The 144,179-nt window shown below is 44.5% G+C and overlaps 1 protein-coding gene across 1 annotated transcript; it reads right to left on the bottom strand.

Moving 5' to 3' along the window:
- Positions 1–47,319: 47,319 nt before the first annotated feature.
- Positions 47,320–119,256, bottom strand: LOC115480152 (zinc fingers and homeoboxes protein 2-like). Its single transcript, XM_030218638.1, has 3 exons — positions 118,870–119,256; positions 73,693–76,356; positions 47,320–48,293 (listed from the first exon to the last, which is right to left on the bottom strand). Exon 2 carries the CDS (start codon positions 76,188–76,190, stop codon positions 73,698–73,700), a length of 2,493 nt encoding a protein of 830 aa, XP_030074498.1. The 5' UTR covers positions 76,191–76,356; positions 118,870–119,256; the 3' UTR covers positions 47,320–48,293; positions 73,693–73,697.
- Positions 119,257–144,179: the final 24,923 nt, after the last annotated feature.

Genomic DNA, 144,179 nt, shown 5'->3' with positions numbered 1-144,179 from the left:
CAAAATCCAGATAAATAAATAAAGGGGGTGTAGGAGGCATAGCAAAGGCATGGATGTCCTTCTCGCATAAATATGTTGAAAAGCAGTGATCCCATCACAGACCCCTGGGGAAAACCACTATCTACCCTTCTTCATTGAAAATACTGACCATTTAACCCTACTCTCTGTTTTCTCTCTTTTAACCAGTGTTTAATCCACAATAGGACACTACTCTCCAATTTCCTCTGGAGTCTTTCATGAGGTGCTTTGTCAAATGCCTTTTGAAAATCCAGATACACAATATCGACCAGCTCACCTTTATCCATATGTTTGTTCACCCCTTTAAAGAAATGTAATAGATTGGTGAGGCAAGATTTCCCTTCACTAAATCACTGTTGGCTTTGCCTCATTAATCCATTCTTTTGATTATGCTCTGTAATTTTGTTCTTTACTTTAACCCAGAATTGCACACAATACTCAAGGTGTGCTCCCACCATGGAGCAATGCACAAGCATTGTAATATTCTTTGTCTTATTTTCTATCTCTTTCCTAATAATTTCTAGCATTCTGTTTGCTTTTTTGGCCACTGCCATACACTGGGCAGAAGATTTCAGAGAATTGTCTACAATGACACCTAGATCTTTTTCTTTGGTGCTTACTCCTAGGGTGGACCCTAGCATCAAATAACTATGTTTTGGATTATTCTTCCCAATGTGCATTACTTTGCATTTATCCACATTAAATCTTATCTGCCATTTGGATGCCCAGTCTTCCAACTTCCAAAGTCTTCCTGTAATTTTTCACAATCCGCAGACTTTAGCAGCAAGTTCCTGCATAGCTTGCTCTGGTGTAAAAGGGCTCCACAATTTCTTCACACTTTTCTAATTCCACTACATCTTTTTTTTTTTTTTTTTTGCATACAGCGAACAGAACTGAATGCAATACTCAGGGTGAGGTTGCACCATGGACAAATACAGAGGTATTATAATATTCTTGGTCTTATTTACCATCCCTTTCTTATTAGATCATTTTTCAACAAAGATGGACCATTGCCTTCTTCAAACTTGCAGGATATTTACTTTCGAAGAGAGATTTATTCCCCAGAGATATTAAATAACCAGAAACTTCTGATTTCAATGATTTCACTACGTCAACAGAACAAACATCCAAGGAATTAATAGATTTATTTAAACAACCAGTCACTTGCACAACTTGTTTCTGAGTTACTGAAACAAATTCCTCCCATTCATCAACATCAGCAGCCCAAAGTAATATCTCTCTTGGAAGTATATTATTTTCAAACAATTTTAGAATATATCCTGTCTTCTCATGAAATTTCAGCAAAAGTTTGACTTGAATATTTTTGTCAATAAAACCCCTTTCGGTTTAATTCCACTCATAGTTTTGAATAATAGAGAAAAGCTCTTTAGATGAATCAGCCTCTTGTACCACCTGATCATACTAAGATAACTAATAAGATATTCTATATCTTCTGAAATAGAACATTCTTGTTCCATGAAATAAAAAAAAATGGCTGCATCACCCATTTGTGTGCCTAACTAATTCTGCTGCCTAAGGTGAATACCTATTACAGGTAACTAACTTTGCTATATGTGTTTTCTGTGCCTTAATGGTAGAATGCTGTTTATTAGCTCTGTCCATGTAGAAGGCCACTGTGCTACTTACATCTTGCATACTTCATGATGGGATGAAGGTTGTGTTCAGGCCAGGAGGTGGGCATATCATGTCCATTATACACACTTTCTGCTTTCTATGAGGTGAGGTGATCGTCTTATGCACATAACAAATGCACTTGTGCGACTTTCCTAAGGTCATAGTGACATAGACATAGTAAGTGACGGCAGATAAAGACCTGAATGGTCCATCCAGTCTGCCCAACAGTCACATTCATTCTCAATTCTAGATTAAATCAACAATGAACGTGATATTATATACTTGATCATGCTCTTTTTTGTTGTTTCTGGGACATAGACTATACAAGTTCGCCCGGTTCTACAGTTCCACATGTACAATAGCCAGTGATGAGAACAAGACACAGTCAAATCAAATACAATCAGCATACAGGAGGAGACGTGGAGGGGCATTTTCCAAAGAAATCTCCAAGTTGCGATTTGAAACAAAACAAAACAAAAAAAAAAAACCAGCACCCCGGGCCTTTAAAAATGGATACAGAAAGTGAAAGTGCCTTGGTGCTTTGTAGCTTTTACTATATGAGACGTGGGGTAAGGAATAATATATTGTAGAGGAATATATTCGAGTTATTCCCCAAGTTTTCCACGTCATCACTGTGACCCCTGCCGCAGGTGCTAGTCACCGAAACACGGCCCGTGTCGGGTCTTTTTGTAAAGGCTCATTCATTAAAGAACTGTGTTCCATTTTTAAAGGCCCGTGGTGCTGTTTTTTTTTTGTTTGTTTGGACTTTAGTTTGTACTTCGTTCCCTCTCTTTTGTTATATCCAAGTTGCGATTTGGACATCTTTGCAAAACATCCAAATCCAGGGGCGGGGAAACCCGTATTTTCGAAACAAGATGGACGTCTTTCATTTCGAAAATACAGTCAGAGATGTCCAAATCCTTAAATTTGGACGTCCCTAGACATGGACGTCTTTGACTTCCAGCAATTTTCAAAAGCAAAGACATCCAAGTCAGAAACGTCCAAATGCAAGCCATTTGGACATGGGAGGAGCCAGCATTTCTAGTGCATTGGTCCCCCTGACATGCCAGGACACCAACCGGGCATCCTAGGGGGCACTGCAGTGGACTTCATTAATTGCTCCCAGGAAAATAGCTCCCTTACCTTGTGTGCTGAGCCCCCCCAAACCCACTACCCACAACTGTACACCACTACCATAGCTCTTACGGGTGAAGGGGGGCACCTATATATGGGTGCAGTGGGTTTGTGGTGGGTTGTGGAGAGCTCGCTGTTTCCTCCACAAATGTAACAGGTGGGGGGAGGGGGTATGTGGTATGGGCCTGGGTCCACCTGTCTGAAGTGCACTGCAGTACCCACTAAAACTGCTCCAGGGACCTACATGCACTGTCATGGACCTGAGTATGACATCTGAGGCTGGCACAAAATATTTTTAAACATGTTTTTTTGAGGGTGGGAGTGGGTTAGTGACCACTGGGGGAGTAAGGGGAGGTCATCCCTGATTCCCTCCGGTGGTCATCTGGAGGGCCACAATCGAAAGGGGCGCCCAAGTTTTCCTGAGGACATCCTCGCAGGACGTCCCCAGACAGGGGCGGGGAAACCCGTATTATCGAAACAAGACGGGCATCCATCTTTCATTTTGATAATACGGTCGAGGACGCCCAAATTGCAAAATTTAGGTCGACCTTAGAGATGGTCGTCCCCAATTTTCGGCGATAATGGAAACTGAGGAAGCCCATCTCAGAAACGACCAAATGCAAGCCTTTTGGTCATGGGAGGAGCCAGCATTCGTAGTGCACTGGTCCCCCTCACATGCCAGGACACCAACCGGGCACCCTAGAGGGCACTGCAGTGGACTTCAGAAATTGCTCCCAGGTGCATAGCTCCCTTACCTTGTGTGCTGAGCCCCCCAACACCCCCCAAACCGACTCCCCACAACTGTACACCACTACCATACCCCTCATGGATGAAGGGGGGCACCTACATGTGGGTACAGTGGTGGGTTTTGAACGGCTCACATTTACCACCACAAGTGTAACAGGTAGGGGAGGGGGGCTGGGTTCGCCTACCTGAAGTGCACTGCACCCACTAAAACTGCTCCAGGAACCTGCATACTGCTGTCATGGAGATGGGTATGACATTTGAGGCTGGCATGGAGGCTGGAAAAAATATTTTTAAAACTTTTTTTTTGAGGGTGGGAGGGGGTTAGTGACCACTGGGGGAGTAAGGGGAGGTCAACCCCGATTCCCTCCGGTGGTCATCTGGTCATTTAGGGCACATTTTTGTGGCTTGGTCGTAAGAAAAAAAGGACCAGGTAAAGTCGTCCAAGTGTTCGTCAGGGACTCCCTTCTTTTTTCCATTATCGGTCGAGGACGCCCATGTGCTAGGCACACCCCAGTCCCGCCTTCGCTATGCCTCCGACATGCCCCCATGAACTTTGGTCATCCCCGTGATGGAAAGCAGTTGAGGACGCCCAAAATCGGCTTTTGATTATGCCGATTTGGGCGACCCTGTGAGAAGGACGCCCATCATTGTGAGTGTTTTGAAAACATTATGTGGGTTACCTGTATTAGTTTGTGCAGCGCTATAGAAATGCTAAATAGTAGTAGTAGTAGTTTAGGAGATCATCAGTTTAGGAGTGGAGGAGTGGCCTAGTGGTTAGAGCACCAGGCTTGACATCCAGAGGTGACCAGTTCAAATCCCACTGCTGCTCCTCGTGATCTTGGGCAAGTCACTTAACTCTCCATTGCCTCAGGTACAAGCTTAGATTGTGAGTCCTCTTGGGACAGAGAAATACCCAGTGTACCTGAATGTAACTCACCTTGAGCTACTAATGAAAAAGGTGTGAGCAAATAACTAAATAATAATTCCTAGTATCTTGTTTGCATTTTTGGTCACCGCCACACACTGGGTAGATGATTTCAGTGTGTTGTCTACAATGACACCATCCTCTGCTAGGGGACCAAAACCCATTTGTTTGGACAGATCTGCTAGGCCAATATAGAAGCTGCTTCTTAAAATTATTATTTATTGTAATGCCCAATTTGTTTCATGCAGAATTCATGTTGAGAGGGTTCCATTATCCAGCTTTAAATGTCCTTTTGCAGTTATATTACACCATGAATTATTTTTACAGAATTAGAGGATAAAGCACCTTCTTCCAGTCAAGCAATATAACTAGCTAATTGTCCTTGTGCCTTCTTAAACAAGGTCATTGATTAGCAGCCAGCCGTAGCTGCTTTTGATTATCACTCATAAGGGATTTTTGTTCATCATGCCTTACTTCGCACTGTAATTACTCACTGGAAATCTACTGCTGCTTGAAGTATTAAGTCATTATTACGTTATAACCAAAATATAGTAGAAACGCTTTCAATTTTAAATTAATGCTTTTTTTTGCTGATGCCTTAGTGACTTTATACAAGACTTTTAGGGAAAACCTATTACAGCTTATAAACTGAATTGCATATCAAGGCTTTAGTTCATTCTGCACTCTCTGATATAAGGCCTGTTATACTAAACTGCATAAGCGATTCCTGGCACAGCAATGCTGATTAAGCCATTCACTTTGAATGGGCTTTGTCGGCATTACCATGTGGGAATCGCTAGCACGGTTTGGTAAAAGAGGCACATAGTAAGCTGGAATTGATTGGCCATCAGTCCTGTCAGGAAAATAAATATATACAGTGGTGGAAATAAGTATTTGATCCCTTGCTGATTTTGTAAGTTTGCCCACTGACAAAGACATGAGCAGCCCATAATTGAAGGGTAGGTTATTGGTAACAGTGAGAGATAGCACATCACAAATTAAATCCGAAAAATCACATTGTGGAAAGTATATGAATTTATTTGCATTCTGCAGAGGGAAATAAGTATTTGATCCCCCACCAACCAGTAAGAGATCTGGCCCCTACAGACCAGGTAGATGCTCCAAATCAACTCGTTACCTGCATGACAGACAGCTGTCGGCAATGGTCACCTGTATGAAAGACACCTGTCCACAGACTCAGTGAATCAGTCAGACTCTAACCTCTACAAAATGGCCAAGAGCAAGGAGCTGTCTAAGGATGTCAGGGACAAGATCATACACCTGCACAAGGCTGGAATGGGCTACAAAACCATCAGTAAGACGCTGGGCGAGAAGGAGACAACTGTTGGTGCCATAGTAAGAAAATGGAAGAAGTACAAAATGACTGTCAATCGACAAAGAACTGGGGCTCCACGCAAAATCTCACCTCGTGGGGTATCCTTGATCATGAGGAAGGTTAGAAATCAGCCTACAACTACAAGGGGGGAACTTGTAAATGATCTCAAGGCAGCTGGGACCACTGTCACCACGAAAACCATTGGTAACACATTACGACATAACGGATTGCAATCCTGCAGTGCCCGCAAGGTCCCCCTGCTCCGGAAGGCACATGTGACGGCCCGTCTGAAGTTTGCCAGTGAACACCTGGATGATGCCGAGAGTGATTGGGAGAAGGTGCTGTGGTCAGATGAGACAAAAATTGAGCTCTTTGGCATGAACTCAACTCGCCGTGTTTGGAGGAAGAGAAATGCTGCCTATGACCCAAAGAACACCGTCCCCACTGTCAAGCATGGAGGTGGAAATGTTATGTTTTGGGGGTGTTTCTCTGCTAAGGGCACAGGACTACTTCACCGCATCAATGGGAGAATGGATGGGGCCATGTACCGTACAATTCTGAGTGACAACCTCCTTCCCTCTGCCAGGGCCTTAAAAATGGGTCGTGGCTGGGTCTTCCAGCACGACAATGACCCAAAACATACAGCCAAGGCAACAAAGGAGTGGCTCAGGAAGAAGCACATTAGGGTCATGGAGTGGCCTAGCCAGTCACCAGACCTTAATCCCATTGAAAACTTATGGAGGGAGCTGAAGCTGCGAGTTGCCAAGCGACAGCCCAGAACTCTTAATGATTTAGAGATGATCTGCAAAGAGGAGTGGACCAAAATTCCTCCTGACATGTGTGCAAACCTCATCATCAACTACAGAAGACGTCTGACCGCTGTGCTTGCCAACAAGGGTTTTGCCACCAAGTATTAGGTCTTGTTTGCCAGAGGGATTAAATACTTATTTCCCTCTGCAGAATGCAAATAAATTCATATACTTTCCACAATGTGATTTTCCGGATTTAATTTGTGATGTGCTATCTCTCACTGTTACCAATAACCTACCCTTCAATTATGGGCTGCTCATGTCTTTGTCAGTGGGCAAACTTACAAAATCAGCAAGGGATCAAATACTTATTTCCCCCACTGTATATACAGTGCAATCCGCTTAAGTGCAAGAGTCTGGGACCAAAGAAATACATGCAGTTAATCAGAGCGTGCACTTAACCGTTGTGACCCAAAAAAGAAGCTTGACATCTGATAAACATACGTACAGTATACAGTCTCCATTAACTGACGTTAGGCTTACTTGAAGTAATCAGTCGTCTTCTGTACACTCTTGTGTCTGTGAGTTCCATAGACTACGTCTGCCAGATGGTAAAAACTGTCATAGCACTGACATCCAGTGGCATCCAGATAGGCCCACACGGTGTTGAGACTCTCCAGCGCTCTTGCAAAAGTGACAGGAGGTTGTTGAATTTTGTCAGCATGTGCCTCGCTGCTCATTTCATCATCTGTTTCATCATCAGCCGTTGCCTACGTGTAGGCGCATATCTGGACATCAGTGCTGTCATTAGCTGTTTGTAGATCGTAATCAACAGCTACGTAGTGATGAAACTCCTCTTCAGTAACATCGGCTGGGATGTCAATAACCTGTTTATCTGACGCGTTTGCAACAGCTGCATCTGTTTCGTCCCTCTCCACATCCTTAACAAAGCTTGCCTGCTTGTAGCAGTTCACAATGGTTGCCTGTGTAACATGTTTCCAGGCTTCCTTTTGCATATGTAGGGAATCCTACAGTGATAGATTACGAGCCAGTTCAACAGCACGTTTATCCTTGCCAGTCTGGTTATCCATAACGCTCATCAGACGACGTAGCACAAGAGCCCGATAATGTTGTTTGAAATTGGCTATTATGCCCTGGATCAGAGAGGTAGTGTTTGGTGGCAGGAAGACCCCCTTGATGTTAGACAGCCTGACATCATCACTGTGTGCAGCACAATTATCACAAAGCAACAAAATCTGACGCCTTTGTGCCCGCATTCTAGTGTCTAACTTCTTTAGCCACTGCTTCCAAATTTCTCCCGCCATCCATGAATTTGCGTTAGCCTCATATAACACAAGAAGTCGCTTAACATTCATTGCTTGTGACCCAACAGGTTCAGTTTAAAGCACTGGTGGTGGCAGCATATTTTGCTTTTGTGCATTTGTCATTCTACCTTTCTTTCAGTTATAATACTGACCAATCCCAGTGGCATTCTGATAGTGCTGTCAGCAGTCAACTTAAAACCACAATGCTTCCTTTTTCAGAGAAAAATTGTCCTGAGTGTAAGTACTGTAGTATAGCCATTAGTGTGGCACATCCCTGAGGCCATTATAAATGAAACATTCCAGTGTTGGACTAAGTGAGTGGTACTATGATGCGGTGTCAGAAGCTTACATAAAATCAATTATTTGTGTCCTTTAAAAATTTCTGAAAGGGCATATGTGGATTGAAGATTAAACCACAAATTGATTTTTCTATTTGATATATATTAAAAAAAATGTAGAATACAAGTTTTCACAGGTGAGCCAAAGCAAGAAGTTTGCAAAAGAAAAACCACAGAGAAAAAAAATATATGTATATATATTATCTGATGCCATGCATTGCACAGTTTCCTCTAAATTGCCTTGAACATTTGGAAAAGCCAGGGTTCACCTGCTAAGTTTCTTCACACATTTGTGCCTGTGCTTGTATAAATTGTAGTTGATGAGCTGGATCCCAAAATGCATAATCTTTCCGTTTGAATTTAATCAGCCATTTCCTAGGAAATTTTACAAAAACACTCATTCCCAAGACCAAAGCCGTAGGATGTTTGGAAGGAATTTAACAGTAACATCAGGGTAAACAGAAATACTATGCCTATTAAATTCTGATTTATCCCTAAACAACCTAAGCATACTATCACAATCAGAGGCCAAATTAAAGATGGCCACCGTAGTAGCTCTTATAATGGTCTCCTCTAAGGCAATGCTTCTGAACCCACTCCTGGAAGCAGAACCTAGCCAGCTGGATTTTCAGGATTACCACAATGACTATGTATGAAAGAGATTTGCATACGAGTCTTCAATATATGCAAAAACATCTCATGCATATTCATAGTGATAATCCTGAAACCCCGCCTGTCTAGGTGTGTCTTCAGGAGAGAGCTAAGAAGCACTGCTCTAAGGATGTCTTATTAGATAGTTAAATATAAAGAATTTAAAAAATCACCACTCTCCTCCCCTCCGCAGTATTATCAGACCCAGAGACTAAAGTAAGCTTGAAAGTCTGTCTTGAATCAGTTTCACTCAGTTTCTATGCACTAGACATCTGCTGCAGCAGGGATTTTAAAACCACAGGGATTTTGATTTGTTGCCTGTGGAGCAGCTGGGAAATTAAGCAAGACAGCTGTGAGGTGAACAATTCCTATCAACCAAATATCTTATTTTTATGGAACAACTTCTGCCAAAGAAATATACTAGAGCATTTTTGGAAGGGGGTTCATTTCTCGTCTACCTCCCTCCCCACCCCCCCCCCCCCCCCCCCACATACAGATTGCAATTCTACAGCATAGAAACCTTCCAGATCACCTCCCTTTATATGACAAGAGCTATCTTCCAGTCCTCTGCTTGGACAGTCTTTCCACTGACTAGATTCTACCTAGTCTCTGCTATTAGTTACAATGTAAGCAGGCAGGCTCACTCACCTATAAGCTGGGGGGGGGGGGGGGGAGGGGGTATGCAGAACTGCAGAGACAGCTTTTTAACTGAAAATATCCAGCCATGTTACCCATCACTCTATCTTTTGGACATTAAAGCAAAATTCTGCTTCTGAAAAAAGACAGTTCAAAACCTTAACCTCCTGAGCGCATCTGAAAGCCCCCCCTCCTAACACTGGACCCAAAATGTGTGTAGTTTGCCACAGGGGCATAGCTAGGTGGGGGCATGGGCCCCCACAGATTTAGTCCTGGCCCACTCTACTTTCGACCCCCTGCCGACCCTCCCCTACCACTTTTGACCCACTGCCGCCGCAAGGTACCTTTGCTGGCGGGGGTCTTAGTCGTCTTCAGCGCCGGTCTCCAGCGCGTTTGCTGATCTGTGCTGTGAGTCCTGACGTCCAGCACGTCTGATGTCCAGCACGTTCCTTTAAATGAAATCAGGACTCACAGCACAGATCAGTGAACGTGCTGGAGACTGGCGCTGAAGACAACTAAGGCTGGTGGGGGCTAGGGACCCCTGCCAGCAAAGGTACCTTGTAGTGGTGGGGGAGGGGCGGTGGGGGGGGGGTCAGCTGGGGGAGGCAGGCTAAAATGTGCCCCCCCCACCTTGGGCTATGGATCCCCTCCGGCCGAGGTCTGGCTACGCCCTTGGTTTGCCAATGCATTCAGCTGATCTTGCCCATGGCAACAGATATTAGTGGGAGAAAAGCCACACAAAGGGTGGCAGTGCATTTGACCCCAACGCAAGTCAATCGCAGCAGAGAAGGAATAGGGGGAATTGGCTCTTCCCAAACAACGAAGGAGGCGTATAGGTGGATTAGAGTCTTTTAATTATAAAACATCAAAAATGACTCAACACAGCAGCCGCGTTTCAGTGCCTAAGCGCCTGCTTTAGGAATCTTCTCATGTAATGCTGATTGTAATACTGATACAGAAATAAAGTTTCTTATTAAACTTTATACACAAGTGGGCTATCAAAGAAGTCCATGAAGGCTTTCTCCTTTGATTCTGGGTTACGTTGATAGCCCACTTGTGTATAAAGTTTAATAAGAAACTTTATTTCAGTATCAGCATTACATCATAAGACTCCTGAAGCAGGCGCTTAACGGCCGCTGTGTCGAGTCATTTTTGATGTTTTATAATAAAGACTCTAATCCACCTATATGTCTCTGTTGTTTGGGAAGAGCCAATTTCCCCCTACTCCTTCTCTGCTGTGAACAGATATTGGTGGTCAGTACACATAGCATCTTGGCTGTTACTTTGTGATCTGTTGCATCATCTTTTTGTTTTGCTGAATAACGGTCTCTTCTTTGTAAATAGATCATTTTGGATTTCATAACGACTTTATCAAAGTCCGCATTATTAATTTCTGTATTCTTCAGGCCATACTGCTTTGGATCCTGTCTACCATTCTTTGGGCTCCAAGCACTTTTAACCAGTCCCTTGCTCTGGTTTTGCTCAGTTGGATGGTTATATTGCTTTTTGTATCGTTCCATTCACTTCAAGCTTCCAGTTCTTAATGTACATCTATTACCCTTGGACCTAGTTTCTGCCTTGAAAGCTTTACATCTCTCCTGGGTGATATTTTGTATTAAGGTCAGATAAAGAATCATACTTTTTGGTAGTGAAGCTACATTCTGCACACACATAAAGGGGGTTGAGAATAACATTTGAGCAAATCAACACACTCTGTAAAATCATTGAGAATTTTTGTTGAAAAAGGGCAGTATTTACATTCATACCCTCCTTGAACTTTTTTAGGTATATTTTCTATTGTGGGTTTTCCTTCAACTACTTCACAATCCTTTCCAGAGCTTTCAGTCTCCCAGTCATCCTTAGAAGTTTAAACAACACAATAATACTAAGATGCAGGCAACAGTCCAGTAGGAAGAGCTGTGCTAAGCAGTCTTTTGCATTGAGTGTCAAATGTATGATTATCTCCCAGTTGGCAAGAGGTTATATGTATGTGCTCGATGCAAAGAGCTCCTAGCTCTCAGAGAATTAGTCCGTTCTCTTGAGACTAGAGTAACAGATTTGAAGGAGCTGAGGGAGACAGAGAGGTACATAGAGGAGGCCTACAGGGACATTGTAGAGAACTCCCACTTCCAGTCTGGCAGCCCATGTACTGCTTTGGAGGACGCTGGTCTCCTAGAAGGAGAGCATCACCCTGGTGAAGTAGGAAGTAAAGCAAAACAGCAAAAGTAGAGGCTGACAAATGCACAAACCAATAGGGAGATAATATAAAAAAACCCCAGTTTATTCAGAATATTCATATCAAGGACCCGACACGGTCTGTGTTTCGGTGCCAAAGCACCTGCCTCAGGGGTCACAAACAGCTTTCTACAAAAAACACAGGACAAATTGAAAAAAGTTTTAAAAACATAATATTAAGAGATATCATAAAATATTTCTGCCTTAATAAATATATAGCCAAACATGTATAGACATTCATAATAGTATTACACATTTGTAAATATATAATGATAATTATAATATAAATTTTTTTTTACATAATTTATGTGAGCTGATATTATGGACAGAGAAACACCAAACAATGAAAAGTGATAACTGTAAAATAATGACTGATAAATGAAAGACATAGGTCAGGTTGATGAAACATCGACATATCTACATATATGTTTATCCTGATCTGATGGTAAAAAATACATTTATACAACTTGAACAAGTAAAATACTTCAAAACATCATGATCTGACACCATTTAAAACTATATTATATTTACATATTCATTATAAATATAATTCAATGAAATAATGTCAAACCTCTGAGAAGAAGCTGATTGGTAGTTTTAAATGGTGTTGGATCATGATGTTTTGAAGTATTTTACTTGTTCACATTTGTCAGCTTCTACTTTTGCTGTTTTGCTTTGACTCTCCGTGGAGGCTCCTCCTGTCTTCTTGGATTTGAAGTAGGAAGTTATCCAGGACCTGCCCACCACGAGATGCAATATCTTTTCGCACTAAGGATATGTTTCCAGGAGCTTCTGCCCAGGAGAAAAGAGTTGGGACAGCTACTGTAGTTGGTGATTCGATCATTAGGTATATCTCAATCTTCACCTTCCCAACTGTAAAGACCTCAAATACAAAACCTATTATGCATCCAACTTCTCTGTCATAGGCAGCCAACTCTGGAACGCCTTACCTCGACATATCCGAAAAACCAGCAAACACCTACCCTTCCGAAAGCTGCTGAAGACTTACCTATTCAAACAAGCCTACCCAAACGACCCTACAAAGTCCCGTACCTAACCCACTCCACAATCAATACCCACACTCCAACTCCTTTCCCCAAATTTCATACTATTGTCCACTCTTTTTAACTGTGTTATCTCCATGATACTTTGTACCATACTTCGTATTATCTCTGTGATACTATGTACCATACTTTGTAAGCCGCACTGAACCTGCTACTGAGCGGGAAAGAGCGGGGTATAAATGCCACAAATAAAAAAAAAAATAGATAGCTAGGTGGCTGGTGGGAGTGAGGATAGCCTGGTCACATGTCAGTTATGGTCCCCAGATGTCAGATTTGGCTTTCGTCTGGTTTCCTTTCTTTGGTCCCGGGTCCACCTCTCAGGGGCAGTATGTTTTGTAGCACAATAATACAACATACAACACAGGTGTGGCTTGGAAAAGGGTATATTATATAGAAACAGTCTTACAGCATTTAGGGCAGAAAGGTATTGCAGTCTTCTACAGTGAACCTCCAAGATAAGTACAGTGATGTATATAACATTGGCATGACTGCTTTTTTTGTAATGGACAATTTTTCTTTTCATATTATATTCAGTTTAAGTTGTTGAATTGCTGAACAAAAATTTATTATGTAAAATGAATGTGAAGTTTTTTTAAATGACCAATGATTATTGTGAGCCACCTATATATTGAAGGCTTTTGCTTTATGAATTAGGTGCCACTCCTTTTGTTTACTGAGCTCTTTTTTTCTCCACTTTTTTAAGTATCAGCAATTCCTCTGACACAGATGGAATAGTAGAATATATTTTTTGAAGTTGTTGATTGAATTCTACTGATTGTGTGTGTGTGGTAATTGAAATCACCCATGATTATAATGTTGCCCAATTTGCTAGCTTTCCTAATTTCTGTAAACATTTGCTCATCCGTCTATTCATTCTGTAGTGGCGGATGGTAGTACAGCTCTACCAGTATACTCTTTCCCTTCACACATGGAATTTCTATCCACAAGGATCCCACACTTCTCTCTGTATCATGTAGGATGTTTATTTTGTTTGACTCGATTCATTCTTTAACATATAGCGCAACCCCCCTCCAATGTGATCCACTCTATCATTGCAATATAATTTGTACCCAGATAAGTGTCCCATTGCTTGTCCTCCTTCCACTAAGTCTCTGAGATGCCTATTATATCTACCTCTTCATTTAGTGCTATATACTCCAACTCTCCCATCTTATTTTTTAGGCTTCTAGCATTTGTATATAGACACTTCATATAGTTTTTTTCCCCCTAGCATCTACAAGGTGCTTTGAAGTTGATGGGGATAATTTACATCCTTTACTCTGTTCACCATTACACACACCTGTTTTCTTTCACCATTATCGACACTTCTCAATTGGGATTTACTAAATGTCCTGTTTAAATAGCATCCTTCAAGGATATGCCACACCGAACCATGTGCTCCTGGGCGACTGTTGGCTTTCCCCCATTTTAGTTTAAAAGTTGCTCTAGCTCCTTTTTAAAAGGTTAGTGCCAGCAGCCTGGTTCCATCCCAGTTAAGGTGGAGTCCATCCTTTTGCAACAGGCTCCCCCTTTCCCAGAATGTTGTCCAGTTCCTAACAAATCAAAATCCCTCATCCTTGTATTATTGTCTCAACCATGCATTGAGACTGCGGAGCTCTGTCTGCCTCTTGGGTCTTGCACGTGGTACAGGCAGCATTTCCAAAAATGTTACCCTGGAGGATCTGGATTTCAGCTTTCTACCTAAGAGCCTAAATTTGGCTTCCAGAGCTTCCCTCCCACATTTTCCTATGTTATTTGTACCCACATGTACCAAGACAGTAGGCTCCTTTCCAGCACTATGTAAAATCTTACCTAGGTGATGTGTGAGGTCCGCCACCTTCACACTAGGCAGGCAAGGGGCAGCCTAACTTCTTTCCCTTTGGGTTAATCTACAAGTGTTGGCCTGGTCCTGTAACACACCAACAGTCAGGCTTGGACAGTGTTTCCCAGTATCCTTTAGGAGTTGTAAGGATGCAACTGTATGTAGTGTCATAGGTCAAAAATTATTTTGTGCCCCGATTGGTACTTCAGATACAATCCATGGAGAACTACCCCAAAATTGCTACAAACCTCCAGTCATGGCTTGGGAGTACAGAGCCTGGCCTGGGTGATTCCAATGTGCATCTCCTTTTTGTTGTAAATTCTACTATGAAATTTAATGGCAGAACTATATCGCTTTCTTAAGTTACTGTGTACAGTGAAACTTAGTGATTAAACCATATAGTTTGCTACTGCCTGCTATGTGTATAGTCTCCCAGTGATGGTAAAGCACAGCATTACCTGTTGCTATGGGAAAGAAGCACCCATGATTTAGACTGTAAAATCCTTACTTTGAAATCAGATGGTAACATCTAATGATTTGAGATATCATCAGACCAAATACTATGTGAATGAGGAAACTTAAAATTACAAAACAAAAAGCCTTTCCCCTAATACATATCGAGATACTAATTCATACCACTCTAGAGAAAATGGAGAAAAAGACCTCAGTGAGTCCAACTTCAGGGCTCCCTCTCAAATACCAGTGCACCTGAATGTAACTCACCTTGAGCTACTACTGAAAAAGGTGTGAGCAAAATCCAAATAAAATCGTGACATCCCATAAATCACATCACCAGTCTAAAAAAAACTCCATCTTACATAGTAACATAGTAGATGACGGCAGAAAAAGACCTGCAGGGTCCATCCAGTCTGCCCAACAAGATAAATTCATATGTGCTACTTTTTATTTGTACCTGTCCTCTTCAGGGCACAGACCGTATAAGTCTGGCCAGCACTATCCCCGCCTCCCAAGCACTATCCCCGCCTCCCACCACCAGCTCTGGCACAGACCGTATAAGTCTGGCCAGCACTATACCCGCCTCCCACCACCAGCTCTGGCACAGACTGTATAAGTCTGCCCGGCACTATCCCCGCCTCCCAACCACCAGTCCCGCCTCCCACCACCGGTTCTGGCACAGACCGTATAAGTCTGGCCAGCACTATCCCCGCCTCCCACCACCAGCTCTGACACAGACCGTATAAGTCTGCCCAGCACTATTAGCACGTGGTTGCTGGAGGAGGGAGAGTCTCTATAGCAGTGGCAGGGAGATGACCAGGGCTGCAGCAATAAAAACAAGTTCCCTCCTCAGTCCCACATTTATAACAATGAGCAGATCTTCCTTCCCAAACTTTACTAACCCATCTAAGATACATATTTATTTATTTTTTATTTGTTGCATTTGTATCCTACCTTATCCCACCTCTTTGCAGGCTCAAAGTGGCTTACAATACATCATGAGTAGTGGAAGAATGTTAGTAGATAAATATTTGGTATTACAGGATCTTGGTCAGCATGATGTTAATAAAACAAACAAACAAACTAAACGAAGTCATAGTATACAAGCAGATATTAAGAAACAGTTCTGAATATGGATGTGCGCGTTGTGCATGTTTACATTTGTTGATCTTTGTGGTACGCTTTATTAAAGAGATGTGTCTTCAGTAGTATGCGGAAGTTCGTTCTTTCGTATATCGATTTCAAACTGCACGGCAGTACGTTCCATAACTGTGTGCTCAGGTAGGTAAAGTTTGACGCATGCATTGTTTTGTATTTCATTCCTTTACAGTTGGGGAAGTGCAGATCAAGGAATGTATGGGATGATCTTTTGGCATTCCTAGGTGGTAGGTCTATCAGGTCTGACATGTAAGCTGGTGCATCACCATGGATAATTTTATGAACTAGAAGGCATATTTTGAACGTGATGCGTTCCTTAAGTGGGAGCCAGTGTAATTTTTCTCGTAGGGGCTTGGCACTTTCAAACTTTGGTTTGCCAAATATGAGTCTGGCTGCAGTGTTCTGGGCTGTCTGGAGTTTCTTATTTGTTCTTTGCAGCCGGCATATACAAACAGTGGATCACACAATAATACAATTTTTGCAGAAGGGAACTTTCAGCCATAGAAATGATTAGTAGTTTATCTTTCCAATTGTACATTAGCCTTTTCATGTTGGGTATTTAGAGCATAGAGTTTATTCAAAAAGCTAGGTATAAGCAGTCCTATATATTTCAAATGTCCCTTAGCCCAAATTAATGAAAAAGTCCTCCACCATTTCCCTTCCTTAGCAGCAAGCTAACATGGAGGATTTATCCTTATTAACGTGTAAACCCGTAACTAGGCCAAACTGAGCAAAGTGGGACAATACTTTGGGGAGTGATGTCCACCAACATTTCCTGAACTGCTAGTTCCAGGTCCGAGACATGCAGCCATGAGAGTCTGTGCTTAGCAATACCTATGGCGGAAAGTCTGGACACCAAGTCAAAGGCATCAAAAGTTGCCTGAGCTATGTGCTTTCAACATTCCTTCTAATTAGTTGCTAGTTGGTGAAGTTTTGTACTTTGCTCGGGAGGGAGAATATCCACAAACTCTAGCACATTGTGCACCAAGTTCTTCAAGGAAATGCTAATATAGAGCTGGTAAGACTGGATGCAGGAAATAAGAATCAAGCCTTGAAACACTTTCCTATCAAAAGACTCCAAAGTGCGAGCATTCCTGGTTAGGGGAGTTGAGGTATGGGTCCTCGAGCTTCTGGATCTTTTGAGGGCGGATTCGACTACTAAGGAATGGTGCAGAAGCTGCGGCATCCCAAATCCAGGAGCCCCTGGGACTCTTTTATATATAGAGTCCCAAAGGATCTTAACATTTACATAATTCAGTTTAACATTGGCCATAACTTTCATTTACTAAGAGAGTCCATAATTTTCTAAATAAAACAATCCTGTGCAGACCAGTCCAACAAAGTGCAATTTTTTTAACCAGGTACAGTTTTTAAACCAGAATAAATTCTACTTAACTGACTGAGTGATTACATAAGTACATAAGTAATGCCATACTGGGAAAAGACCAAGGGTCCATCGAGCCCAGCATCCTGTCCACGACAGCGGCCAATCCAGGCCAAGGGCACCTGGCAAGCTTCCCAAACGTACAAACATTCTATACATGTTATTCCTGGAATTTTGGAGTTTTCCAAGTCCGTTTAGTAGCGGTTTATGGACTTGTCCTTTAGGAAACCGTCCAACCCCTTTTTAAACTCTGCTAAGCTAACCGCCTTCACCACTTTCTCCGGCAACGAATTCCAGAGTTTAATTACACGTTGGGTGAAGAAAAATTTTCTCCGATTTGTTTTAAATTTACTACACTGTAGTTTCATCGCATGCCCCCTAGTCCTAGTATTTTTGGAAAGCGTGAACAGACGATTGTATTCCACCTTTGTGGCTCCTTAGAGTTGCAGAAATTCACAAGCTTTCTAAGTCCAGAGAGCCAGCTCTTAACTGAAGCAGAATACCAGCTGCCCCGTATACAGTCCACTGAGGTTCCTCGTCCTGAAAAAGGTTCCTTGTTTTGACAACTTGCAGCTGCCTCAAGGGACACTTTAAAAGAACCTGCAACTACCATGGCTCAAGTCATTTTTGATTTGAGCCATGTAGTTGCAGGTTCTTGTAAAGTATGCTGCTCTCTTTAGCTGTTCTGCATTAAAAAAAAAAAGATCGAGGTAAACTCAGAGAAAGTTTAGTGTAGCAAGCTTCACAGGGCACTATGATAGCGTTTTTTCAAGCTGAGTTTTCGGTGGCAGTCACTCTCTTGCCTTTGTAATGGCAATTACAGTTAATGAGTTTCAGACCTCTGGTAGATTAATCTCAGTCTCGGCTCATGTGGAATGCTGGCCTTTTGGGCAGATGATCAAAAGCCCCACGCTGTTCCAAACAGCACTCTAAAAATAGCGCTGGAACAACGTGGGGCTTTACCACACCTATGATCAGAGATAATTGAATGCAAATTTAAGCATGCAATTCTCTGTGATCATGGGGTTGAAGTGCGGTAGGATTGTGCCTGAGTGAATCCTCCCACACTTGTTTGACAGGTCTGGGCTGTCAAAAGCCCAGACCTGTCAAACACAGGGGCTGGAGGTTTCTCCCTAATATGGTGTGAAGCCACGTCCAGCGCATCCCAGGATACACTGGGCAGGGCTGGGTGCCGCCATCTTGCAGGCGGTACTGATGGAAGAGGAGGAAGGCCACCTCCCTCCTCCAACCTAAGGTAGGGGGGTGGGGGGATTGACCGGGGCCAACTGGGCCACCAGAGACTTCTCAGGAATGCTGGGGAGGGGGGTTAGGGGGACTGGAGACCCACCAGATCTCCAGCCCCCCTGAACCTGTCAGGGGGGTCGGGGGGACCGGAGCTCCGCTGGACCTCCAGCCCCCTCTCGCGGGGGGTGGGGGGGGTTGTCAGGTCAAGGTTTCTGCAGGGGGGCCTGCTAGTATGCAAATGCATGCTGGACAGGGCTCACCATTCCTCCTCAATGGTCTGCAAACCCTAACGCCAGCTCTGTTTTGGCATAGGGTTTGCCGCAGCCAGCGTGCTGGTTGCTGATCATTAATGATGAATAGGTTAGCATGCATTTGCATACTACGAGCGCTAAGAGCCCTGTTTTGCATGCTAGTTGCGTTCAGAGCCTGTGAGCGCGTTGTTTCACGTACTCAGGGGCTCTGATCATCGGGTGGTAGCAAACGCAGGCGCTAGTATGGCGCTAACAGCCTCTAGCAGCTACGTTTGCTTCTGATCATCGGCCTGTTTGAACTTCAGGAGATTCCTCTCTTTCACGGTTGGAGCCTGCTGTCATTTTGCTCAGCTCCAAGTTGCTTCTCTGTCAGTGCTACACACATCTGCTTCATTTGGGAGCCCCAGACATTCCTCTGTTCCAAGTTTCAAACTTCTGATTTATTTCAAAGCTTCAGCAGTCTCTTCTCCACTTCAGTGGCAGATATCTCTTATTTTTCAGAGCTCCAGCAGTGTTCTGTTTCACAGAACTTCTGCAACCTCCTCACTTTCAGAGCTGCAGACTCTCCTGTATTTCAGTCCTTCAGGGCTGCAGCCTCCTACTGTATTCACAGCTATACAAGTCTCCTCACTGTCAGTGCTATAGACATCTCCTATAGGCAGAACTACACAAGTAGGCTTTTACTATATTCACAGCTGCACCAGTCTCCTCATCTTCAGTATTGCAGACTTCTGCTATATTCTCAGCTATGCAAGTCTTTTCACATTTCCTCTGCTGCAGACTTCTGCTATATTCATCACTATGCAAGTCTCCTCTTATTCAAGGATGTATATGCCCTCTGATTCAGACTTCCAGCTCCTGGTTCTACTTCAGACATGCAAGAGCCTGCTTGAAGTTGTACCTACAGTGGTTCCTGCTATTTTGGGGCTGCAAAGAGCTCTGCTAGGGTTTATCCTAATGGAGAGAGGCAGGAGCCTACTCTATTTTGGTGCTGCACAGTCCCACCATGATGTTGGTCAGAAGTCCTGTGTTACTTGTCCTCTTCTGCAGCATATTTTTTATTTTTTTTTAATTTTTGTTACATTTGTACCCCGCGCTTTCCCACTCATGGCAGGCTCAATGCAGCTTACATGGGGCAATGGAGGGTTAAGTGACTTGCCCAGAGTCACAAGGCGCTGCCTATGCCTGAAGTGGGAATTGAATTCAGTTCCTCAGTTCCCCAGGACCAAAGTCCACCACCCTAACCACTAGGCCACTCCTCCACAGTTCAGACCTTTGGAAGAATGCTCTATTTCATGTCTCAAGAGCTCTAGCCTGTCTTACATCTGTCTCTGCTTCCCTTGTCTTAGAGCTGACTGGGAACAGGGCCGTCCCAAGGGCTGTGCAATTGGTGTAGGGGTGCACTCAGCAGCAGCAGTCTCAGTGGCTCAGATCTGGGAACTCCCCCACACTGCAATATTCCCTCAGCCTCGGTTGCAACAAACAGCCAGCCCTTCTCTATCTGGTGCCTAAAAGGGCAAGGGCACTCCTGTCTGGCCAAATGCCGGGAGTAATTTAGATTCTGAGTTTCTCCCGAGTCCTAGTGACCGGCCAATCAGCAACGCCCTTTTAAAGGCCAGACAGCTGCACTTCTGTAATAGCTCAGCCATGTGAAAAACTGTGGCTGAGTCCAGCAAAGTGCAGCTGTGATTGTAAATGCAAGCAAGCTGGTCGATGCCCTGCAGCTCTCGGAAGTAGTTTTGCTGCTGGTGCTGCCTGCAGGTTAGAAGCAGCAGCAGAAGTAAACAGAACAGTTTGAAGCCGAAGAAAAGAGGAGAGGAACACGCTGGATGGAAGGCAGGGTAGGGAGAGTGGGGAGATGCTGGATGGAAGGATGGAGGTACAGAGAGGGGGACACACTAAATGGAAGGATGAGGAGAAAAAAAGGACACTGGATGGGGGAGAGAGGCAGGATATGCTAAATGGAAGGCTGAGAAGAGGAGAGAAAAAGGGGACACTGGATGGAAAAGAGGTAGAGGGGGGACATGCTAGAAGGAAGGATGGGGGAGAGAGAGGAGACACTCTAAATGGAAGGACAAGGGGAGAAAAAGTGGACACCTCTAAATGGAAGGACAAGGGGAGAAAAAGTGGACACACTGGACGGAAAAGGGGTAGAGAGAAGATGCTGGATGGAAAAGGGGTAGATGACAGATATACAATGGAAAGATGGGGGAGAAGGGGGTATCCTAAATGGAAAGATAAGGAGACAAAATGGGACACCCTGGATAGAAAAGGGGTAGATAGATGCTGGAAGGAAGGATGGGGAGAAAGAGGGGAGACGCTGGATGGAAGGGTGGGGAAAGGAGATGATGGATGGAAATGAGAAGAAAGGAGTGACACACTGAATGGAAGTTGGGGACAGAGAGGGGCATACTGGATAAAAGTGGGAAGAGAGAAAGAAGGACATGCTATTTGGAAGGGGGGAGAGGATAGAGTTAGTGAAAGACTGGGGAATAAGAGGAAAGGGAAGGAATAAGTTGTCCGGGGTGAGAGAAGAGAGATAGAAAGTGTAGGTAGACACAAAAAAAAGAGGGAAATTGAAGACTGTATAGTAAGAATGAATGAAGAGTGAGAGAAAAATAAATTGAAGAACGCTAAGAGGAGGCGAAGAGGACAGGAAGAGACAGAAATGACAAATGAACATGAAACCCTGGCCTGAGAGTTAAGAGGAGATACAGAAAAGCAGAAAGCAGAGATTAGGACCAACATGATTACAAAAATTAAATGGCTAGACAAGAAAGGTAGAAAAAAATATTTTTAATTTTGGATAAAGTAGTACAATAACCATGTTATTCTACTCTAATAAAAACATAAAATGGAAAACAAGGTGATCCCTCTTTAGTGGGCTAATGTAATACTTTTTTTTGTTAGATTTCTGAGGCTAAAACCTCCTTCCACAAGTCAGAACAGTATACCATAACAGCAGCATACTGTCCTGATCTGAGGAAAGAGGTTTTGGCCTCTGAAAGCTAACTGAAAAATGTATTACATTAGTCCAATAAAAGGGTATCACCTAATTTTCCATTTTTATTTGATAATTTGTAACATAAGTGGAGTGTGTTTTTATTTTGCACAATACAGGGGGCCACGTGTCACTGTTTTCTTTCCTAGTATTGCATTGTATGCAAAGTCTAGCTTCTTGAGGTTTGTTTCATTTCATACATTCTTAAAACTGCAATAATGTATTTTTAAGAATATGGGTTGAAGAAAATGTGATTTTAATACTTTATTTGTACATTAGAGGCATGCCTAGTATACTGCTGTAATCCACTTTGACCCTAAGCAAATGCCAACATTGGCGGCTCCGGGAGCTGCTGCAGACTGCTATGTTGGAGAGCAGCATTTTTGGCGCCATCGGGGGGAAGTCTTCAGCTTGTGGGGCTTGGGATCCCTACCAGCTCAGGTATTTTTTTTTTTTTTTTTAAGTAAAGTAGGGAGGGGACAGACAGCTCATGTAAATTCAGTTGGTACAATATATTGGCTGGAGGCAAATCATTCAGGGTCCAACTCATTCTGCAGTACACACATAGGATCTTCTTTTTGATCATGAATATTTGCAAAAAGATGAAGTGAAAATGCATTGTGAGATAGTGCTGTGGCCAGACAATTTTTTTTATTTTTATTTCAATTTCCTGCATTTTGCAAAATTGAAAAAGTTATTGACAGGCCTCGATTTAAATCTAGGGAGAGAGGAAGAACCCAAAAATATGATGGTTTCTATCTCCCCAGTTCACAAAAAGCTTCTCAGTCAATTGCTGGCCCACAGGTGCAAAAAGGTTGGGAAATGCTGCTCCAAGCTATATTTCAGACCTATCCCCTAAGGACTGTCCTTTGGGGAAAGGCTGCTGAGGGATTGACTGGTGCCTCTCACATCCCATCATGCCCCTTTTTTGTATCCTTTAACATCATTACCCAATCTATAGTGGCCTCAAGTATAAAACCATCTACACCTCCACCTTTTCCTATATTAGCGCACAACTGTGGAATGGTCTACCTAAATTTGTGAAAATTACCCCTGATCATTCGACCTTCAAAAAATATCTTAAGACCTTCTTATTTGGAAAAGCTTACGCTCAAGACCTGCCCCGCATCTCTTCCTATTGAATTCAATTTCTCTTTCCGCATTGCCCCACCTTTGCTATTACTCTCTAGTCTCTTTCACTTCAATGTTGTTGACTGTTTATTGTAGAATTGATGTATAATTTCTGTAGATTACTGTAAGCCACATTGAGCCTGCCCGTGGGTGGGAAATGTTGGCTATAAATAAATAAATCATTACCAGTCAGACATTGAGTGGTGTAGGCAATAACTAGTCTTTTCTGCTCAACCACACTGTTGGCTGTCCACCTTTTGGACTACAATTCCATTAACTTTGGAGCATAGGCGCCCAGTATAAGAGGCTTGGAGAGGCTAAGCCTCCCCCCTGCTGCAGCAGAACGGATCAGCTGTGGAGTCCAGCTGCTCTGAGGGGATTAAATTGTTGATTTACCTCCATCCTCACAGCAGGAGCTGCAGTGAAAGCCCTCTAGCAGTCGTAGAAATTGGTTTATGGTTTGTTTACCTTACTGCTGGGAAAGCAGGGGGGGTTGGCTGGAGGTGTCCTGGGTTGCCAGGGAGATATTTAACGAGGATGACTTCCTGACCTGCACTGAGGACAGATAGCAGCAGAACGGATACTGGGCCAGCACGATCAGAAAAAGTCACCAGACAAGAGGTAGTAAAGATCATTTTATTTTCATTATAGTGTTTGGAATATGTCCACTTTGAGAATCAGGTGCTCAACATTAAAAGTTTATATTTATTTACTTATTTATGGCATTTGATCCCACATTAAACATGAATTAGGGTGTTTTGTGGCTCTACATGAGAATTGTGATGATATGATCCCTTGTTTCATATTGTTGACAGTCTGCATTTTCCGTATGGGTGGTATATTGGTGTATTAGGTTCTGCCCAGTGTAATATTTATGGTACAGTAAGGTTCTGAGTGTGTTTTTGCACAAAGTTGTGCATAGTGTTTTGTAGTTGAGCAATTGTGGTTAGTATATGCTTTGAGCAACCACTTTATTCTTTGACATATGATACATATCTAATATCTAAATTTAATAAAAGGTATTAATTGTGACTTTTATTTTTATTTATTTTTTCTGCATGTTATCAGACAATTATGGATCTAAGCCCCACCCCTAACCCTGCCCCCTTTAGCCTCCCCAAACAGTTGGGCCACCGACCGCCTATGCTTTGGAGTCTTGGTTAGCTAGAAGCCAGTTCTTAACTGGCTGGAGTTAGTAGTCTGCTCTTACAAGAGGTACCTGTGCATATTTTTTGGTGCAAACCCCAAACCTCTGTACCTTCTTCAAGTCATATGTCCATATGGACACAGCCTCCAAAACTGAACACAATATTCCAAGTGGGGCCACACTAATAACTTGTAGGGGACATCAACACTTTCTTTCTTCTGCTGGTTATGCCTCACTATTGCAGCCTATTCTCATCCTGGCTACAGCCACTAACTTCTCACATTGCTTTGAATGATAGGTTGGAACCTTTTTTTAATAATATCTTTTATAGCCAATTTAAATATGGGGAGGGAAAGGCTCTGCTGTGCAGAAATGTTCACTGAGCTTGCTTGCCCTATTATTGGCTGTCACCTGTATTACCTCCCCAAATGTTTCTGTCTGGAAAATCACTAATTTTACGTGAGCTTCTGTTCATGTTACTACATTGGCAAGAATAATTTTCTAAAAGGCAAATCACTGATATGAGGCAACTTTTATGATTGTTGTTTGGTTTGAAAGTTCTGGGCCTTGCAGCAAATTTATACATGTATTGAAACTGAATGTGACAGTGCTACAGCCCTAATAATAAAACCATTCTGGACTACTGGCATGGTGTTGTGGTATTGTATTCTAAGATTATATCTATTAGACCATGAAGAAAACTTGGTAGATCTGAACAGAATACAGCATAATAAAGTAGATTTATAATTACTATGATAAATTTATGTTTGGGCTACTTTTCTGACATGAGCTGGGATAAAAAAAAAACCAAAAAACTTTTATCACCATCTACCAACCCTGATTCATGCTTTCTTTAAGCACTAGAATGAGCAGCAGCAGCAGCTTCAAGGCTTAAAGGAACGAGTCTGAGTAGGCAACAGGCACGTTTTGTCACTGAAAAGATAGGATACCTTGATCATTTATTTATTAGGATTTATTTACCACCTTTTTGAAGGAATACACTCAAGGCAGTGTACAGTAACGAATAGATCAATCATGAGCAGTAGGCAATTACAGCAGTAAAAATATTTGAACAATACAAAGTATGGTATACTACTTGCAATGACAACGTAATATGTACTAGAACATTATAATTGGTAGTGAAGGGTATGGCAAAGTTGTAACATATAGATGAGTAAGAAAGTAGGAAGAATTAGAAAGTAAGGTGATTGATTTGAAGAAAGTTGCACATGAGGTCAGAGAGACGGTTAAATATTATCTCAACTAGGGTAGGAGTGGATAAGCGTGTGTGTGTGCGTGCGTGCGTGCATGTGTGTGTGTGTGAGAGTGAGAGAGAGAGAGAGACTAACAAGTTAGTTACTTCTTCCATTAAAGACTTGGTTGAAGAGCCAAGCTTTCACCTGCTTCCTGAAGTAGACATAGTCTTGTGTTAAGCGGAGCCTTTCAGGCAATGCATTCCAGAATGTGGGGGCTACTCCGGAGAAGGCTCGCTCGCGGGTATCACATTGTGTAATGTCTTTTGGAGAGGGTATAGTTAGTGAAAGTCCTTGGGAGGACCTTAGTGTCCTTGGCAGTGTGTGGAGGATCAGCCTATTCTTCAGATACTCGGGGCCATTTCCTTTCAGATCAGACATAGCGTTTTAAATTTAGCCCTGTATTGTAATGGTAGCCAATGAAGTTTTTGCAAAAATGGTGTGATGTGGTCACGTCGCTTGCAACCTTCTATGAGTCTTGCTGCTGCATTCTGAGCCTTGATGTTACCATGGCATGCACAACTGGGATAAGAATTACCTTCTCAATGTAAGGAGAGAGGAAGCATAGCTATTGCAAATAGTAGAAGCAGCTCTTGAAGGTTGCTTGGATTTGGGGAATCAGAGTAAGTGTTGAATTTAACTGTAGATTCTTAGCTCTTCTATTACAAAAGCTTCAGGAAGCTATGCTTTGTATACAAAAAGGTTCCATACATGGTTCTTTCTCCCTCAGAAAGCTCATCATACTTATTTTCAACCTGGGACAGCGATGTCAATGGAAAACTGCCCCCAAGCTCTCCAGTTGCTTAAACCCAACTCAGGGTCAGAATGCTTCAACATTTTGTGCAATTTACAACATGCTTTTTCCCCTCTATTTTTACAGCAGTGGCAACAGGAGTGTGTTACAGACTTAGAATTAACCACTACACTTGAGTCAATCGAAAAAACCATCTGGGGCAGTGTTCAGAAAACAAAGAAAGGAATGCCAAGAAAACCAGGTGAAAAATGAATCAACGATGGCAGAATTGGATGATTGTTTCTAAGTTACACGCTGGCCAAAGACAGATTGATGATGCCAATCAGTTGGGTATAGGCAATATTCAGAGCTGTGAAACTCAAACATCTGCTAATGAAGTAGCAGCTGAAATTCTGGATGTCTCCAGCTGCACCAGTGTTAAGTGAAGTTAAAAAAACCACTGAAAGAAGATACATAGAAACTGTACTTTCAATCTGATGATACTGAAAATCATGATAAAATTGGTCTCTGGCTGGTAACAGATCACAGATAAATTAGAAAATGACGATTTGGATATCAACAATTGTAGAGGTCAGGGATAGGACAATGGAGAAAATATGGCAGGCAAGTATAATGGCGTAGAAGCACAAATTAGTAGCCTGAATTACTTAGCTATATTTGTGCCACATGCAGCACATTCCCTCAATTTGGTTGGAGTTTATGCAGCTGGTTTTTCACCATTTATAACATTCTTTGTGTTAAAAAATGTTCACTTTCTCTTCTTCTACAGTGAGGTGGAAGCGACTGATGAAGGTACTGGCTATTTCTCTGGAAGGTAGTAGTGTAACTAGGTGGTCTAGTAGAAAATAAGCAGTTTGTGCACTGTTTTTTTTTTTTCATTTCCTTTACACAGGTCTCTTTATTCTTTACACGGGTACTTAAGCACTCTTTAATCTTTATCTGGGTACTTAAGTGCACTTTATTCTTTACCTGGGAATTTTTTTTTTTTATTAAAGTTTTTGTCAAATACAAAACAGAAAACAGCCAATTCCACATTTACATTTTACTTTTTCACATGTAAATCTTTTTCCCCAACTCTTATCCTCCTACCCTTCCCCCCCCTACCCCGGTGGTGAATGGACCTGTTCAGCATATTGTTCATAAAGTGTCCAGATTTTGTTGAAGGCTAGCATTGACCCTCTCCGCATAGCCGTTAACTTGGACATTTGATAGAGAAAGTCCACTTTCCTATTTACCACCTGTAATGGTGGTGGCTCTACTTGTTTCCACGCTCGGGCCAGCCCTAGTTTTGCCGCTGCAAAATACTGAATCGCCAACCTGTGTTGCCAGCTAGGTATTGATGCTGGTCTGAAATGAAGCAAACAGTGTTCCGCTCCCCATGGATATGACGGCTGTAGTACTTTATTAACCAAGTCCACCACAGCTTTCCAATAAATGATTACTTTCTCACATGTCCACCAAATGTGATAAAAGGTACCCCTGTGGCCACAGTCCCACCAACATTGCCCCGAGACTCCCGGGTACATTTTTTGTAGCCAGTCAGGTGTATAGTACCACCAATACAACATTTTAAAACCATTTTCATTCACTGATTGTGCTAGAGATGGTTTAAGCAGATATTTATAGTTCCCCTTCCATTCTGCCTTGGGATATGTGGTCTGTAGTACCTCCTCCCACTGTGTCTGGTATCGTACCTGAGGATCGGTGCGTCCCAGCAGGGCCAAGTATATACGAGTTATACTTCCCCTACCTCCCCCTCTACTAACAGCTAATTCCAGGGCTGTTTTGGCTAGGTCTAATTCATCCTGTGCTTTCTTCTTAAGGAAGCTGTGCAGGTTACAGTAATAAGTGATATCTCTTTCCGTCAGGCCAAACTCTTCCTGAAGCTCAGTAAAGTGAAGCATTTCCCCTTCTTTCCATATTTGACCCAATGTGCGTAACCCAGCTTGGGCCCATATGTCAAACACCTTCTCCGATCTCCCCAGCGGGAATCCCGTTGCCCATCGTATTGCTGTTTGCCGATAATAACTCCTCTCGGGGAACAGTCACTTCCTCAATTGGTACCACGTCCACATTGGGTGTTTCAGCCCTAGGGGCATCTTTTTGATTATAGGGACCAACTCATCACCTGGTATCCACAAAATATCCTCTATTGCCCGCCTACCTAGCCATGCTCTTTCCCAGTGTAACCATTTCTTAGATGCTCCAGGGGACCACTCTGCCAGTATTCGGATTTGTGCCGCCTGATAATACAAGAAAAAATTTGGAACCCCCATGCCCCCTCTCTCCCATGACTGGTACATCACAGCTCGCCTTATCCTGGGCGGATGCTTTCTCCATATATATGCAAACATTTTGTGATTGAGCGCAGTTTGTGCACTGTTGAAGCAAATTGAAGGAGTTTATAATGTTCTACAAGTATTAAGCAATGACAGGCGTTGTAATGAAGATACAGTCTCAGGGGCTCAAATGTTCCCTGCATGCATTGATGTTGAATTTCTTTGCTTGCTCCATCTGTAGTCTCAGATTCTTATGGTGGTTGACAGAGAAAATTGTTGTTTCCAGTCAAAAACATATCTGTAGGTACAGCTTCAAAGCAGTTGCAAGGTTTGTCATTGCAGATACAGTATATGAGTGACAAAGGGATCACAGAAATAATCCATGCATCGAAGATTGCAGCTAAAACAATTGTCATTGAACCATTTTTTTTCCAGCCAAGAGGAGATATAAAGCAAATGGATATGTTTAAATGAATGTGATGGGGATCTGCTTACACCAGAAAATAGTTTTGAGAGAATGCAACGTGGTTTTTTACAGCCTTATAACTCAACTGCAGTGGCATTTTGAAACATGTGTTGGGATTTCTTCTGACTTTGAATTCCTCACTGGAAACTATCTTGCGACCTTCTCAGTGGAAAAAGCCAAATCTTGTCCTATTGTGGATTAAGAACTGATTAAAGGACAGAAAACAAGAGAGTAGGGTTAAATGGTCAGTATTCACAATGGAGAAGGGTAGATAGTGGGGTTCCCCAGGGGTCTGTGCTGGGACTGCTGCTTTTTAACATATTTATAAATGATCTAGAGATGGGAGTAACTAGTGAGGTAATTAAATTTGCTGACGACACAAAGTTATTCAAAGTTGTTGAATCGCAAGAGGATTGTGAAAAATTACAAGACGACCTTACGAGACTGGGAGAATAAATGGCAGATGACGTTTAATGTGAGCAAGTGCAAAGTGATGCATGTGGGAAAGAGGAACCCGAACTATAGCTATGTAATGCAAAGTTCCACGTTAGGAGTCACTGCCCAAGAAAGGGATCTCAGCGTCGTCATTGATGATATGTTGAAACCTTCTGCAGAGTATGCTGCGGCAGCTAAGAAAGCAAATAGAATGTTAGGTATTATTAGGAAAGGAATGGAAAACAAAAGTTAGGATGTTATAATGCCTTTGTATTGGTCCATGGTGCCACCGCATCTCGCATATTGTGCTCAATTCTGGTCACCGCATCTCAAAAAAGATATAATGGAATTAGAAAAGGTACAGAGAAGGGTGATGAAAATGATAAAGGGGATGGGATAGTAACATAGTAGATGATGGCAGAAAAAGACCTGCAGGGTCCATCCAGTCTGCCCAACAAGATAACTCATATGTGCTACTTTTTGTATTTACCCTACTTTGATTTGTACCTGTGCTCTTCAGGGCACAGACCGTATAAGTCTGCCCAGCACTATCCCTGCCTCCCAACCACCGGCTCTGGCACAGACTGTGTAAGTCTGCCCAGCACTATCCACGCCTCCCAACCACCAGTCCCGTCTCCCACCACCGGCTCTGGCACAGACAGTATAAGTCTGCCCAGTACTATCCCTGCCTCCCACCACCGGCTCTGGCACAGACCGTATAAGTCTGCCCAACACTATCCCTGCCTCCCAACCACCAGCCCTGCCACCCGATCTCGACTAAGCTCCTGAGGATCCATTCTTTCTGCACAGGATTCCTTTATGCTTATCCCACGCATGTTTGAATTCCGTTACCGTTTTCATTTCCACCACCTCCCGCGGGAGGGCATTCCAAGCATCCACTACTCTGTTCGTGAAAAAAATACTTCCTGACATTTTTCTTGAGTCTGCCCCCCTTCAATCTCATTTCATGTCCTCTCGTTCTACCGCCTTCGCATCTCCAGAAAAGGTTCGTTTGTGGATTAATACCTTTCAAATATTTGAATGTCTGTATCATATCACCCCTGTTTCTCCTTTCCTCCAGAGTATACATGTTTAGTTCAGCAAGTCTCTCCTCATACGTCTTGTAACGCAAATCCCATACCATTCTCGTAGCTTTTCTTTGCACCGCTTCAATTCTTTTTACATCCTTAGCAAGATACGGCCTCCAAAACTGAACACAATACTCCAGGTGGGGCCTCACCAACGACTTATACAGGGGCATCAACACTCCCTTTCTTCTGCTGGTCACACCTCTCTCTATACAGCCTAACAACCTTCTAGCTACGGCCACCGCCTTGTCACACTGTTTCGTCGCCTTCAAATCCTCAGATACTATCACCCCAAGATCCCTCTCCCCGTCCATACCTATCAGACTCTCCCCGCCTAACACATACATCTCCCATGGATTTCTATTCCCTAAGTGCATCACTTTGCATTTCTTCGCATTGAATTTTAATTGCCAAACCTTAGACCATTCTTCTAGCTTCCTCAGATCCTTCTTCATGTTTTCCACTCCCTCCCGGGTGTCCACTCTGTTACAGATCTTAGTATCATCTGCAAATAGGCAAACTTTATCTTCTAACCCTTCGGCAATGTCACTCACAAATATATTGAACAGAATCGGCCCCAGCACCGATCCCTGAGGCACTCCACTATTCACCTTTCCCTCCTCCGAGCAAATTCCATTCACCACCACCCTCTGGCGTCTGTCCGTCAACCAGTTCCTAATCCAGTTCACCACTTCGGGTCCTATCTTCAGCCTATCCAGTTTATTTAAGAGCCTCCTGTGGGGAACCGTGTCAAAAGCTTTGCTGAAATCTAAATAGATTACGTCCATAGCTCATCCCTGATTCAATTCTCCTGTCACCCAATCAAAGAACTCAATGAGATTCGTTTGGCACGATTTCCCTTTGGTAAAACCATGTTGTCTCGGATCTTGCAACTTATTGGCTTCCAGGAAATTCACTATCCTTTCCTTCAGCATCGCTTCCATTACTTTTCCAATAAACAAAGTGAGGCTTACCGGCCTGTAGTTTCCAGCGTCTTCCCTATCACCACTTTTGTGAAGAGGGACCACATCCGCCGTTCTCCAATCCCTCGGAACCTCTCCCGTCTGCAAGGATATATTAAACAAATCTTTAAGAGGACCCGCCAGAACCTCTCTGAGCTCCCTCAATATCCTGGGGTGGATCCCGTCCGGTCCCATAGCTTTGTCCATCTTTAGCTTTTCAAGTTGTTGATACACACTCTCTTCTGTGAACGGTGCTCTATCCACTTCATTCTCATTTGTACTTTTTCCAGTCCATCACGGTCCTTCTCCAGGATTTTCTTCTGTGAAAACAGAAGTATCTATTTAGCAAATTTGCTTTTTCTTCATCATTTTCCACATAGCTGTTCGCAGTATCTTTTAGTCTCACAATTCCCTTTTTAGTCATTCTCCTTTCACTAATATACCTGAAGAAATTTTTGTCACCCCTCCTTACATTTCTAGCCATTTGTTCTTCCACTTGCGCTTTCGCCAGACGTATCTCTCTCTTGGCTTCTTTCAGTTTCTTCCGGTATTCCTCCCCGTGTTCCTTTTCTTGAGTTTTTCTGTATTTCTGGATGACTTCCCTATGAGGAAAGGCTGAAGTGTCTAGGGCTCTTCGGCTAGGAGAAAAGACGGCTGAGGGGATATAAGATAGAGGTCTATAAAAAAATGAGTGAAATGGAACAGGTAGATGTGAATAGTTTGTTTACTCTTTCCACAAATACTAGGACTAGGAGGCATGTGATGAAGCTACAAAGTAGTAAATTTAATACGAATTGGAGAAACATTTTCTTCACTTAACATATAATTAAACTCTGGAATTTGTTGCCAGAGAATATGGTGAAGGCAGTTAGATTAGCAGGGTTTAAAAAAAAAAGTCTGGACAGCTTCCTAAAGGAAAAGTCCATAGATCATTATTAAATTGACGGGGCAAATCCACTACTTATTTCTGGGATAAGCAGCATAAAATACATTGACGTTTTTGGGATCTTGCCAGGTATTTGTGACCTGGATTGGCCACTGTTGGAAACAGGATGTTGGGCTTGATGGACCTTTGGTCTGTCCCAGTGTGGCAATACTTATGTACTTATCCCTCCTCCAATCTCATATGTGTCTGAGTTGGGCCACCATATAATAGTTACGCAAATCTGGAATGCCCAATCCTCCAAATTCCTTAAGAATAAGAAGTACTCCTGTTGCCAATTGAAGTCTCTTGCCCCCACCTATAAAGCCATGGAGAATAGTTTGCCAGCGGCTGAATAAATGTCTTGGTCTGGATATAGGAAGCGCCTGAAACAAATAGAGCAATCTCGGTAGGACATTTATCTTTACGATAGCTAATCTCCCCAGTAAAGAGAAAGTACCCTTAGTCCAACCCCTTAGATCCTCTTGCAGCTTTTTAAACAAAAGGGACATTAAGATCATACAGGTAAGATCATTAGAAATCTTAACCCCCAGATATTTCAGATGAGAGCACACTCATTTAAAGGGAAAATTGTCCTTAGTGTGCTGTAGCACCTCTCCCTCAATATTAATATTAAGCACCTCAGTCTTATCTAAATTGGCCTTAAAGCCAGAGATGGATCCATAAAGTTTCATTTCCTTTAGAAGCGACAGGAGGGAAAGGTGTGGCTTAGAGACTGAAAAAATAGCATCTTCAGCAAATAAAGAAATCTTATGATCTGCAGTCCCACTACCAACCCCACTCCTACTGCCTCCTGAATTCTCCAAGCAAAAGGTTCCATTACCAGGGCAAATAGAAACAGGGATAACAGGCATGACTGACGAATAACTTGTCCCAGAACAAAGCCCTTTTTATATGTCCTGTTAATGCACGCCTCTGGATGGGTATAAAGAGAAGCCAGGACAGAAACATGGGTCCCACTCCCCACCTTCTGTAGTACTGCAAAACATAAATGCCCAACGTACGTTTTATGCATCCACCACTATTAGCAGAGATGGAATGAATGCATTCTCTCTGGGCAATCCATATAAAGTGCAACACTCATTTAATATTATCCATAGTCTGTTGACGTGGACAAATCTGAATTTATCAGCTTAGACATTTGTGGGCCTAACCTGTTCACTAAAAGTTTAGGCAAGATCTTCAGGTCTACATTAATTAATGAGTCTATAAGATCCACAACATGTGGGATCTCTGCCAGGCTTGCAAAGGATAGTAATATCTGCTGTGTTCATAGCAAGCGACAAGCTCTGCTCTGCAGATAGGGAATACCAGGGTTAACAAAGATACTAATTGATATTGAAAGGTCTTGTAAAAAGCATTGGTAAACCCATCCAAGCCTGGAGATTTCCCTGGAGGTAAAGCTTTAATAACTATGAGGATTTTAGTAACAAACACTGGATCATCCATTTGAGCTCTAATGTGTTCAGGTAAAGTGGTTAGAGAAACCTCTTGTAAATACTGTGTTATTCCCTAAGGGATGATAAAAGGATCCACAGTATAACTGGGTATAAAATTCAAGGAACTGATCATGAATCTACTGTTCCTTAAGGAGCAAATCCCCCTTGGCATTCCTTATTTTTGGGATGCTCATATCCAATTCTCTTTTTAAGCTGACGGGCCAGTAGCCCCTTCGCTTTGACATGTTCATAGTAATTTTGTGTAGTCTGAATTGGAATAAGTGGAGTTCCTCGCTCACCTTATCTCTCGCCTAAGAGTGTAAAGCGAAGATACTTACCTGTAGGAGGTACTCTCCGATAACAGCAGGCAGATTGTGCTCGAACCGCGCATGCGCGAACGACTTCACGCCCATCATGTGAGTATGCCTCCTCAGTTTAATCAAAAAGCATATAAACAAACAAATAACAACTCCAAAGGGGAGGTGGGCGGGTTTATGAGAACAATCTGCCTGCTGTCCTCGGCGAATAACTGCTACAGGTAAGTATCTTCGCTTTCTCCGAGGACAAGCAGGCTGCTTGTTCTCACATATGGGGTATCCCTAGCAACCAGGCTCACTCAAAACAATGAACATTGGTCAATTGGGCCTCGCAACTGTGAGGACATAACATAGATTGACCTGAGACCATAAACAAACTAACAGAGTGCAGCCTGGAACAGAACAAAAATGGGTCTAGGGGGGTGGAGTTGGATTCTAAACCCCGAACAGATTCTGCTGCACCGACTGCCCAAACTGACTGTCGTGTATCCTGCTGAAGGCAGTAGTGAGATGTGAATATGTAGACTGATGACCACGTTGCAGCCTTGCAAATCTCTTCAATGGAGGCTAAGTGAGCCACTGATGCAGCCATGGCATGGCCCTCTAGAGTCAACCCAGCCTAGGCATAAGTAAAGGAAATGCAATCTGCTAGCCAACTGGAGATTGTGCGTTTTCTGATGGCGACTCCCCCCCTGTTGACATCGAAAGAAACAAACAACTGGGCGGACTGTCTGTGATTTTTCAAAATTATAGATTATATATTTTTCAAAATTTTAAAAGTTCATATATTAGAGAGTCAATTAGACTGAGAAAAAAAACGGTCCCGTTTCGTTCATCTTCCTCAGGGAACTCTTTGCTGCGTGGTTCCCTGAGGAAGATGAACGAAACGGGACCGTTTTTTTTCTCAGTCTAATTGACTCTCTAATATATGAACTTTTAAAATTTTGAAAAATATATAGTTTATAATTTTGAAAAATCACTAAAAAAATATTACATGAGGGTTTTTGAGTCTATGATGACTTTTTGTACGTGCAACACAATGGTTTAAAGTTGTTGCCGTAAAGTTGAGACTTTTCCCTCGCAAACACAATCAAACTGATCAGTTTGGCATTTTTGAGATTATCAATTTTGGTGAACAGTATCGATCTTTGGTTGAATTGATGTACCCTACCCAACCAAGAGATATGCAAATGTTCCCATTTCCCCAGATCAAGTGCAAAGTGGGACTGTGGGGGTAGGATGGGGTAAGTCACCTCATATAAAGCTCCAGAGCTACTTGTAAGATGAATGCCCAAATATCTGAGGAACTTGGAGGCCCACTGGAATGAGCAGTGAGAGCGTATCAAAGAAACACTATTCGAATCTAGGGAAATGCTTAGTATTTCAGACTTGGCATAGTAAATCTTGAACCCAGAGATGTGAAAAAACACAATTTGAAGTGATTGTATACAAATGCTAGAAGCCTAAAAAATAAGATGGGAGAGTTAGTATAGCACTAAATGATAAGGTAGATATAATAGGAATCTGAGCGACTTGGTGGAAAGAGGACAATCAATGGGACACTGTGTTAAACACAGTACAAATTGTATCACAATAGAGAGGATCAAATTGGAGGGGGGGGGGGTTGTGCTATACGTTAAAGAGGGTATGGAGTCAAATAAAATAAAAATTTTACATGACACAGATAGCAGCGTGGAATCACTATGGATAAAAAATCTACATGTGAAGGGAAGGAGTATTCTTTTAGGGCTGTACCACCATCCGCGGGGACAGAATGAATAGACAGATGAAAAAATGTTTACAGAGATTAGGAAAACTGGCAAACTGGGAAATGCTATAATAATGGGTGATTTCAATTACCCCGATATTGACTGGATAAATGTTACATCAGGGAGTGCCATGGAGATAAAATTTCTAGATGTAATAAAAAACTGCTTCTTGGAGCAGCTGGTCCAGGAACCGACAAGAGGGGGAGCCATTTTGGATCTGGTCTTTGGTGGTGTGCAGGGCATAGTGCGAGAAGTGGCAGTGTTGGGTCCCCTGGGAAATAGTAAGCATAATATGATCAAGTTTGAGTTACTATCTGGGATAAACCCACAAAGGAAATCTACTTTACCTGCATAAAAATGAGGAAAATGGTTAAAAAGAAACTAAATGGATCGGCTGCAAAGGTTAGGACACAAAAATCAGACGTTGACGTTATTCAAAAATACCATCTTGGAAGCCCAGTCTAGATGGATTCCATGTATTTGCAAAGATAGAAAGAAGAGAAGACGTCAGCCAGTATGTTAAAAGGTGAAGTAAAAGAGGCCATTACAGCCAAAAGATTGTCCCTCAAAGATGGAAAAAGGATCCAAACGAAGAAAATAAGAAGCAACATAAGCACTGGCAAGTCAGATGCAAAGCATTAATAAAGAAGGCTAAAAGAGAATATGAAGAGAGAAGCGTGCCGCAGAAGCTAAAACTCACAGTAACAACTTTCTCAGGTACATCAGAAGCAGAAAACCTGTGAGGGAATTTGTGGGACCTTTAGATCACGAAGCAGCAAAAGGGGTGCTCAAAGAGGACAAGGCCATAGCGCAGAAACTGAATGAGTTCTTTGCTTCTGTCTTTATGGATGAAGATGTAAGAAATCTGCCTGTACCGGAATTGTTTTTCAAAAGGTGATGATGCAGAGAAATTGAAAAATCTCAGTGAACCTGGAAGATGTACTGAGCCAAATTGACAAATTAAAGATAGTAAATCATCTTAACCGGATGGCATACATCCAAGGGTACTCCAAGAACTCAAGCATAAAATTGCTGATCTGCTGTTAGTAATATGTAACCTGTCGTTAAAATCGTCCACAGTATCTGAAGATTGGAGGGTGGCCAATGTGACGCCAATTTTTTAAAAGGGTTCTAGGAGTGATCCGGGATATTATAGACTGATAAGCCTGATGTCGGGGTGCTAGGCAAAATAATGGAAACTATTATAAAGAATAAAATTACAGAATACGTAGACAAACATGGTTTAATGGGACAGAGTCAGCATGGGTTCATCCGAGGCAAGTCTTGCCTCACCAATATGATTCATTTCTTTGAAGGCGTGAATAAACATGTGGCTAAAGGTGAGCCAGTTGATGTAGTGTATCTCGATTTTCAGAAAGCTTTTGATAAACGTTCCTCATGAGAGACTCCTGAGAAAATTAGAGAGTCATGGGATAGGAGGCAAGGCTCTGGTGTGGATTAGGAATTGGTTATTGGACAGAAAACAGAGATTAGGGTTAAATGGTAATTTCTCTCAATGGAGGAGGGTGAACAGTGGAGTGCTGCAGGGATCTGTATTGGGACCGGTGCTATTTAACATATTTATAAATGATATGAAAAAAGGAACGAGTGAGGTGATCAAATTTGCTGTTGATACAAAACTAGTCAAGGTTGTTAAAACACGTGTGGACTGTGAAATATTGCAGGAAGACCATAGGAAATTGGAAGACTGGGCGTTCAAATGGCAGATGAAATTTAATGTGGACAAATGCAAGGTGATGCACATTGGAAAGAATAATCTGAATCACTGTTACCTGATGCTAGGGTCCACCTTGTGTGTGTGTGTGTGGGGAGGGGGGGGGGGGGGGGTCAGCGCTCAAGAAGAAGATCTGGGTGTTGTCGTAAATAATACGCTAAAATCTTCTGCTCAGTGTGCGGCGGTGACCAAAAAAGCAAACAGGATGCTAGGAAATATTAGTAAAGGGATCGTGAATAAGACAGAAAACACTGTAATGCCTTTGTATTGCTCCATGGTGCATCTGCACTTTGAGTATTGCGTTCAGTTCTGGTCACCGTATCTCAAAAAAGATATAGTGGAATTAGAAAAGGTTCAAAGAAGAGCAACTAAAATGATAAAAGGGGATGGAACTCCTCTCGTATGAGGAAAGGCTAAACAGGTTAGGGCTTGGAAAAGAGACAAATGAGGGGAGATATGATTGAGGTCTACAAAATCTTGAGCGGTGTAGAACTAGTAGAAGTAAATTGATTTTTCTCTCGTTCCAAAAGTACAAAGATTAGGGGACACTCGAGGAAATTATATGGAAATACTTTTTTTCATTCAACGAATAGTTAAGCTCTGGAACTCTTTGTCGGAAGACGTGGTAAAGCAAATGATACATACCTGTAGCAGGTGTTCTTCGAGGACAGCAGGCTGATTGTTCTCACGACTGGGTTGACGTCCACGGCAGCCCCTACCAACTGAAAGAAAACTTCGCGGGCGGTCCTGCACGCAGGGCACGCCCACTGCGCATGCGCGGCCGTCTTCCCGCCCGTGCGCGACCGTTCCCGCTCAGCTGAATGACAAGCAAAGGAATGAGTAAAACGCAACTCCAAAGGGGAGGAGGGAGGGTAGGTGAGAACAATCAGCCTGCTGTCCTCGGAGAACACCTGCTACAGGTATGTATCATTCGCTTTCTCCGAGGACAAGCAGGCTGCTTGTTCTCACGACTGGGGTATCCCTAGCTCTCAGGCTCACTCAAAACAAGAAACCAGGTCAATTGAACCTCACAACGGCGAGGACATAACAGAAATTGACCTACGAAGAACAACTAACAGAGTGCAGCCTGAACAGAATAAAATCGGGTCCTGGAGGGTGGAGTTGGATTCAAACCCCAGATTCTGCAGCACCGACTGCCCAAACTGACTGTCGCGTCGGGTATCCTGCTGGAGGCAGTAATGTGATGTGAATGTGTGGACAGATGACCACGTCGCAGCCTTGCAAATCTCTTCAATAGTGGCTGACTTCAAGTGGGCCACTGACGCTGCCATGGCTCTAACACTATGAGCCGTGACATGACCCTCAAGAGCCAGCCCAGCCTGGGCGTAAGTGAAGGAAATGCAATCTGCTAGCCAATTGGAGATGGTGCATTTCCCGACAGTGACCACTTTCCTATTGGGGTCGAAAGAAATAAACAATTGGGCGGACTGTCTGTGGGGCTGTGTCCGCTCCAGATAGAAGACCAACGCTCGCTTGCAGTCCAATGTGTGCAACTGACGTTCAGCAGGGCGGGTATGCGGTCTGGGAAAGAATGTTGGCAAGACAATTGACTGGTTAAGATGGAACTCCGACACCACCTTTGGCAGGAACTTAGGGTGAGTGCGGAGTACTACTCTGTTATGATGAAATTTGGTATAAGGAGCATGAGCTACCAGGGCTTGAAGCTCACTGACACTACAAGCTGAAGTAACTGCCACCAAGAAAATGACCTTCCAGGTCAAGTACTTCAGATGGCAAGAATTCAGTGGCTCAAAAGGAGGCTTCATCAGCTGGGTGAGGATGACGTTGAGATCCCATGACATTGCAGGAGGCATGACAGGGGGCCTTGTCAAAAGCAAGCCTCTCATAAATCGAACGACTAAAGGCTCTCCAGAGATGGCTTTACCCTCTATACGGTGATGGTAAGCACTAATCGCACTGAGGTGATTCCTTACTGAGTTGGTCTTGAGACTAGACTCTGATAGGTGCAGAAGGTATTCAAGCAGGTTCCGTGCAGGACAAGAACGAGGTTCTAGGGCCTTGCTCTCACACCAAACGACAAACCTCCTCCACTTGAAAAAGTAACTCTTTTTAGTGGAATCCTTTCTAGAGGCAAGCAAGACGCGGGAGACACCCTCAGACAGACCCAACGAAGCAAAGTCTACACCCTCAACATCCAGGCCGTAAGAGCCAGAGACTGAAGTTTGGGGTGCAGAAGCGCTCCGTCGTTCTGCGAAATGAGAGTCGGAAAACACTCCAATTTCCACGGTTCTTCAGAGGACAACTCCAGAAGTAGAGGGAACCAGATCTGACGGGTCCAAAAAGGCGCTATCAGAATCATGGTGCCGTGGTCTTGCTTGAGCTTCAGTAAGGTCTTAGACACCAAAGGTATGGGAGGATAAGCATACAGGAGGCCGATCCCCCAATGGAGGAGAAAGGCATCCGACGCCAGTCTGCCATGTGCCTGTAGTCTGGAACAGAACAGAGGCAGCTTGTGGTTGGTCTGAGAGGCGAAAAGATCCACCGAGGGGGTGCCCCACTCTCGGAAGATCTTGCGTACCAATCTGGAATGGAGCTACCACTCACGCGATTGTTGTTTACGCCTGCCAGGTATGTAGCTTGGAGAAGCATGCCAAACTGGCAGGCCCAAAGCCACATCCCGACGGCTTCCTGACACAGGGGGCAAGATCCGGTGCCCCCCTGCTTGTTGATATAATACATTGCAACCTGATTGTCTGTCCAAATTTGGATGATTTGGTAGGACAGCCGATCTCTGAAGGCCTTCAGCGCGTTCCAGACCGCTCGGAGCTCCAGGAGGTTGATCTGAAGATCTTGTTCCTGGAGGGACCACAGTCCCTGGGTGTGGAGCCCATCGACAAGAGCTCCCCACCCCAGGCGAGATGCATCCGTCGTCAGCACCTTCGTGGGCTGCAGAATTTGGAATGGACGTCCCAGGGTCAAATTGGTCCGAATTGTCCACCAGTGCAGCGAATTGCGGCAACTGACGGACAGGCGGATGACATCTTCTAGATTCCCGGTGGCTGGGCACCACTGGGAAGCTAGGGTCCATTGAGCAGATCTCATGTGAAGGCGAGCTATGGGAGTCACGTGAACCGTGGAGCCCATATGACCCAGGAGTCTCAACATCTGCCGAGCTGTGACCTGCTGAGACGCTCTGGTCTGAGAGGCAAGGGATAGAAGGTTCTGCGCCCTTGCTTCGGGAAGAAAGGCCTGAGCCGTCTGAGAATTCAGCAGCGTTCCTATGATTTCCAGAGATTGGACTGGCTGGAGATGGGACTTCGGGTAATTTAGCACAAACCCCAGCAGCTCCAGAAGGTGAATAGTGCACTGCATGGACCAAAGAGCTCCTGCCTCTGAGATGCTCTTGACCAGCCAATCGTCCAGATATGGGAACACGTGCACCCCCAGCTTGCGTAGATACGCTGCAACCACCACGAGACACTTCGTGAACACACGTGGTGCAGAGGTGAGCCCAAAGGGCAGCACACAATACAGAAAGTGCCGTGTCCCCAGACGGAATCCGAGATACTGTCTGTGAGCTGGCAGTATTGGGATGTGAGTGTAAGCGTCCTTTAAATCCAGGGAACATAGCCAATCGTCCTTCTGAATCATTGGTAGAAGGGTGCCCAAGGAAAACATCCTGAACTTCTCTTTGACCAGATATTTGTTCAGGCCTCTCAGGTCTAGGATGGGGCGCATCCCCCCTGTTTTCTTTTCCACAAGGAAGTACCTGGAATAGAATCCCTGCCCTTCCTGCCCGGGTGGCACGGGCTCGACCGCATTGGCGCTGAGAAGGGCGGAGAGTTCCTCTGCAAGCACCTGCCTGTGATGGGAGCTGAAGGATTGGGCTCCCGGTGGGCAATTTGGTGGAGTGGATATCAAATTCAGGGTGTATCCGCACCGCACTATTTGGAGAACCCACTGGTCGGAGGTTATAAGAGGCCACCTTTGGTGAAAAGCGTTCAACCTCCCTCCGACCAGCAGGTCGTCCGATACGGACACTTTGATGGCGGCTATGTTCCCATGGATCCAGTCAAAAGCCCGTCCCCTGCTTTTGCTGTGGAGGCGCAGGGGGTTGCTTAGGCATACGCCGTTGACGGGAACGAGCGCGCTGGGACTGTCCCTGTGCCTGGGGAGGCCTTCGGGCCGGCTGGGTGTACCTACGCTTGCTGTAGGCGTAGGGTGCAACCTGCCGGGCCCGGGAAAAACGTCCACCTGCAGAGGTGGATGCTGAAGGCGCCCGGTGGGAGAGCTTGTCGAGAGCGGTTTCCCGCTGGTGTAGTTGGTCTACTAACTGCTCGACCTTCTCACCGAAAATGTTATCCCCCCGGCAAGGGACATCCACTAGTCGCTGCTGGGTGCGGTTGTCCAGGTCAGAGGCACGCAGCCAGGAGAGTCTGCGCATCACTATACCTTGGGCCGCAGCTCGGGATGCCACATCGCAGGTGTCATAGATATCCCTGGACAGGAACTTTCTGCACGCCTTCAGCTGCCTGACCACCTCCTGAAAAGGCCTAGACTGCTCCGGGGGGAGCTTGTCGACCAGGTCCGCCAGTTGCCTCACATTGTTCCGCATGTGAATGCTCGTGTAGAGCTGGTATGACTGGATGCGGGTCACGAGCATGGACGATTGGTAGGCCTTCCTCCCAAACGAATCCAGAGTGCGAGACTCCCGCCCCGGGGGCGCCGAGGCGGTATCCCTCGAACTCCGTGCTCTCTTGAGAGCAGAGTCCACGACTGCTGAGTCATGAGGCAATTGAGGCCGCATCAACTCTGGGTCAGAATGGATCCTGTATTGGGACTCCGCTTTCTTGGGGATGGTGGGGTTAGATAATGGCTTCAGCCAGTTCCGAAGCAGTGTCTCTTTGAGAACATTGTGCAACGGCACCGTGGAAGACTCTCTAGGTGGTGATGGATAGTCGAGGACTTCCGGCATCTCAGCCCCCGGCTCATCCACAGTGACCATGGGGAAGGGAATGCAAATAGACATATCCCTGACAAAGGAGAGGCTCTCAGGGGGTGAGAGCTTCCTCTCCGGTGAAGGAGTGGGGTCGGAGGGAAGGCCCACAGACTCCTCTGAGGAGAAATATCTGGGGTCCTCCTCCTCCCCCCACGAGGCCTCTTCCTCTGTGTCGGACATGAGCTCTTTCAGCTCAGACCTCAACCGGGCCCGTCTCGACTGCGAGGAACCACGTCCTCGATGATGGCGTCGAGCGGTGGACTCCCACGCCGGCGGGGACGAAGCTCCCTCCATCGACGGGGACTCCACCTGCGTGGCGGTTGACACCAGCGCTGCAAACGGCATCGGAGGCCTCGGGATCAGGCTAGAGCACACCGGCGCCTCCATCAACGGCGCCGGGGGCGCAAGCACCCCCGGTGCCGGCAAAGCCTGGCGCATCAGCCCTTCCAGAATCCCTGGAAGGATGGCTCGGAGGCACTCATCAAGGCCCGCTGTCGGGAAAGGCAGGGGGGCCGGTGTGGGTGTCGGAAGCTGCTCGGGTCCAGGAGACGGTACCGAAGTACCCGCGGACTGACGCAGCGACACCTCTTCAACCGAGGGGAACACTCCTCTCGGCACTGCCGCTTTCTGGGCGTCGAGTCGTCCCTCGAGGTACCGGAGCTGGTAGTCCCATGCACCGTGGGCGACCGATGACGGTGTTTCTTCGCTTTCTTTCGATGCCCGTCATCGGTGCTGGGCAGCAGAGAAGAACAGGAGGTAGAACCCACTCGGCCTAGAGGAATTGGATCTGACAGGGTTCGGTCCCGATGGCCCTGGGTAGAAGGAGTGGCCGGGGCCGACTGCCCGCGCGGCCGCTCACCCCCGCCGTCACCGGCAGGCCAACGGTACCTGTGCTCCGTGCCAGAGTCGGCGCCGATTTCGACGACATCGGTACCGGTACCGTAGATCCAGCCGTCGACACCGATGCCGTCAAAGTCGACGTCGAAGGGCCGGCGCAAGTTCTGAAAAGACGGTCCCGAAGAACTTGCCTCGCCACCTGTGTCCGCTTCCTTAAGCCAAGACACAAGGTGCGCATCTTGGTATTATGCTCCGGGCCGAGGCACTGGAGGCACCAAGCGTGGGTATCGGTTTGCGAGATCTGCCGGCCGCACCGACCACACTTTTTGAATCCGCTCGGGACCTGCAGAAAAATTGCGTTGGCGAAGTCAAAGTCATCGATGGTGGCGGTGAAAAGCCTAAGAACGAGGAAACTTTTTTTTTTTAGCGATAGAAAAAAATACGCAAACGCCTACGTGAATAGAAAAAAAGTCGCAGTTCCCGGGGCTGACAGAGAGACGATAACACGTCTCTCTCCAGCGTGGAATAGAAAAAAAACTGAGCGGGTACGGTCGCGCACGGGCGGGAAGACGGCTGCGCATGCGCGGTGGGCATGCCCTGCATGCGGGACCGCCCGCTAAGTTTTCTTCCGGTTGGTGGGGGCTTCCGTGGACGTCAACCCAGTCGTGAGAACAAGCAGCCTCTATGCATGTGCTCAAAGTCAATGGAAGGCAGTTCCGCTGATGGCTCTGCAGCTACATAAGCGCTTCCACTGACTGGTCGCCTTGGACCTCTAGAACCTCATGTGCAATGATTGTTGCAGCGTGCTTGATCTTCTATATCCTTGATCTTGGCCAGCAGGTCCTCCTGCTTAGTGTCTAGTGCCACACATCGATCCTCTAAAGCCATAATGTCACCATCATGATCAATGACATGCTCCTGGAATTCGTTAAATCGGTGGCCCATATCCTCCACCATCCTCCACCGTCTTCCGTAGTCCTTCCACATCTCTGAGAAGTTCCTGCTGTACTGAAACAATAGTGGCTCTGAGGTCCTCCATCCATTTTTGTAGCTCAGCCCAACTTGCTGGTCTGGCATACCAATCCATGACCGTGGCTAGCTGTATCTCCCTCAGGCTCTTCAGACAGGGACACCATCTTCCTCAGAGAAGGGATCGCTGAGCTCCACAGGCTGGAAGGCAAAATATTTGAGATTGGGCTTTCCTTTCCTGCTGGTCCATCTTTGGGAAGCAACAGAATACTGGAGGAACCCGTTAAAGACTAAACTGGTCAGCTACCATGCAAATAATAGCAAAAAGCAGCAGGGCATGGAGGAGCTCAATGGCTAAGCAGCCATATCCCAGATGATGTTGCTTCCTCCCCCCCTTCACACATTTTATTTGAATATGTGATGAAGCACCGCATGATGAATAGTTTGAATATAGAATGAAGCATTGCATGATGAAATGTCTGTGGTGATGAAGAATTGTGCTGAACTGGTTCATTGATGTATCTCAGTGATGAGCTATCACGATCAACTGTCACAGGATGATGTATTGCATAATGAAATATACATTCATTGCTACACTGTGTCTGAAATTTAAAGCAGGCCCTAAATACAGTGGTGGAAATAAGTATTTGATCCCTTGCTGATTTTGTAAGTGTGCCCACTGACAAAGACATGAGCAGCCCATAATTGAAGGGTAGGTTATTGGTAACAGTGAGAGATAGCACATCACAAATTAAATCCGGAAAATCACATTGTGGAAAGTATATGAATTTATTTGCATTCTGCAGAGGGAAATAAGTATTTGATCCCCCACCAACCAGTAAGAGATCTGGCCCCTACAGACCAGGTAGATGCTCCAAATCAACTCGTTACCTGCATGACAGACAGCTGTCGGCAATGGTCACCTGTATGAAAGACACCTGTCCACAGACTCAGTGAATCAGTCAGACTCTAACCTCTACAAAATGGCCAAGAGCAAGGAGCTGTCTAAGGATGTCAGGGACAAGATCATACACCTGCACAAGGCTGGAATGGGCTACAAAACCATCAGTAAGACGCTGGGCGAGAAGGAGACAACTGTTGGTGCCATAGTAAGAAAATGGAAGAAGTACAAAATGACTGTCAATCGACAAAGATCTGGGGCTCCACGCAAAATCTCACCTCGTGGGGTATCCTTAATCATGAGGAAGGTTAGAAATCAGCCTACAACTACAAGGGGGGAACTTGTCAATGATCTCAAGGCAGCTGGGACCACTGTCACCACGAAAACCATTGGTAACACATTACGACATAACGGATTGCAATCCTGCAGTGCCCGCAAGGTCCCCCTGCTCCGGAAGGCACATGTGACGGCCCGTCTGAAGTTTGCCAGTGAACACCTGGATGATGCCGAGAGTGATTGGGAGAAGGTGCTGTGGTCAGATGAGACAAAAATTGAGCTCTTTGGCATGAACTCAACTCGCCGTGTTTGGAGGAAGAGAAATGCTGCCTATGACCCAAAGAACACCGTCCCCACTGTCAAGCATGGAGGTGGAAATGTTATGTTTTGGGGGTGTTTCTCTGCTAAGGGCACAGGACTACTTCACCGCATCAATGGGAGAATGGATGGGGCCATGTACCGTACAATTCTGAGTGACAACCTCCTTCCCTCCGCCAGGGCCTTAAAAATGGGTCGTGGCTGGGTCTTCCAGCACGACAATGACCCAAAACATACAGCCAAGGCAACAAAGGAGTGGCTCAGGAAGAAGCACATTAGGGTCATGGAGTGGCCTAGCCAGTCACCAGACCTTAATCCCATTGAAAACTTATGGAGGGAGCTGAAGCTGCGAGTTGCCAAGCGACAGCCCAGAACTCTTAATGATTTAGAGATGATCTGCAAAGAGGAGTGGACCAAAATTCCTCCTGACATGTGTGCAAACCTCATCATCAACTACAGAAGACGTCTGACCGCTGTGCTTGCCAACAAGGGTTTTGCCACCAAGTATTAGGTCTTGTTTGCCAGAGGGATTAAATACTTATTTCCCTCTGCAGAATGCAAATAAATTCATATACTTTCCACAATGTGATTTTCCGGATTTAATTTGTGATGTGCTATCTCTCACTGTTACCAATAACCTACCCTTCAATTATGGGCTGCTCATGTCTTTGTCAGTGGGCACACTTACAAAATCAGCAAGGGATCAAATACTTATTTCCACCACTGTACATGAAAAGTTTTAGATGCTTGTTCAAGTAACTATAAATCTGTATATATTTTTCTGAGGAAAAAGAGAAAAAGAGGAGGAGGAGGAGGAAGGGCATATCAAAATGAGGCACAGTGAAAATGTTAAAACTAGCATTTAGGGCCGTTTACTAAGGTGCACATTTTTAGCGTGTGCTAAACGCTAGTCATTCACATACTCCTATGGGTGTCTCTAGCGTTAGCACATGCTAAGAATGCTAGCGTGCCTATAACGCGGCTTAGTAAACAGGGCCCTCAATGATGTTGCCAATGTCCTGTTTAACAAGATGCCAATTGTTGCTTTAAGCTAGTGGTTCTCAACCCAGTCCCAGCTGGATTGCTATATAGAATATATATAAAGTAGGTCTGTGATTCAATCTCATGCATATTAATTGTGGTTGTCCTGTTTTAAGCATTGTTCAGGCTATGTAAATAGAAAACAAATGGCAAGTTTTTTTTAAAAAACGTTTTATTCGCACTCCCTAGTATTATTTGTGCAGTGTACAGAAGTATGGATATTTTCAAACACAACTATCCACAGTGCAACATTTACAACAGTTTCTCAAAAAATAGGGTTATTTTGAAAGTGCACTCACTTTAGAAGGATGTCTAAAATTTTGCAGCAACAGTTTAAGTCTTTTGTTGTTGCATTCCACAGCCATCAAGGCTTATGTGCAGATCACCAAGTTTAAAAACCTAAACAGAATAAAACTCCTCCCTTCACCCCCTCAACTAAAATTTTTAAAAACCCTCCATTTAATATTTCCAGAATAAAATGAAATGGCCAAATTCCAATTTGCCTAAAAAAAAAAGTCAGGCATATGAACATGTCCCACATGGCCTCAACCAGATATTCTGCTGCAATTGAGAAAGATGCTCCAAAGTAACTGAAGTATGCTGTGAGAGCCTTCATAGGATTACTGATCATCTGTTTCAGATTCCGGTACATGTGATGACAGCAGTTGCCTCAGGTTTATCCCTTGGTAATATAGAAGCTCTATTCGCCAAGGAGATATTTATAATTAGTTGGCTGTCAATATCATCCACTCAGCTGTTCCAAAACTCAGGGTTATAGCCATTTTAAAATAGGAAAAGTAGATACAAGTGGTTACTACACATTAAAAAAATATGAACATCTCGCATCAGTATGATTTCACAAGTTGCATTAATAAGAAAGATAACAAAAATGTCTTACGTCTGTACAAATCCATTCCAGTATTTCAAGGAGAAATGTATTTACACTGAACTTTTTGTGAATGCAGTGGCAGGACTTTGGCACTATAAACAATTCCATATTGATTCTTCATGAGGGCAGCAAGTTTTTATTTTCCAAAGCTGTAGGTTCAGTTTGCTGGTTATTTCATATATGAAAATATTTTTCTACTACCTTCAGAAAGAGCTCTCTCCTCACATAAGGGTAGCATAGCCAACTGGTTTATCTAAAAAAGAAAAGAAAAAAAAAACTCACGCCAGGATTACATCATCTATAACATTGCTTCATTTAAAAAAATATCTACACAAACATTGATTAGCTATTCACAGTTCTGAGCAAGTGAGAAACTAAATACTAAGGCCCAGATGCATCAACCAAACGTTAAAAAATAAAAAACGTAAAAGTGCTGAACGATTTTTTAAAAACCGAGAATGCACTAAACAAACGCTTCAGAAATATTCGGAGTGGTATTGAAAAGTAGGATGTATCACACGATCGTAATTCCCGTCGTTAATCGGCCCCTAAAGCATGTGCAGAGCAGCCAAGCGTTATGCTGGCTGCTCTGCGCATGCCACAAAGGCCCAGATGTCAATACAAAAAAAAAAAAAAAAAACCCCCCACAAACACGTGTGTTTCGGGAGGGGGCAAAGGCGCTCGTCATGAGTGTCCTGTATGGACGGCCTTGCTCCCCCCCGCTGCTCTCCGCTTCCCCCCCCGCACAAAAAAACTCCAATTTTAGCAGCCCCAGCCCTCCTCCCTTACTGTTCTTCTGTGTATTCTCCCACACTAGCTCCGCCTTCCACCATGCTCCGCTCCCGTGCCCTGCCTCCACCGTCCCCTCTTAGGTCGTCGCCGCCGCTCCCCCCCTCCAATGACCCCCCCTTTGTCTTACCGGTCCGTGCAGCGCCTCTCACCTCTGCTGCACGGGCAATAACAGCTGATCAGTGATTCAGCAGGCCTCCTCAGACATCCCTTCCTTCTTCCTGGACCCGTCCTCCTCTGATATAGGTAAACTACGTAGTTTACATACGTCAGAGGAGGGCGGGCCCAGGAAGAAAGAAGGGACGTCTGAGGAGGCCTGCTGAATCGCCAATCAGCTGTTATTGCCCATGCAGCAGAGGTGAGAGGCGCTGCACGGGCCGGTAAGACAAAGGGGGGGTGGTCAGAGGGGGGGAGCGACGGCAATGACCTAAGGGGGAGTGGCGGAGGTGGGGCACAGGAGCGGAGCATGGCGGGAGGCGGAGCTAGTGTGGGAGAATACACAGAAGAACAGTAAGGGAGGAGGGCCGGGGCTGCTAAAATTGGACTTTTTTTCGTGCGGAGGGGGGAAGCGGGGAGCAGCGGGGGGGGGGGGGGGGGGGGCAAGGCCGTCCATACAGGACGCTCATGACCAGCGCCTTTACCCCCTCCCAATCCTTTTGCTTCGGTTTTTCTTTTTTATTGCAGGGGGAAGCGGGGAGCCATGTGTTTTGTGGGTTATTTATTTTCTCTAACGTGTCAGAAGCTTGGATTTATGCTGCAGGGAGAAGCGGGAAGCAGTGTCACAACACGCTGTGCTGAGCCAATCACAGTGCGTTTATCACAGCTATGGGCTGGGATTGGCTCAAGGTTTGTTTGTTTGTTTATAGTTTTTCCAAGCCCGCGCAGCCCTAACGACCTGCATACCTCTCGTTAGATTTCACAGCATTTCAATCGCTTTCCCTGCGGTAAACCAATCGGAAAAGGTTAGTGCATGTCATTTCAATGGGGTTTGTAGAAGAATTGCTCAGCTGCATTCCGTTTTCATTAGCTGCTACTGTCGTCGGAAAATGGGCTTTAGTGCATGGAAAGGATAGGAAATTCTTCCTTGAGGGCTCATTTAACGATCAAAAACGTTTAGTGCATCTGGGCCTAAGTGAGAACAGCACCATATCAAGAGTTGTGCAAGTGGTATGGCCACAGAAGGCACAAATATTGCTCCCAGTCCACCATTTCATCTTACTGGTGATGGCAAAGTGGGCTGGGCGGGGGGGGGGGAGGGAGGGAGGGTTGCAAGTTCTAGTTGGCGAGTCACACAATGTGCAGCGCTGCGTAACCCTAGTAGCGCTTTAGAAATGTTTGTTAGTAGTAGTAGCAGTAGTTATGGTCCTGAATGAGAACTGAATTTTCTATAGATGTGCTAAACAAGGAAGAAATGTTAATCTTCATTGGCTAAAAAAAACCTCTACCAAAACCCACCTCACAGCTTTTGGAAAAATTTTCTAGAGATAATAAAATACTGTATGAGGGTTCTTTATGAAGATCTGTACAACAGAAAAAACAAATACTCAAAACTAGCCGTGGAGACAGGAGCATAACTACCACTAAGTGAGCCCAGCAAAAATCCCAACACAGCCAACTGCTGCTAGGCCTACCAATTACCCCGCTCCCTTCCACTCCCCTCTGCCCCTGCCCATGATCTGGCACTTTTACCTCTGTCAACCCCTCATCCCCCCCCCCCCCCACTTCAGATTTCTACACTAAAGGTCACTGGCAACTGAAGGGCTTCATCATTGCTGCATTTAGCCTGCCCTGGGAGCATTTAAAATCTTTATTTTTTTCCTGTGCCTACATTAAAAGAAAAAGATAGCATGTGGGAATTTGCTCCTTTTGTTTTGTGGACTGCAGTGGTATATTATAAAAATGCATTTGCTTTTTTTATTACTACTATTTCACAGAGAGGTATTGAAAAACGAGGGAAGGGTTTCCTTCATGCAGAAGTTCTGTCCGTCAGTCTAAATGTGCCAACATTGTCCAGCTTAGCACAGTATTAGCCGCCAAGTTTATACAAAGTTAATTATGTTCAGTGGAAAATAAATCTGCTGCCTCAGGCTGTTTGCTATGTGAATATTCTATCACTGTTTCTTTATTGCTACCAAGTATTACATATTAAGGGCATTTGCTTTAAACTTTGCTTTAATTTGTTTATCCAGTCCTTACATGCACATGGTTTTGCTTTTTAAACCCAAAGGTGATTCCTAAGGGCAGATGAACAATTATAAACTGTGTTTCTGACTGTACTTGTTTAGGACCGCTTTGGGTCCTACTAATCTGTACATCTGCTGTTTTAGCAGAGAACAAAAGAAAATGATTTATGTTACTTTTACTAGAATTTTTACTGCTTGTAGAATCTGACTTTCTTGGGGGGGGGGGGGGGGGGGGGCAGGCCAGGAGCTGGGATGGAGAATATTACTTGCGGCGGGGACAGATTAGACTTCTGTCCCCGTGCAACTCTCTACTGAAGAGGGATCTAAGGCAGAGCTCAGAGTGTCAAGAAGTGGCCAGGGGCTCAGTACCAGAACTGGCTTGCATGACTCAACAGATAGCCACAGTTACAAGGTGAAAAGAATCTGGCTGTTGGTACCATAGTATACTATTGATGGCAAGCCACAAAAGGACGTGCACCAGGAAGTCCTGGACCTCTGGGACTTCCAGCCAGGTATTTACGCCAAAAAGCTCACCCTCTCTAAGCAAAGGATATTAAAAAAAAAAACTCCTTAAAACCACTTATAAATAATAAAATTATGGTGGAACGCAAAGTGAATTAAAATAAATGAACCAATCATATCAATGCGGTCTAATGACGTCATCAATGCGTTCCAACCCCGGATGAAACCTCAGAGTGTTAGAGATTCCTTAAAATGCACATAGAACATCTTAAAAGCTTCTAAAAAAAGGTACAAAAGCTAAAGGAAATGGTTCAGAACAATAAAATATGGATCCTGCCAGCCCATAAAATGAAAAATTGAAAAACGGGGTAAGCCATCTCCTAAAGACATGTTTCTAAGTGGAGTTTTTTTTTAAATAGTGATTTTGGCTGTTATGGAACCTAGAACATCTCAGGATGTTCATTTATGATTTTTATTTCAATCATTTTAGCGATCTCCAACAGATGTTAACAGTGGCAAATTTTTGTTTTAAGAGCACTCTCTAGCTGTTTTTAGTGAATTTGTCTCACAGGCTCATGATTTTGATCAGTTTGTATACTAAAAGGAGAAATTAGACCTTACCTGTGTCTCAACATGAGCTTTGTCGACAGATCGGAGGAGAGCGTGCCCGCGCCTAAGCGATTCGCGCCTTTTTTTTTTTTATACGTAAGAAAACGGAGGAAAATAATTGTGAAGAAAAAAATCGCCCCTTTAAAGACACAGACGCTGAATAATTCGCTAGTATTAATATATAAATATATCTATACATACATATCTATATATCTATATATATCTACATATCTATATCTATATCTATATATAAATACATATATATATATATTTTAAAAGCTGAGCTAAGAAAGAGCTGACTGCCAGCAAAAGTCTGGAGAAAGAAAAAGCTTCTTGTCTTAATTTCGTTTTCTTTTAATTCCTTTAGAGTAACAAATGGCTGCCTAATAAAAATGGCCAAACAATACAGCAGAGCTAGAAAAGAACAGTGCTGAAGAGAAATAAAATAGCAGTCTGTTTTTTTTTTTTTTTTTTTTTAAACAACTGAGCTTGCTGGTTAAAAATGTGGGACTTTCTAGAGTGGCTGCCTCTCCCAGAGGCATACACCTTTCTAAACAAAGGGTAGCCCTTCCAGCTACGTATGGGAGATGGGGAGGAAGGGGGGAGGGACCCGGGGGCACCCCGAGTTTAACACCCCCAGAGGCTGTAAAAGAAAGAAAGGAAAGAAATCCCTACCTGACCAGCGTCTAACAGAGAATTCCTAGGCACAGAAGAAGAGGTAGCATTGTTGTTCTTATTATTAACCTCTAAAAGAGAAAGATAAAGAGAGAGACTAATGGGCTCGCTTCCTACCTGCTGGGAGACTGAGAAAATACTGAGGCTAGGGTCACATGACCAGGGCTCTTATTGGCTCTCCAGCGTCACAAGTTTTTCTCAGTCTCCACCTGCTGGTAGGCGAGCACAACCCAAGAGTCCAATCCTGATCCGGTCCAGAGGGACGCTAAGGAATGACTTATTTTGAACTAATTTTTAAGTTTATCTTTTACACTAATTTTGTATGCATACTTCAGCATACATATAAGCTTGGTTGATACAGCAAGTTTGCTTTCACTGCAACCACAGCGTTTTTTTTGAGAGACTGTTCCCAGAATCTGTAAGTACATTTAGAACTTTTATATACACACATTTTATTCCTTAGCCCTGTTAGGCAACTTTTATTATCTGCAGTGTTTGTGTTTGTTTTAGAGCTTTCTATGTTTTTACAATCACACCAGCCTGGTTTATTTTGAAGTTTTATATCAGCTGGATAAACCTCTCCATTTGTCTCACTGTTTTATTGTACATTGTTTTTAGCACCTAGACATTCAGTGTTTTAACATGGTGCTGTTATTTAAGAGTTTCTCTGATGTTCTTAGAGCTTATTTATTCAAATTATGCTTTTAAGATATGTATTATTCACAGTTTCTTCTGGGTTTTCTTTTTTTTTTTTTTTTTTAACACCGAATGAAGGCAAAGGAGCTCTTGGTTTGCTTTTTTTTTTTACTGGTGAGGAAGGCTAGAGCTAGACTGGGAGGCAAGGGGGGAAATGGTGAAGCAGGGACCCAGAAGACTGAGTGTGCCCCCAAAGTCGGCACCACCAGCCAGACACCCCTAAACTCAACTGGCCCACAGGACCCAGGAGTATCCCCAACAGACAAATCCAGGAGCTGCTGAAGAGCCGTCCACGAGATGTACTGAGGTGAAGGAGGAGCTGGCCGTCTGGTTATCACTGCCTTCAGCTTTGTAATCTCTCTCTCTACCTGCTGGTAGACGGACACAACCCACCAGTTCTTGGATTCATCTGAGGAATACGCTAAGGAAATGTTTTTAGATACTGAATAATTTTATTTTATTTTCATTTATAGTGACCTATTGCCCCTGACACAGCCATTTTTATACTGACGAAACATGGCCATGTCGGGCATTTTATGTTGAATACCTGGGAGATTTTAATCTACAAACAAAAGCATTGTTTTTGTACAAGGACTGACTGCCTTAAAGTAACTAGGCCACCGCCTTGTGCACACTGTCGAAGCGCCATGAAAAGAAAAATCAGAGCAGCGCCCCTTAAGTAGGGCTGGACCGCTGGAGGGCCATCGATTCCCTTAGAAGCGTTTGCAAGCTCACCGACCAAGTCCTCCTGCCCCTGAATAGAAATGGACAGCTCTCAGGACCCATGCAGAAAGAGGAGAAATAGGGGCAGCAACCCCTCCTTGGAGCCCAAAGAAAGTCCTCTCCACTGTACAGAAGGGTCTAAGAGGAGAAACTAAAATCCAGGGAATAACACAGAAGGCTGCAGAGAACAGGCACTGCCAGAAGCCTGACCCGAAGATCTTCCCTGCGATCTGCGTCCTTTGTGATTTTTAAAAATTTCCTTAACAATGGAGGACCACACCAGAGAAGAAAGGACATGACTGAGAATGGCACATACGCTCTCCACCCAGAAAGGCTCTGTAGGAGCTGATGTCAGGAAACAAAGCAGGCAAAACCAGCAGAGCCACTCCCTGAAGAGCATGAACAAAATGCCTGCCAGCAACCTCAAAGAGAAACGAGCCCGCACTTTCCTCACATGGGAATAATGTAAGGCTCTCCTGAACCCATATGCACAGATAAGCCCATACAGGTGGCAGGCCAATCCCAATGCTGTGAACTGTTACCACTGCGACAGTAGTGCACAAATACCACTGCCTGAATACACTAGGGTGGTAAACTGAAATAAAGTGAGAAAAAAAAAGAACATTCACCCCAGGAAGCCGACGCGAGTGCTGCCTGCCACTTCAATGCAGTCCTGGGCAAACCGTCATCCACCATAAGTCCCTCCTGGAGCCCAGAGAAAGCAGACATTGAACGTACAAAGCTGGGCTGAAATGGCTCTTTTTGTTTTAAATGTAATTTGATATTTCCCCACATTGAGGAAGGAGAATGAAGGAAGGGCAGAAGGGTGGGGGACGGACCTGGAGTGACCAGATGTACCACCTAAAGGCGGCATAGTTCAGCCACATACCCCAATCTCTACTGAACTGAGACACCTAGATCAGGAGGCTGCCACAGATGAGACCAGGAGCTGGTGAGAGACCACCCATCCGCCTGCTGGAGATAGAGAATATTAACTGACCAGGGAGCATTCCATCCTTTAAGGCAGTGCAGTTCAGTGCTCTCTAGCTCCACCTGCTGGTAGATGGTCAAAACCAGTGCTTTTTTTGTAGAAAAAAAGGTGTCGGTACTCATTACGGGCGGGGTCACCACATATGGCCCCACCCACATTTGCCACACCCCTTATACCAGCCATGGCGCATATAAAGACATCATTGAAAATATTATACTAGTATAGGAGAAAAAAATAACGTGATTATTTTTCATTATAAATCATTTTTGTAAGCTGTTACAGCTCCAGTATGCTCAGTACAAAATAAGACAGCAGATTCTCAAATTGGACATATTCCAAACACTAAAATGAAAATAAAATGTTTTTTTTTTTTCTACCTTTGTTGTCTGGTGACTGTTTTTCTAATCATGTTAGTCCCAGTCTCTGATTCTGCTGCTATCTGTTCTCTTAACTCCGTTTCCAGGGCTTCCTTTCCACTTATTTCTTTACTTTCCTCCTTTGTTCTTCATTTCTTGCCCTACATCCATAAGTAAAAGCTGGGTCCTCCTCCATGGTATTGACTGGAGGAGGAATAACGTGGATCCAGCTTTTGCCTATTTTCTCCATCCATGTGCAGTTTTCTTTTCCCTTTCCCTAATCTCCATTCGTGTGCGTCTTCTTTTTTCTTTCCTCCCCTCCATCCATGTCCAGCACTTCTCCTCTCTCCTCCCCTCCATCCATGTCCAGCATTTCTCCTCTTCCCTCCCTGTATCCATATAAAACAATAATTCTCTCTCCCTTCTCCTCCATCCAAGACCAGCATTTCTCCTCTCTCCCCACCAACCCCTCCCCATCCATCCATGTCCAGCATTTCTCCTCTATCTCCTGCTCTCCTCTCCATCCACCATTTCTCCTGTCTCCCCTGCCCTCCCACCCATGTGCCTCTCCTTCCTGTCTTCCCTCTCCTCCATCCATATCCAGGATGTCTCCTCTCTCCCCTGCCCTCCCCTCCCATGTCCAGCGATTCTTCTCTATCCCCTGTCCTCCCCTAACATCCATGTCCAGCGATTCTCCTCTCTCCCCTGCCATCCATGTCCAGTGATTCTCCTCTCTCCCCTGCCCTCCCCTCCCATCCATGTCCAGCATGTCTCCTCTCTCCTCCCCTCCATGTCCAGCGATTCTCCTCTCTTCCCTGCCCTCCCCTCCATGTCCAGCAATTCTCTCTTCCCTGACCTCCCCTCCCACGTCCAGCAATTCTCTCTTCCCTGCCCTCCCCTCATGTCCAGCATGTCTCCTCTCTCTTCTGCCCTTCCCTTCCCTCCCATCCATATCCAGCGATTCTCCTCTCTCCCCTGCCCTCCCCTCCATGTCCAGCGATTCTCCTCTCTCCCCTCCATGTCCAGTGATTCTCTTTTGCCCCCTATCCTCACATGTCCACTGACTCGCACCAGCCTCCACCTGCCCCCGAGATCGTTCAAACCCCAGCCCCACCTGCCCGCTCCCTTCCGTTCGTGCTCCCTGCATTGAAAATCTTTTGTTTACCTGAAGTCGCGGCGAACCGGCAATGAAGGCAGCAGGCAGGCTCGCCTCCTCGTTGCGTCCCTTCCAGTCTCAGTGCGTCCCGCCCTCCTCTGATGTAATTTCCTTTCTGCGAGGGCGGGACGTGCTGAGACTGGAAGGGAAGCGACGAGGAGGCGAGCCTGCCTGCCTACTGCCCGTTCGCCACGACTTCGGGTAAACAAAAGATTTTCAATGCAGGAAGCGTGGCTGGGTGCACGAACGGAAGGGAGTGGGCAGGTGAGCCGGACCGCACAAAAAAGGTGCCGGTACGCTGTACCGACATAAAAAAAGCACTGGTCACAACCCACAAGTCTCTGGATTCATTTGCTGCTGCCGCTAAGGAATTTATTTTTGTTTGTTTAAAGAAGCAGGAGATGCTGCAGAGGGGAGAGGTGGGAGAGGAGAAACCTGGCACCAGGTTTACATCCCAAAATGCTGAGAGAAAGCCTTTTCCCAGCTGCTGAAAGATGGCCACAACCCACAAGTATGGACTGATTCTTTGGAGATAAGGAAATATTGTTTCACTCAATAATAGTTAAGTTCTGTAATTCATTGTCAGAGGATGTGGTAAAAGCAGTTTGGGTAGCTGGGTTTAAAAAAAAGTTCAAACAAATTTCTGGAAAAGCCACTGCTTATCCCTGGGGGTAAACAGCACAGAATCTGGCTACTTTTTGGGAGGATCCTGACAGATACTTGTCTGTTGGAAACAGGATGCTGGGGTAGACTGACCTTTATTTTTGACTCAACATGGCAATTCTTATGTTCTAAACCTGAGAGAGTTTGGCATAAGAGTAGTTGGAAGGAACATATGATAAGTTTATTACAAAGCTAGTTATGATGTTGAGAGGAACATGCTGAATAGGATCACTGGGGCTCCAATGAACCACCCAAAAGTACTATTCTCACTAGTGACAAAGTGGACAAGGGGGTCAACACCATGAGGATCAGAAGGGTCATGATGTGAGGAGTTTGTGAGCTCTAAGACAGATGTTAAAGAGTAGTTTTAGCACTGACTGTTCACAGAGGGAAATAGCAGACAAGACAGTGGCTGTAGTAGGAAGGGAAGGAAGTGGAAGAGACGAATATCCTAGTGGTGTTAGGAACCTTGGGCTTAGTGCAGGATTTAATAATTTAGATATTGGTTGGTGAATGCTTAATTTGGTAACAGGCAGAGGCCCCAATTCAACAGCTAAAGGTACTTAAGCCTACAACTTATGGGTTAGATCCTTGTCCCTCTGGGCCACTGAAGAGTGCAGGACTGACTGCTACACTAACTTGCGGTGTAAATATAATATAATGTCAGAACAGGTTGACATTTTGAATACACACTTAGCTAAGACCTTAGAGAAAACAGCACCACTAAAAAAGGTCTTATGTCCCATTCACAAACTCTCATTCTGGTTTTCTCAAGAACTCCGGATCCTTAAACACGAAGGATGGAAACTGGAAAGGAGATGGAGTAAGTCTTGCCTGAATGAAGACAGGCTAAACTGTAGGAAGCACACAACAAAATACCGCCAAGCCTTAACAGCAACCAAAAAAACAATATTTCTCTCAATGCATTGCACAGGCTGCCAATTCAATCAAGCAGTTGTTCAGTATAGTAAACAGCCTATTGCAACCCCCACAACAGAACCAGCCTGCCCAGTCTAAACTGAACTGCAATGATTTTGCTGTATATTTTGCCAACAAAATTAAAAGTCGCCACAGGATCTACTGGCAATCCCACCCAGTCTCCAATCAGTTAACCAGAAGTGCACAAACTTGCCCCCTCCTGAGAGAGAAGGGTCACTTAACCCAATGACAGAGAAGCACCTTGACAAAATCCTAAGAGACCTTCGACCAACTACCTTCTCCCTCAAACCCTGCCCATCAAAGATAATGCAGCAGGCAAGTATAGGCCTCATAGAAGGCGCCATAAAAATTAACACCTTTCTTTCTAATGGGCAACTACCAACAGCATTAATAAGGGCAGTGGTTCACCCTCTGCTAAAGAAAAACAACCTTGACCAGGACAAACTTGAAAATTACTGGCCAGTAACTAACATCCCATTGCTAGGGAAACTTATAGAAAAGTCTGTGTTCAACAAATGATTGGCTAGAAGAGAGAAACTGGCTAGATCCATGTCAATCTGGATTCAGACCAGGTTATGGAACAGAAATGGTCCTCGTATCCTTACTAGATCTTCACAGAAACTGAGCCAGGGGATTCGCCTCGGTGTTAGTAATGCTAGATTTCTCAGCAGCTTTTGACACTGTGGATCATGATTATCTTGCTAGCACGACTGTCAAACAAGCATCAATGGAACAGTACTTGCCTGGTTCAGATCCTATCAGACAGACAGCTATGCATAATGTTTGGCAGCAACTCCATTACCACGATGGGCACTGACCTGTGGGGTACCACAAGGATCAATACTGTCACCTATTCTGTTCAATATCTACCTCAAGACACTAGCTGAGCTGATTCTGTCAACAGACACTCAGTTCTACATCTACGCACATGATGTGCAGCTACTAATACCCACTGAACCTGACTTACCAACAGACCTGAATAAACTGATTACCTGTCTAACATCAATTCAAGAATGGGCTAAACACAACAAACTTTGCCTGAACCCAAGTAAAACCGAGCTTCTCTGGGTCCCTAACAGAAGTGGATACATACCAGACATCAAAATCTCTTTTGGGTAATACAAACTCCCCCTCAAATCACAAGTCAGGAACCTTGGAATACAGTTAGATTCAACACTTACTCTGATTCCCCAAAATCCAAGCAACCTTCAAAAGCTGCTTCTACTATTTGCGACAGCTACGCTGCCTCTCTCCTTACATCGAGAAGGTAAATCTTATCCCAGTTGTGCATGGCATGATAACATCAAGACTAGATTACTGTAATGAACTCTACAACAGTCTGACTACAAAAGGCCTGCACCAGCTCCAATTGATTCAGAATGCTGCAGCAAGATTAATGGAAGGTTGCAAGCGACGTGACCACATCACACATTTTTGCAAAAACTTCATTGGCTACCAGTACAATACAGGCCTAAATTTAAAACTATGTCTGATCTTCAAGGCCCTTAAATGAAATGGCCCTGAGTACCTGAAGAATAGGCTGATCCTCTACACACCTCCAAGGACACTAAGGGCCTCTCAATATCCATCACTAACCACACCCTCTCCAAACAACATTACATGATGTGATATCCGCAAGCGAGCCTTCTCTGGCATAGCCCCCACACTCTGGAATGCACTCCCTAAACACCTCCGCTTAACACAAGACTATCTCTACTTCAGGAAGCAGGTGAAAGCTTGGCTCTTCAACCAGGCCTTTAATGGAAGAAGGAGCTAACTTGTTAGTCTTACTCACATACACAAGGAGTGACACGGGCTGCACATACTGCAGCAGGACATGTTTATCCACTCCTACCCTAGCTGAGATAATATTTAACCATCTCGCTGACCTCAAGTGCAACTTTCTTTAAATTAGTCACCTTACTTTCTCACCTATCTATATGTTCCATCTTTGCTTATACTCTTCACTATCAATTAAAATGTTCTATTACGTATTGTGTTGACATTGTAAGTAGTATACTATGCCATACTTTGTATTGTTATTTGAATATTTTTACTGCTGTAATTGCCTATGCTCATGTTTGATCTATTCTTACTGTATACAGCATTAAGTGAATTCCTTCAAAAGGTCAGTAAATAAATCCTAATAAATAAAAATATATCTTCCAGTCCTCTGTCCCGACAGTCTTTTCACTGGTTGGATTCTACCTACAGTCTCTGCTACTTGTTACAATGGAAGCAGGCAGGCTCAGTCACATATGGGTGGGGTGGGGGAGGGGTGGGGGGGCAGAGGGGATACAGAACTGAAGATATGCAGACATCACCTATCCTTCTACCTTTTGGACATTAATGAAAAATTCTGCTAACTCCGGGGGGGGGGGGGGGGGGGGGGGGGGAGAGCTTCCAATCCTAACCTCCTAAGCATATTTCACACCTCCCCCCTACCGAAACACCCGGACATGAAATGTGTCTAATTTGTCAATGTATTAATCTAATCTTGGCCATGGCAACAGATATTAGAAGTCAGTACACATAGCAACTGTTAAACTGTATGATTCAAACATTACTCTTCCTTGTACAAATTAAAAAGAAAATACAAATCAGAATGAATAAAAAATATATCCTATGAAGGATAGTGAATTTTTTAAATAATTCCTGTATGTATATGTGTGTTTGTATAAATATCTGTGTGTGTGTGTGTGTGTGTGTGGGGGGGGGGGTAGTTTGAATGTGTGGGGTTATTTGCAGGTGGGTAGACTGGGACAGTCAGGGGGCGATGTAAAAATTGAGGAGGTAGTTTTCAGAAGCAGAGGTGATGGAAAAGTTTGAGTTTATGGGATTGGTGCAGTTTAGTATGTGTGGACACACAGTTGTGGGGATTAGGAGTTTGGTGGGGTAGTTGCAGGAGCAAATTGAGGGGTAGTTTGGAAGAATGGGAGATGCTGGAAGACTTGACAGGGGTAATTTGGGGAGTGGCGGTTTGGAGGAGAAGAATGAAGATAGGGAATTGCTCGTTTAAAACTGCCTAACTGCTGTGTTTCACCATAACAATTTCTATTTTGCAGAAACTAAAACTTCTCCCATAGAAATGCACTGGCTGGATTTCTCCGAAAATTCCCATCCGATATGACCCAAATTTTCAAACCGTCTTTTCATCAGTTTACCCCCTTCCATTAAGTTTCAGAGTTATTTTGCCAATGGACATTCAACCCTTTTTGTATAATTCTTTCCCATTTCTGTTGTGTTGGGAAGAACATGATTTAATTACTGTATCAGTTTAAACAACATGTTTTGTGCAGGGGGATCACTATCTGGGAAAAGTGTGCAAACATTTGAAAATCAGCACTGTTACTAATGGAAATGAATCTGTGCTTTGTGAAGGAATACAGAGATTTTTGGCGTGAAGGGGTGGGGGGGGGGGGGGGGGGTGCAGTGATTTATTGGGGGAGGTTGCCAGTTTCCTCCTGCATCTTTGGGCTTCCAGCTCATCTGGAATGAAGGCTAAGGTTCTTGTACCATGTGCTTTTATTTTATTTATTTATTGCATTTGTATTCCACCTTATCCCACCTCTTTGCAGGCTCAAAGTGGCTTACAATACATCATGAGTAGTGGAAGAATGTTAGTAAATAAACATTTAGTATTGCAGGATCTTGGTCAGCATGATGATAATAAAACAAAGTGATAGTATACAAGCAGATATTGTGAAACAGTTCTGAATATAGATGGGCGAGTTGTGCATATTCACATTGGTTGACCTTTGTGGTATGCTTTATATTTACATTTATATTTGTGGTATGCTTTATATTTACAACTACTGAGAGTATTTTCTCCTTATTTTTATATTCCTTCCCAATTTATCCTGCCTTGTTCTTGCAGTGATAGTCCTCAGTCTGGACAGACCAAGGCTAGAACCACTAGGTGTCACCACTGCACAAATGGCTAGACCAGTGGTTCCCAAACTTTCTCAGGTCACATCACCCCTAGGCTACACATTTCCTCTCGTCTTTCCCCTCCCTCCCAGTCGCCACTGATGGTACTGAGTTCTTCCTTCCATCCATCTTCAGCCCCACCCCTCCTATCTAGCTTCAGCCCACCTTCTTTCCTCCTTCCATCCTGCTTCTGCCCCACTTTCTCTCCTCCTTCCACCCAGCTTTTGCTCTTGGTGGATACAGTGGGGACAAAACCAATGACAGAATTCAAAAAGGCTCAGGATAGAGAGGATCCCTATGTAGTAAATAGACGAAATGAAACAAAACAAATTAAAAAAAAAAAAAAGGCATAGAGATATGTAACCTGCAAGGAGCAGCAGGCACAACTCTAGTCACCTTACTGGGCAAACTAGATGGACTATACTGGTTATCTGCCATCATTTACTGTGTTGCTATGGAATCAGTTTGATTTTCTTGTTAAAATAGCCAATACTTTTAATTTATTTTAAAAAATCTCTATCATTTGTATCCCGCGCTTTCCCACTCATGGCAGGCTTACATATTGTATACAGGTACTTATTTGTACCAGGGGCAATGGAGGGTTAAGTGACTTGCCCAGAGTCACAAGGAGCTGCTTGTGCCTGAAGTGGGAATCGAACTCAGTTCCTCAGGACCAAAGTCCACCACCCTAACCACTAGGCCACTCCTCCACTCCACTCATTTCTCTTGTATCCCCGTTACTCTAGGGCAGGGATTCTCAACCCAGTCCTCAGGACACATCTAGTCAGTCAGGTTTTCAGGATACCCGCAATGAATATGCATGATAGATTTGTATGCCCTACCTCCACTGTATGCAAATTTATTTCATCCAGTTGTCTTGAAGGCCTGATTAATTTGTGGTCTTCAAAGACTGAACTGCCCACCCTGTTCTAAAATGTGCTAAGAATATCCAAATCACAAGTATAAATTCTGCAAGCTAGATGTTAAAACATGATCCTGTATATCATCATGATTTTTATTACATCTGCAATACAACTACTGAAAACTCTTATTCCTAAATTCATTACAAATTGATAACAGAAATAGCTGTGCAAAGACCATTCCATATGCAGGTCATTAAATTGTATGAAAAATTATCAACTTCAAGTTAGCAGTATGTGAGAGAGAATATCAGAGTGGCTGAAATGCAGGGAGCCTGGGGAAAAGAAGCTTTATGGATCGTCCTGGAAAGAGAAGACAGAACCTGTATCCACACGGGGGTTATCTACAGACCTCCTGCGCAAATGGAGAAGTTAGACAAAGATCTGATAGAAGATATTCAAAAGATTGGTATGAAAGGGGAGGTGCTACTGTTCGGAGATTTCAATTTGTCTGACGTGGATTGGAACGTCCCGTCTGCGGAATCGGAAAGAAGTAGGGAGATTGTGGATGCCTGTCAAAGTGCCTTGCTCAGACAAATGGTGACGGAACTCACGAGGGAAGGGTCGATGCTGGATCTAGTGCTCACGAATGGAGGTAGTGTTTCTGATATCCGGGTGGGTGCCCACCTATGTAATAGTGATCATCACACCGTATGGTTTGATATAAGGGCGAAGGCGGAGTGCGGACGCACAAAACTCAAAGTACTGGATTTCAAACATACTGATTTTGATAAACAGTCATAGTAGATGACGGCAGAAAAAGACCTGCACGGTCCATCCAGTCTGCCCAACAAGATAAACTCATATGTGCTACTTTTTGTGTATACCTTACCTTGATTTGTACCTGTCCTATTCACGGCACAGACCATATAAGTCTGCCCAGCACTATCCCCGCCTCCCAACCACCAGTCCCGCCTCCCATCTGATTTTGATAAAATGGGGGAATACCTGAAGGAGCTGTTGGCGTGGGAAGGCATAGGAGAAGTGGAAAAACAGTGGTCTAAGCTAAAGGCTGCCATAAATATGGCGAGTGATCTTTTTGTGAGGAAAGTAAACAAAATCAAGAGAAACAGGAAGCCTATATGGTTCTCCAAACAAGTAGCTGAAAAAATAAGATCAAAAGAGGCTTTGTTCAAGAAATACAAAAGAACGCAATGAGAGGATCACAGAAAAGATTATCGGATTAAACTCAAAGAAGCGAAGAGGGAAATACAGCTAGTGAAAGCAAAATGGCTAAAGATGTAAAGAGAGGTGACAAGACTTTTTCTCAGATATATTGGAGAAAGGAGAAGAGATAGGAATGGAATTGCGAGACTGAAAGATAATGAGAATGGCTATGTGGACAGTGATGAAGATAAAGTGAACGTGCTAAACAATTATTTCTCCTCTGTGTTCACGGAGGAAAATCATGGAGGACCGCAGTTGGCTGCCGAGGGAACGTCTGGAAATGGAGTGGATACTGCACCATTTACGGAGGAAAGAGTTTATAAACAGCTGGAGAATTGGAAGTTCTGAGAGAAGAGGACATTTCTCTGGTAAGTGAACACTACTTTGCTTGTGCTTTGGGAACTTAAAGATTGGGGTTTAAAGGAGGAATTGTAGGTTAGTGTTAGGCAAACTTAAAAAGCAAATTTCAACAGCTAACAGAAAACAGCTAATCTCCATAGTCTTTTCCACTTAGTTTTAAAAGCCTTGTACCACAGCATTAACAGATAGAATCTAACAGCCACTGCAGGATCTAATTTAGTATTCCCACCCCTAGGACAACTCCTCATTTATAGTCAGTTATTGTAATTAGGGTAACAAGCAAGGAGTGCTCTTATAGAGTTTTAAATACATTTCATTACCATCTAAGAAGGAAATACTAAAATCATACAATACACTATATAAAGTAAAAGACACTTTTATATTAGGCTAATATCCTTAATACTGTAGCAAGTTTTAAAATATTGGAAAACTCAAAAACACTAAGATGGAGTCAGCAGTCCAGCAGCGAGAGGGGTGCTATCCAGTCTTTTGCATTGAGTGTCACATGTATGATTATCTCCCAGTTGGTGAGATGTCATATGTTTGCGCCCGATGCAAAGAGCTCCTAGCTCTTAGAGAACATGTCCGTTCTCTTGAGGCTAGAGTAGCAGACTTGGTGGAGCTGAGGGAGACAGAGAGGTACATAGAGGAGACCTACAGGGATGTTGTATAGAGAGGTCCCACCTCCAGTCTAGTAGCCCTTGTGCTACCTTGGAGGAGGGAGGTCTCCTAGAAGGAGAGCATCACCCTGGTGAAGTAGGAAGTACTCCTTTAGCCAGGACCTGCCCACCAGGGGATGTACTATCCTCTCGCACTGAGGATATGTCTCCAAGTGCTGCCCGGGAGGGAAAGGTTAGGACAGCTGTTGTAGTTGGTGATTCGATCATTAGGCATATAGATAGCTGGGTGGCTGGTGGACGTGAGGATCGCCTGGTGACTTGCCTGGTGCGAAGGTGGCGGACCTCACGCGTCACCTAGATAGGATTTTAGATAGTGCTGGGGAGGAGTCCACTGTCTTGGTACATGTGGGTACCAATGACATAGGAAAATGTGGGAGAGAGGTTCTGGAAGCCAAATTTAGGCTCTTAGGTAGAAAGCTCAAATCCAGATCCTCTAGGGTAGCAATTTCTGAAATGCTACCTGTTCCACGTGCAGGGCCCAAGAGACAGGCAGAGCTCCAGAGTCTCAATGCGTGGATGAGACGATGGTGCAGGGAGGAGGGTTTTAGATTTGTTAGGAACTGGGCAACGTTCTGGGGAAGGGGGAGCCTATTCCGAAAGGATGGGCTCCACCTTAACCAGGGTGGGACCAGGCTGCTGGCGTCGGCATTTAAAAAGGAGATAGAGCAGCTTTTAAACTAGAAATGGGGGGAAGGCCGACAGTCGCTCAAAAGCGCATGGTTCGGGAAAAGGTATCTTGCAAAGATACCTCACAAACAGGAAAAGATAGGGTTTCTGGATAGTGAGGTTGCACAACAGACCGTGGTAGGCCAGGTGCCCTTAAATACAACTAAAGATCAGACAAAAGATGTCAAATCAATAGTGTCAGGTACTAAGCATCATGCAAATAAGAACAACAAACATACTCTGAATGTCTATATGCAAATGCTAGGAGTCTAAGAAATAAGATGGGAGAGTTGGAATATATTGCACTAAATGAAAAATTGGATATAATAGGCATTACTGAGACCTGGTCGAAGGAGGATAACCAGTGGGACACTGTCATACTGGGGTACAAAGTATATCGTAATGATAGGGTAGACCGGACTGGTGGAGGGGTAGCATTGTATATTAAAGAGAGCCTTGACTCAGATAGATTACAAATTCAGCAGGACACAAATCACACCTTTGAATCACTGTGGGTTGAAATTCCATGTATAAAAGGGAAAAAAAATGGTGATAGGAGTGTACTACCGTCCGCCTCGCCAGGATGAGCAGGTAGACACAGAAATGATAAAAGAAATCAGAGACGCGAACAAAATGGGCAATGTAATAATAATGGGTGACTTCAATTATCCAAATATAGACTGGGTAAATGTAACATCGGGACACGCTACAGAGATACAATTCCTTGATGAAATCAAGGACAGCTTTATGGAGCAACTGGTGCAGGAGCCGACGAGAGAAGGAAAAATTCTAGACTTGGTCCTTAGTGGAGCGCATGATCTGGTGAGGGACGTTATGGTACTGGGGCCGCTTGATAACAGTGACCATAATATCAGTTTTGACATCAACCTTGAAGTAACTGTACACAGAAAGTCAAATACGTTAGCGTTTAACTTTAAAAAAGGAGACTATGATAAAATGAGAAGAACGGTAAAAAAAAAAAAACTTAGGGGGGCAACTGAGAGAGTAAAAACTGTACAACAGGCGTGGACGCTGTTCAAAAATACCATCCTGGAGGCCCAGGCCATACATATTCCACGAATTAGAAAAGAAAGACGGAAGTCCAAAAGACACCCGGCCTGGTTGAAAAGTGAGGTGAAGGAAGCTATTAGGGCTAAAAGAAACGCCTTCAGAAAATAGAAGAAGGAACCGTCTGAAAATAACAAGAAACAGCATAAGGAGTGTCAAAGCAAATGCAAGGCGCAGATTAAGAAGGCCAAGAGGGAGTATGAAAAAAAGATAGCATTAGAGGCAAAAAAACATAGTAAAAATTTTTTTTCGGTATATTAAAAGCAGGAAGCCGGCAAAAGAATCGGTTGGGCCGCTGGATGACCGAGGGGTAAAAGGGGCGATCAAGGAAGACAAAGACGTAGCGGAGAGACTGAATGAATTCTTTGCTTCGGTCTTCACCGAGGAAGATTTGGGTGGGATACCGGTGTCGGAAATGGTATTTCAAGCGGACGAGTCGGAGAAACTTACTGACTTCACGGTAAACCTGGAGGACGTAATGGGGCAGTTCGGCAAACTGAAAAGTAGCAAATCTCCTGGACCGGATGGTATTCATCCTAGAGTACTGATAGAACTGAAAAACGAGCTTGCGGAGCTACTGCTAGTGATATGCAACTTATCCTTAAAATCGAGCGTGGTACCGGAAGATTGGAGGGTGGCCAATGTAACGCCCATTTTTAAAAAAGGCTCCAGGGGAGATCCGGGAAATTATAGACCGGTGAGTCTGACGTCGGTGCCGGGGAAAATGGTAGAGGCTATTATCAAAAACAAAATTACAGAGCACATCCGAGGACATGGATTACTGAGACCAAGTCAGCATGGCTTTTGTGTGGGGAAATCTTGCCTGACCAATTTACTTCAGTTCTTTGAAGGAGTGAACAAACATGTGGACAAAGGGGAGTCGGTTGATATTGTGTATCTGGATTTTCAAAAGGCGTTTGACAAGGTACCTCATGAAAGGCTACAGAGGAAATTGGAGGGTCATGGGATAGGAGGAAATATCCTATTGTGGATTAAAAACTGGTTGAAGGATAGGAAACAGAGAGTGGGGTTAAATGGGCAGTATTCACAATGGAGAAGGGTAGTTAGTGGGGTTCCTCAGGGGTCCGTGCTAGGACCGCTGCTTTTTAATATATTTATAAATGATTTAGAGATGGGAGTAACTAGTGAGGTAATTAAATTTGCTGATGACACAAAGTTATTCAAAGTCGTTAAATCGCGACAGGATTGTGAAAAATTACAAGAGGACCTTACGAGACTGGGAGACTGGGTGGCTAAATGGCAGATGATGTTTAATGTGAGCAAGTGCAAGGTGATGCATGTGGGAAAAAAGAACCCGAATTATAGCTACGTCATGCAAGGTTCCACGTTAGGAGTTACGGACCAAGAAAGGGATCTGGGTGTCGTCGTTGATAACACACTGAAACCTTCTGCTCAGTGTGCTGCTGCGGCTAATAAAGCGAATAGAATGTTGGGTATTATCAGGAAAGGTATGGAAAACAGGTGTGAGGATGTTATAATGCCGTTGTATCGCTCCATGGTGCGACCGCACCTTGAGTATTGTGTTCAATTCTGGTCGCCGCATCTCAAGAAAGATATAGTAGAATTGGAAAGGTGCAGCGAAGGGCGACTAAAATGATAGCAGGGATGGGACGACTTCCCTATGAAGAAAGACTATGGAGGCTAGGGCTATACAGCTTGGAGAAGAGACGGCTGAGGGGAGACATGATAGAGGTATATAAAATAATGAGTGGAGTGGAACAGGTGGATGTGAAGCGTCTGTTCACGCTTTCCAAAAATACTAGGACTAGGGGGCATGCGATGAAACTACAGTGTAGTAAATTTAAAACAAATCGGAGAAAAGTTTTCTTCACCCAACGTGTAATTAAACTCTGGAATTCGTTGCCGGAGAAAGTGGTGAAGGCGGTTAGCTTAGCAGAGTATAAAAAGGGGCTGGACGGTTTCCTAAAGGACAAGTCCATAAACCGCTACTAACGGACTTGGAAAACTCCAAAATTCCAGGAATAACATGTGTAGAATGTTTGTACGTTTGGGAAGCTTGCCAGGTGCCCTTGGCCTGGATTGGCCGCTGTCGTGGACAGGATGCTGGGCTCGATGGACCCTTGGTCTTTTCCCAGTATGGCATTACTTATGTACTTAGGGGGTGGAAACAAGGTTTTCTAACAGAGAAGGAATTTAAATTTTTGAACTATAATAAGCATAAAATTCCAGTATTTTACTTATTGCCGAAGATACACAAACGCCTGAAGCGTCCGCCCGGGCGCCTTATCATTTTGGCAAGAGACTCTTTGTTAGAACGTTCGTGTCAATACATTGATAAGCAGTTACAACCATGCTTGTCAACTATTAAATCATTCCTCAAGGACACAACCCATTTTTTACAGGTCTTGCAATCGACTGGTTGTTCACCAAACTGGATAATGGTAACGCTTGATGTATGTTCACTGTACACAAGTATACCACAGGATGAAGCTCTTGAAATATTACATTTACTGGAACAACGCCCTCGTCCATATTTGGTTCCTTCAGATTTTTTGGTTAAATTGAGCGATACAGCCATGAGTAAGAACTTTTTTATTTCTGACACAACGTTTTTTTCAACAAAAGCCTGGTATAGCTATGGGGGCAAATTTATTCATGGCTTGGTTCAAGGAGAAATGGATTTAATCGTGTAGATACTTCAAGCACGTTCAGTGCTGGAAACGGTTTATCGATTACATTTTTTGCATCTGGTCAGGAATAATTGAGACACTTCAACAGTTTGTGGATTTCCTAAACCAATGCCATCCCCAGATTAAATTTGAGATTGTAAGCAACAAGATTTGCATTTCATTTTTGGATGTATTAATATAAAAAAAGGGGAATGGTTTTACAACTACGGTGCTTTCTAAATCTACTGACTGGAAAATGAAGATACGTACCTGTAGCAGGTATTCTCCGAGGACAGCAGGCTCAATATTCTGACTGATGGGTCGTCGACCGCAACGGCCCAGGAGACCGGAAGAAACTTCAAAAGCAAAGGAATCCTCTGGAACATTCTGTTGTGCGGGCTGATTCACCGCGCATGCGCAAACGGCTTCCTGCCCGCGACGCGAACGTGCACTGCTCAGTTTAATAAAAAGCAAAAAAATATAAGTGGAACAACTCCAACGGGGAGGAGGGAGGGTTGTCAGAATATTGAGCCTGCTGTCCTCGGAGAATACCTGCTAAGTATGAATCTTCATTTTCTCCACGGACAAGCAGGCTCAATATTCTGACTGATCGGGTATCCCTAGCCCCCAGGTTCGCTCAAAACAATGATCGTTGGTCAATTGGGCCTTGCAATGGCGAGGACAGAACAGAGATTGACCAAAAAAGAAACACAACTAAGTGAGAGTGCAACCTGGAACAGAACAGAAATGGGCTTAGGAGGTGGATTCTAAACCCCGAACAGATTCTGCAGCACCGACTGCCCAAACCGACTATCATGTCAGGTATCCTGCTGAAGACAGCAGTGAGATGTGTAATGTGTGGACTGATGACCACGTTGCAGCCTTGCAAATCTCTTCAATAGAAGTTGACTTTAAGTGTGACACTGACGCAGCCATGGCTCTAACATTCTGAGCCGTGACATGGCCCTCTAGAGTCAGCCCAGCTTGGGCATAAGTGAAGGAAATGCAATCTGCTAGCCAATTAGAGATGGTGCGTTTTCCGATGGCAACTCCCCTCCTGTTGAGATTAAAAGAAACAAACAATTGGGCGGACTGTCTATACGGCTTTGTCCACGTAAAAGGCCAATACTCTCTTGCAGACCAAGGGAGCAACTTGTCTTCACCAGGGCGGGTATGAGGATGGGGAAAAAAAAATGTTGGCAAGACAATTGACTGGTTCAGATGGAACTCAGACACCACCTTCGGCAAGAACTTAGGGTGAGTGCGGAGGACTACTCTGTTATGGGGAAATTTGATATAAGGTGCATGCACTACAAGGCTTGGAGCTCTGACTCTACGAGCTGAAGTAACAGCCACCAAGAAAATGACATTCCAGGTCAAGTACTTCAGACGGCAGGAATTCAGTGGCTCAAAAGGAGCTTTCATCAGCTGGGTGAGGACGACGTTGAGATCCCATGACACTGGTGAAGGTTTGCCTGGGGGCTTTGATAAAAGCAACCCTCTCATGAAATGAACTAAAGGCTGTCCAGAGATAGGCTGACCTTCCACACGTCGATGGTAAGCACTGATTGCACTAAGGTGAACCCTTACGGAGTTGGTCTTGAGACCAGACTCTGATAAGTGTAGAAGGTATTCAAGCAGGGTCCGTGTAGGACAAGAAAAGGGATCCAGGGCTCTGCTGTCACAACAGATGGCAAACCTCCTCCATTTGAAAGAATAACACTTTTTCGTGGAATCTTTCCTGGAAGCAAGACTCGGGAGACACCCTCCGACAGACCTAAAGGGGCAACCTCTAAGCTCTCAACATCCAGGCTGTGAGAGCCAGACGCCGGAGGTTGGAATGCAGAAGCAACCCCTCGTTCTGTGTGATGAGGGTCGGAAAACAGTCCAATCTCCACGGTTCTTTGGAGGACAACTCCAGAAGAAGAGGGAACCAGACTTGACGGGGCCAAAAAGGCGCAAACAGAATCATGGTTCCACGGTATTGCCTGAATTTCAGCAAAGTCTTCCCTACTAGAGGTATGGGAGGATATGCATACAGAAGGCCTGTCCCCCAATGAAGGAGAAAAGCATCTGACGCTAGTCTGTCGTGGGCCTGAAGTCTGGAACATAATTGAGGGACTTTGTGATTGGTCTGAGTGGCAAAAAGATCCACCGAGGGGGTGCCCCACGCTCGGAAGATCCTGCGGACAACGTCCATGTTCAGTGACCACTCGTGAGGTTGCATGATCCTGCTCAACCTCTCGGCCGGACTGTTTTTGACGCCTGCCAGATACGTGGCTTGGAGAAGCATGCCGTGATGGTGTGCCAAAAGCCACATCTTGACGGCTTCCTGACACAGAGGGCGAGATCCAGTGCCCCCCTGCTTGTTGGTGTAATACATAGCAACCTGATTGAATTAAAATGATTTGATTGGACAGCTGATCTCTGAAAACCTTGAGAGTGTTCCAGATCACTTGTAATTCCAGGAGGTTGATCTGAAGACCCTTTTCCTGAAAGGACCAAGCTCCTTGAGTGTGAAGTCCATCTACATGAGCTCCCCACCCCAGGAGAGATGCATCCGTCATCAGCACATTTTGTGGAATTTGGAATGGACGTCCCAAGGTCAGATTGGATTGAATGGTCCACCACTGAACGTGGTGGAGAGATGGATTTCATCCTCTAGACACCCCGTGGCCTGACACCACTGGGAAGCTAGGGTCCACTGAGCTGATCTCATATGTAGGCGTGCCATGGGAGTCACATGAACCGTGGAGGCCAACATCTGCCGAGCAGAGATCTGCTGTGACGCTCGAACCAAGGACACTAGGGCCAAGAGATTGTCTGCCCTTGTCTGGGGAAGATAAGTTTGAGACGTCCGTGGTCCAACAGAGCTCCAATGAACTCCAATTTCTGAACCGGAGACAGGTGGAGACCCGCTCGATGCCTCGCTGCTCCCAGCGCATTGTGGTCTTTCGGCAGCCATTACCTGAACTCCCGATGTTGATACATCCCTCAATGTCGCCGACCTCGGTACAGATAACGATGCCGACGTCAAAGGACCGGACCGGTCAGAAAAAAGTCTCTCGCGTTGAGCCTCCTGAGCCACCTGGGTCCGTTTTTTCATCAAATCACACAGCTTACAGGCAGCTGGTCAGGTCCCAGGCTCTGAAGACACCATGCGTGGGGGGTCGGTTCCCGAGATGGTCCGGTTGCACCGAGTACAACGCTTGAAGCCACTGGGTGTCCTCGATGACATGGAGGGAAAAATGGCAGCAGCGAAATTAAACGGCTCGATGGTGCCAAATAGAAAGGCACAAAAAAGGGGGAAAAAAATTGCCTGACCCAGCAGACTAAAGGAAACTTCAAAGGGGAAGAAGAAAACTAATAAAATAAAGGAAAAGAAGGGATTTAAAAAAACTTTTTTTGACTAAAGGAGAAGGGATAAAATGGGCGACAAATGCCAAAAAAAAACCAAAAAACAAAAAACAGTTCTCCTGAGCCGAAAAAGGGAACGTGACGAACAAACAGCTTTCCCAATCATGGATAGAAAAGAAATGAGCAGTGCATGTTTGCGTCGCGGGCGGGAAGCCGTTCGCACATGCGCGGTGAATTGGCCTGCACGACGTAACGTTCCAGAGGATTCCTTTGCTTTTGAAGTTTCTTCCAGTCTCCTGGGCTGTCGCGGACGACGGCCCATCAGTCAGAATATTGAGCCTGCTTGTCCTCGGATAATTCCTTATTACATTTTTCCAGCATGCATCCCCCTCACATGAAAAAGAACATCCCGTTTGCCCAGTTCCTGAGATATTGGGTATACATATAAAGTATCACATATCATGTAAAATGAGTTTATCTTGTTGGGCAGACTGGATGGACCGTACAGGTCTTTATCTGCCGTCATTTACTATGTTACTATGTTAAATGAAAATAAGTTTCATAGAACTGTCAAGATTTACTGAAGTACCAATACTGAGCAGAAGCATTACCTTTCCTAAATGTGTGAATTATCTCCGGATGCACTTTCAGATTCATAATCTGCTACTTCTGTTTGGCCTTCTTGAGCTGTTTGACTCCAGCTATCTGTACCATTTGAAATGGTATCCTCCTCCCCAACAGTCACGTCCACCCAATTCACATCTCCAGATTCATTTTCATCACTGCATTGATCATCTTGGCTGTTACTTTGTGATCGATCTGTTGAATCATCTTTTTGTTTTGCTGAATAATGGTCTTTCTTTTGTTCATAGCTCATTTTAGATTTCATAACTACTTTATCTAAGTCCGCATTTCTCAGTTCCTTATGCTCCAGGACATACTGCTTTGGAGCCTCTCTACCATTCTTTGGGCTCCTAGGACTTTTAATTAGTCCCTTGCTCTGGTTTTGCTCAGTTGGATGGTTATACTGCTTTTGGTATCGTTCCATCCACTTCAAGCTTCCAGTTCTTAAAGTACATCTATTGTCCTTGAACCAGCGTACTATTTCAGTTCTAACCAGTCCAGTTTGAGCTGCTAACTGGTCATACTCCTGTGGTGAAGGCCATTGGGTTCTTGCAAAAATAGTTTTCAACAGGTGAAGCTGTTCTTGATTAATTTTGTGACACTCTGAAGAATCATACAAACTGTCTAACACATGTGAACTGTTCAACTGTCCAATTTGAGTTATAGATCCATTTTGCATTCCTTGTTTTTTTGTATTGGCATCCATTGAGTCCAAGACTGCTTGTTCCATGTTATCCCTTAGCTTTCGTCTCTCTGAGAACCATAAATCAATTTCTCTTCTACTAAGTTTAGTTTCTGCTCTTAGTTTATCCACGTCCATTTGAATTGGAAAAGCATTTTTTGCAAAACAGCGTTCAAGAACTTTAAGCTGATCTTCTGTTTTCCCTTTAAATTTCTGGGGCAGGAAGTCTGGATATGGATGGTAAGAACGAGCAGATGATCTTGCAGCTGCAATTGCTAATTGATCTTTTGCTATAGATTCACTAGTGATATGAACAATACCTCTCTGACTCCTGTATCTATGATCACTAAACCATTTTTTGATATCACTCCTCGAGAGGCCTGTGATATCTATCAATTTATAGATTTCACAGTCATCTGGAAACTGACTTTTAAGAAAACTAGACTTCAGAATTGCTATTTGTTCCTTAGTCTTTTTTCGTTCATTTGGGGATGTTGCAACTAGATGGCTTAGTTTTGGTGAGGCTTGAGCCATTTGTGGACGTTTGGTTTCTGAAGTAACTGGATGGTTCTGTAATGGACGTTTCTTGCCCTGATTAGAAGAACCTGCAACAGAAAGTGTAAAAGAAGGGCAAGTAACTGCTGATCCATTTGCTACCTGAGTCAAAACCAGGCCAGTCTGACCAAGTATTTGACAAGGTACAGCAGTCTGGATAATGGGCTGAGAAACTTTTGAATTTGTAGCAAGAGGAGCTGGTAGAACAGTAATGGTTTGTGGAACTGGCTGGATAGTTCCGTTGAACATCTTCTTCCTTGCTTCTTCAACTTCCTCCGGGGACCAACTTATCCCATGCTTCAAACGCTGAGTAGCAAACCAGATTCGGATTTGCTCTTCCGGGTGTTTGGATGCAGCTGTCAGCCATGATAATTCTGCTTGTGTTGGGTAGGGAAATTTATTGAATGAATTGATTAGTGTTTCATTAACATCTAATGCAGAATTGTATTTGGTACTGTTCAGAGGAACAGGGACTTTGGGAAGAAGACTGATATTTGGTGGCAGCTGTACTGAGGGCATAACATGAGCCACTGCATCCTGAAGTAATTCTGTTCCATTAACTGTGATAGCAGTATTGGTGGTTTCAGTTATGATGCAGGAACTTCCATCAATCTGGCTTTCCATAACTACTTCTTCTGACATTCTAGGTATCTTTCTGCCATCAACTTTAGTCTTACCCATTTTCATTATGGGAGTTTTAGTTACTGTAATCCCCGCAGGTAAGTTTTCATCATTTTCACCATCTTCTAGGCTACTGTTTCCCATAGGAACAACATTATTAGTTCTGTCAACTGACTGTTCTAGGACAGTCTGATTATTGCGTTTCATTAACTTAAGTTTAAAGTTATTCTCTCCTGGGTGATATTTTGTATTATGGTCAGATAAAGAATCATACTTTTTGGTAGTGAAGTTACATTCAGCACACACATAAAGAGGGTTGAGAATAACATTTGGGTGCTGCAAATCAACATGTTCTGTAAACTCATTGAGATTTTTTGTTGAAAAAGGACAGTATTTACATTCATACCCTCCTTGAACTTTTTTAGATGTATTTTCTATTGTGGATTTTCCTTCAACTACTTCACAATCCTTTCCAGAGCTTTCAGTCTCCCAGTCATCCTTAGATTCTTGCTTTGGAGTGCCAGCACTCCTTTCTTTCAGGGTTTCAATTTCATCAGTGTCAGCTTGTTCTATAACTTCAGAGGATCGCACCATACATGGAGTTGTTGACTTTCTTTTGCTTGCCATGACAACCAGTTAATATAATATATTATTACTATGAATGGGCGACGTCTTCAAGCATACAAAAAAAAACAAATGTTTTTGCTTTTCTTAGACGCTTTATCAAATATTTGTATTTCCAGGTTATGGTGCAGTCAGCTCCAACCAGTAGATGTATTTGAGTGCATTACACCTGCAAACAATAAAATACAAATGTCATTTTTTAAATGATTGTGTTCTATGAATCATTCATTGAAAATGTAAAAACATAGCTAAATTTTAGCTAAAATAGAGCAGCTGGGTGCTATTTAACCTAAGGAGAACTAGCAGTTTGCCAAACCTTATAGAGTTTGGCAAACTACTAGAGTTTAGTTCTTGACAGCATTTATGCCACTTTATCACTGTTAACCCAAGTAAAGTAAGCAGATTTGATGCATGACTTTTCTGCCAACTCCAACCCCTTATACCTTCTTCCACTATCCATGAGTGCACAACTATATGGAAAAAAACTTTCTGTAAAGGCAATGAGGCAAGCATTAAACATTTAGGGGCCCTTTTACTAAAGCATGCCTAAAAATGGCCTGTGCTGGTGTAAGCACATGTTTTGGACACACGCTGGCCCACTTCCTTAGTGCGCCTGGAAAAAGGCATTTTTTTTGTGCCGGAAAACGAACGTGCTGCAAAATTAAAACCAGCGCGTTTCCATTTTTGGCCTGAGACCTTACTGCCACACCCTGACTTAGCGGTAAAGTCTCTCGCGCTAAGCAGGTAAGGGTTCAACACGCCTAAACTGCCCATTACTGCCGGATAGGCACCACGTGGTAGAAAACAGAAAATATTTTCTACCACGTGTTTTGGGCGCACGTCAAAAATGGAATTACCGCCTGGGGCATGCGGTAGCCAGGCGTTCATGCCAATTTGATGCGCACAGGATGCACATAAGTGCACCTTAGTAAAAAGGCCCCTTAGATCTTCAATTGAAGAGAATCAATTTAACGTTTTATGGAGACAAACAGACTACAGGAAGCCCCAACTGAACACTTAAGAGGAGGCAAAAAAAATATTCCTATTACTAGCTGATTTGTGCACTATGAAGCTACTCAAAATTGTATATCCTTTTCACCATTAACCATGACATGCCCAATCAGAGATTCATAACAGAAAAAAAATAGCATTAGAGGAATTTTGTTACTACAGTGATTTTAAATATGAACTGAACAGGTAATTTAAGACAAATTTTTTTTTTCATAATGCCTTGTATATTACACATAAACTGCTGTCTACAAAATACTATTCAAAATATATTAAAAAGAGTTTCATTGTTCTATATATTCTAAATGATTAATATGAAAGAACAAATTATACAAATAAAAATAGAGAAACCAAAAAGTCTTGGGGCTCAATATTCAGACCTCAGGAGTTAGCCCAGCTAACTCCCACGGTCAGTTCAGAGCCCAGATATTCAATTCCGGGCCATTTCCGGTTGCCAGCACTGAATATCTGGTTTATTTTTGGCCAGTTCAAACTTACCCAGTCAGGCCGATATTCAACATTGGCCAAAGTTTGAACTGGCTAAAGATAGGCATTCATGTGGATAGCTGGTTACATTGCACGAAGTAACCAGCTAACCAAGAATTTTCAGCAGCTCAGGGCCGGCCATCTCCCGCTGATAATTTGTGGATAGCCAATCCTGGTTGGTTGAATGCTTTTGAATATTTGGGGGAGGGGGAGGCAGTATGACCGAGTCTCGGTTGCAGTGTCTGGACTGGGTGGGAGTGGGTGAGCAGGTGCTGGAAGAGCAGGCCGGTTTCCACTACAATGAGGAGCAGCGGGAGGCGCTGTGGGTGTGAAGGGGTTTAAAAAAGGTTTAGCAAGCTTCCTAAAAGTCCATAAGCCATTATTAAAATGGACTTGGGATAATCCAATTCCTACTTCTAAAATAAGCAGCATAAAATGTATTGTACTGTTTTGGGATCTTGCCAGGTACTTGTGACCTGGATTGGCCACTGTTGGAAACAGGATACTGAGCTTGATGGACCTTCAGTCTGTCCCAGTTTGGCAACACTTATGTACTTATGGGGTTTGGTGTCTAAGTCTTCACATACTTAGTCATAGCATACCAAATGGGAGTTACTCTAGGGTTTAACTCAGGGGCCCCTTTTATAGAGGGCACTAAGCTCTTAACATGTGGTTAACACATGCTGCCAACAGACTACTGCAAGATGTGTTAAAATACTTTGCTGTATTTTCCATATTAGCTTACAATATCTTGCGCATTACCTATTTTTGGAAAATATCTTTAGGAGGGGGGGTGTCATGGTGGAGAGGGGGCGTTCCTACATTATCCAGCTAGTGTGCTAGAATTAGCTTCACTACCTGGCTAAGGCAGGGTTAACGTGGGAGCACTTAGTGCCTTCTAAACAGGAGGCGGTAAGTGCTCCCGCGTTAATTTTTTGCAGGAACCATGTGCTACTGACATATTGACATTAGCATACTACTAGCAAACGAAAAAGAAAAGCCCTACAAAGCACCACATTTATTTTGTGTGGAATACAGCCTGTGCATTCTGATGGACTAATAAAGTAATCAGTTACCTAGATCCAGAGCCTTTGAAAGTGTCTAAAATTGTGCTAGTCAACAACTAGTACAATTAGTTAACAACCATTGTTAGCTTTTATTAAGCTGTTCTAGATATTTATAGTACAGTTTATGGCAAATATGTACACAACCTACATGTTATGTGTTTAGTTGGGCTACCTGAACAGTTACCAGAGCGCAATTTGGCTACATTATTGGAATGCTAGTTGTCTAAGGAATTTGCTCTTTCCAACAGAATGGGGCCCTTTTATATTGAGAGGGTGTACATGATTGGCCGCATCCAGGATGGCTGTCAAAAGCCACAAGTTTTAATAATTGTAATTCAAGTCCATAAACCGCTACTAAACGGACTTGGAAAAATCCAAAATCCCAGGAATAACATGTATAGAATGTTTGTACGTTTGGGAAGCTTGCCAGTTGCCCTTGGCCTGGATTGGCCGCTGTCATGGACAAGATGCTGGGCTCGATGGACCCCTTGGTCTTTTCCCAGTATGGCATTACTTATGTACTTAATTATGTACATAAAACTGAAATTCTCCATGGCTACAAGCAAAAATATGATACTGTTACCTATGAGGACGTGCCTGTTAAAGTTTTTTAGGACTATTTGGTGGCTGTCCAGCAAAAGAGGCGCTGCTTTACCCCAATTTGCGCGGCCCACTATGAGAACATTGGGAGGTTGCTGGTTTATGAATATATAACCCACTTTGACTTGTCTGACAAATAGGGTGGTATACCAAATGTTATTAAACTATTAAGCTTTTATACTCGGTGATTCTTAAAGTAAATCTACATGGCAAGTGGGTAACTTATGATACTGTTCCTGTTGCCCACACAATTTCAGACCCAGTGGGGGAGGGGGTGTTCAGATATGTAATTTCCAGTTACACCCACTGTATATCCTCCTTTACTGCATGCCTCTGGTGTTTAGCATATACTGTTTGTGCTTATAGTAATGGGCACATGGGTATGGTTTGCTGGTGTGTAGATAGCTCTATTTTCACTAACTTATTAGATAAAAATGTCACCAGCTCTGTTACAGTGAATGATACATACCTGTAGCAAGTGTTCTCCGAGGACAGCAGGCTGATTGTTCTCACGACTGGGTGACGTCCGCGGCAGCCCCCACCAACCGGAAAAAGCTTTGCGGGCGGTCCGCACGCAGGGCACGCCCACTGCGCATGCGCGGCCATCTTCCCGCCCGTGCGCGACCGTTCCCGCCAGTTGAATGACAAGCAAAAAGATGAAAACGCAACTCCAAAGGGGAGGAGGGAGGGTAGGTGAGAACAATCAGCCTGCTGTCCTCGGAGAACACCTGCTACAGGTATGTATCATTCACTTTCTCCGAGGACAAGCAGGCTGCTTGTTCTCACGACTGGGGTATCCCTAGCTCTCAGGCTCACTCAAAACAAGAACCCAGGTCAATTGAACCTCGCAACGGTGAGGACACAACAGAAATTGACCTACGAAGAACAACTAACTGAGAGTGCAGCCTGACCAGAATAAATTCGGGTCCTGGAGGGTGGAGTTGGATTTACACCCCAAACAGATTCTGCAGCACCGACTGCCCGAACCGACTGTCGCGTCGGGTATCCTGCTGGAGGCAGTAATGTGATGTGAATGTGTGGACAGATGACCACGTCGCAGCCTTGCAGATCTCTTCAATAGTGGCCGACTTCAAGTGGGCCACTGACGCTGCCATGGCTCTAACACTATGAGCCGTGACATGACCCTCAAGAGCCAGCCCAGCCTGGGCGTAAGTGAAGGAAATGCAATCTGCTAGCCAATTGGAGATGGTGCGTTTCCCGACAGTGACCCCTAGCCTGTTAGGGTCGAAAGAAACAAACAATTGGGCGGACTGTCTGTGGGGCTGTGTCCGCTCCAAGTAGAAGGCCAATGCTCTCTTGCAGTCCAATGTGTGCAACTGACGTTCAGCAGGGCGGGTATGCGGCCTGGGGAAGAATGTTGGCAAGACAATTGACTGGTTAAGATGGAACTCCGACACCACCTTCGGCAGGAACTTTGGGTGGGTGCGGAGCACTACTCTGTTGTGATGAAATTTGGTATACGGAGCATGAGCTACCAGGGCTTGAAGCTCACTGACCCTACGAGCTGAAGTAACTGCCACCAAGAAAATGACCTTCCAGGTCAAGTACTTCAGATGGCAGGTATTCAGTGGCTCAAAAGGAGGTTTCATCAGCTGGGTGAGGACGACGTTGAGATCCCATGACACTGCAGGAGGCTTGATAGGGGGCTTTGACAAAAGCAAGCCTCTCATGAATCGAACGACTAAAGGCTCTCCAGAGATGGCTTTACCTTCCACACGATAATGGTAAGCACTAATCGCACTAAGGTGATTCCTTACGGAGTTGGTCTTGAGGCCAGACTCTGATAAGTGCAGAAGGTATTCAAGCAGGTTCTGTGCAGGGCAAGAACGAGGTTCTAGGGCCTTGCTCTCACACCAAACGACAAACCTCCTCCACTTGAAAAAGTAACTCTTTTTAATGGAATCCTTCCTAGAGGCAAGCAAGACACGTGAGACACCCTCAGACAGACCCAACGCAGTGAAGTCTACGCCCTCAACATCCAGGCCGTGAGAGCCAGGGACTGAAGGTTGGGGTGCAGCAACGCTCCGTCGTTCTGCGAAATGAGAGTTGGAAAACACTCCAATCTCCACGGTTCTTCTGAGGACAACTCCAGAAGAAGAGGGAACCAGATCTGACGGGGTCAAAAGGGCGCTATCAGAATCATGGTGCCGCGGTCTTGCTTGAGCTTCAGTAAGGTCTTCCCCACCAAAGGTATGGGAGGATAAGCATACAGGAGGCCGGTCCCCCAATGAAGGAGAAAGGCGTCCGACGCTAGTCTGCCGTGTGTTTGAAGTCTGGAACAGAACAGAGGCAGCTTGTGGTTGGTCTGAGAGGCGAAAAGGTCCACCGAGGGGGTGCCCCACTCTCGGAAGATCTTGCGTACCACTCTGGAATGGAGCGACCACTCGTGCGGTTGCATGACTCTGCTCAGTCTGTCGGCCAGACTGTTGTTTACGCCTGCCAGGTATGTGGCTTGGAGGAGCATGCCGAACTGGCAAGCCCAACTCCACATCCCAACGGCTTCCTGGCACAGGGGGCGAGATCCGGTGCCCCCCTGCTTGTTGACGTAATACATTGCAACCTGATTGTCTGTCCGAATTTGGATAATTTGGCAGGACAGCCAATCTCTGAAAGCCTTCAGTGCGTTCCAGATCGCTCGGAGCTCCAGGAGGTTGATCTGCAGATCCTTTTCCTGGAGGGACCACAGGCCCTGGGTGTGGAGTCCATCGACATGAGCTCCCCACCCCAGGCGAGATGCATCCGTCGTCAGCACTTTCATGGGCTGTGGAATTTGGAATGGACGTCCCAGGGTCACATTGGTCCGAATGGTCCACCAGAGCAGTGAAGTGCGGCAACTGGTGGAGAGGCGGATGACATCTTCTAGATTCCCGGTGGCTTGGAACCACTGGGAAGCTAGGGTCCATTGAGCAGATCTCATGTGAAGAAGAGCCATGGGAGTCACATGGACTGTGGAGGCCATATGACCCAGAAGTCTCAACATCTGCCGAGCTGTGACCTGCTGAGACGCTCTGGTCTGCGAAGCCAGGGACAGGAGGTTGTTGGCTCTCGCTCCGGGAAGGAAGGCCTGAGCCGTCTGGGTATTCAGCAGAGCTCCTATGAATTCCAGAGACTGGGTTGGCTGGAGATGGGACTTTGGGTAATTTATCACAAACCCCAGCAGCTCCAGGAGTTGAATAGTGCACTGCATGGACCGGAGGGCTCCTGCCTCCGAGGTGTTCTTGACCAGCCAATCGTCGAGATATGGGAACATGTGCACTCCCAGCTTGCGTAGATACGCCGCTACCACCACGAGGCACTTTGTAAACACCTGAGGGGCAGAGGCGAGCCCAAAGGGCAGCACACAATACTGAAAGTGCCGTGCGCCCAGGCGGAATCTGAGATACTGTCTGTGAGCTGGCAGTATCGGGATGTGAGTGTATGCGTCCTTTAAATCCAGGGAACATAGCCAATCGTTTTTCTGAATCATTGGCAGAAGGGTGCCCAAGGAAAGCATCCTGAACTTTTCTTTGACCAGGAATTTGTTCAGGCCTCTCAGGTCTAGGATGGGACGCATCCCCCCTGTTTTCTTTTCCACAAAGAAGTACCTGGAATAGAATCCCTGCCCTTCCTGCCCGGGTGGTACGGGCTCGACCACATTGGCGCTGAGAAGGGCGGAGAGTTCCTCTGCAAGTACCTGCTTGTGATGGGAGCTGAAGGATTGAGCTCCCAGAGGACAATTTGGTGGAAGGGAGGCCAAATTTAGGGCGTATCCGCACCGCACTATTTGGAGAACTCACTGGTCGGAGGTTATGAGAGGCCACCTTTGGTGAAAAAATTTTAACCTCCCTCCGACCGGCAGATCGTCCGGCACGGACACTTTGAGGGCGGCTATGTTCCCATGGATCCAGTCAAAAGCCCGTCCCCGGCTTTTGCTGTGGAGGCGCAGGGGGCTGCTTAGGCGCACGCTGTTGACGAGAACAAGCGCGCTGGGGCTGTCCCTGTGCCTGCCGAGGCCTTCGGGCCGGCTGGGTGTACCTAAGCTTGGCAAAAGCATAGGGCGCAGCCTGCCGGGCCCGGGAAAACGTCCACCTGCTGAGGTGGATGCTGAAGGCGCCCGGTGGGAGAGCTTGTCGAGGGCGGTTTCCCGCTGATGCAGTTGGTCCACCAGCTGCTCGACCTTCTCGCCAAAAATATTATCCCCCCGGCAAGGGACGTCGGCCAGTCTCTGCTGGGTGCGGTTGTCCAGGTCAGGCCTAGTGGTTAGGGTGGTGGACTTTGGTCCTGGGGAACTGAGGAACTGAGTTCGATTCCCACTTCAGGCACAGGCAGCTCCTTGTGACTCTGGGCAAGTCACTTAACCCTCCATTGCCCCATGTAAGCCGCATTGAGCCTGCCATGAGTGGGAAAGCGCGGGGTACAAATGTAACAAAAATAAAAATAAATGAGAGCCTGCGCATCACTATACCTTGGGCCGCAGCACGAGATGCCACGTCACAGGTGTCATATATACCCCTGGACAGGAACTTTCTGCACGCCTTCAGCTGCCTGACCACCTCCTGATAAGGCCTGGACTGCTCCGGCGGGAGCTTATCAACCAGGTCCGCCAGTTGCTTCACAGTGTTCCGCATGTGGATGCTCGTGTAGAGCTGGTAAGATTGGATGCGGGTCACGAGCATGGAAGATTGGTAGGCCTTCCTCCCAAACGAGTCCAGAGTGTGAGACTCTCGCCCCGGGGGCGCCGAGGCGGTATCCCTCAAACTCCGTGCCCTCTTGAGAGCAGAATCCACGACCGCCGAGTCATGGGGCAATTGGGGCCGCATTAACTCTGGGTCCGAGTGGATTCTGTACTGGGACTCTGCTTTCTTGGGAATGATGGGATTAGATAATGGTCTCATCCAGTTCCGAAGCAGTGTCTCTTTGAGGACATTGTGCAACGGCACTGTGGAGGACTCTCTAGGTGGTGATGGATAGTCGAGAACCTTGAGCATCTCAGCCCTCGGCTCATCCACAGAGACCACGGGGAAGGGAATGCAAATGGACATGTCCCTTACAAAGGAGGTAAAGGAGAGGCTCTCAGGAGGCGAGAGCTTCCTCTCTGGTGAAGGTGTGGGTCAGAGGGAAGGCCCACAGATTCCTCTGAGGAGAAATATCTGGGGTCCTCCTCTTCCCCCCACGAGGCCTCTTCCTCGGTATCGGACATAAGCTCATGTAGCTGAGTCCTTAACCGGGCCCGGCTTGACGTCGAGGCACCGAGGCCTCGGCGTCGTCGAGCGGTGGACTCCTGCGCCGACGGGGACGAAGCTCTCTCCATCAACGTCGACTCCACCTGCGTGGCAGTCGAGACCGGCGCCGCAAGCGGCGGCGGTGTCGAAGGCCTCGGCACCGGGCTAGAGCTCACCGGCGCCACAGTCAATGGCGCCGAGGGCGCAAGCACCCCCGGCGCCGGCACAGCCTGGCGCATCAGCCCTTCCAGGATCCCCGGAAGGATGGCTCGGAGGCACTCGTCCAGCCCCGCTGTCGGGAAAGACGGGTGGGGGGGGGGGGGGCCGGTAGAGGTGTCGGTGCCGGAAGCTGCTCGGGTCCAGGAGACTGCACCGAAGTGCTGGGACCCTGACACGTCGGGACCTCCACAACCGAAGGGGACCTCTCCTCTCGATGCTGACGCTTCGGCGTCGACTCCTCGCCGGCACCGAGAGCCGGATGCATCGAAGGCGACCGATGACGGTGCTTCTTTGATTTTTTGCGGTGCCCGTCATTGGCGCCAGGTGGAATGGAGGAGGAGATCGATCCCCCTCGGTCTCGAGGAACCGGGTCAGACAGGGTTCGGTCCCGAGGGCCATGGGCAGAAGGAGTGACCGGGGCCGATTGCCCACGCGGCTTCTCACCCCTACCCTCACCGGAGGACCGGCGGGCCGACGGGACCTGTGCTCCTGGGGTCGATGCCATCGGTGCCGATTTCGCCGACATCGATACCGGTACCGAAGAACCGGCCGTCGATACCGATGCCGTCGAGGTTGACGTCGAGGGGCTGGCGCAAGTTCCAAAAAGACGGTCCCGTAGAACTTGCCTCGCAACCTGAGTCCGTTTCCGGAGACCAAGACACAAAGAGCACGACTTGATATTGTGCTCCGGCCCGAGGCACTGGAGGCACCAAGCGTGGGTGTCGGTCTGCGAGATAGGCCGGCCGCACCGACCACACTTCTTAAATCCACTTGGGACCTTCGAGGACATCGACGGAAAAATCGCGTTGGCGAAATTAAAGTCGTTGATGATGGCGGTAAATCACACCTCGAAAAATAAATCGACCGCGCGGTCACAAGGCCGCAACGCGACGCCCCCGCTAGAAACGAGGGAAAAACACGCGCGTTCACCCTTTTTTTTTTTTTTTTTTTAACAAGAAAAAAGAAAAAGGTCCGGGACGCGCGGGAACCAGAAACAAAAACTAGAAACTCGCGAAAACGTGACGGTTTTCCGGGGCTGACAAGAGAGAGCGGCGACGCACGACTCTCTCCAGCGCGGAAAAAACAAGACTGGCGGGAACGGTCGCGCACGGGCAGGAAGACGGCCGCGCATGCGCTCTGGGCGTGCCCTGCGTGCGGACCGCCCGCGAAGCTTTTTCCGGTTGGTGGGGGCTGCCGCAGACGTCACCCAGTCGTGAGAACAAGCAGCCTGCTTGTCCTCGGAGAAAATCTTTTTCATACTTTACCCATGTAGGTGCCATGAGAATCTACTATAATAAAACTCATCGTCAACGTTCTGAAGACAACGTTCTGAAGTCACTCAGTCACTCCCTGAAGGGTTCATGGATTCATGGTGGTAAAGCCACAACACTGACCATGTCTCTCTGCCCCGCCCTCGCATGACGGACCAATCAGAAAAAACACCCTCAACATTCTGAAACACAAAGGACCATCACAACACCATTCCCAGGCAACACTAGGCAACGTAAGACTGACCAATCAGAGGAAACTACGTGACAATAAGGGAGGAGCATTCCCCAGCAGAATGGCTCATTATCTGTGCAGCACGGAGAGCACAGAACCACCGTTGGAACGAGAGAAGAATATTCCTGCTGTGGGTATGTGCAAAAATAGACCGGGGGGGGGGGGGGGGGGGGGGGGGGGGAGAGAAATTTTTAAATGCCTAATGCCAGTACTGAAGAGTGCAAGAGGGCCCATAGCAAAGACTATATTTGGGATCGCTTGACATGGAGTCAGAGGAGCCGGAAAACAACGTGCCCGTCACCATCTGGGACGTGGGCGAACAGGACAAGCTGCGGCCCAGCTGGAAGGATTACCCGCGACCCAGCCAGCAGCAAACAGCGACCAAGGAAGGGGGAGGTCCCACTCCTTCCCTGCCTAGGAATCGCTGGAGACTGGCTGCTAAACTAACGAAACAACCGCACACCGACGCACCACCTCCATCATTCAAAAGGCATCAACTCTTTCTTCAACAGAAATGCAAACTAATAATACAAAACAAAGAATACCCGTTTTCTCACGCAGCTACAGGTAACTCCCCACCCCCTTCCTCTTCCCCTTTTGCCAAAGCGGCCGTGCCCAACCATCCCCAGCCTCAGGCAAGCCGTCTCCCACCTCGGGGATTCCCCGAGCACCCGGAAAAAGACGGCGCAGATTCCCGCAGCGCATGTTCCAGCATTCCCCTGCAGCCGGCCTGAAATGGAACAAACATACCGGATCACCACCCGATGGCCCGAGACCGTGCTCCTCTCTCTTCCGCCAACTTAAAACAACCATCCCCCTCCTCAGGCAAGCCGTCTCCCACCTCCAGGATGCCCAGAACCCCAGCCCAACGGAAAAAGACGGCGCTGCTTCCCACAGCACATTTCTCTTCCAGTGTTCCCCTACAGCAGCCCTGAAACGGCCAAAAAATACCGACAGACCAAGAACGTGCTCCTCTACCTTCCGCCCATCTAAAACAACACTGCTGCCTCAGCACAACACAAAAAAAAACCCCGGAAAAAACAATCCACCACTCAGCAAAGGCTGACCCCCCTACAACCACATTTACATTTCAGCAACAGAAAGACCCTCCTCCACAAACCTCCTTGACAGACAAAACCACACACACACACAATACAACAGACACACACCCGCAAAGCCACACACCAATCCATCCCACTTTGCCAGCATAGCACAGCACATCCCCCAACCCCCCAAGCAAAAAAACAAAACAAAAAAAAAAGACACACATCAACAACCTGCACACACACCCCACTCTCACACACAAAATAACTCTGTGACACATACACACACACAAAAAAAAAACCACATGCTAGCGCCCGTTTCATTGGTTTCAGAAACGGGCTTTTTTTACTAGTTAGTTAATATATTGTGTTACTGTTCTCCGTTATTGCATTTTCTGCTTTTTGCAGTTTAGTCTACGGAGTATCCAGGCTAATGCTCCCTGGGTATTGTCTTTCGGGGTAGCTGCTGGGGTGTGGGGACCCCTAAACACTTTGTGATCTCTTCACTGCCATTTTTGGTATGTTGTGGTTAATGGGCAAGAGGGGGTTCAGGTGGAGTGGGTTTCAGGGTGAGGCTCCGGTTGGAATTTGTTGTGTGTGTGGCTGGGGGAGGAGCATGAGATCAGTGCCTGCTTTAAATATGGTTTTGGCTGGAAGTGTGCTTGCGAAGATGGATTTGTGCGTGTGTGGGGGTCAAAGTGAAGGCTGGGCACCTGGATCCTTTTATGATTTTACACATCACTTTGGTGTGTTTGATGGGCCAGGGACGAGTGGGTCATGTTTTTGATTAATTTCTTGGCATGTATGAGGTATTACATTGCCCGTGAAGCACAGTAAGATTCTTTCTGCATTGAAATGCCAGGGTGCGGATGTAGACGTTTGCAGGAAATGAGGCTCACTAATGAATAACTTGAGATACTGAAGCGCTGTTGGGTGGGAGAGGTATATTATGCATCTTCGGGGTCATGAAGGAGAGGTGTTGAGGTGCTTATTCATAAGTTGTTGGCATGAAAGGCGAAGGTTGTATTGAAAGACAGGTGAGGGCAGATTTAGTGCTGCAGTTATGCCTTCAGAGTCGGGAGATTATTTTGGTGGTAGTGTATGGGCCTACTCCGTTTGAGGCACAATTCTATCATGAACTGTTGTGGCTTTGTTTGCCATACTCCTCAGGGAATCTGATCATGGTAGGAGACATGAATGCGGTTGGTCCAGGGAAGCTGGGTGATCGAGATCTTTTTCATTTGTGCACTCCCTTAATTGGTCAATCTGTGGCACTTGCTTCATCCGATGGAACGGGATTACACACATCTCTCTCAAGTGCATGGTACTCTCTCAAGGATTGACTGTATTTTCATACATCATGACAGTTTTTCATTGATTCAGACAGTGGGAAGTAGGGGTCAGGAGGTCTCTGATTATTCTTGATCTTGGTGGATTTGGAGGTGCCCCCCTTTTTTGCGGCTTCTAGGGGTTGGCGTTTCCCCGCTTACCTGGCGTGATTGGGAATTTTTCACGTACTTGCACATGTAGTGGGAAGACTTTTTGCTTATTAATAGTCAGCATATAGATCACCCTTTATTGTTCTTGGACACAACTAAGGCTATTTTACAGGGTGCCATAATCACCTTACCAGCGCCCGCAACCACAGGATGTATGCTGGAATTCTTGCCTTGGAAGCTCAGTTGAAATGAGCAAAGATGGCACATGTGCAGATGTCCTCTGTGGCTAATAAAGAAACTTGGCTGGCCACACAAGCTGCTTTGTACATCCTTTTGCATGAGCAAACCACATGTTTTTATCGCAAGCATAAATTCTATAAATACAGGAATAAAACTAGGCAGCTCTTGGTGACTGTGGCTCTGCATTGGGAAGGTTCGCGGACAATTTTTGATACTAAGGTGGATGAGATAGCGGAGATCCTGTTTGCCCATTTTCAGACCTTTTATTCCTCTGGTACTACAGTGGGGTTCCAGCAAATACTTGATTTAGCCAAAACAGGAATGCCATGGTTTCTATTATCTGTGCTAAGGATTTATAGCGCATGTTCAAAGCTCTCAACAGTCTACTGCACTGGGCCCCGATGGATATACAGGTGAATTTTATAAATTATTGCAGGTGCAGTTATTGGGAACTTGCAGTCTTATTATACGGCTGTATTGGAGCAGGGGGCTTTCTCTAGATACGTGAACACAGCACATATCGTTGTTGCCTAAACCTAACCGGGACAGGACATTACCCAAGTCATATCGGACAATTTCGTTAACTTGGATATTAAGATTTTCTCACAGGTCCTTGATCGTCTCTCTGAGCATTTGCCGCAGGTGATCATGCAGGATCAAGCCGGCTTCGTGAAAGGTAGGCAATCTGTTCACTGTTTGGAAAGTGTGGCTTGCTATGTTGCATTGTCAGAGTCACATGGATATAGCACTACTGATAAGTTTGGATATAGAGAAGGCCTTTGACAAAGTTCGCTGGACTTTTCTGTTCTCTGTATTGGAACACATGGGCGTTACTGGTTGGATTTTGCAGGCTATACAAACTTTGTACATGCAGCCTACTGCACAGCTGTTGGTTAATGGCGTATGCACCGCCCCATATGCGGTAGAGCAAGGACCTCAACAGGGCTGCTCCCTCTCTCCACTATAATTTCTTTTATCCCCAGAGCCTTTATTGTGGTTGCTCCATGCATCTGAGGAAGTGTGTGGTACAATACTGAGGGTCAGCAACTTAAGGTGCTAATGCGGATGATTTGCTGGTGTTTTTAATTGATCCCCAGAACATGTGGAGGGTCATTTTCGAAAGGGACGTCTTCGTTTCGATTTGGACGTCCTCGCAAAACGTCCCGATCCAGGGGTGGGGAAACTCGTATTTTCGAAACAAGGCCGTCCATCTTTCGTTTTGTGAGGGTCGTCCAAATCCTAAAATTTGGACGTCCCTGATTTTCGGCGATAATCGAAACCAAGAACGTCCATCTCAGAAACAACCAAATGCAAGCTATTTGGTTGTGGGAGGAGCCAGCATTTGTAGTGCACTGGTCCTACTGACATGCCAGGACACCAACCGGGCACCCTAGGGGGCACTGCAGTGGACTTCAGAAATTGCTCCCAGGTACATAGCTCCCTTATCTTGTATGCTGATCCCCCAAACCCCACAATCTCCAAATGTACACCACAATAGCCCTTACGGGTGAAGGGGGCACCTAGATGTGGGTACAGTGGGTTTGTGGTGTGTTTTGAAGGGCTTGCTGCTTCCTCCACAAACATAACAGGTGGGGGGGGGGGGGGGGGGGTGGGCCTGGGTCCACCTGCCTGAAGTGCACTGCACTCACTAAAACTGCTCCAGGGACCTGCATACTGCTGTCATGGACCGGAGTATGACATCTGAGGCTGGCAATCAATATTTTTAAAGATATTTTTTGAGGGTGGGTTAGTGACCACTGGGGGAGTAAGGGAAGGTCATCCCTGATTCTCTCCGGTGGTCATCTGGTCATTTTTGGCACCTTTTTGTGCCTTGGTCGTAAGAAAAACACGACCAGGTGAAAACGTCCAAGTGTTTGTCAGGGACGTCCAAGTGTTAGGCACGCCTAAGTCCCGCCTTTGCTACACCTCTGATGCGCCCCCTTGAACTTTGGCCATCCCTGCGACGGAAAGCAGTTGGGGACATCCAAAATCGGCTTTCGATTATACTGATTTGGACGACCATCTTCCGATTTATGTCGAAAGATGGGCGTCCTTCTCTTTCGAAAACGAGCCTGATTTGTCATCCTTGTTAGATACGATCACCCACTACGGGAGCATTTTGAGGTTTGCGCTAAATCTCTCGATGTCTACTGCTCTTCCAGTGCTGCCTGAGGTGCAGAGTGAAGGGGGGGGGGGCCCTTTTCATGGGCAACTGAGAAATTGAAGTATCAGTTTGTGTATACCTGCATCATTACACTGTAAGGGGTTAATATATTGTCTTTAAGGATGTGCAATCTAGCCTGTCGCTTTGGAGAGCTTATCCTCTGCCCTTGCTGGGTTGTATACATTTGTTTAAAATGATTTTGGCCCGACATTTTATGTGTTTTTCAAATTTTACCTCTTTACTTGTCTAGGCAAGACAAAGTCATTGCATAGGGGTCTGCATAAATACTTATGGCTTACCTCTTTACTTGTCTAGGCGAAATGCAAAGTCCTTGCATAGGGTTCTTCAGAAATACTTATGGTTGGGCAAGATGGCACGTCGACTCTGCAGACTCCTGTGCAACAGGGTGGACTGGGGTTGCTTAACATCAGATACTTGTCTATTGCTTGTGGGATGAGACATATCAATGACTGGTTTTGGGGGATGCACTACTTTACAGCTACTGATGCTGAGCTTGGTCTGCTGCACCTCCTGCATATCAGCAGCTATCTCCATTCCTGTGGGTGGCAGGCTCCGCTCTACTGCGGAATAATTTTCTTCTACAGACTGGGAAGGCTGTTTGGCGGTGGCTGTGCCATGTCATCAATTTTCTTCCAGTTACCCCCTATTTGCTATTCAGGGTAATGTAAACTTCCTGTCAGGGTTGGACAGTGCTACTTCTGCCTTCTGGAGATCTAAGGGCCTACAATATTTACTCCAAGTGTTAACAGAGGAGGATGTAATTAAGCCTTGGAAGGATCTTAAACATGAATTCCAGTTGTTGGATTGTGATCTGTTTGGATACACACAGTTGTGCCTTTATGTGGCCAGTCTTCCCTGGTAGGATCTTACTGAAGATGTCCAAGACACATTATCTAGGCTTACACAATGGTGGCTCAGGACAAGGTGCCCCTCTCATTTCATCATACTTATCTTAAAGACACAGTGGAGGAGATAAACTGAAATACCATTGCGTTGGCTTGGTTCCAGGATCTTTCTTGTGTTATTTCCAGTGATCTGCTATGGGACTTTGTCCTGGGCATCCGGAAAACTTCGACATGTATTGCACTGGGAGCTTCAGTACAAATTTGCTTTGCAACTGTATGTTTCTCATATGAGGGCTTGTCCTGCTGACTTTGCTTCCAAGATAGTTGCCCTAAATATTCAGCTCCAGGAGCCTCCCTGGGACACCTGTTCTGGATGTGCCCTATAGTTTCTTTATTTTGGAAGCAGCTACTTGACCAGCTTTCTGCTTTGTGGTTATGTAAATTGCATATGGGCTCACAACTACTATCTGGCAAGTATCACCTTGAGTATCCTAAACCCTGTGGCTTGACAGGTTTTCAACATCATGCAGTACTTCTGGCTAAAAAAATCTGTTCTATTAGCTTGGCTTTCCTCACATCCTCTAGACTTCTAGGTGCAAGACTTTAGTTTTCCCAAGGGCTGGATGTTTCAACAAATTTGGGAGACTTTTTGGTCTACTCTTCCTCTACGAACTAGAAGCAGACTACTCAACTTTTAATGCGACTGTGAGCTACCAGTGGAAGTGCTGATCTCCTGGGATGGGTGGGCTTTTCATTGTATTACTGTCTCAGTGGTGGGACGTTTCATGTTTAGAGCTAGAAGGGAATGGGACTTGATATACCACCTTTCTGTGTTTTTTTATTTTGCAACATACATACACTATGTAAAACTACGGTTTACATAGTGTATAAAGGTACTTATTTGTACCTAGGGCAATAGGGGTTTAAGTGATTTGAACAGAGTCACAAGCAGCTGCAAACATGTTATATTAGACGTTTAATAGTATGGTGTGTTGAAGGTATTTGCACTTCTTGGGTTGTGACTTTCGTTCCACTCTAATAAAAATGATTAAAAAAAAAAAAAAAAAGTTCAACAGCAAAGTCCACATTTTTAAAACATCTCACACCTGCTGAAGAAACTCCAGCCAGAAACACACGAGGTGAAATTTCAGTGAAGACGGCACACATAGTAGTTACTTACCTGCAGCAGTTGTTCTCCGAGAACAGAAGGATATACGTTCTCACATGTGGGTGAAATCATTCACAGAGTCCCAGTACAGATACTGTCCAGAATTCTACAAGTTCTAGGCCTTTGGCAGGCCTGACTGCGCATGTGCCTTCTTGCCTGCCCGACTCGTGCAGGACCCAGTTAGGAAAAATACAAAACAGAGATTCAAACTCCTAGAGGAGGGGTGGGGGGAGAGGGATATACGGATCTGTCCTGCTGTCCTCGGAGAACATTTTGCTTTCTCTGAGGACAAGCAGTTCTCACATATGGGAATCCCTAGCTACCAGGCTCACTGAAAACAAACAACTGTCAATACGGACTTGTAATGGCAATGCTAATAAAAACCAATAACAGAAAAACCCTGTTGTGAAGGTGCAGTCTGGAACAGACCTAGGAGGGTGGAATTGAACTCTAGACTCCAAACAAATTCTGCAGAAGTGTCTGACACATCGAGAATTTTGCTCATGGCAGTAGTGAGATGTAAATATGTGGACTGAAGACCACATTACAGCTCTGACAAATCTCAAAGGAGACCGATTTCTAGAGATGCAATCTGCTAGCTAACTGGATAAAGTGTGTTTACCGTTGGCTGCCCCCATCCTGTTTGGGTCAAATAAAATAAAGCTGGGTGGACTGTCTATTGGCTTTAGTTCGCTGAAGATAGAAGGCTAAGGCTCACTTTCAGTCCAAGGTGTGCAGTGCGCTTTCGCCAGGATGGGCATGAGGTTTGGGGAAAAATGCTGAAAGAGCTGATTAAAATGGAACTCTGACACTACCTTAGGAAGGAACTTAGGATGTGTGCGGAGAACTACTCTGTTATGGTGGAACTTTGGGTAAGGTGGATCAGCTACTAAGGCCTGAAGCAGTGACTGCCAACAAAAACGAGACCTTCTAAGTGGCTCAAAAGGAGCTTTCATCAGCTGGGTGAGGATGACGTTTGAGGCCCCATGACACAGGGGGAAGTTTGATGGGGGCCTTTGTCAGAAGCAAAATTCACATAAAACAGACAATTAGAGGTTATACAGAGATGACCCTCTACACCAGGGGTCCTCAAATCCAGTCCCTGAGGTCCATTACCCAGCCTGGCTTTTCACAAGGAATATGTATGAGATTTATTTGCATGCAATGGAAGCAGTGAATGCAAATAGATCTCACAGATATTCACTGTGGAATCCTGAAAACCAGGCTGGGTTATGGATCCCTGTTCTGCAGTGTGATGGTAAGTGCTAACTGCACTGAGGTGAACCCTTACAGAGTTGTTTTTTTTAAACTAGAGTCAGAAGTGTAGGAGGTATTCAAGCAGTTTTTCTGTAGGGCAAGAGAAAGGATCGCATCAGACAGCAAACCTCTTCTATTTGGAAGTATAACACTTCTTATTGGAATCTTTCCTGAAGTCAGAAGGACCCTGGAAACACCCTCAGAGGCAGTTGGGGGGATGCAATTTCTACACTCTCAATATGTAAGCTGTGAGAGCTAGGGATTGGAGGTTGGGATGCAGAAAAGATCCCTCGTTCTGTGTCATGAGGATCAGAAAACACTCCATTCTTCAGAGGATAATGCCAGAAGAAGAGGGAACCACATTTGTCTTGGCTAATAAGGCGCGATGAGAATCATGGCGCCCCAGTCCTGCTTAAGTTTCAGCAGAGTCTTCCCAACCAGAGGGATGGGAAGATATGCGTACAGCAGACCCTTTCCCCAATCTAGGAAAAAGGCATCTGATGCTAATCTGCTATGTGATCCGAGTCTGGGGCAGTACTGAGTGACTTTGTTGTTGAGGTAAGTGGCAAGATGATTCACTCTCGGAAGATCATTTGGGAAATGTCCATGTGAAAGGAATCACTATTGCGGCTGCATTATCCTGCTCAGCCTGCCCACCAAGTACTTGGCACCGAGTACCAGGCCATGACTGGAGGCCCACTGCCACATCCTGACTGCTTCCTGACACAAGGGATAGGATTCCCGTGTCCCTCTGCTTGTTGACATAGTATATGGCAATCTAATTGTCTGTTTGGATTAGAATAATTTGGTTCAACAGCCGATCTCTGAAAGCCTTTGAAAGTGTTCCAGGTTGACCTCAGCTCTAGAAGATTGATTTGAAGCTAAGGCCCCTGAGCGGATCAGTGTCCCTTCAATGTGAAGCCCATCTACGTGAGCTCCCCATTCCAGGTTGGATGCATCTGTGGTCAGAATTTTCTGGGAAGGAGGAATTTGGAATGAAAGCCCCAGAGTCAAATTGCTCCAAAATGTCCACCAGAGAAGCGACTGTGCCAACTCTGGAGTGACCGAGATGGCATCCACCAGATTCCTTGTGGCCTGACACCACTAGAAAGTCAGAGTCTACTGAGCACCTCAAAATGGAGGCATGCCATGGGTCTGACATGCACTGTGCAGGCCAGGTGGCCTAATAATCTCAACATCTTTTGAGCTGTGACCTGCCGGCTGCTCTGAACCTGATGAGTGATGGAAATGAGCACATCTGCCCTTACCTGGGGTGGGCAGGCTTGTGTTTGAACTGTGTCTAGCAGGGCTCATATGTACTCTGCTGAACTGGGAGCAAGTGGGTCTTTAGAGCTACTAGGGTTCATTATGAATTACCCAACACATCAACAGTTTTCTACACGGATTCTTGAGCACTTTCCTTAGATGTGCTCTTTACTAGCCAATCGTCCAGTCTGCGTAATGATGCTATGACTACAGTGAGACATTTTGTAAACAATCTGGGAGAGGACGTGAGGCCAAATGGCAGAACACAATAATAGTAGTGGTATTTCCCTGGTCAAAATCTGAGATACGTCCCAGCCACAGGAGGTATCCAGAAAGCATTGCCAATTGTTTGCCTGAATCATGGGGAGGATGCCTAGGGAAATCATCCAGAACATTTCTTTGACCAGATATTTGTTGAAGGCCTTGAGATCTAGGATGGGATGAAATGCCCCCATTATTTTAGGCATGAAGTAGTATTTTGAATAGAATCCCTTCCCTTCTTCCCCTGGTGGAAGGGGTTTGACTGCACAGGCCTTTAGGGAGGAGAGTTCCTCTATAAGCACTTCCTGATGCTGAGAACAGAACTTTGAGGCTCTCAGTGGGCAATTTCGAGGATGTTAACACCAACTGAGAATGTAACTCTCTCAGACTATTGCAGGACCCATCGGTCTGAGGTTACAAGGGGCCACCTTTCTTGGAAAAAATTCAGCCTCCCTGTTACTCGTAGGTCATCCAGAATAGACACTTCTTTCAACTAGGCTCAGCCAGAGCCAGTAAAAAGCTCACCCCCTGCTTAGACTGGTGTGGGACTTCTGGGCCCACTGCTGCTGGAGTGTGAGGCCTGGGCTTGCTGGGGAGGGCAAGTCGAGGGATCGAACCTACACCCTTGAGAGTAGTAGGACCTTTCTGACACCCAAAAAGCTCCTAGAAGTGGCGGCCGCAGAAGGAGCAGGCCAAGACATGGACTGTATGGTGTCAGACCTTTTCATAATGAGGTCAGCGACCTCTTCCACCTTGTCCCCAACAAGACTGTCTCCTCAGCCTAAGATGTCTACCAGCTTTAATTACTGATTCCAAGTCTGAGACATGCAGCCATGAATATCTATGCCAATACCTAATGCAGAAAGTCTGGACACCATGTCAAAACGCATCAAAAGTTGCCCAGGCTATGTGCTTTCGACACTCCTGCTTGGCTGCTAGCTGATGGAGTTCCGTGGTCTTCTCCAGAGGTAGAGTGTCTGCAAATTCTGTCACACTGTGCACCAAGTCCTTCAAGTAGATGCTCATGTAGAGCTGGTAGGAATAAATGCAGGAAATGAGCATCGAGCCCTGAAACACTTTTCTCTTTGGTGGAGACAAAAGCATGGGTCCTTGAGCTTCTGGCTCTTTTAAGAGTGAATTTGACTATCATGGAATGGTGCAGAAGTTGTTGCTTCTTGAATTTGGGAGCCTTCTGGATTCTATACATAGAGTCCGCCTTCTTCGGTACAGGGGGTACAGTGAGAGGGGTCTCCCAATTCCTTATCTGTGCAGTCTTAAGGATGCTGTCTATGGGTACTGTCACAACCTTAGGTGGGGAGTCATAATCAAGGATGTCCAACATCTCGGCTCTGGGCTCATCCTCAACTTCTAACTTAAATGGGATGGCCTCAGCCATCTCCCTCAAAAAAATTGACCAAAAAAAAAAAAAAAGATCCACTGTGGGTGACTTTCTCCTTTCCTGAGGCAGAGAAAGGTCAGAAGGTAGGCCAAGGATCACTCCGCCGAGGGCTCCTCTGGTCCAATATCAGACCCCCCAGGAGCAGTTTGTATCAGACTCAGCAAAATACTCTTGATAAGAAGTCCAAGTCTATACCTGCCTCAAGCCTCTAGGCAAACAGCCAGGCTCTGGATGAGAACACTGAAGTACGGGTCCCTCTCCAGCTCTCCAGAGTTGCTTCCTCCCCCAATGGGCGGGAGAGGAGCACAGGATCAGTTGATACCAGTGTCAACAGGCAGGGTGTAGGTCTCCAAGATGGGATGGGGCACCAACCGCTGTCAACATTAACACCTTTGATGACTCGGCATTGCATTGAGCCAGGATGTTCCAGCTCCTCTTGTAACATGACCCAGAAACAGGCCTTGGGGACAGGCGTCGGTAAAGGCCAGTACAGGCCAGCCTGCAAAGATGGTGGGAGCCAAAACAGAAGCTGGGTCCTAGCTTTAGGGAGACTGGTGCATCAGCACTGTTTGTACGGAGGGGGTCAATGCTTCTTGGGCATCAGAGATTCCAATGTCCTGGAGCTACTGGCACGCTTCGAGGACCAATGTCTGTACTTCCTTGCCTCCGCTCAGTGCATGACATTGGGATCCTTCAGCACCAACGAGGATGATAGAATTCTTACGTGCTTTCAATGTTGGGTCCGATGATGCTTGTTCTGAGCCGGTGCTCCCAACGCCGAGGCGGGGAGACCTAATTGATGCAGATGCGTCCCCGATGTCCAGTGGAGCTCCTGAAGCCATGGGAACTGATGCCTCCAAAGCTGATGGGACTGGACTTTGACGTGCCAAAATGTTTCTTGCACAGGGCTACTTGACTCTTTGTATCTTTTTCTGCATTTGAGAACAAAGTTTACAATGAGAGGAATTATGGTCAGGGCCAAGGCATGGCAGGCACCAGTTGTGAGGATCTGTCATAGACATGGCCCTACTGCACCTCAACAACTCAAGCACTCTTTAAAGCCACTAGGAGGCTTAAGTACATAAGTACATAAGTAGTGCCATACTGGGAAAGACCAAAGGTCCATCTAGCCCAGCATCCTGTCACCGACAGTGGCCAATCCAGGTCAAGGGCACCTGGCACGCTCCCTAAACGTAAAAACATTCCAGACAAGTTATACCTAAAAATGCGGAATTTTTCTAAGTCCATTTAATAGCGGTCTATGGACTTGTCCTTTAGGAATCTATCTAACCCCTTTTTAAACTCCGTCAAGCTAACCGCCCGTACCACGTTCTCCGGCAACGAATTCCAGAGTCTAATTACACGTTGGGTGAAGAAAAATTTTCTCCGATTCGTTTTAAATTTACCACACTGTAGCTTCAACTCATGCCCTCTAGTCCTAGTATTTTTGGATAGCGTGAACAGTCGCTTCACATCCACCCGATCCATTCCACTCATTATTTTATACACTTCTATCATATCTCCCCTCAGCCGTCTCTTCTCCAAGCTGAAAAGCCCTAGCCTTCTCAGCCTCTCTTCATAGGAAAGTCGTCCCATCCCCACTATCATTTTCGTCGCCCTTCGCTGTACCTTTTCCAATTCTACTATATCTTTTTTGAGATACGGAGACCAGTATTGAACACAATACTCCAGGTGCGGTCGCACCATGGAGCGATACAATGGCATTATAACATCCGCACACCTGGACTCCATACCCTTCCTAATAACACCCAACATTCTATTCGCTTTCCTAGCCGCAGCAGCACACTGAGCAGAAGGTTTCAGCGTATCATCAACGACGACACCCAGATCCCTTTCTTGATCCGTAACTCCTAACGTGGAACCTTGCAAGACGTAGCTATAATTCGGGTTCCTCTTACCCACATGCATCACTTTGCACTTGTCAACATTGAACTTCATCTGCCACTTGCACGCCCATTCTCCCAGTCTCGCAAGGTCCTCCTGTAATCGTTCACATTCCTCCTGCGACTTGACGACCCTGAATAATTTTGTGTCATCGGCGAATTTAATTACCTCACTAGTTATTCCCATCTCTAGGTCATTTATAAATACATTAAAAAGCAACGGACCCAGCACAGACCCCTGCGGGACCCCACTAACTAACCTCCTCCACTGAGAATACTGGCCACGCAATCCTACTCTCTGCTTCCTATCTTTCAACCAGTTCTTAATCCATAATAGTACCCTACCTCCGATTCCATGACTCTGCAATTTCTTCAGGAGTCTTTCGTGCGGCACTTTGTCAAACGCCTTCTGAAAATCCAGATATACAATATCAACCGGCTCCCCATTGTCCACATGTTTGCTTACCCCCTCAAAAAAATGCATTAGATTGGTGAGGCAAGACTTCCCTTCACTAAATCCGTGCTGACTTTGTCTCATCAGTCCATGTTTTTGTATATGCTCTGCAATTTTATTCTTAATAATAGCCTCCACCATCTTGCCCGGCACCGACGTCAGACTCACCGGTCTATAATTTCCCGGATCTCCTCTGGAACCCTTCTTAAAAATCGGAGTAACATTGGCTACCCTCCAGTCTTCCGGTATTACACTCGATTTTAGGGACAGATTGCATATTTCTAACAGTAGCTCCGCAAGTTCATTTTTTAGTTCTATTAATACTCTGGGATGAATACCATCAGGTCCCGGTGATTTACTACTCTTCAGCTTGCTGAACTGACCCATTACATCCTCCAAGGTTACAGAGAATTTGTTTAGTTTCTCTGACTCCCCCGCTTCAAATATTCTTTCCGGCACCGGTGTCCCCCCCAAATCCTCCTCGGTGAAGACCGAAGCAAAGAATTCATTTAATTTCTCCGCTACGGCTTTGTCCTCCTTGATCGCCCCTTTAACACCATTTTCGTCCAGCGGCCCAACCGACTCTTTGGCCGGTTTCCTGCTTTTAATGTATCTAAAAAAATTTTTACTATGTATTTTTGCTTCCAACGCTAATTTCTTCTCAAAGTCCTTTTTTGCCCTCCTTATCTCCGCTTTGCATTTGGCTTGGCATTCCTTATGATCTATCCTGTTACTTTCAGTTGGTTCTCTTCTCCACTTTCTGAAGGATTGTTTTTTGGCTCTAATGATTTCCTTTATCTTACTGTTTAGCCACGCCGGCTGACGTTTAGTCTTTTTTCCCTTTTTTCTAATACGTGGAATATATTTGTCCTGAACCTCCAGGATGGTGTTTTTAAACAGCATCCACGCCTGATGCAAGTTTTTTACTCTGCGAGCTGCTCCTTTCAGTCTTTTTTTCACCATTTTTCTCATTTTGTCGTAATCACCTTTTCTATAGTTAAACGCTAGCGTACTTGATTTCCTAGTTTCACTTCCTTCAATGCCAATATCAAAACCGATCATATTATGATCACTGTTATCAAGCGGCCCTCGTATCGTTACCCCCTGCACTAGATCATGAGCACCACTAAGGACTAAGTCTAGTATTTTTCCTTCTCTTGTCGGCTCCTGAACTAGCTGTTCCATGAAGCTGTCCTTGATTTCATCAAGAAATCTTATGTCCCTTGCGTGTACAGATGTTACATTAACCCAGTCTATATGCGGGTAATTGAAATCCCCCATTATTATTGTGTTGCCCAGTTTGTTTGCGTCCCTGATTTCCTTTAACATTTCCGCATCCGTCTGTTCGTCCTGGCCAGGCGGACGGTAGTACACTCCTATCACTATCCTTTTCCCCTTTGCACATGGAATTTCAATCCACAGTGATTCCAAGGAGTGTTTTGTTTCCTGCAGAATTTTCAATCTATTTGATTCAAGGCTCTCGTTAATATACAATGCTACCCCTCCACCAATCCGATTCACCCTATCACTACGATATAATTTGTACCCCGGTATGACAGTGTCCCACTGGTTATCCTCCTTCCACCAGGTCTCAGAGATGCCTATTATATCTAATTTTTCATTTAGTGCAATATATTCTAACTCCCCCATCTTATTTCTTAGGCTCCTGGCATTCGCGTATAGACATTTCAAACTATGTTTGTTGTTCCTAAGTACATCATGCTTAGTACTTGACAGTATTAATTGGCAATCTTTTGTCTGATTTTTATTGTTATTTAAAGATACCCGATCTACTACAATCTCTTTTGCAACCTCACTATCAGGATACTCTATCTTCCCTGTTATGGTGATATCTTTGAAAGATACCTTATCCCGAACCATGCTCTTTTGAGCGACTGTCGGCCTTCCCCCCATTTCTAGTTTAAAAGCTGCTCTATCTCCTTCTTAAATGCCGATGCCAGCAGCCTGGTCCCACTCTGGTTAAGATGGAGCCCATCCTTTCGGAATAGGCTCCCCCTTCCCCAGAATGTTGCCCAGTTCCTAACAAATCTAAAGCCCTCCTCCCTGCACCATCGTCTCATCCACGCATTGAGACTCTGGAGCTCTGCCTGTCTCTTGGGCCCTGCGCGTGGCACAGGTAGCATTTCAGAAAATGCTACCCTGGAGGATCTGGATTTCAGCTTTCTACCTAAGAGCCTAAATTTTGCTTCCAGAACCTCTCTCCCACATTTTCCTATGTCATTAGTACCCACATGTACCAAGACAGCCGTCTCCTCCCCAGCACTATCTAAAATCCTATCTAGGTGACGCGTGAGGTCCGCCACCTTCGCACCAGGCAGGCAAGTCACCAGGCGATCCTCACGTCCACCAGCCACCCAGCTATCTATATTCCTAATGATTGAATCACCAAGTACAACAGCTGTCCTAACCTTTCCCTCCCGGGCAACATTTGGAGATATATCCTCGGTGCGAAAGGATAATACATCCCCTGGTGGGCAGGTCCTGGCTACAGGAGTACTTCCTACTTCACCAGGGTGATGCTCTCCTTCTAGGAGACCTCCCTCCTCCAAGGTAGCACAGGGGCTACCTGACTGGAGGTGGGACTTCTCTACAACATCCCTGTAGGTCTCCTCTATGTACCTCTCTGTCTCCCTCAGCTCCATCAAGTCTGCTACTCTAGCCTCAAGAGAACGGACACGTTCTCTGAGAGCTAGGAGCTCTTTGCATCGGGCACACACACATATGACACCTCACCAATTGGGAGATAATCATACATGTGACACTCAATGCAAAAGACTGGATAGCACCCCTCTCGCTGCTGGACTGCTGACTCCATCTTAGTGTTTGTTTGTTATTTTTTTTTTTTTTTTTGAGTTTTTCCGTAATTTAAAACTTGCTAAAGTATTAAGGATATCAGCCTATCACTAACTTACAGTTCCTCCTTTAAACCCCAATCTTCAAGTTCCGAAAGCACAAGCAAAATTTGTTCACTTACCAGAGAATATCCTCTTCTCCCAGAACTTATTATAAGGAAAGCAGAGGCCCCGAGTGGATTGGAACGGACCTGGGAGTCACTCCGGCGAAGGCTCCGAGGATATGCAGATGAGCTGCAAGTCCTCCACGGCACCTGAGAAGGCAACCGATGGGAGAGCTGGGCACCTCTCAACCAAGAAAAGGCTTACCAGGGGTTAGGCCGAAGCCAGCATTCCTCCCCCTGAGGGTCACCTGATCCTGGCTAAGAAGTACCTGGTAGCTCTGGGTAGGTGGAGCGAAAGCCCTGGGTAACTGTGGCGAAGGCCCTGGGAAGGTCGGGGTGGATTTGGGAGTCACCCCGGATGCAGCTGTGAGGATATGCAGAACGCTGCAAGTCCTCCACAGCACCTGGTAGGAGCACTGTGCACCTTGAGCAGAGGCCCCGAGTGGATTGGAACGGACCTGGGAGTCACTCCGGCGAAGGCTCCGAGGATATGCAGATGAGCTGCAAGTCCTCCACGGCACCTGAGAAGGCAACCGATGGGAGAGCTGGGCACCTCTCAACCAAGAAAAGGCTTACCAGGGGTTAGGCCGAAGCCAGCATTCCTCCCCCTGAGGGTCACCTGATCCTGGCTAAGAAGTACCTGGTAGCTCTGTGACATATTGGGAAAACTAGTTGAGGCAAAAATCAAACAGTTCAATGGTAAGATACCTTTATTAAAAAAAAAAAAATGAAAGGACCCAGCCGGGAGTTCAGGCCTAAAAAGGTCACGAGGCACAGAACAGGACACAAAACAAAGAGCCGAAAACAATAAGAAAATACAGGATTAAAGAAAAAACTAAAATGAAAACAAGTCCCGCACTATTCAGAGGGAAGAAGGCAAAGAACTAACTCTGACAAAAAAAAATACCGTGCATTTGAGGGAAAACTGTATTGTCTTCACTGCTCCACAGAAAAAGTGAAACTGTGGGTTCCGTACAAGTTGGGTGGATAGGAGGTATGCTCATATGTGCAGTTGGGCCCTGCCAAAGGCTTCTAGAAATTGTAGCACACTGGGCATCTGTATCAGGGCTCCGTGGATGACATCACCCACATGTGAGAACTGCATATTCTGCTTATTATAAAGGAGGATCTAAGATGGCGTTTTAAGTAGATGCCACAGAACAGTACCTTGCTTTTCTTCTTACCAAATGGGTAGGAAGTGTTAAGGCTAAGTAGCAGAGAGTGAGTTCTTCAGCTGTGGTGTCCACAATAAGGCTGATGGATGTTTTTGTCTCTTGGCCAAAAAGTGGCTTTGCTGGCCCCAAATTAAGTCCTAAGAAACTTAGAAAGTGCTTTGGGATGCAATTATGCTCTTGGAGAAGACACTGATTGATGAAATTGATGTTTTAGTGGATAAAATGGACAGCTATGTACAACAGCAATCTGTCTAGCAATCTGAGGTGGTAGAATTTAAATAGCGAGGGGTGAATACGGAAGATACTGTTAAAAACTAGGGAAACTTTTTGTGAAGGATTTGAATTTTATACAACATAAAACTGAAACACTAGAAAATGCTAATAAGCACTGGAATCTTAAATTATTGAATTTTGTTTGTGTGCCTACAATATCTGCACTGGAAATGTATGAAAGTTTTGTTAATTCTGTGATCTAAGTTCCACTAGAGCCCATTCTACCACTGGTTAAGGTGTATTAGCTCGCCTCAGGTGAAAAGAAAGTGCTGGACAAGTATCTCCTTTGGATATGGATAATTAATAGATTTTCTACAGATATCCGAATCTGAGCCTTGGGTTTCCACTTTATTGATAACCTGTGCTTTGGACTCAGATAGAAAACTGGCTCCTTCAAAAGTATTTTAGAGCCAAATATACAGCTTTTGTAAATGTTAAGGTTTGAATTTATCCTGACGTAGCCAAGGATATACAAGAGAGAAGGCAGCTTTTATTATTAGCCCAGTTGTATTAAAGCTTTGTGGTTTATTTCTTCTGAGATTTTTGTGTGTTTAGTAAAATATTGGAGGATTTGCTATATTTTCTTTGAAATGCAGTAGCTTTCGGAAGTAAGATGGCGTCTGAGTAGGAAGCAGTTGCAGGTTGTTCCTCTATTCCACCTTAGCTTCACTGAAGTTTTTTTCTTACCTTCCTTTTGTTTCCTCGTGCCTTAAAGAAGGGGAAAGCAGAGGGCTTACCCTGCTGCTCCTGCTATTTCCTTGGTGGGACCGATGGACCAATTTGCAATTCCAGGCAAGTTTCTGGGCAGATGTCTTCAATGCGGGCTGGAGCGGCAGGTGAACTGCTCCCCCCCCCCCCGCTTGAAGCCGACACCTCTTTTAGCTAGAAACGATGCCGGCATCCTTGCTGTGTGGGCGTCCTGGATCGGCGAGACCCATGGAGGGGTTTGCTTGCTCCGGGAGCAGGGGCAGCCCAAGGAAATGGAAAGCAGAGGGTGGCAGTGTGGGACTGTGCTGCTCTGTCTTCCATTGGGGATTTGGGAGCAGAAACAAAGGAGGTGAATGATTTGGGTGGAGGAGGAGCCCAGATAAAGGTACTTCAGCAACTTAAATCTTTGCCGCTGAAAAAAACAGAACTGATCACCCTAGAGACAATTTGGGACGCTTTGGTGAGTTTGTAAAACACTTTTTCTAATAAGATTTCTACACTGGTGATGTACTCAATCATTTCCTGAAATAATTGTTGAATTGGAAACTAAGATACAACAATCAAAGTCTTTTGAACTTTCAACTAAGTCTGATATTGATAAACTTAAGGATGGACAAGGTACTTTAATTAAAGAGAATTTACTGTTACAAAGGAAAATAAAAAATTTGGAAAATCAGCAAAGAATGAAGAATTTGCTGTTTATAAATTTTTCTAAATTACCAGCTGTTGCTCCTGTATTACCTTTAAGAAATATTTAACAGAAATTTTGAAAATACCAGAGCAAGTATATCCTCCAGTTTCAAAAATGTATCATCTTTTACCTTATGTTAAGAAACCCTCTGGTCAATTATTAACAGTGAGTCCTGAAGTACCTTTTGATGAGTTAAATTTGACTCAGACAATAGAAGATGAAACTATTTGTCCTACAACCAGATCGTGATTGGATTCTGAAGACTTTTTTTCGTCATGGACAAGAACTTTTTTGAATCATAAAATTACAGTTTTCCTGATGTATCTAGACAAACTCAAATAAGGCGCCAATCTTTTTTGAAATTACGTCCACGTGTTCTTCCGCTGGGGGGAACCTTCTGGCTTAATTTTCCATATAAATGTGTGATTAAATTAAATATGTTTTCTTTGAAATTGATCATTTGGTGTCTTTTCTGGACTCTAAACAGACCCTTGTCTCATCCCCCCTGTTATCAGCTCCTGTAATATCTACTCCGTAATTTTTGTAATGCTTGGGTTGCTCTTCCACTATTTCTTTTGTATGGTTCTTTGAATTGTGCCTTGCCTCCTTCTACTATGTGGACTTGAGATACAATTGTCACTTATAAGAATTTATATATGATTATAATTGTTTTTCCTTTATTGATTTGTGACATTTTTCTTTTCTGTTCAAGAATTTTCCTTGTAGAAAATTTCTTTAAATAAAACTTTTTTTTAAAAATGCAGTAGCTTTCATCTCTTGTATGCACCAAATCTTTAGAGGTACAGGTGTCTGCTGTTTCATCTCCAGTACACTCAGTGGGCACTTCAGGCAATGTCCAAGTATCTTTCCAAATCTTCAGGAGCAAAGGTATACAAGCGTTCTAGGGCCCATCTGTGGACTCACTCCACTAAAATCTTGCAGAAGAGTGTTGAGTGGTGGTTATCCCATAGGGGAGCTAAAGGGATGGGGGTGGTGGGGGTAGACAAATACTAAGGAGAAATTACGTCTAACCTGATAATTTTCTTTAGTCAACTCCACTGCTCTGCACAAATGGGTGTTTTCCCTTCCTACCAGAAGGTGGAGGTAGAGAAACTGAATTCTGCCAGTGACATCACCACAAAGTTGCTAAGAATGGTATATTGATCTCCTCCTACTTTGGACTGATTTGACTGTTATGGTGGTGGTTTTCTTATGTTTATTTTCCTCTTTTTAATTGTGTACTCTTTCATGTAGTCTTTTGGATTTCTGTAAAACGTGGATTGGCTTGCATCCAGGTACCACCCAGAGTGACCGTGAGCTTCAGAAAGCCACCAGTCCCCTCTGTATTTAGTGCCCAGAACAGGACTCCAGCCAGGAACCCTCTGGCCCCCAGGGGCTCCACCGACTGAGGAGCCAGCTTCCATTTGCAGGACATGCTTAGCCATCTGGATTAAGCTCTGAGCCAAAAACATATATGTAGTAATAGGGTAAATCGGGGAAGGGGGGGGAGTTTTCACATTACTGTAGCTCTTCAACAGATCTCATCCAAAACAGCAACCATCACAGATTGAGTACCAGAAACCTTGCTGAAATCTACTAATACAAAATCAAATATATCATTCTCTTCCAAATAGCAACTTTTTTGTTTCCGTGTTTACCTTTTCTTGCACTTTTCCTTGCCCTTCACCCTGATTTTTGTTTTCACTAAGCTGCTACCGGTACCATCCCAGCAGTATTGCCTACCGACCTTTTTCTTTTGCAATGTGCCACCCATCAGCACTGTTTTTTTTTTTTCATCTCAACACTGCTGCTCCTGTTAGCATTATTTTCTTTGCCGTATCATCTGCAGTTTGTCTCCTCACTGCCAGTCTAGCATGATACTTCTTTTCTCCCGTTTGAGTTTTTAAAGATGTTTTTTACATGGGTGTTCCCCCTTTCTCAAGTATGTTTCTTTTTATACCTTCATTTTGTCTCTGAGTGTACATTGTTGTAGTTCCCAGCATTTCATTGTTCTCTTTATTTCTTAGGTTAACTCTGGCTTCTATACCTATAGAGTGCTGAGCAGCCATATATTTACACTTCACAGGTACTGAGGTTTTTTTTTTTTTTTTTTTACAGTTTTTTTTCCTGTCTTCTAGAATACTTTGTTACGTCTCATGGGTATGCGGTCCTTCTGTTGAAACACTTAGACATTACGTTGACCTCATTTCTAACCATTCCAACAAGGCCAGTATAGCAAAACTAAGGTCTAACCATCTTTCTTATGTTCACCTACCAAGTTGGTACAGCTATATGTAATTTCTACCTTGAACTGTTTGGCCATACTGCTTGATTTGTACACACTGGATGATATATGTATTTATTTCCATACATCCAAGTTCTTTTTACTACAACTTTTTATTTTTATTTAGGTTTTATGTGTCCATAACAGATTGCGTTTACTGTTAGACACCTCTTATGTTGTCATGATTTTTATATTTAATCTATATTTTAACTTTATATTTATTTCTATGTCTTATGTGGTTAGCCTTTTATAGGCACATATTTGTCATGCACCACGGATGTATCTATTTGTTCTATACACATACAGTGGGGGAAATAAGTATTTGATCCCTTGCTGATTTTGTAAGTGTGCCCACTGACAAAGACATGAGCAGCCCATAATTGAAGGGTAGGTTATTGGTAACAGTGAGAGATAGCACATCACAAATTAAATCCGGAAAATCACATTGTGGAAAGTATATGAATTTATTTGCATTCTGCAGAGGGAAATAAGTATTTGATCCCCCACCAACCAGTAAGAGATCTGGCCCCTACAGACCAGGTAGATGCTCCAAATCAACTCGTTACCTGCATGACAGACAGCTGTCGGCAATGGTCACCTGTATGAAAGACACCTGTCCACAGACTCAGTGAATCAGTCAGACTCTAACCTCTACAAAATGGCCAAGAGCAAGGAGCTGTCTAAGGATGTCAGGGACAAGATCATACACCTGCACAAGGCTGGAATGGGCTACAAAACCATCAGTAAGACGCTGGGCGAGAAGGAGACAACTGTTGGTGCCATAGTAAGAAAATGGAAGAAGTACAAAATGACTGTCAATCGACAAAGATCTGGGGCTCCACGCAAAATCTCACCTCGTGGGGTATCCTTGATCATGAGGAAGGTTAGAAATCAGCCTACAACTACAAGGGGGGAACTTGTCAATGATCTCAAGGCAGCTGGGACCACTGTCACCACGAAAACCATTGGTAACACATTACGACATAACGGATTGCAATCCTGCAGTGCCCGCAAGGTCCCCCTGCTCCGGAAGGCACATGTGACGGCCCGTCTGAAGTTTGCCAGTGAACACCTGGATGATGCCGAGAGTGATTGGGAGAAGGTGCTGTGGTCAGATGAGACAAAAATTGAGCTCTTTGGCATGAACTCAACTCGCCGTGTTTGGAGGAAGAGAAATGCTGCCTATGACCCAAAGAACACCGTCCCCACTGTCAAGCATGGAGGTGGAAATGTTATGTTTTGGGGGTGTTTCTCTGCTAAGGGCACAGGACTACTTCACCGCATCAATGGGAGAATGGATGGGGCCATGTACCGTACAATTCTGAGTGACAACCTCCTTCCCTCCGCCAGGGCCTTAAAAATGGGTCGTGGCTGGGTCTTCCAGCACGACAATGACCCAAAACATACAGCCAAGGCAACAAAGGAGTGGCTCAGGAAGAAGCACATTAGGGTCATGGAGTGGCCTAGCCAGTCACCAGACCTTAATCCCATTGAAAACTTATGGAGGGAGCTGAAGCTGCGAGTTGCCAAGCGACAGCCCAGAACTCTTAATGATTTAGAGATGATCTGCAAAGAGGAGTGGACCAAAATTCCTCCTGACATGTGTGCAAACCTCATCATCAACTACAGAAGACGTCTGACCGCTGTGCTTGCCAACAAGGGTTTTGCCACCAAGTATTAGGTCTTGTTTGCCAGAGGGATTAAATACTTATTTCCCTCTGCAGAATGCAAATAAATTCATATACTTTCCACAATGTGATTTTCCGGATTTAATTTGTGATGTGCTATCTCTCACTGTTACCAATAACCTACCCTTCAATTATGGGCTGCTCATGTCTTTGTCAGTGGGCACACTTACAAAATCAGCAAGGGATCAAATACTTATTTCCCCCACTGTATATGACCCCTGATAACTGTGTTATTATTCACTTATTTGATTATATAATTTTTATATACATATTTGACTGTTTTTATGAGTTTTTTTTATATATATGTTTTCTGTATTGTTTAGGGACTCCTGAAGCAGGGCTTTGTGGCCAAAACATGATTTGTGTCAAGTCCATTATACTTTGAATAAAGCTTCTGATGTGAACTCTGCATCCAATGCATCATCCTGCGTGTCACCTCCACTATGTTTGTTTGCTTTGGAAATTCTAAGGTTACACCACACCTTACACTGGTGATATCCCTGCCTCCATCTGCTCACCCACGACCACTTGTAAAGAAAAGCAGTTTAATCTTACCTCTAAGGTGGGAAAATATAGTATCAAGTACTCAACACAAAATTACTTCAGGTCCAATATTCAGCAGGACTTATGCAGACAGTACAGCTCCTTCCCAGTAAAATCCTGTTCAATGGGTCACAGTCAGATATTCAGCAGCACTTACCCAGATAGTGCAGCTGATTTTCCAGTCAGACCACCTCAACAATATTGGGGAATCTGGGTGGGGCCGGAAGTAACCAGCAATATTCAGTCCACTAACTGGTAGCTATCTGGATAGCTAGGACAACTTTTTGCTATCCTAACTTTATTCTGGGTACCTATCTTGAGTATCACCAGTACATAGATAAGTGAAGGCAGCCACATTATAGCTGGATATTCAGTAACAGTATCAGGGTACAGCCCTGCACTGAAATCAGGGTATAGAAAGTCTGACGTGGTCAGTATTTAAAAACAAACAAAAAAAAGCTGACCACCCTTATTTACTTCAAATGTAATAAACATGCACACAGCACTAACTCAACTGCCTCCCTGATCCCATCATCCCCTCACCTCCGTTCTGTCCCTTCACGAAACCATTCAGTTTCATGTAAAACTGTTCCTGTAGCAAGTGATGTCCGAGGACAGGAAGACACAAATTTTCACATATTGGTAACATCATCCAACAGAACTCTATGTGGGAACTTAACCCTAGAACTGGAACATAAAATTTGAGAATGTTTTAGTTTACCATCGTTGTGTGGGACCATCTCAATCCATTATAAGCTCAGTAGATTACAACTCTTTGGGGAGGTGGGAGGGTTGTGAGGATTTATGTCTGTGTCTTTAGAGAACGCCTGCTTTAGGTAAATATTTTCTCTGAGGACAAGCAGAACAGTGAAATCCTCATACATTGGATTCCTTAGCTAGTCTTCCTACAAGAGGAAAAGGAGCGGACACTAGAAAAAACTGGCGCTGCAACAGTAGTTTTGGTGGCAACAAGCCTTATTAAACATTTTTGAATTTGTTTTGGAACACAGTTTGAAACAAAAAGTAATGGGCCTAAGGAGGATGGAATTGGATTCTAAACCTAAATAGATTCTGGAGGACTGTCTGAGTGAACTTATTATCATGCTGGGAATCTTGTAGGGGGTTGTTTTGGGGTGTAGGACCAGTTTGCAGGATGGCTAGAAAGTTGCAGGAGGAAGCTATACAGAGAGTGGGCAGTTGCCAGGGGTAGTTTTTGGTGGTGGGACAGTTTACAGAGTGGTGAGCATGAATATCTTTTAGGAGGCAAGGGAAGTTTACAGGGACAATTCTAGTTGTGTGGGGCAGTTCCAAGGGGGTAGTGGTTGGGGGTGAAGCAGTTTTATGGGTGTTGGAGCAGTAGGAGGAGTAGATTTTGGGGAAGGGCAGTTTATTTATTTATTTTTAGAGTTGGCAGTTTATAGTAGTGCTTCTCAACCCAGTCTGCAGGGAACACCCAGCCGGCCAGGCTTTCAAGGATATCCTCAATGATTATGCAGAGAGATTTGCATACCAAGGAGGCAGCGTATGCAAAGATCTCTCATGCATATAGTGGATATTATGAAAACCTGACTGACTGGATGTGTCCTGTGGAATGGGTTGAGAACCACTGGTTTAAAGGGTGGTCAGTCAGTTTGGGGGTAGTTTTTTTGGCGTTCAATATTGAATTATAGATCACATGAGAATACTGACAAAGAATTTGCAAATTTTGTGATATTTTGTGCCCTCTTCAATTGTTTCAGGAGTCTTCACTCATAGCTTATCACAGAGGGAACAATATTTGGGACTCATTACAGACTCAACCTGGTGAGGTTGGATCAACTTTTTCCCATTCATCCTGTAGTAAATATTTTTGGTATGATTATACAATTCAACACTCAACTGTCCTTCAATGCTCATTTCAATATTGACTGATTCGACTTATATGATCCATACTATTGTTTGTCCACGTGGACCTCTCTATGTGGAATGTACCAAAAAAAAGATTCAGTTACAGTTGAATGATCATAAAAGTAGACTTTTGACAACTGCTCCTATCACTTCTTTGGAGGCCCATCAGATGCAAAAGGACCATCAAGTGCAAGATATCAAATAGCATATCTCTGAGCAAATTCCCTACAAAGATCAGTTGGGGTTTACAATGCTTGTGAACATTTTTTGGATTTTCACTTTGCTGTTTCTCCCATGAGTCTTAATGAAGAATTTGATTGGATGCCTGATTTCATTGGCGGCATATGTGTTTGATCACATATTGAAGAATACGCTGATAAAATGTTTGCTTCATAGGGTGATGCATTTGTGTGCAGCAGCATTTTGAATACATCCTTTCAATTTTTAAAGCATCTGAAGTTGAATCCCTGAAGAACGGCAGCTTGAAACACAGTGTTGTGTTGGATTCCCTTGAGGAACTGATTTTGGAAAGTTCCTTTTCTGCACAACAATTACTGTGGAATGTATTGGGCCTTCGGTTTGCTTTATGCCAGATAAGTGATTTTTTTTTTTTTTAATACTGAGCACACAGAAAGGCAAAGGTGATTGGGATTTATTTGGGTGTGAAACTTTTTTTTGTGGACTCAACTGTTTGGAAATTATTGGGATTGATGAGGAGGCTGGGTGTTTAAGGAGCTGTTTTAGTCAACTGAAAATTGGCTCCTACTCCCATCTGTTTTGTTTTTTTATATGGCAATCTACTGCATTATTTAGTGGATTGTTGGAGCTGAGGGTGTGTGATTTTTTGTTTTATTGGCTTTTCTGCAAATTTATTTGGGGGGGGGGGGGATGGATTGTGGATTACAGTATTTATAAAAGCAACAAAACATGTAGATTTGTTTATAAAAAACCCACTCTCAGAACTATCCCCTATACTAGACAAATGCTCTCAAAGTTGTATCTGCTCTGAGGCAACTGCAACTATGTGCATGTACTCTATATAGGTATGTAAAATGTTATCAAGAACATGGATTGCTCCACACATATTATGCCAAGAACACCTATTCACAGACCATGTAATTTGTCAGCATACATTCTTGTCTATTAAAAAAAAACACCTGTATGGTTATATGTGTGTGTACATTTTCCACATTTAAAATATACTTTACAAATTACCACCATTGTGGCTAAGTTTAGGTCCTTAAAAAGTGTATGGGAATTTACAATCTTAATTTTGCTCTACCATTAGTAGGTCCACAGAAAAAGTTACGGTTAGGATTTCCTCAAAGGATATCCAATGGCTAAACTCTATAATGTTTTGTGCCTCAGTTGTATGTCATTTGCCTTACCTTTGTTTTCGCATAATAAAAGGTTTTGGATTATTGACCTGCCTAAACAATGAAGTTTACAGCATCTTTAGAACACCGGTAAACAAGTGCCTTCCCCTAAGTTTAAAATGTAAATAAACATGCCAATCATTTTGTATAGCAGCTTTGAAATGAGTTATTTGAGCATCAGTTTTTATTTCACGGCACTCCAAAGCAAATTATAAACTGTCAGGTATTTAAGAACATAAGCATTGCCATGCTGGGATAGACTGAAGGTCCATCTAGACCAGTATTCTGTTTCCAAAAATGGCCAATTCAGGTTACAAGTACCTGGGCAAGATCCCAAAAGAGTAAAACAGCTTTTATGCTGCTTATCCCAGATATTTCCCAACAACACACAGTATAGATGCCAGAAACAATTCCAGAGATAACTAAGGTGTGAAGTATTAAATTTGCCAAATACAAAAAAACATTTAATAAAATATTTTAAGTTTTATTTATAACAGGTGGCTTTAGTCAGGGGTCTTGAGTCACCAAAAGACTAAAGATGCCAAGGCATTATTATACCCCATATTTGTACAGGTTCTCAATCTCAGCAAAATTAAGAAGCCTGGCCTTCAGTGGCCGAGACCTTACCTTTTACCTTGTCAAATAAAAGAGAATAGTTACATACAAAAACAGTAAATGAAACAGGTAGAGGTTCAAGTGAAACCATCAGTTTCTTTGTTAAATTCCTTTCCAATCATATGAATTCCTATTTCATCTTTCCACTGGTAAACCCAAGTTTCAAGTACAGTATTTATCAAAAAAATAAAAAAAATTACAATAAAAGACTGCAAGACAAAAAAGTAAAAACAGCACAATAAATTAAACTCAAAATTAATGTCAATAACATGAACATGCGCCACTTGGTAAATCTTACCTCCCAACCAATAAATTGGAAATTGAAAACAAAGGACTCATATTGAAAGCATCACAAAGGCTCCAAATTTTGAAGATTCTTATTTTTATTCAGGAATAACTTTAGCCAAGTTTTTTTTCCCCCCAACCAGTGAACTACCAGATCTTATCAAGTATATCTGCCAAGGTCCAGTCCCTGATCTCAGCATCTTACAAAAAACACCATCAATAGTCTTAAAAATGAGGGTGCAGAGAACAGGTATAGGCATACATGTATTTCTTACTAAATGCATCATGAGTTCCTGACAACTGCATGAAATTATGGGCAGCACACAGCATGTATAGCCAAATCCTTCCCCACCTTCTATGCCCCTTCCAGCCTATCTTATCCCGAAGCTGAGTGATACAGGAGAGGCGCACTAAGCATTATACAGTATGTGACTGACTTACGAGCAGCAACTGCAGAACTCTGGCAGCCAAGATTACCAACACATCTATGCTGCATAGATGTCAACAGTTTTTCTCTTGCAGAGGCATTTGGCAATCAGGAATGGGGAGATCTGTTCATGGCAAGGAACTGAGGGAACAGGATTTTTTTTTTTTTAAAGTGTGCCATATAAGGGAAGAGAAGCCAAGGGAAGGATCATTTATCCATAGGGAATGAAGGGATCTGGAGCATATGCAGGGTAGAGAGCTACTGTAAGTGGGTGATGTGTTAAGACAGCAGAGAGCTATGAATAAAGTAGAGGAAAGATCCTAAGATGAGGTTCTTCCAAACACAATATAGCAAAATGTGATTGAAGCTCAATGAAGTGTTATTGAAAAACATTCTACAGCTGTGCATAAAACATAAATGCAATTTGTACTTCATTCTTCCACATAGAGGTTAATGCAATAAAGTATGCTAAGCTTTGATCACAGGTGCTTTAACGCACAATGCAAAAAAGGATTTTGCACGCGCGCTGTGAACAAACCCTTAGGTAGGCATACAGCGCACAGCACATTTGATATTCAGCAGAGATGACGAGTAGTGCATAGAAGACTATAAGGCTGAGCATAGGGTTCACCAATGCTGGGAGTTTTAACTCAAGTCTTCAAAAAGAAGTTAGCGTCTTTTTCTGTGGTCAGTGCTAGTTTCTTCTCTACCACATGGATACAGGACTCCAACCTTTTCTGGCGTCCTTTAAACATGTGAGAAAGAGGAATCTGAACAATAGCTACATGATGAAAGATTCCACATAAGGAGTCACTGACCAGGAAGGGGATCTAGGTGTCATTGACAATACATTGAAACCCTCTGCTCAGTGTGTGGTGGCGGCGGCTAAGAAAGCTAATAGAATGCACCTCAAAAGAGATATAGTGGAATTAGAAAAGGTAAAGAGAAGGGCGATGAAAATGATAAAGGGGATGGGACGACTTCCCTATGAGGAAAGGCTAAAGAAGCTAGGGCTTTTCAGCTTGGAGAAGAAACGGCCGAGGGAGGTATATAAAATAATGAGTGAAGTGGAAAGGGTAGACATGAATCGCTTGTTTACTCTTTCCAAAAATACTAGAAATAGGGAACAATGAAGCGCTACAAAGTAGTAAATTTAAATCAAATTGGAGAAAATATTCCTTCACTCAACGTGTAATTAAACTCTGGAATTCATTGCCAGAGAATGGGGTAAAAGCAGTTAGCTTAGCGGGGTTTAAAAAAGGTTTGGATAACTTCCTAAAAGAAAAGTCCATAAACCATTAAGATGGACTTTGCAAAAATTCAGGACTTATTTCTAGGATAAGCAGCATAAAATGTTATTGCACTGTTTTGGGATCTTGCCAGGTACTTGTAACCTGGATTGGCCACTGCTGGAAACAGGATGCTGGGCTTATGTTCTTATGATCTGAGGCAGAAGTGCATTGGGACAAAGAAACAGTGGACTTGTGACATTATGTATCAGCACTTTGACTTGCTTATACATACATACCAGAACTTGAACGGGATGTATGTGCATGAAACTCCAGGTGTCAAAATTTTCTTGTGCACCAAAATATAGCGTCTGCTAGTGTGTGCATGTCAAGTGTGCTCTCCCATGCATCACCCATTTGTTTGCTTAGCAAATTAGGAAGCAATTTTTCTTTTATGCATGTGTTAGGAAACCCTGCACCAAGCTTTAGCACGAAGCTCAAAACATGGCCCCAGAGATGCATGGGTAAATTCAGAGATAACTAGCTTGCAAATTATTATTTCTGATCATAGGGTAAAGTGTGGGAGAATTGTGCCTGCCCGAATCCTCCCGCACTTGTTTGACAGGTCTGGGCTGTCAAAAGCCCAGCCTGTCAAACACAGGGGGCTAGAGGTCCATGGGACCACCAGGCCTCTAGTACCCCTGCCCCAAGTGAAGCAACATGGGGGCTGGAGGTCTGCCGGACCTCCAGCTCCTGTGACACGGGGCAGGTTCGACTTCCTGCTCCTGGGGGGGGGGGGGGGGGTAGGTTGCTGCATTGGACAGGGCTCACCATTCCTCCCCAATGGACTGCAAACCCTAACACCATCTCCCAGCTGGTGTAGGGTTTGCCGTGGATAGCATGTCAATGTTTGGTGCGCTGCTCGCTGATCATTGGGGAGGAATACATTTAGCTTGCATTTGCATGCTACTTGCACTAAGAGCCCTGTTTTGCATGCATTTGCATGTTGCGTTCAGAGCCCACGAGCACGTTGTTTTACACGCTCAGGGCTCTGATCATAGGGTGGTTGCAAACACAGGAGCACGTATGGCGTTAACAGCCTCTAGTGCCTGCGTTAGCTTCTGATCATCGGCCCAAAAATGAGCAAGAAAACCCTCTTGAGACAGGAAAAAACCAACAGTACATGACTACAAGTTGCCTTGAGCTACTACTTAGGTGCAAGCTAAATTCAAGTAAATGTATATATATATACACACACGTGTACATATATAACCACGTCAATTTAAAGCTGGCATCGTGGGAAAGTTGCCAGAGCTTCCTGCCATAAGATCGGCATACTCAACTAATTTTAAAGTCTCTGTGCTTCACTGTGGGGTCCTTTTACTAAGGCACGCTAGCGAACCATATATTTCTATAGACGTTTAATGTTTTGTGTGCACTAATCATTAGCGTGCACTAAAAATGCTACTGTGCCTTTGCAAAAGATCCCCCGAGTTCAGTCCCTCTGTCCCAACTCTCATTTTTAAATCTAAAAGAGACAGTGGGGGTTTTAGCGCATATGTAATTTTGTTTGTGCATTATGTACGCCTTCTTCCATGTTTGCATTACCTGTTTTACAGAGGCTGTGGACCAAATACTCTTGTTAATGAATACCTTCCTTGAACTCAAAAAGTTTAGAAAAAACCAGTGTTAGACAATATTCACTTATCTTTACACAAACCTCACATTTACTCATTTATGTTTGTTTCCTGTCTGCCTTAGGCTACATTCTAACCCTAGGCATATTCAAATGCATTAAAAAATGCATTTCTGCACATCTTGGGTTCATTTCTGGATACATAACATTACACAAGTATCTCATACATGATAAACAGCTGTCTTTGACCTTCACACCACTTTAGCATTATCTAGATTAAAACTAAAGATACGATTTTAAACAGATCATTTGCCAATTTACAAGCATATTTAATTTCAAAATACTTAGAAAGTGGTCTAGTTACCATTGGCTTTCTTAAAGTATCGTTTGTAACAAACTGGAGTACCTCTTTGAATACTGTTTTAAAATGTTGCTCACGAAAATCTACACGCTTTAAAATTAGGGTTTTTTTCCCCAGTCATCATAGTCGGAACATGCCACTAAGGTACAACCTCTTTTAAAGAGGAAAAGTGTATAGCGTGCCACTATCAGCCAAGTCACCGGCAAAGTTACGGCAAGCGCTTTGTGAAGCTCAAAGAGATGGGGGATGGGGAGAGATGGGAAACAATCACGGAGGAGTTCTGTTCCTCCTCCAGCCTGGGCTATTCAACAGATTTATTTAATCCCATACATATAAGCAAGGAAAAAAAAGCCTCAAAAAGTTATCAAAACCAAACTAGAGAACAAGCTCCACGGACAGCAGCTACATTCACCTCCGGCACCAGCTGCGGTTTTTTTTTTTAGAAGCAAAATACCAAGCTCGAAACTAGGCCATGGAAAAAAAAAAAAACAGCAAGGATACGCTACGAAACGAAAGGCGAGTTGGGTAGGAGAGAAAAAAAATCAACCCACCCGGGTCCACATCCCACCCATGATACCCATCTGACTAAGGGGGAAACCCGACATACAGGCCCAAGCCTCTGCTCACCCCTACTCGGCAAAAGGTAAACGACCGATACTGCGGGATCTCCACTTGAGAAAAAAATCAACAGACTCTACCACTCGTAACACCCATAGCATTAGGGGGGGGGGGGGTCTCAGGCTCGGTTCCGCACACTGCAGCCCCCTCCCCCTGGGGGGAGGGGAACTGTGAGGCCAACGCGCTTAATTAGTTTCCTCAGACCCCCAGCAAGAAGAGCCAAAGGACTACATACTACTCCCCCACACCCTGCAACTAATTAGCCAGCGCGGACAACACAGCCCAGTGAAGGGGTCTTTGGGGCTGTAGCGCACACTACAGGAGTATCATGGATCCATCTCACCTGCTCTTTCTGTCTCTACTATGCAGCCTGAACCAGGGTGGTTGTCCGAGTTGGGCGCTCCGCCTACCCCACCGGACCCCGTCCTCAGTCGCCTCTCACGTCGCCTTTACGCGCGCGCGACGCGGCGCGCAGTCTTTATAAGCGGCGAAGGGGGCGCTCCTGGTCCATAAATTGCGTCGGGACGCGCCCCACGCCTCTTTGTCAGTAGAGGCTATCCCAGCCAAGATGGCGGATACGCGTACTGGCGGTTATTGTGTCTACGAGGCGGGGGAAAGCCCATGTCTTCTTTAGTGGCTTTTTCTCTTTCGCAGAGTCAAACCTTTTCTGTCGTCTTCCTCTAAAACATTCTGTGGTGGCAACTGGCAAGTATTTCCCCCAGCTAAGATGGCGGCGTCAAGGAGCTGCGTGGGTCACGTGCTCTTCAACTTACATGTTCTCCAGGGGCTAACTTTATGACGTAGTTTACCGTCTACAACATTAGAGAGTCATGTGACTAATCGTTAGTTTTCTGGGTTGCTCCCTCTTCCTGGGTGCTTCTATGTTTTGTTTAGGTTCGACTGTAAGTTCTTTGTGTGACATATGACCTTGTATATGCCTCCTCTTAGCCACTGCAAACATTACTGTAGAAAGGGGGGGAGAGAGGTGTCTGAAGTACCTACCATGGTTTTTTGTGAGTCGATGATGGCAGGCTCAATTTTTATTGCTCTTAACTTACTGATTTTACAAGTATAATTAATTTAATACAGCAGCTGGTACCAGACAAGGATTCACAAAAGGAACTTCTGGTTAGCCAAACCTCATTGACCTTTTTGGATGAGGTGAGGTGGCAAAAGTGGGTTGGATAAGGGGGAGATGTTTAAGTTGCTTATCTGGACTGCTCTGATATTGTTCACATAAAAATCTGGTAAAAGAAAAATAAAATATATGTAAATAGGTTGTAGATAGCAAAAGAAACTGGTAAAGCAGTAGAATACTGAGAATGGATTGGTGGTAGTCTAATCTACAGAATGCAAAACGATCTCTGAGAAATCCTAGGTGTATGCAGTAGGACTGGTTCCTGTCCTGCACTTTATTAGATTAGGTACATGACTGAGGAACTAGAAGTGGAAAACACACTGGTTGCTAATTCTTAATTGCTATTTTGATGTAATTTAATATTTTCTGCAAAGTAATACATTAAGGAGATTCTCTTCTAAATTGCAGTAAAGTTTTGCAGTTACTTTGTGGTAATTACAAAGCCTCTGTGTTAACTGTTGGGGGGAGGGGCTTTCCTAGCATATACTTCTGCAGTTAATGCATGCTAAGCATATTTTTTGTGCTTTAAGTGCCCTGCAGACAAGTGCCTTTCTGTTAATGCCACCAGTTTAAATGGTGTTAAGGCAACAGATAACACCGAACAGTATGTGGTACTTTGCATTATGTGGGGTGCAGTGCCTCAATTTGTTGAAGACTGCAGACCTTGCAGAATACTGCGGTGTGTTTGATTTTTGAGTCCTTCAAATTTGAAAGTGCAATACCACTGATCTGTAAGTTGCATTGGCTGCCAACTGAAGCTCATTCAGTTTTTAGGTTATATAGTAAATGACAGCAGATTAAGACCTGTACGGTCCATCCAGTCTGCCCAACAAGATAAACTAATTTTACGTGGTATACGACACTTTATATGTATACCCGAGTTTGATTTGTCCTTGCGTTCTCAGGGCACACACAGTAGAACTCTTCCCAGCAGTGTTCTTGTACTAAATGTTCAGAAGCTAAAGTCGAAGCTCCTTAAAATTTACATTCAAGCCCATCCATATCTAATCAGTCACGATCAGGGCGTAGACCGTAGAAGTCTGCCCAGCACCGATTTTGCTTCCCCATTACCGGCTTCCACCCAATCTCCACTAAGATTTTGTGATCCATTCCTTCTAAACAGGATTCCTTTGTGTTTGTCCCACGCATGTTTGAATTCCATTACCATTTTCATCTCCATCACCTCCCGCAGGAGGGCATTCCATGTATCCTGACATTACTCCTGAGTCTGCCCCTTCCCGTCAATCTCAGTTCATATCCTCTAGTTCTACCGCCTTCCCCTCCGGAAAAGGTAGGTTTGCGGATTAATACCTTTCAAATATTTGAATGTCTGTATCATGTCACCCCTGTTTCTCCTTTCTTTTTAAGTCCAATAATTGTATTGGTTTTAGAAAGACAAACAATTTATCAATCAATAATATCAAGTAATAACATCAACTGTAACATAGAATTCAAACAAAAGAGAGAGAGCAAAAAAAAAAAAAAATCCAATTACCTAACATTATAAAATTTCAGATAATTATCCACGAGACCAAGTTTTAGCAGTAAAACATCTCACCCATTTTGTCTGCAACTGAGGTTTCAAATTTGTGAATCTGTAAAACTGAATGCCACCAAAAAGTAGGATTGAGATTAGAATTATCTTTCTAATGCATAAGAACCAGTTTTAGTGCAGCAACCACTAAAATGTTCAGTAATTTTTGTTGGGAAACATCCAATTGATCTTGGAATAGCACAGAACCTAACATAATAATTGAAGGAGTAATTGGACCCTGTACAGGAGGAATATTTGAAATAAAAGACCACACCTGACACCAAAATTCATAAAGTATTCTACAATCAAAAATCATATGAAGCAAAGTACCAATGTGCAAGCTACAGGACCAACATTTGTTGTTGTTCAAAAGACCAGCTACCGCCAATTTATGAGGAGTCCAAATCGCCCTATGATGAAAGAAATATGATGACTGTACGTAGCTGGCCGAAGCTATAGGCCTGCTCACTTTAGACCAGAGATAAGACCACTGATTGGGTGATATCTGAATTTGAAGATCGTTTTCCCAAACTGAACATAGGCTTAGTTTGCTGCTTAAACATTTTTGTATAAAAAAATTTGTAAAATTGTGATACAACATGGCCTTTGTAACAAATTTTAGAGAGGAAATCATGTATAGGAGGGGATTTTACATTTAGGTTAGAGAGATCTCTGTTCTGGGTTAACCAATGCTTAATCTGGAGCCACTTAAAGTATTGGTTGACTGGTAAAGAAAAGACAGAACAGAGATCCTCAAAGGGAACCACTGAACTACCAGAATATACATGAGCAATTGTCCTTATCCCCTTTTTTTGCCCAAATTTCCCAAAATATAGGATGCTTATTAATTTTGATTAAAGGATTGCCCCATAAGGTGGAATGAAGGGAACAAGAGCTTGAAAATTCCATATAATTATCAAGTTCATGTAAGCAAGAGAAAGAGGAAAGAATTATATTATTTTTTTTTAATCGTTCTGGAATAGATAAAGGCAAGAGATGGGGACTTAAAGAAGAGCCCCATACCAGTTGCTCCATTGCTAACCACACTGGTTGATAATATGGAGGTTTTATCAACCAGTGTGACGCCTGACCTAAAATGAATGCTTTGTGATAAACCAAAAAATTAGGAAAAAGAACACCCGCTTTTCCTTTGGTGTTTTAAAGAGATTTCAGTGCAATCCTAGGAGGCTTATAATTCCACAAAAATTTAGTTAAGATATTATCTATTTGAGTATAAAAAGCTTTTGGAAAAAGGATAAGAAGCATACTAAGGATGAAGTTGATTTTGGGCATTAGCGTCAATTTAATAGTCTCCAATCAACTCCACCGAGAAAGGTATAATGGTTTCCATGAAAGATATAGAGATTTAACCAACTCCAGGATATAATTCTTATTCAATTCCAATGTACCTTCCAAAGAGGGACATACATTAATACCTAATGATCGAATATGCTGTGGAGACCATAACAGACCATGTGGCAAAACTAGATCAGAAGTAGCATGAAAATTAAGTGGAAGAATCTCCACTTCCTTAAATTTATTAATCTTATAACCAGAAATATTAGAGTAGATAGAAGTAAGTTGAAACAAGGAGGAGGCTGAATTTCTCAAGAACAACATTATATCATCTGCATAAGCGGAGAGTTTGACTTCCAAATTTCCAATAGAAATTCGCGTGATATTTATATTATATCTAATTGCTATAAGAAATGGCTCTAGAGCTATATTAAATAGGAAAGGAATACTTGCGAAGATCCTGACCCATTAGGCTGTTACCACACATTACTGATTTGATTAGTCCTGCTCAGGTGGGTTTCATTCCTAAGCGGCACTCCGTTCGGCATGTTCGGAGAATTATTTTATCTCTGGCACAGAGCAGGGATAGGGGCGATTCGGCGATGCTAGTGAGCTTAGACGCGGCTAAAGCTTTTGACCAGATGAACTGGAGTTATTTCAGGTGCTAGATTGGGTGGGTCTCCCAGAATGGTTTTTAAGTGCGTTGCAGGTGCTCTATTCGGGGATGGAAGCACAACTAATGGTCAATGGGTGTGATTGGGTCGTTTTGCGGTACGGAGGGGAACCCGGCAAGGGTGCCCTCTATCCCCCTTCCTCTTCGATATCTCCTTGGAACCCTTGATTTGCTTGCTAAATAATTCACCTGGAGTACGGGGATTCCCGGTAGGTGCAGAAGAGGTGGTGGCTTTGGCATACGCGGATGATATTATGCTTCTTATCTCTAACCCATGGGAATCTCTTCAGAATGTTTTGATGGTTATAGAAGATTATGGTGCCTTATCGGGGTTTTCTTTAAACTTGCAAAAATCTTGTACTCTGGCTTTGAATGATGATTTGGAGCAATATTGGAGAGGTCAGTTTCCACTTCGGTGGGGGGATGGAGCTCTGAAGTACTTGGGAGTCTTTATTACTAGAGACCTAACTTCTTTGTATGCGACTAATGTGACTCCCTTACTTGAGTTGACAAAACGGAAGCTCAGGTTGTGGCAGGATTTACCTTCATCATTGTGGGGTCGGATTGCGCTGTTTAATATGATTTTGGTGCCCAAGTGGCTCTATGTGTTTCAGCAACTGCCGTTGTTTTTGTCAAGAAGAGACGAGAAGGTGTTGGGACGGCTAATACTATGGGGAGGTAAGCGGCCTAGACTTCCTCTAGCGGTTTTATCTATGCTGAGGGAGAGCGGGGGGGGGGGGGGGGGGGATGGGTCTGTTAAGTATCAGGTCTCTTACGGTTGCGTGTACGATGTGGCATATCAATGACTGCTTTAGAGGTACTTCCGAGATTTCCTTAACGCCGCTAGAGACCTCCCTATTCCCTGGGGTCCATTTTAGTCAACTACTTCATTCTGGTGGGAGGCTACCGCAACATGCTTTTCGCTGTCATCCACTGTTGGGCCTCGATGCAAGCCACCTGGCGCTGGTTATGTCGGTGACATCATTTATCTTTTCTCCTTTCTCCAGTATATCTGAAAAAGGTCTTGTCACCTCTCTCTTTACAACTTTAGCCATTTTTTCTTCCACTTGTGCTTTTGCTAGCTGTCTTTCTCTCTTCACTTCTTTGAGTTTAATCTGTTAATCTTTTCCATGATCCTCTTGTTGTGTTCTTTTGTATTACTTGAACAAAGCCTCTTTTGCTCTTATTTTTCAGCTACGTTTGGAGAACCATATAGACTTCCTGCTTCTCGTTTTTGTTTACTTTACTTGCATAAGGATAAGTGGCCATATTTATTACAGCCTTTAGCTATGACCACTGATTTTCCACATCTCCTGGGACTGCTTCTTTTTAACATATTTATAAATGACCTAGAGATGGGAGTAACTAGTGAGGTAATTAAATTTGTTGATGACACAAAGTTATTCAAAGTTGTTAAATCTCAAGAGGATTGTGAAAAATTACAAGAGGACCTTACGAGACTGGGAGACTGGGCGTCTAAATGACAGATGACGTTTAATGTCAGCAGGTGCAAAGTGATGCAAGTGGGAAAGAGGAATCCAAATTATAGTTATGTAATGCAAGGTTCCATGTTAAGAGTCACCGACCAAGAAAGGGATCTAGGTGTTGCTGATACGTTGAAACCCTCTGCTCAGTGTCCGGCAGCTAAGAAAGCAAATAGAATGTTAGGTATTATTAGGAAGGGAATGGAAAACAAAAATGAGGACATTATAATACCTTTGTATCGCTCCATGGTGCGACTGCACCTCAGATATTGTGTTCAATGTTGGTCGCTGCATCTCAAAAAAAGATGTAGTGGAATTAGAAAAGGTACAGAGAAGGGCGACAAAAATGGTAAAGGGGATGGGACAACAAGGGTTTATCAAAAAGCAAAAGCAAATAAACAGCAAGGTATGATGGTGTGGAGATTAAGTGTTACATTGTACATATGACAGAGATGACCAGTTGGGCAGAAATGTGTGAAAACAGATTTTCCGGCAATGTATGCTTCATATCTGTATGTAAGACATGGAGTTCCACCGAGAATAGTTAGGCTGTATCAGGTCCTTCTATGAACTATGTATATTTTAAAGTGTCTAATAAAGAGCTTTCATATTGATTCAGTGTGTTTGTTTTATTTTAAACATGAAGATCTTATTATATATTTATTTTATTTTTATTTATTTTAGTTACATTTGTACCCCGTGCTTTCCCACTCATGGCAGGCTCAATGCGGCTTACATATACAGGTACTTATATTTGTACCTGGGGCAATGGAGGGTTAAGTGACTTGCCTAGAGTCACAAGGAACTGTGCCTGAAGTGGGAATCGAACTCAGTTCCTCAGTTTCCCAGGACCAGAGTCCATCACCCTAACCACTAGGCCACTCCTCCACTTTATATTGGGGTGAGTCTTGAATAGGAAGAACCTTGCATATAGTAGACCAAACAAAGTAAGTCTGAGAATAAGTACAATTAAGCGATGTTTTGTAAAGTACCTATCTCCTTACATCATAACCAGCAATTTGGAGACATTGTTGAATCTATATAGTATGATCCGAGTCCAGTTAAGTCCTGAGAGCTAGAATAGATAAGTTTTGGTTACCTTTCTATGTAAATCTAAATAATCAAAGATTGCCCTAAAAAATTTAAAAGTATGCCCATTCATGGAGGAGTTGTATTTCCATATATATATTTTTTTACCTATCAGTATTTAGATTTTGTAGCAGTTGGATTGGTGAACCAGACTTTATAAGTGTAGTTGATGTGGCATTCCTGGTGGATGCAATTTAGAAATTCAACCAGATAATTTAGAATGTCATTAGTATGTGAATGGACAAATACTCTTTAAAGTACGTAAGCATTGCCATACTGGGACAGACCAAAGGTCCATCAAGCCCAGCATCCCATTTCCACCAGTGGCTAATCCAGGACACAAGTACCTGGCAAGATCCCAAAACAGTTGTCACAAGCTCCCTCGACCTCCTCATGGGCTCTCACTCGTTAGAAGGGTTCTCTCCGCTCGTCACCTCTCCGTGCTGTCCGCTCTCCAACCAACACCTCTCCGTGCTGTCCGCTCTCCAACCAACACCTCTCTGTGCTGTCTGTTCTTAGCACCTCCTTGTGCTATCTATCAGCTCTCAACTCCGCACCGCTTCGTGCTGTCCACTGTCTCAGTTCACCCTCACAATTGGGGCTGATCCATGTCATGCAGAGTAGTGCATCACCCAATTTCCCTCTTAATTGTTGAAGTAGTTAATCACAGAGTTTCATTATACTGCAGAGCCCTTCAATCCACCACCGTCCACGTGGCAAGCAGCATGAGGGCCGGGCTGCTGCCGGCAGCTTTCCTGCACTCTGACTCACTTCACTAAACAAATAATACCACCCAAACCCCAATAGTCCAGTCTTATAACTAAACACTGTCTTTAGGATGATACCTCAGGTTCAGTCTATCACTTTACTCCTTTAAATTCCTCATAGGAGTTAGAAGCATTTTCACCGCCCTCTGTCAGTCACCAACCCTCTGACAACCTCCCACAAAATGCTTAGACTGACCTGATAAAAGAACCCTCTCCACTCAGTTCAATGAAACCACTCTGCTTACTGACTCTGACCCCCCTCCACCTTCCTTTCTCCTGAGCAAAAAAAACTCCATCTGCTCCTCACCTCCTTCCTCCTGTGCAGACTCCTCCCAATCCATCGAATCAACCCCCACCCCCTCTCCCAGGTGCTGTTCCTCCACCTGATTATCCTCCATCTCCCAATCATTCCCTGCCTCTCCTACCTCCTGGGAGTTGTAGTTCTGTTTCTCCTGCTCCCTCCTTTGCAATGACTACTGGGGTCTGTAGTTCTCCTGTCTCCCATACCTCCTACCCCCTTCTCTCACCTGGGATTGCTTCCCCTTTCCTAGCTTACTGCTCCATTCTGTACTCTTCCGTCCCCCTTCCACCTCCTCCTTACATAGTACAATACATTTTATGCTGTTTATTCCAGAAATAAGCAGTGGTCTTTCTCCAAGTCCATATTAATAATGGTCTATGGACTTTTCCTTTAGGAAGCCACCCAAACCTTTTTGAAACCCTTCTAAGCTAACTGCGTTTACTACATTTTCTGGCAACAAATTCCAGAGTTTAATTACACGTTGAGTGAAGAAATATTTTCTCCGATTCGTTTTAAATTTACTGCTTTGTAGCTTCATTGCATGCCTCCTACTCCTAGTATTTTTTGGAAAGAGAAAACAAGTGATTCACATCTACCTGTTCCACTCCATTCATTATTTTATAGACCTCTATCATATCTCCCCTCAGCCGTGTTTTCTGCCAGCTGAAGAGCCCTATTCGCTTTAGCTTTTCCTCATAGGGAAGTCGTCCCATCCCCTTTATCGTTTTCAATGCCCTTCTCTGTACCTTTTCTAATTCCACTATATGTTTTTTGAGATGCGGTGACCAGAATTGAACACAATATTCAAGGTGCGGTCGCACCATGGAGCGATACAAAGGCGTTGTAACATCCTCATTTTTGTTTTCCATTCCTTTCCTAATAATACCTAACATTCTATTTGCTTTCTTAGCCGCAGCAGCACACTGAGCAGATGGTTTCAACGTATCGATGATGCCTAGATCCCTTTCCTGGTTGGTGACTGCTAATGTGGAACCTTGCATTACATAGCTATAATTCAGGTTCCTCTTTCTCACATTCATCACTTTGCACTTGCTGACATTAAACGTCATCTGCCATTTAGATGCCCAGTCTCCCAGTCTTATAAGGTCCTCTTGTGATTTAACAACTTTGAATAACTTTGTGTCGTCAGCAAATTTAATTTCTTCATTAGTTACGCCCATCTCTAGATCATTGATAAATATGTTAAAAAGCAGTGGTCCCAGCACAGACTCCTTGGGAACACAACTATCTACCCTTCTCCATTGAGAATACTGGCCATTTAACCCTACTCTCTCTGTTTTCTATCTTTAACCAGGTTTTAATCCACAATAGTACACTACCTCCTATCCCATGCCTCTCCAATTTCCTCTGGAGTCTTTCATGAGGTACTTTGTCAAACGCCTTTTGAAAATCCAGATACACAAAATCAAGTGGCTCACTTTTATCCACATGTTTCTTCACCTCTTCAAAGAAATGTAATAGATGGGTGAGGCAAGATTTCCCGTCACTAAATCCATGTTGGCTTTGTATCATTAATCCATGCTTTTGAATATGTTCTGAAATTTTGTTCTTTATAGTCTCCACCACTTTGCCTCTCACCGACATCAGGCTCACTAGTCTATAATTTCCTGGATCTCCTCTGGAACCCTTTTAAAAAATTGGCGTTACGTTGGCCACTCTCCAATCTTCCAGAACCATGCTTGATTTTAAAGGTAGTTCTGCAAGTTCATTTTTCATTTGATGATGAAGCAGAAGGGCCATGTCTGACTTGTTTCTCCAGTAGTTCCAAAGCAGGATAGGAGAGTTTGTGAATATTTGGTGCCAGGAGCAACAGTGACTGTACTACTGCAGTTGTGGCAGGCTGTGCAGGAGCAGGACAGCTGCTGGTCCTGGATAGCTTCCAAGTTTAATAATAATTGATATAAAATTATTGTAAACCGCTTAGTTATTATAATAGGTAGTATAACTAAGACAAATGAAAAGCTTCAGTATTCATGAACACAGCAAAACACTCAAAACTTCCCTGAGGCCTGATGTCCATATGCTGCATCAGTCACAGAATCCTGATTCCCTTCTTGTGCTTGGTAAGAGCTGGGGAGTTCAGGAGGAAGGTACTCCCAATGACGGGCTGGATTTGACCAGAGGATGAATAGCAGGAGACTTAGGGGAGTCAGGCTCCCTTGCTGTGGGATTTTCCTTGTGGTGTTTGAAGTTCACTAGTGAATCTGATTTAGAAAACCGTGTGAAATCAACTGCAGACATTTAATTTATTTATATACTGCCTTTCAGTGATACAACCAAAGACATCTTGTATTCAGGCACCAGGGTGTTTGCTGATCGGTTGGCTGTTCTTTTGTTCTCTCTGTGAATTAACTTGCATACATAAAGGAATTATTCAAGCCTATCAGCTTCTTCTCAGAGAAAGTTGATTGTGACCTCTGAGGCAGGCGCTTTGGTGCCAAAACAAGGACCGTGTTGGGTCCTTGATATTATCTCCCTATTGGTTTGCGCATTTGTCAGCCTCTACCTTTGCTGATTTGCTTTGACTTTCCGTGGAGGCTCCTCCTGTCTTCTTGGAGATACAAATCAAAGTCAGGTATACACATAAAGTAGCACATATGAGTTTATCTTGTTGGGCAGACTGGATGGACCGTACAGTTCTTTCTTTGCTGTCATCTACTATGTTACAGTAGTCCACCGGTTGAGCTGAAGAGAGCGCTTTAATAGAGTACAAACAGTTGCAGCTCCCCATGCAGCTGTGAAAGGCCACGTGTCTGTTCCCATATCCACACAGGGGTAAAAGAAGGCAGAGACAGTTCAAGGTGGAGGGCATGAGATTAGATTGTAAGCTCTATTGAGCAGGGACTCTCTGTGTCAGGTGTTCAGCGCTGCGTGCGTCTGGTAGCGCTATACAAATGTTAATAATAATAATCAAGTAAAGCTGTTGGACAGACCTTTAAAAGACAATGTAGAGGAGTGGCCTAGTCATTAGAGCACCGGTCTTGCAATCCAGAGGTGGCCAGTTCAAATCCCACTGCTGCTCCTTGTGATCTTGGGCAAGTCACTTAACCCTCCATTGCCTGAGGTACAAACTTAGATTGTGAGCCCTCCTGGGACAGAGAAATATCCAGAGTACCTGAATGTAACTCACGTTGAGATACTACTGAAAAAGTTGTGAGCCAGCATTCGTATAAGGAACAGCTGATGAGAAATCCAGGAGTGACTTACCCATTCCTTCACCGTGTACCTGTGGAGGACTTAAAGACTTTATATCACACTATATGGTGGATTGCTTCATAGACTGTCATAAATCGATTTGTGTGTGATATCTTCAGAGTTAAAATATATAAAGCACCCGAGTGGAAAGCCAGGACGAGAAATCCAAGAGGAAACTACTAGTAATTTGAAACGTTGGGAGAATGTAATAACCAAGTGTAACATCGTTGTTTGTATATTTTAGTAAGATAACTTGGAGTGATTTTAGTCAGGTACTATGAGTGAATGGGGAATGAGTGAGTGTGTATTATTGGTTTTAAATAGGATAAGTGCTCAGGGTAAAAACATATTTTTTCAATAAAGATATTTGCTATTAAAACAAGCTGGAGTGTTTGTGTAATTAATAAGTATGTAATTAATGCCAATCTTCCTCTTCTGTTTTACACTTTTACATTGGTTCTTCATTGCGTTATTGCTGGTGGTGCTTAACCTTTGTGTGGTACCTTTGGTCTTTTTGTCTCTATGATGCAGAAGGGAAGTGATTACTGCATCTTCTATCCCCTAATTACCAAGTGTCCTCAGCATAATTCCTAAGCTAGCAAATTTTGTGCACCCAATTACTTTGAGACCTTGAGTATTTATATCACTTCTAATGTTGACCTGCCCACTAAATCCCAAAAGGCAAATTTTGAGGGTACAACCCCATGCCCACTGAACACCAATGTCCAGACTTTTCATTCTCAGTGTCTTGGGTTCTTCCTGCCAATGTTGATGCTACTTTGCCTCTCTCCAGGTGCCTTTGCATAATTGAACGGGGGCGCCCATCTCCGGGGACGGCCCCGGGAAGGGGCAGAGCCAACCGTATTATCGAACAAGATGGGCGCCCATCTTTCGATAATACGGTCGGGGCCGGCCAAATCTCAACATTTAGGTCGACCTAAATGTTGAGATGGCCGGCCTCGGTTTTCGCCAATAATGGAAACCGAGGCCGGCCATCTCAAAACCGGCCAAATCCAAGCCATTTGGTGATAGGAGGAGCCAGCATTTGTAGTGCACTGGTCCCCCTCACATGCCAGGACACCAACTGGGCACCCTAGGGGGCACTGCAATGGACTTCGTTAATTGCTTCCAGGTACATAGCTCCCTTCCCTTGAGTACTGAGACCCCCAAATCCCCCCCAAAACCCACTCCCCCCAACTGTACACCACTATCATAGACCTTATGGGTGAAGGGGGGCACCTACATGTGGGTACAGTGGGTTTTGGGTGGGCTTTGGAGGGCTCCCATTTACCACCACAAGTGTAACAGGTGGGGGGGGGGGGGGATGGGCCTGAGTCTGCCTACTTGAAGTGCACTGCACCTACTAAAACTGCTCCAGGGACCTGCATACTGCTGTCATGGAGCTGGGTATGACGTTTGAGGTTGGCATAGAGGCTGGCAAAAAATGTTTTTAATTTTTTTTTTTAGGGTGGTAGGGGGTTGGTGACCACTGGGGGAGTACGGGGAGATGATCCTCGATTCCCTCCGGTGGTCATCTGGTCAGTTCGGGTACCTTTTTGAGGCTTGGTCCTGAAAATAAATGGACTAAGTAAGGTTGGCCAAATGCTCGTCAGGGCCGCACTTCTTTTTTCCATTATCAGCTGAGGGTGCCCATGTGTTAACCATGCCCCAGTCCTGCCTTCGCTACACCTCTGACACTCCCCCTTATACTTTGGCTGCTCCTGCGACAGACTGCAGTTGAGGGCGGCCAAAATTGGCTTTCGATTATGCCGATTTGGCCGCACCTGAGAGAAGGGCGCCCATCTCCCAATTTGTGTTGGGAGATTGGGCACTCTTCTCTTTCGAAAATAAGCAGGTTGGGGATCTTCCAGCCAATGCCGGCAATGTTTTAATTTCTCCTGGTGCTTTGGGGTCTTGCAAATGCTATATTGCTGTATCACCCCCACCCCCATGCCTTGGAGTCTCTTTGTCAATGTTGGTGCTGCTCTGTCCATTTCCCTGTGCCTTGGAGTCTTCCTGCACATGTTGATATTGCTGTATTCCTTTGGGGCCTATTACCAATGTTCTTGCTGGTTTGCTTCTCTTCTAGTGCCTTGAGGTCTTCCTGTGAATGATGGTGCTGCTTTTTCCTTCGTCCAGAGCCTTGGTCTTCCAGCCCCTAATATTAGCCAGGGGCATAGCCTTGGGGGGGGGGGGGGGAGGTCCTCAGGGGCCTGGATCCCCCACTTTGGGCTTATGCCCCCTTCAAACTTGCAGCACCTGATGCATGGCTGGCAGGGATCCTCAAGCCCCACTAGCCAAAGGGATTCATCGCCCTAGCCCCTTTCCCTGCTCCTTGAGCAACAAGGAAGCCGACAGGGTACTCTAGCTTCCAATACTGTCATTTCTGCACATGGTTAACTCATGCATTGAACTGAGCATATGTGGAAGTGCCAGCATCAGAGGCTGGAGTATCCTATCAGCTTCCTTGCTGCTCAAGCTGCATGAGTGGGGGTTCCAGCAGAAAATATATTTGGCTGGTGGGGCTTGAGCATCTCTACCAGCAAAGGTATAATTTGGCAGTGGCAGCAGGGGGGGGGGGGGAGGGGAGAGAACTGAAAGGAAATGCTTGGGGGGGGGGGGACCCCTCCCAAAATTGAGTTCTGGCTATGCCCCTGGTACAGCTAGGGGATATAGAAAGCCCTGGTCTGGGGAAAGACAGAAGGCAGGGAAAGACAGGCCCAGAGGGAAGAGAAGGAGCATCCAGGGCCAACCCCAGGATTGCAAGGACCTAAGAGATTTGCAGCTATCATTCTGCAAGGTAAGAAGCTAAGTTTGTGCCTTGCCAGACAGAGTTGCAACTGTGTATTCCATAAGGTAGGGCAAGATAAAGTTTATACTTTTGCTAGTACAATTTTGTACTTTGTTCATAACTGTGTATTCATTTGTTGGGCTGGCAGGAGACCACATCCCTTTCCTGCCTCCTGCCAAGGCAAGCAGTTACCATGAGAATTTGTGTTTAAGTGCCATAGCCATGTGGTAACTGTTACTGTGCACTTATTTACACGATAACTGATTACCATGCTCTAATAAACAGGCCTGATAAATACAAATACATGAGAAATATTTTGTAGAACCTTGTACATATTTTTTTGAAAATGAAACATAATTTTGCTCTAGTTTGAGAGGGCAAGCTTTTTGTTATACAGAGCTTTGTTAGTGGTTGTTGGGGGGTGGGAAGGGGACACTTTGATCTCTAATTACAGAGCAGGGAGGATGCCTTAAAGCCTTCCGCATAATTCTTCACATTGGGATGGAATAGCTCATAGCCTTATCTTTCATTTTAATATGCTGTGAACTGATGTGTAATGTGAGATTTTGTGCAATTAGCTTCTGCCTAAAACCCTTTTCTGCATTGTACACTCAAACTTGTGTGCATATGGAAAAGGGGGGGGGGGGGGGGCAGGCCAGCCAAGATGACATCTGGCACAGATGCTCTGGCTTTGGGGTTCTTAGGCAGCTTTATTGGAGACCCATACTTGCCTATTCCTGCTAAGATCCATTCCATCCCCACAATTAATCTCCTCCATCCCTACCTGTATCTACAGGAGTCAATGCTTTTAGCCTCTGTTTCCTCCCAGTCCCAACAACCTCGCTGTAGTTTTTTGGATGGTATACACTATTCAACCAATGAGTTTTCCAAGCCTCAGTCTGATATTCAGCTGCCTCTTGGGGCATTCTAAGACTTATTAGGGTGCTCCAACTGCCTCTCTCTGTAAGTTCCTTGCCTCATTCTGATGCTCCAGTTGCCTCTCTCATTGCATTCCAAGTCTCATTCTGGAGTCACCAGAGATTTTGACTATACTCCTGTGCAAATCCCATGGCAACTTCTTCCATCCCTGCAGGAATCCATGGCAACTTCTTCCATAACCACCGCAGGAATCCCATGGGTTCTGCGGGATTATTGCAATCCCTATTCCTGTGCAGCTCTCTATTCTGGACCCATTGTAGCTTCAAGACAGCTTACTTAGGCAGCAGGGACTTGGAAGGGGAGCAGGGTCTTCAGCTGGGACTGAGACGAATTTTGTGGTCCACAGCACAGATGAGACATTGTTGAGCTCTGTGCAGAGAACAGCGCTGTTGCAACCTGGAAGTGCATTTGCTGAGCAGGGAGAACAGGATAGTGGACCCAGGTTAGGCCAGATGCCAGTAGTCCTGCCAGAGGAACCCCAGCTTTCTGCTTTCCTCTCCAGATGCAGGAGAGTTGGAAGTTGTATTTCCTTTTGGAGAACTAGTTCCAGCAAGACGGAGAAGATCTGGCAAGCTGGTTTGTCAGTTGTGAGAGAACATGCCATTGTGACTTTGAAGTCTTTTTGGGAAGCTATCCAGAGACTAAATTCTTAATTAAACAACGTGGTGTTTCATTTGGTGAGTGAATTTGCTGATTTCAGAAACGCCTAGAATGACCAGGCTCCAGTTTTAGACTCATATACATCTAAGTTTGAAGCCATACAAGAAAAGAACAGTATTGCAAGAAAGCAATGTGGCTTTAATAAAAGATAAAGACTTTATGAATTGGAAAATCGATTGCTTGAAGAACCAATTGAGGAAGAACTATTGAAGAATGTTAAATTTTCCTAAATCACTTTGGATAACAGCTGAGGACATGGTATGTAGATATTTTATGGAGGTTCTGGAATACCATCTGAAGCACTACCTCCATCGGTTAGAGCAACTTGTATATCTTTGCCTGGAAAACCCATTGAAAAACAAGAGAGACATAGGACCTATAGACTTGACAGGCTTCCTAGTCTTCTTTGGATGTCATCACACAAAGAACTGCTTAGTAACATTTGCACTTGAGCCTGATCGTAACAAAATAATGCATTTTATACTTCAGTCATTTGAATGATAACTTCTTGGGGGAAAATTGTACATATTCTTCCTATGCAGAAGAGGCACTAGGAATTTCTAGCACTTTGGTCTAGAGCCATGGCCCTTGGTGCTAGTTCGTAGGCGGTCAGTGACTCAGATGTTTGAGGAGGCTAAAATGGGGTGAGGCTGGGGTGGAGCTAGGGCAGAGAGAGAGAGAGTGTGGTGGGCCAAGTTAAAGTCCTTGGGGTTGTGACAGATTCAGCTCTGGGTTAGCAGTAAAGGGACAGTGGGGACACTTTTGAACACAGCTACCACCCCCCCGCCGCACTGAGTAGCTCTGCTATCGATGGTATTATATACACGCTAAATGCACCAAAATAATACATATTAAAGAAAACAATATTTGCCGCATTCTGGAAATATATACAGGTACTTGAACACTTGCCTCAAGTCAATCTTAGCACCATAGTCCAGTATCTTCCAGTTGGCCATGTGAACAGTAATGTTCAACAGCACTGTAACAGAAATCCTGTGGTTACTCGCAACCATAAAATGATTTGCCTATCAACGCTTTTAGTAGGTTGCCAAATGGACTAGGTTTCAGATCTGCTGCCCTTTAGTTAATTGTTGAGTTACCAAACATGTTTGGATAATATATTATCTGTATTAGCCATACATAATGGTTAGAGCAGCTGGCTGAGAATCAGGGTTCAAATCCAACTGCTGCTCCTTAACTCTCACTTGTATCAGATACAAACTTCAGTTGCAAACCCTCCAGGTAAATACCGAGGCCCCGATGCTCAAAAGTAAACGTGGGTCCTAGAAGCCATTAGCACTGTACTAGGGTTGGCATTTACTTGCCTAGAGTGTGGGAACAAGCGAGTGTGCAGATGAACAATGCAAGTAGCGTGCTAATGTAGTCAAGCTCGTGTTAATGAGGTCATTTTGTATTCCTCACCAATGCTCAGAAATGTGCACCTGAAAAAAAAACTGCCTTACCGCTGGAAAAAAATGATGCCAGGTCAGAGCAGGCGTTAAGCTGTTGGAAGAGAGGATTTCTCAAGATTTTCATGCTTTCTGCAAAATCTGCTAGGTTTGATTGCTTTCGGAAACAGAAGGAAGCCCGTGCAAGCCCTTAAGCACTGGTTGTGAGCAGGGGTGTAGCCAGTATTTATTTATTTATTGCATTTGTATCCCACATTTTCCCACCTCTTTGCAGGCTCAATGTGGCTTATAATACATCATGAACGGTGGAAATATATGAGAAAATAGACATTTAGTATTTCAGAAGGATCTTGGGTAACATGATAATGATAAAACATGATAATAGTGTAACAAGCAAAAGTTATAAGACCATTCTGGTTATCTGTGTGGAGTTTACATTTGTTGATCTTTGTGGTATGCCTTGTTAAAGAGATGGGTCTTCAGTAGTTTGTGGAAGTTAGTTAGTTCATAGATCGTTTTTAAGTTGTGTGGCAGCACATTCCAGAATTGTGTGCTCAGGTAGGAAAAGGTTGACACATGCGTTAGTTTGTATTTTAGACCTTTACAGTTGGAGGAAGTGAAGATTAAGGAATGTGCGGGATCATTTTTTAGCATTCCTGGGTGGTAAGTCTATCAGGTCTGACATGTAGGCTGGGGCATCTCCGTGAATGATTTTGTGAACTAGGGTACATATTTTGAACGTGATGCGTTCTTTGAGTGGGAGCCAGTGTAGCTTTTCTCGTAGGGGTTTAGCACTTTCATAGTTTGTTTTACTGAATATGAGTCTAACTGCAGTGTTCTGAGCTGTCTGAAGTTTCTTGATTATTTGCTCTTTGCAGCCAGCGTAGAGTGCGTTGTAGTAGTCTAAATGACTGAGTACCATTGATTGTACCAGGTTGCGGAAGACTGTCCTTGGGAAGAAAGGTCTTACTCTTTTTAATTTCCACATTGAGTGGAACATTTTCTTGGTTGTGTTTTTCACGTGACTCTCAAGTGTTAGGTGTCGGTCAGTGGTGACTCCAAGAATTTTTAGGGTATCCGAGATTGGAAGACTCAGAGTTGGTGTGTTAATGGTGGTGAATTTGTTCGTGTTATGTTGGGAGGTGAGTATTAGGCATTGGGTTTTTTCTGTATTGAGTTTCAGCTGAAATGCATCAGCCCACGAGTGCATGATATGAAGGCTTTGGTTGATGTCATTGAAAATTTCCTTTAAAACTTGTTTAAATACTACTTACTACTACTTAACATTTCTAAAGTGCTACTAGTGTTACGCAGCGCTGTACAATTTAACATAGAAGGACAGTCCCTGCTCAAAGAGCTTACAATCTAAAGGACAAGTGAACAGTCAGTCTGATAGGGGCAGTCTAGATTTCCTGAAAGGTAAGAGTTAGGTGCCGAAAGCAGCATTGAAGAGGTGGGCTTTAAGCAAAGACTTGAAGATGGGCAGGGAGGGGGCTTGGCGTAAGGGCTCAGGAAGTTTGTTCCAAGCATAGGGTGAGGCGAGGCAGAATGAGCGGAGCCTGGAGTTGGCGGTGGTGGAGAAGGGTACTGAGAGGAGGGATTTGTCCTGTGAATGGAGGTTTCGGGCGGGAACGTAAGGGGAGATGAGGGTAGAGAGGTAGTGAGGGGCAGCAGACTGAGTGCATTTGTAGGTAAGAAGGAGAAGCTTGAATGTAGATCATTACATCGTCTGCATATATGTATGGGTTGAGGTTTTGGTTTGATAGTAGTTTGGCCAAGGGTATCATCATTAAGTTGAATAAGGTCGGTGAGAGGGGGGATCCCTGTTGATCTCCACATTCAGGTATCCATGTGGCTGATGTAGTCGAATTGGATGTCTCTTGGTATGATCGTGTGGTTAGGAACCCCTTGAACCAGTTGAGAACGTTGCCTCCAATTCCGAAGTACTCGAGGATATGTAGTAGTATTCCATGATCAACCATGTCGAAGGCGCTAGACATGTCAAATTATAGAAGTAGTATGTTCTTGCCAGTTGCAATCATTTGTTTGAATTTATTCATGAGTGTAACTAGTACTGTTTCAGTACTGTGGTTAGTCCGAAATCCTGACTGGGAGTTGTGTAGTATTGAGAATTTGTTTAAGTAGTTTGTTAGTTGTTTGATCACCATCCCTTCCGTTAGTTTGGTTATTAAGGGAATGAATGCTACTGGCCTGTAGTTGGTTAGTTCACTAGCACTTTTCTTTGCGTCTTTGGGTATGGGGGTGAGTAGAATGTTTCCTTTCTCCTTCGGGAAGAGTCCATTTTGTAACATTTAGTTCATGTGATTCGTTAGGTCTGTTATAAATTGTTGAGGGGCAGATGTCATAAGGTTGTTTGGGCATATGTCTAATTTTGCAATGAGATTTGGCGAATCTTTTGAGTGTTTGGGAGATGAGATCTTCCGATAATGTCTCGAAGTTGGTTCAGGTTCTGTCTGCTGGGAATATTCCAGGATCTGGATTAGACAGTCGAGGAGTATGGCGTAATCGATGGTGGTAACAGGTATTTTAAGTCGCAATTGTACAATTTTCCTATTGAAGTATTTCGCGAGATTATCTGCTCCTGGTGTATCTTTACTGTTGGTTGTGATTGGTGTGATATCTAGTAGTTTGTTTACGAGTTGGAAGAGTTTATGTGTGTCCTTGTAGTTTGGTCCAATTTCAGTTTTGTAATATAATCTTTTAGTTTGTCTTATGGTATATTTATATTTTCTTTGGAGTTGTTTCCAAGCGTTAAGTGTGGGGTCGTCTTTCTTTTTATTCCATGCATGTTCTAACCTTCTAACTTGTGTTTTAAGTGTTTTCAGTTCTTCGTTGAACCAGGGGCGTATCTGGACTCTGGCGGTAGGGGGGGGCCAGAGCCAGAGGGAGGGGCACATTTTAGCCCCCCCCCCCCGGCGCCACCGATCCCCCCCGCCATTTCCGGACTCCCCCCCGCCACTGCCAGACCCCCCCTCGCCACCAATGACACTCTCCACCCCCTCCCGCCGCCGCCAACCCTCCCCCGCTGCTGTCACTTACCTTTGCTGGCGGGGGACCCCAACCCCCCGCCAGCCGAGGTCCTCTCTTCCATGCAGGCTGCAAGTTGCAATGCTTCCTGTTCTTCTGAGTCTGACATCCTGCACTTACAACGCGCAGGACGTCAGACTAAGTTCCAAATTCTGAGTCTGACGTCCTGCATGTTGTATGTGCAGGACGTCAGACTCAGAAGAACAGGAAGCGTTGCAACTTGCATCCTGCACGGAAGAGAGGACTTCGGCTAGCGGGGGCTTGGGGTTCCCCGCCAGCAAAGATCGGCGACGGGTTGGTGGCGGGCGGGAGGGGGAGGTGGAGAGGGTCGATGGTAGGGGGCCCAGACCCCTGTGGCCCCACGCAGATACGCCCCTGCGTTGAACCATGGTGTTGAGTTCTTTCTGTGTGAGGTTCTGGTTTGGGTTGGTGCAATATTGTCTAATATTGATCTACATCTATCGTCACATTCTGGGCCCCCGTAGATTTGCCCCTGGACCCCCCTGCCGATGACCCCCCCTCCTGCCGCCGCCGCCTACCTTTGCTGGTGGGGGACCCCAACCCCCGCCAGCCAAGCTGAGCCGAGGTCCTTACAAGGCTTCGTTCTGTTTCTGTGAGTCTGACGTCCTGCACTTACAACCTGTAGTACGTCAGACTAGAACGAAGCCTTGTGCAGGATTGGCAAGAAGACCTCGGCTGGCGGGGTTGGGGTCCCCTGCCAGCAAAGGTAGGTGGTGGTGGGAGGGGGGTTGTCGGGTTGATGTTGGTGGGGGGGTAGCAATGGTGGGAGGGGGTTCAGCAATGGCGGGGGGGGGGGGGGGCTAAAATGTGCCCCCTCACCTCGGGCTCTGGACCCCCCTCCTGCCGAAGTCTGGCTACGCCCCTGGTTGTGAGAAACAGCAGACCCAAGCAAAAGCATACATTACTGTTTGTTTTCTGTGTGTAAATGTAAAGCATTCATGCTTTTAAAAAAATTGTTTTAAATACCATTAGTCTGTTTCCTATATCTAAATATAAGCATATATGCTAAAAAAAATTTAAAAATGTTTATATTTAGGCTGCAGAAAAGAGACACCAATGTGCACTTCATGTTTGGGTTTTACCAAGTGCATGAGCACAGGAGCTTAACTTACCATGTAACTTTTCCGCGTATGCACCAAGCACAGTCCTGCTGCGCAAAGCAGAATCTTCCCGCTGAACTCCCTAATGCTCAGTGCTATGAGTGTGCCTAAACTTAACATTGAGCATTAGGGCATTGTTCTTCTGCACTGTTCTGATGGTATTTTTACAGTGCTATTCGGAACAGTGCTTCGGTTTTCAGTATCGGGACCTTAGTGTACTTAAATGTAACTCACTTTGCCATGACTTAAATCCAAATCCAAAATCTAGCATTAGGCATATTGTGAAGTAATACAAAAGCTTTAAGTCAAGCAGTACCTATAAAGTAAATCTACTATATCACAGAATGGAATAAGTAACCACAAACTAAAACTGGAAATGTAAACAAAATTTAAAGTGAAACTGCAAGAAATTGGACTCTTTCCAGATTTATTATTTATTTATTTATTTATAGTACATTTCTACCCCACAGTTTCCCACACACGCAGGCACAATGTGGCTTACATAGGAGAATTAAAAATGACAATGCAATAAGAGAAAATGGTAAGAGACAAGAATAGGCAAGGAAGGGGAAGGGGGCATAACAGGGGGCATTTCTGTTCCAGTGATGCATTTTCTTCTGTACTGTGCAAAATATAAAGATAGCAGATGTAAATTAAAAAATGGACACATTCTACTCACTTTAATTACGTAAAGAGGCATATTTTCAAAGCACTTAGACTTATAAAGCTGCATAGTAACTTATGGAACTTTGTAAGTCTAAAGGGGCCTTTTACTAAAGTTTAGCAGCACACTGAGCAGAAGGTTTCAGTCTATTATCGACGACGACATCCAGATCCCTTTCTTGGTCCATAACTCCTAACGTGGAACCTTGCATGACGTAGCTATAATTTGGGTTCTTTTTTCCCACATGCATCACCTTGCACTTGCTCACATTAAACGTCATCTGCCATCTAGCCTCCCAGTCTCGTAAGGTCCTTCTGTAATTTTTCACAAGCCTGTCGCGAGTTAACGACTTTGAATAACTTTGTGTCAGCAAATTTAATTACCTCACTAGTTACTCCCATCTCTAAATCATTTATAAATATATTAAAAAGCAGCGGTCCTAGCACAGACCCCTGAGGAACCCCACTAACTACCCTTCTCCATTGTGAATACTGCCTATTTAACCCCACTCTCTGTTTCCTATCCTTCAACCGGTTTTTAATCCACAATAGGACTTTTCCTCCTATCCCATGACCCTCCAATTTCCTCTGTAGCCTTGAATCCAAAAGATGTCAAAGTCCTTAGCTATGTAAATCGCCATGTCTTCCAAATGAGAAACAGTAACCACTTTGCAATAATAAAAGAATTCTGGTCGCCGCATCTCAAGAAAGATATAGTGGAATTGGAAAAGGTGCAGTGAAGGGCGACTAAAATGATAGCGGGGATGGGACAACTTTCCTATGAAGAAAGACTAAGGAGGCTAGGGCTTTTCAGCTTGGAGAAGAGACGGCTGAGGGGAGACATGATAGAGGTATATAAAATAATGAGTGGAGTGGAACAGGTGGATGTGAAGCGTCTGTTCACACTTTCCAAAAATACTAGGACTAGGGGGCATGCGATGAAACTACAGTGTAGTAAATTTAAAACAAATCGTAGAAACGTTTTCTTCACCCAACGTGTAATTAAACTCTGGAATTTGTTGCCGGAGAACGTGGTGAAGGCGGTTAGCTTGGCAGAGTTTAAAAAGGGGTTAGACGGTTTCCTAAAGGACAAATCCATAAACCGCTACTAAATGGACTTGGGAAAAATCCACAATTCCAGGAATAACATGTATAGAAATGTTTGGGAAGCTTGCCAGGTGCCCTTGGCCTGGATTGGCCGCTGTCGTGGACAGGATGCTGGGCTCGATGGACCCTTGGTCTTTTCCCAGTGTGGCATTACTTATGTACTCTCTGGGGAACTGATGACGTAATCCATGACAAAGAGTGAATAAGGACATGAAGAGGATTCTTGAGTAAATAGATGTCTAACTGAATATAGCAACCTAAGTTTGTAGAAACAGGATTGTACAATATTAAATACAAGCTGTTAAACCCATTTAAATGGGCAATTTTAAATTGTTTAGATTGTAATTGAAGTAGTGGAGCATGAAATTATAGTCGATGTCTAAAGTACACTTTTGAATACTACATTGTTAGTGTAAACAGAATTAGATCCTTCGACTAATTTTCCTTGTTCTGTGTGTGTGTGTGTGTGTGTGTGGGGGGGGGGGGGGTAGAGAGTGTTTGGGAGTTTTGGAGAAGAGACATAGGGAGAGAGAGAGAGTGAGAGTGTGTGTGTGTTTGAGGGGGGGTTGTGGGGGGGCGGAGAGAGTGAGGGAGAGTGTGTGTGTTTGTGGCTTTTTGGATGGGGGAAGGGGCAGCCGGGAGGTGTTTGTACGGGATGATGTAATTTTTGTTGAAGTAAGGCAGTGACCGTTTTTATGTGTTTTTTTCCACCCCCCCCCCCCCTCTGTGTTGATTAAAGTAGAATATGGAATTATTTAGCAAGGTACAGGGTTTTTTGTTTTTGTGTTTTTCTGGGTCTGCCTTTGCCTTAAGTAAGGAGTTGAGTGTGTGTGTGTGGGGGAGAGAGAGAGAGAGAGAGAGAGAGAGAGAGAGAGAGTGTTTGGGGTGGGGGGTGGGAGGAGAGACAGAGAGAGAGAGTGTGTGTGTGTGTGTTTGAGGGGGTATGGGGGGAGAGAGTGTGTGTGTGTTTGGGGGGTGAGTTTGGGGTGCGGAGAGAGTGAGGGAGAGTGAGTGTGTGTGGCATTCTGGACGGAGTATGGGGCAGCTGGGAGGTGCTGGAATGGGCATGATTTAATTTTTGTTTAAGTAAGGCAGAGACCTTTTTTTTTTTTCACCCCCCCCCCCCCCCCCCCTCTGAGTAGACTTAAGTAGGCTATGGAATTATTTAGCATGGCACAGGGTTTTTTTTTTTTTTTTTAGATTTTCTGGGTCAGCCTTTGTCTTAAGTAAGGAGTTGATTTTGTGTGTGTGTGGGGGGGGGGGGGGGGAGAGAGTGTTTGGGAAGGTTGGAGAAGAGAGAGAGAGAGAGAGAGTGTGTGTGTGTGTGTGTTTGGGGGGGCAAGAGAGATACTGTGTGTGTTTGGGGGGGGGGTTGGTGGGGGCAGAGAGAGAGTGAGGGAGAGTGTGTGTGTGTGTGTGTGTGTGTGTGTGTGGGGGTGAAAATACTGATCTCCTTCACCGTGTCTTTGTGTAGCCAAGCCGAGGCCCCCTTCTCCTCCTGCCTTCCCGGCTCCATTTTTGCAACACACAGTTATAGCGGTGGGGGGGGGGGGGGGGGGGGAGATGGAGACGAGGCCCTGATCCGGCGCTGCCCTGCTGCAGTCCTGTCCCAGCCTCCTCTGCTTCAGTTTCCCTGCGCCTCACCCGGTCCTCCTCACTCCGTGACCGTCTTCGTCCAAAGCCAAGGCAAAACTTACTGGTGGTTTGGGAGCACGCGCTGCCGTTCCCTGCTCGCTGATTGGCTGGCGGCGGTAGAGTTATCTTCAGTGTTTTACTGATGTGACGGACATGTCCGGCACGTCGGTCACTCGTCATTTATATAGTAGGATTTGTGATCTAAAGTGACCTGTACCGGGACTGGTGCTTTAACATATTTATAAGGTTCAAGGTTCAATTTATTTGAATTACCACTTCATGAGTACACTTTGAGTGATTCACAGTATACAAATACAAGTAATTTTGAAAGGAACTACAATTGATAGGATAGAGGAAAGTTAGGCAGAAGTCTATGAACAGGGCAGAAGAATAGGCAAAGAAGGGGAAATGAAGCAGTTGTGCCGTAGACCCAGCAACAAACCTACACTGTAGAGCTGCAACAATACCTTGAAACACTAAGCAGACTTGGACGTGAAGACATCATTAAATAGAAAAGTCTTTATTCAACCCTATTTTGAAATCAAGAGCATGCTCCAGGTGAAGATAACAAGGACAACCAATTCCAGAGTAAGGGACCATTCACAGTGAAATTACTGGTCCAAATAGAGTCAAAACAGACATGACCTAAGGATGGGATCAATAAGAGGTTTAGACCCATGGAATGAAGAGTTCTTGAAGGTGTGTAAGGGGTTATCGCTCGAGAGAGATAAGGAGGTTGGCCTGATTGCAGTACTTTAAATATTAAACGTACAACCATGTGT

This window comes from Microcaecilia unicolor, chromosome 1 (assembly GCF_901765095.1).
Source record: "Microcaecilia unicolor chromosome 1, aMicUni1.1, whole genome shotgun sequence".
NCBI classification, from domain to species: Eukaryota; Metazoa; Chordata; class Amphibia; order Gymnophiona; family Siphonopidae; genus Microcaecilia; species Microcaecilia unicolor.
This window is presented reverse-complemented; position numbering and strand designations above follow the sequence as displayed.

What these genes read in the sequence shown, in the direction of transcription:
- LOC115480152 (XM_030218638.1), bottom strand. Translation starts at nt 76,190, where the DNA reads ATGGCAAGCAAAAGAAAGTCAACAACTCCATGTATGGTGCGATCCTCT.